Below are 131,943 nucleotides of genomic sequence, written 5' to 3'. Positions count from 1 at the left end.
AGCAGTTTTTCTTTAAACGGTGAAAATTGCTGACCTCCTTTACCAGACTGAAAAGATAGATGATCATAAAGACATTTCCAAATGCAAAATCCTTTGAGAGTGTTGTGCAGATGAAAGTCTCTGTTTTGGGTCTGAACTGCTTAGGGTAGGCGCTCAGGATACCAATACATTATTTTAAACCACAAAGTATTTCTGCTAGTGTACACAATGGCACCAAAGAATGAATGGGCCTCTTTCAAGACCTAATTTACTACTGCTGAATGTGTTAGCACTGGAGAGAGGCAAATAAATATTCTCTGGAGTCTAGAAAATTGCCTGTTCTTAAGAATGAGTATTAGGGAAGTCTAGTCCATTAGATCTTTAAAAAGTGGTGAAAAGTGTGTGTGTGATTTTGCAGCTGAGTAGTGGATGGCGAATGTGTTTCTCAGGAATAGGTCAAGGAAAGCAGTGAGTCCATTTACTTGAAGTTATATTTCAGGCAAAGTGTCTAAATTTATAATAAAGAGAAAAAAGATCTTGACCCTTATAGCTACTTTGGTGACATTAAAAGCTAAGGCAACTGGTCCTGTGGATGCCATTAAGATTTCCGGGTGTGTTTCTGCAGTTGGACCTCCTTGAATTCTGTCCCAGCTCCTCCACTCACCGGCTCTGCAACCTTGAGCGTGTTATTACTGAACTCCCCTGTGCCTTAGTTTTCACGTCTGTAAAATTAGGATAGCCTTGCAGGATTTCTGGGAAGGTAAAATAAGATAATGTGTGGAAAGGACTTAGCATGGTACTTGACACAGTAGTCAATAAATGCCAAGGGAAAAATAACCATCCTCTAATGTTTTCCCTGTGCATATGTGGGTAGTACAATAAATATATCCCCCAGATGGCCTGGGTTGTCTTCCAAAACTCAGGCATGTCCTGCTGTGATTTTCCTCCAGAGAACCACACGCCGTACTGAGTGCAGGTTCAACTCAGCCTGATCCCATTTGGGCACTGCAGAGGGCTTCCCATTGATCGGCACTGTAATGGTAAATGCTCTCCACAGGTCTCTTTGAGGCCATTAGTGGCTCTCTGCTTGCCTCTGTCCGGGGAAACAGGAAAGAAGTTACAACCGAAGTGAGTTCTTAGTCCAAGAAAGAACTTCACTTGGAAGGAAATGGCTTTCCCTAGGCAAGACAGGACAGGAAGTGGGGTTTCCAGAACAAATCCAGGGAAATAAATGCCCAGACTCATTAAAAAAAATGGAGGATATTTCATCACGCTGGGCTCATCTCAAATTCAGTAGCTTACATTGTTCAAGAAAGGGGGAGGGGGCACCAGGAGAGCGAATGGAAGCTCCACGCCCTTTCCCCATGTCTCGTCCCAATGCATTTCTTCCCTCCTGCTGTTCCTGAGTTATAAAGGATAAACCAGTGATCTAGTATATATTTAAAGGAATAGTCTAGAAGTCTAAGCTTCTAGATTTTCCATTGCCGTCCTGGCTCAGCTACTGGAAAGATGATTCTGAAGAGCCATCACACAGAGATCTCTCGTTCTCGTGAGATGTTGGAACTGAGATTTTGGGACAATGTTAATGAAGGACCCACATAAACTACTAGAGACAACAAAGTTTGCTTTGAACCAGGGTCTACCTAAATGAAATACCCAATTCCATCCCCTTACCTCAGTTATTCAGTGGGATATTTTGGTATTGATAGATATGTGTATTCCAAACTGCCCTCTTGATGTTCCGCCTATCTGTCAGACCTCACCCTTACTGGACTATCGCCCCTGAGACAGAGGAATGCCAAAAAGCTGACAAGCCGCCCCAAGGAGGGGCTCCGGACATACCAGGACTTTTGATTCAACACCCACATGCACCTGACCTGTGGTGGCGCAGTGGATAAAGTGTCGACCTGGAAATGCTGAGGTTGCCGGTTCAAAACCCTGGGCTTGCCTGGTCAAGGAGTTGATGCTTCCAGCTCCTCCCCCCCTTCTCTCTCTCTCTCTCTCTCTCTCTCTCTCTCTCTGTCTCTCCTCTCTAAAATGAATAAAAAAAAAACAAAACACCCATATGCTCGAAATTCTTCTTGACCCCATATAATTTGTGCCCCTAGCTTGTACCGGTGCTCTTCTCCCCCAGGAGAAGTGCCCGGCAGGGTTCCTTTCTTCCTTTCAATAAAGCCTGTTACTCTGGTCTTTTGGACTCCCATGGATTCCAACAGGTACCCTCTCCAGTTTAGGTCACCTTGGACTGGGGCAGATTTCATTAGAACTGGGAGATATCTGAGGAATGGTTGCTGGATGTCTCTCCCACAAGAAGCCTCCAAGAGTTATCCTCCCAATTACATGATTTTCAAAAAATTATTTATTGATTTTAGAGAGAAAGGAAGGGAGAGAGAGAACCACCAATTTGTTCCAAGATGTGCTAGGGATTGAACCGGTGACCTGTGCACATCAGGACAATGCTCTAACCAACTGAACTGTCTGGCCAGCACATGATTCTGGTTCTTTTACCAGGGAGACGACTGCCTGCCCCTGTTCCTTGACATCCTCAGCCCAGCCACACTGAGCATGCTCCCTGCAAGGGCACCACTGTGGGATCTTTCATAGCAACAGCTGAATAACTGGAGAGATGTACTGATAGGCAGCTCACTGCAGAGACTCAACACAGTCAGACCATGGGACTTCTAATTAGCAAAACCCTATGCTTCTTCTAGACTCATACCCGTGTTTCCTACTCTGGGTGGCTCTACGTGATGTCCTCACCTTGCAGAAGGATTTCCGCCTTCTCTTGGGATTGGAAGAAACAGGACAGACCCCTGGCATCACCTTCTCAGTACTCTGCTCCATTCACATCCTTTTTCTTTTCTATCTCTGATGTATAGAGAAAGGGAGAAAGAGACTCTGAAATGACAAGGAAAAATGGGAGAAGGCAAGTTATCAGAGACTTGTGCATATTGGGGTTGGGGACCAAAGGAAATAATTTTTTTTTTGACTTTTAAATAAACAGGTGGGAAATTTATTTAAAGTTAACTGATACATTAAAAAATTTTACTCATATACTGGTTAAAATCATTAAAAATAGGGTAGACATACAGTTGTTTCTTTTTTTTTTTGTATTTTTCCGAAGCTGGAAATGGGAAGGCAGTCAGACAGACTCCCGCATGCGCCCAACCGGGATCCACCTGGCACGCCCACCAGGGAGTGATGCTCTGCCCATCCGGGGCGTTGCTCTGTCACGACCAGAGCCACTCTAGCGCCTGGGGCAGAGGCCAAGGAGCCATCCCCAGTGCCCGGGCCATCTTTGCTCCAATGGAGCCTTGGCTGTGGGAGGGGAAGAGAGAGACAGAGAGGAAGGAGGGGGGGGGTGGAGAAGCAAATGGGCGCTTCTCCTATGTGCCCTGGCTGGGAATCGAACCCAGGACTTCCGCACGCTAGGCCGACGCTCTTAACACTGAGCCAACCGGCCAGGGCCAAAGGAAATAATTTTGAGAGTAATTTGTGTTTACACAAAATAACCCATAGTACCATTTCAGGTTGTCCTTGGTGTCCTGGCCCCTGCCTTCGTGATTGTATTAGTTTGCTTGGGCTGCCATAACAAAGTACCACCAACTGGGTGGCTTAAACAATAGAGTTCTATTTTCTCACAGTTCTGGAAGGTAGAAGTCTAAGGTATTGGCAGGGTTGGTTTCTTCTGAGTCCTCTTTCCTTGTACCTGGCCATCTTCATGGTTGCATTTTCTTCACGTTCAAATGTTATGTGACCGTCTGTGTCCTAATATCTTCTTAGAAGGCCACCAGTCATGTTGGATTAGGGCCCACCCATATGATTTCACTTTACCTTCATTACCTCTCTAAAGGCCCTAACTCCAAAAATACATTCAGTCACATTCTGAGGTATTAGAGGTTAGAACATCAATTAATGAATTGAGGGGTGGGGGGTAACGACACAATTCAGCCTCTGACAAGGAACAAATCCAGGAGCCTCAGCAGACACTTCCTGTGCACAGACAGTTTAGAATGATTTCGTTCTCTCTGAACAAGAAATGAAAGTTGTGTCTTGTGGCTTCTCCATAGGCGGTCTCTGTCGCTCTGGTGGATTTTGCAACAGGAAAGCCTCAGAGAGGAGAGACTTTTCTTTATGAGACCAGAGCTCAGGGACATGACTAGCAACCTCCAACCAAGTTATGTATGTTGCGTTAAATTCTGATTATCACAGTTATGTTTTGGGGGACAAAATATTACCTGCTATAAGGAATCCTTGCACAATGAGTCACTGTATATTTTAGTTAAGGTAATGCTAGTTAGTGTAACAGACAAACCCTAAATCTCAGAGGTACACCCTGTAAAATGTATTTGCCTCTCGTGTAAAGTTTAATGGGCAGCAAGGAGGTGGGAGTGGGGGTGGTACCTAGGATGGCAGAGACTCTACAAAGGATTCATTCACATCGTGAGACTCAATTTTAAAGGAAGACATTGCTCTTCATAAGATCTGACATGTAGGAAGGATAGAGAAGAATGGCCACCAACCAACAATTGGGAAACTCCACACCCCAGATCCCTCACACATACATCAAGGTGACAGGCTTTCTCTTTTTCCTAAGAGTAATCCTATGACCCCCTCTAAGACTGGCTTGTAGACAGCATGGAGGAGAGGTTATGTAGGGAAGATAAAACTTTGGGACCCCCCAGGGGAGGGGAGAATTGACTCTGTAGTCACAAGTTAGCAAACTTTAAAGGAGTGGTAATAATACACATTTGAAAGAGCTTACAATATTTGTCCAGAAAATCATTTGAATCTATAAAAGGATTATTAAGCCATATCTCCAGTGGAATAGAACCCTGAAGATCTCTTTGTTCATTGAGATTTTTAACTTTCAGATCACAAGGCATGAAGTTCTTTTGAATATGAAGGGCTGCCCTAGGTATTGACCTTATTTTCTGGCAGGCAGGGAGAGAAAGAGAGGAAGTAGAGGGTGGAATAGAAGGTTTTAAAGGGCTATGCCTGAGTGTGCAGGACATCACTTTTGTCCACATTCCATTGGCCAGAACTCGGCCACAAGGCCCTGCCTAAACGCAAGGGGGGCTACTGGGCAGCCACTGCCCAGCTGCAACTCCCCGCTATGGCAGGGGAACAGAATGCCAGTGGACAGCCAGCATTCCTGCCACACAAATAGAAGGCATGTGGTGGCTCTCAACCCTATCTGTGTGCATCAGCAGCGCTGGTAGAGCTTTGAAAAATGCATGAGCCTGGCCCCAGCCCCAGAGATTCTGACTCAGTAGGCCTGGGCTAGTGCTTGGGAAAACCTGCATTTTTAAAGGCACAGCCTGGGGTGAGAGTCACCAGTGTGTGCTGGAATATGCACCTCTCAACAGTTTTTGAAATAATTTCTCAGTGTCAACAACGATCTTTAATTGGCTTCAATTTTGCATCTGTTAGTAAAATAATTTTCATCATGATAAACCTCAAACAGGACTAAGGTCAAGCCTGACCTGTGGTGGTGCAGTGGATAAAGCATTGACCTGGAACGCTGAGCTCACTGGTTGGAAACCCTGGGCTTGCCTGGTCAAGGCACAAATGAGAAGCAGCTACTACAAGTTGATTCTTCTCATTCCTCCCCACTTCTCTCTCTCTCTCTCTCTCTCCTCTTTCTAAAATTCATAAATAAAATATTTTTTTAAAAAAGGACTAAGACTAAATACTTTGTACAGGTTTTCAGTTATAGAGTATATGTAATGATTAAAAATATCAATGTGATTAATTTTTTATCAATATATGACACAGTAAAACAATGCATTATATATAATTAATAAATAATTGATAGGTTTATGACACAGTTGTTCTTTGTGCCATAAAATCATTGTATTCAGAGAGCCATTTCTTTTTTAGAAGTTTTATAAGCGTTTATTTAAGCCAACACTGAGCATATGCCCGGTAGCAAGATCTCAAATGCTCCCCAGAGAGCCATTCTTCTTTCAGTGATATGAAACTTTTTGTATTTATTTTTTTCTGTGTGTTACAGGAAATAACAACAAAAAAAATAAAATTTTACAATTTCTAAATTTAAATTTAATCATTAAAAAATTATTAACAGAGAAATTAATTCTATTGAAAATATTACTAAAGACAAAAGTTACACGTTAAAAAGCCATCTTTGTTAAATAGATTGAAACGAATCCTGCCATATTCTCCCACTCTCTTTGTGTATGTACGTATTGTCTTATTTGGATAATATTTATAAGTGAGTATTATTTTATATTTATCTAAATGAATTAATTTAGTTTACATTTATTTTGTTTCTGTTTTTATTAGCCAGTGAGCTCCTGAAGGGTAAGGCTAGCATTATGTTGTTCATTGTCATTATCTTCTATAGTACCTTACACCAATAGGCACTCATATAGTTACTGCAATGACTGGAAATCATTTAACTTAATGCCTATTGTGAATGTGCCGGAGAATAAGAAATGAACGATATAAAAATCCCTGTCCTGAGAACTTGCATTCTAGTGGGGAGATGACACACAGCTAACAAAGTAAGTACATAAAACGTCAGGTCTGCCAGCTGGTGATAAGTGCCATGGAGAAATGAAGCAGGGCAGTGGGACAGCGTGTTCCTGCAGGGCAAGAGTGTTTCAGTTTTCTGTGGGGAGGTCAGGGAAGGCCTCAAGGAAAAGGAATTTGAGTTAGGCTAAAGAATCTGAGTAAAGACTATCAGAAGTGAGAAGGCAAGCCCTGGCCCTATGGGGACAAGGCACTATGTGCCCTGGCCGGGAATCGAACCTGGGTCCCCCGCACGCCAGGCACTGCAGAGGAGGGGATAATAAGCCTGAATGCTCAGAGGCTGCTGGGAGCCTGGAGTGTACACAGAACAGCCAAGAGGCCAGTGCAGCTGGACAGAGTGAGCAGCAGGGGAGTCCAGGGAGAATGGGCTCGGGCACGGGGGCCACAGTCAAGACTTTGATTTTGACCGAGTAGGATGAGAAGAGGGCTTTGAGCAAAGACGTGACTTTGCCTACACTGAAAAAGATTCAGCTGGTTTTTGAGATTAGGCTAATCAAGGACAAGAGTGGAAACAGGGAGAACAGCTGAGAGATGAATGTAAGAATCCAAATAACAGATAATGATGACTTGGACCAAGACACTAGCAGTGGGATCGGTTAGCAGTGGCCAGATTCTCAATATATTTTCAACAAGATGGACGGGGAGTGAGGGAAAGAAAGGCATCAAGGACGGCTCCAGAGTGAAAGGATGAAGTTGCCAGAACTGAGACTGGAAGCCAGGCGCTGTGCTGTGGTCACACTAAGTTTGAGATGCCTATGAGACATCCAAGTGGAAATGCAACTGGGATATTAGATATGAACTCTGGAGTTCAGGAGAAAGATCCAAGTTGGAGAAATAAAGGAGGGACTTTTCCACCTATTGGTGGTATTTAAAACATTGAGATTGCCTAGGCTCAGAGGCAAATGGCTATCGACAGAGAACTCTGGACTGCTCCAAAGTTAAGATGCTGAGGAGATGAAGAAATAGCAAAGGCCAGTGCTAGAAGCTCCAAGAAGAAGGTATTTCCAGGAGAATGGCACGATCAACCATGTGAATGTTGCCAGGAAGTCAAGAGGGAAGATGAAGACTGAGAACTGGCCCTTGGATTTCACAATAGGGATTTCCACAGGAAGTTGACAGGAACTGAAGGGGATGCCAGGTTTGAACGGGTTCAAGAGACAGTTGAAGGAGAGGAATTGGAGGCACTGGTAGGAAGGAGATAGGTAAGTAAGTAGTGGGGATGTAGCTAGAGGAGGAGTGGAATCAAAAGGGTTAAAAATGTCTTTTTTTTTTTTTCCCCACCAATAATGGAAAAGTAGCCTGTTAAAGGGTGATGGACGTGATCAAGTATAGGGACAATTGGATGTTTTAGGAAAGGTCAGGGAAAATTGCTGGAATAAAGTCTTGAGGTGGAATATGAGGGGCAGGGGAGGGGCTGGCCCTAGTTAAGAGCAGAGGAGTCATTACATCAGGGGGACAGGAGAGACAGGGACAGCAGAGTGAGAGGCTGCAGATGCTGGTGGAAGAGGAATTGTGTGGGAGGGAATTAATTATCCAGTGGGATAATGGATGATTTCTTTTCATTTTTCAGACTTTCCAGATATGCATTGCATAGTTTCACAAGATATTAGAAGAAACAATTCATATTGACATATGGATTCCTATGAGTAAGGGCTGAAAGAGTAGTTTTACAGGCCGACTCTAGGGTCAGAAGCGACCTCTAGTGGTTCGTTTAGGCCAGGGGTAGTCAACCTTTTTATACCTACCGCCCACTTTTGTATCTCTGTTAGTAGTAAAATTTTCTAACCGCCTACCGGTTCCACAGTAATGGTGATTTATAAAGTAGGGAAGTTACTTTATAAAATTCATAAAGCAGAGTTACAGCAAGTTAAAGCATATAATAATAATTACTTCCCAAGTACTTTATGTTGGATTTTTGCTGTGTGGCAGAATAAATCTCTATAAAACAACTTACTATAGTTAAACCTATCTTTTTATTTATCCTTTGGTTGCTCCGCTACCGCCCACCATGAAAGCTGGAACGCCCACTAGTGGGTGTAGGGACCAGGTTGATTACCACTGGTTTAGGCCATTAATTTATTTTATTTTTTTGCTCTTGATGGAGGTACAAAATAGCACTCTCCATATAAATTTGTACTATTTAAAAAAAACAATTATAATTCACAGTTTCACTGAGAAAAATATTAGACATTTGGATAAAATAAACCCAAACCATCTAAAGTCCAAGCTGTTGTTGCTATGCATTATCATTACTGAGACTTTCTCCTGTAAGTATATCATTCTCTGCCACACTTCCATATTTATGTCCCTTCTGCTTCTTGAACAAATGGTTTTATTAAACCAAGAAGAAGGGCAACTGGTGGACCCGGGCTGAACAGTCTTCTCAATGCTCTATATATAGAATACAAATTCCCCATATTTTTCATTCCTTGTTTCACCTGATATTTGGTTGTCATTGGGTTGGTTTCCTCTGCCTGGGACGAGCCATCCCCATGGAAGGGAACTCGTTTCTTCATGCAAGTCTTTACCGATCTTCCAAATTACCTTTCAGTCTCCTCTGTTATGCAACCACACAATGCCCCATGCTTCTTTCTTCGTCATGCTATTTCCCTTGGTAAAATAGTTCTGTAATGCTTGTTTAATGTCTGTGGGTTTTTTTGTTTGTTTGTTTGTTATTTTCTGGTAAATCATGAGACCCAGAAGAGCTGAGACTGTGTCTGGCTTGTTCACCACTGCCTCCTCAGAACTTAGCTCAGTGACCAGCACATAATGAGTACTTAATAAATATTTACTCAATGAACAGACACTATGTGCTGCAGGTGACCCTTGCTATGCCCCTATTAGTATCCATCAGACCCCACAGCAGAGGAGATTGCATTTCAGAAATGGATTTCTATTTCTTGAATACAATTTACAATCACTTTAGGTACACCTGTAATAGGTGTAACAATTTATTACAAAATGCTTCTAGCTACTTTTTCAATAGCTCAATTTAAATTTCTAGCCAGCAAAGCAACCCTTTACAAAGAAGGCGGAATCCTTAGATATGACCGAGACCTTGATCAGACAATTTTTCTTAAAATAGAATTAATGGGAAGACATCAAGTTGCCAATACAGAGGGAAATATAGTGCAGCCGTATTAGTGGTCCTAACTCACACAGTCCCATTTACTCTCAGATTCAGTAACATTCTGCCACCTCCAGGACTTAATTTGGCAACAACAGTACCACTGAAATGGTATAGGGGTTCAGAAGGAGTCACCCCATGATATGCCTCTGTGGTATGAGAGTTATTTTGAGCTAAGGGGCAATTGAGACCCTGTGGGCTCAAGAAAAACTCCTACCCCCCCTACCGCCTTAACTACTGAGAAGAATTTAAATTAGGGCTTGCTCATAATAAGATTATCAGAGAGAAACTTCTTTAAAAAAACAAAACAAAACAAAAAACTATCTATATGGCAGGAAAAACTACTAATTACTGAACATCCGTTCTTCCTGTCCTGCAATGACTTTTGAAGCCCCAAGGTGCCTTACCTTATACTAAGCTCAGAATGCTATATACGACTCATTTTAACTGTCTCTGAATCTCTTATGTATGTGGGATTCCCGTATGTACACATGTAACTAAATTTGGTCATTCTCTCTTGTTAATCTGTCTCACTTTAATTATTAGATCAGCTGAAAAACCCATGACTGGAGGAAAGTTTCTTCTTCCCCCACATGGACATAGTGATAGCATTTATCTGCCTGAGGCCTTTAGGCCATCCTGGCCTCATGTTAGAATCTTCCTGAGTGTTTATACCTGACACCAGAGACTGAGAACAGAGAAATGGCTAATTGTAATATCATACCACTGTTTCGGGGGTCCTAGACACATGTCTTGGAAATGAGGGGGAACAGATTAAAATGCTCTGAGCAATTAAAATGCTCTGAGCAGAAAATTGAACTTGTGTCCAAGTCTATATGGAAAATCTGTTATCTTATTTTCTCCCACAACCCCCCATAACCTGAATAGTTTAACCTCTTGGTATTATAATTTTGGTGTAACCGTTTTTTTGTGTTTTGTTTGTTTTTTTTTTTTTTTTTTTTAGGGAGAGAGACAGGAAAGGAGAGAGATGAGAAGTATCAACTTGTAGTTGTGGCACTGTAGTTGTTCATCGATTGCTTTCCATATGTGCCTCGATGGGGAGGGCACCAGCCAAACCAGTGACCCCTTCCTCAAGCCAGAGACCTTGGACTCAAGCCAGCGACCATGGAGTCATACCTATGATCCCATGCTCAAGCCAGAGACTTTGCGCTCATACTGGTGAGCCCCTGAGCCAGCCAGCAACGTTAGGGTTTTGAAGCTGGGTCCTCAGCATCCCAGGTCGACACTGTAGGCACTGCACCACCACCTGGTCAGGCAGGTATTGTAGTCCTTTTAATGTGGGCCCTGAAAGATTCTCTTCTATTGCTTGTTCAATGGTAGCAGGGGTTTCCTAATATCACTTTACATTTTTTTAATGGGGGTGTATATGATTAATCCCATTCAGTAGGTCTTTTTTATTCTGAATACCTTCAGATTAAACATCAGAATGAATATAAACATACATATGCATATTTATGGCATGTTCTCTTAATCTTGCTCTTCCTTTCTCTTGAGCCCTTCCCCATATGGTTCACACGGATAGCTCCTCATGATCCTTCAGGTCTCAGTTTTCATGTCACTTACTTGAAGGGTCTTAGCCTGACCACCCAATCTAATTAGTCCCCTCCTACTTTCTCTCATAGACCCTGTTTTCCTTAATACTATTTATCACAAGTCTTCATATATTTATTGTGTTCATGTGCTTAATTCTGTCTATTCCACTAGTGTGTAAAGTTTCCAAAAGCAGGGACCTTATTTGTTTTGTTCATTTTTGTATTCCTACGCCTAGCACAGTGCCTGACACATACTGGGTGCTCTAAAAAACACTGAAAAATAAATAACTGAATAACCTTAGTTCTTTTATTTATGCTTGTTCCTTCTACTGCAGTTTAGTTCCTGCTACTGTACTGCAACCCCCAAGGGAAGAGGAGAAATTTACAATGCCCCTGTCTTTTATCACTGAGTACTGAGATGGCAGTTCCTTTGTTGAGAAGCTTCATAATTCTTCTGGACAGCTGTCATGTACCCAAAGGTGTATAATTATTCTATTAGTAATAGTGTGACTGAGGCAATCAGGAAAGATGTAAGAAATGCTTTCAAAATTACAATCATTGGGGTCTTGGACACTCGAGATTACGAACTGCCATTACAATTAAGAAAGAATGAACAGAATATTGGAAAGAAGTGTATGTATTCTTTTGCATAATGGACTGAGGCAACCTACACCCTCTTTCAAAGGAAATCAGATGCACACATGTTCCTTGCGCTCCAGGAAGCTGAGCTTCTTGCAGCAGTAACTCTGACCAGTTGGGGGCGACAGCATCTCTGAAACTCATATCCTGAAAACTTGTAGATAGGAGAGAGATTCGCGTTCAAAATCTTTTTGACTCTATCCGCTTGCCGTAACGCCTTAACCCGCTCGAGTTTCAATGCGCGTTATTGTTGGACGAAGCTGAGTCCTATACACCGCCTGCTGCTCTCCTGATCATGGCTTCTCCGAGTTCCTTCTCCTACTGCTGCCCTCCATCTGCCTGCCCTGCCTGGTCAGAGCCACTGTACAGTCTGAGGCCCGAGCACGCGAGGGAGCGGTTGCAGGACGACTCAGTGGAAACAGTCACGTCCATAGAACAGGTGAGATGACAGGACTAGGCGAGGTGGCCGCGTGGGGGCTTCTGGGAGTGGGAGTCTCATCCGCTGGGCCATCTGTGTGCGGAGCTTATCACGGAACTACGACTCCCACAGTGCAGTGCGGAGCTCCCCCTTCTGGGAAGCTCCGGAGCCCGAGCCTGGTCTGGGGAGTGGAGCGTTGTGGGGAGGGGTCGTTGTCAAGGGTGGGCTTGGAGAAAAGGACTGTACATGGGTCCCCTCTGCCTTAGGGAGCGGAGAGGATCGTGTTGTGTGCTTGGAGGTCAAAAACAGCCCGGACGGGTCAGACAGCCCATTCCATCCTGCCGGGACAGCGAGAGGTTCTCTGATGAACAGTGCACTTTCCCCACCCTACTTGTACTTTTGGGACAGAGAGTGGAAGAGAAGCGGCTAGACGGGGGTCATGCCATTTCATGATTTGTTTAATTTATGACCTCCAGTGCCAGGTTTGGGGCCTGCCTTGTGGGTGGGCATTTTAATAGGCATTCGCTTGAGCAGTGTGTTGGACACAATGTTAAACGCTGGAAATACAAAGAAACAATACAGTGCCCGACCATGAGCATGGCACAGCCTGGTTGGGGAAGACAGGCAGGAACACAGTATAGTTTGGAAATTGTTTACAATGAAAGTATAAAATTTGGACTACTTGACATTCACTGAGTCCTCGAAGCCAGGTCGGACCAATCGCTTTGAAAAGTGTTTAAGGAATGAGTAGTGAGCAATAGTTTTGTTTTTCTTCTCACTTCTCAACTGTTCCCGAGTTATTGTGGAAATGTTTACCCATCTGTCACTAGGAGAAGTAGTCAGGATGATTCTTTTTAGCACTTATACAAATAAGCATCAGGCTGCTGACTAAAATTAAGATAATTTTCCAGGCATAACCTTGGAGGGACCTGCTTTGAGTTTTAATTTGAAGTTGGAAGCCTCCATTGAGGCAAATTTGTAGTGATAGTTATTATATTGTATATTATGGCTATAAATACAGTTATACATTAATAACAAAAATAAATACAAGGGCTTGACAGTTTTACACGTAGTAGCAGAGAGAATATTGCATTTGGAGATTTATGCTTCATGGATTTAGGGTAGAAAAGGAAACACTTATATTTTGAATCTAGCTCCCCAGGTTAGTTAGACCACCTGTGTGTCCTTTCGAAGAGGTCTTTTGTAAAAGATGGCAAAGAAATCTCCCATCAATGAAAAACCTAAAGTATTCCTGAGATGGGTTGTTGAGTTGATTCAGATCAAACCTTTTTCTTTGTATCTGACCCAAGACTATTGGGTCAACTTTTATGTAGTAACAACTGACTGAGCACATCAGGCTATGAATAGAATGCCAAGTGGAGAAAAGGGGATAAGAGTTGGCCTGTATATTTAGATATCAGAACAGAGATTTCCATGGTTAGATGCGTAAGTAAAAAAAAAAAAAAAAAAAAAAAAAAGGAACGTTATCAAGGAACCTTACTCATATCTTCTTTCTCTTTTTCCTATACTACATTTTCCCAATAGGGTGCCCCTGCTTAGTTCTTACCAGAAAAATCAACTCTTATATTCTAAGTACCTAGGCGTAAATGAGCGAGCAGAAATGCATGCAATCAAGTTCTGGTCTGCAAAAGTGTGGGCCAAGGCCTGGGCTAGGAGGAGTAAAAGCTAGGTTCTCATATGGAACATTCATATCATAGGGTGTCTTTCAGATATAGGCTTAACTCCGGGGTAGGTGGAAAGGAAGTCTTTTATTTCTTTTCCATGTCATTCCAGCTCACATATTAAAAGTCTTGGATAAACAGTTCCAGGTAGTGGAAAGATAATGTAATATCTCATTTTATGGCTACCTGAATGATTTAGTAATCATCATAGTGTCCATTTATTGGGTCCCAGAACTGTGTGAAAGGCTCTCTAAATATTGTATCATTCAATCCTTATACATTTTACAGATGAAGACTGAGGCTTAGAGAAGTACTAGGTTGGTAGGTTAATAATGACATATTAACAAGAAATGCCAACCTGCTAGGAGGAGTTGTTTACAGAAGATACTACTGTTACCCTTTTGGTGCTGAGTGAACCATTTATTCATAGAGATTTACTGTCAGCTCAATTTTTGCCATTGCTAATAAAAGCAAATGCTTGTCACCTACTTCCTATATAATTATCAGAAGACTTTATTTGTTAAACAACAATTTGGTAATAGGAGTTAAACCTATGAATAGTGGAAAGAGCCTTTAGTTATAATTTCTGTTGTTTTATCCATTCATTTTAATATATTCAAGAAAAGTTGAGTGTCTTCTAAAGTGTCAGGCACTGTTCTAGCCACTGGACAGTAAGCCAGTGAACAAAAGAGGCCAAGTTGATGACTTCATGAAACTTTTTTTTTTTTTTTTTTAATTAATATTTTTTTTAATTTTAACTTTATTTTATTTATTCATTTTAGAAAGGAGAGAGAGAGAGAGAGACAGAGAGAGAGAAGGGGGGAAGGAGCAGGAAGCATCAACTCCCCATATGTGCCTTGACCAGGCAAGCCTAGGGTTTCGAACCGGCGACCTCAGCATTTCCAGGTCGACGCTTTATCCACTGCACCACCCCAGGTCAGGCTTCATGAAACTTTTGTTCTAAGCCAGGAGATAGTCAATTTAAAAAGGGTAGACTTCCCTGGCCAGATAACTCCATTGGCTGGAGTATCCCGGTATGCAGAGGTTGCTGGTTTGATCCCTAGTCAGGGCACATTCAGAAATGGATCAATGTTTCTGTCTATCTATCTATCTGTCTGTCTGTTTGTCTTTTCTTGTCTCTAAAATCAATAAATTAAAAAATATTTTAAAAGGGTAAACCATCTGTCTGTCAATTATCTATCATTTATTGGCTATGTTAATTAGAGAGAAATCCTGTGGAGAAAAGTAAAGCAAGATAAGGGAGATAGAGTGTGGAATGGCCATGTGGGAGGAGGGGTGGTTTTTATATAAGGTGGCAAGAGAAAACTCTGATGATGTGATGTTTTAGCTGAGACCTGAATTAAGTTAGGGAACAAGCCATGTGTGTATTGGGGGAGGGGGGAGCATTTGGGCAGAGAAAGCAGCAACTACAAGGGACCTGAGGTAAGAGGGTGGCTGATAAGTGGAAAGCCACTGTGAGTGGAGAGGTTAATAAACAGGAAGACAGAAGATGAGTTTGGACCACGTAGGTCCTGTATAGACTATTGTAAGTACTTTCAAATACCCTGATTGAGATGGGAAACCATTTGGCTGAATAGCTTCTGTTTAATTTCCCAGATTCACTCTACCCTTTTCCACCCTGCTCTGTACATGTGCCCCAGGAGGTAGACCTGCAATGACAGACTCATTTGCCTTATGGCTTCTGGTTGTATTTGGCCAAGGGGAGTATGGATAGAGGATGACAGAGAGGGAGAAGAATGAGATCGGCATATGTATCCCTTCCTACAGGATTGCATGGACTGCCATGTCTCTAGACCAGCGGTTCTCAACCTGTGGGTCGCGACCCCGGCGGGGGTCGAACGACCAAAACACAGGGGTCGCCTAAAGCCATCGGAAATATTAAAAATGTATTGTATAATAAATATGTATTTTCCGATGGCTTTAGGCGACCCCTGTGTTTTGGTCGTTCGACCCCCGCCGGGGTCGCGACCCACAGGTTGAGAACCGCTGCTCTAGACTCAAGGTCACATCTTCTGAAAGGTCCCTTCTCCTTGGAGCTCTTTGTGTCCTGTCTCCTTCTCTCCCCACCTTCTGGCCTAGGAGGGGATCAGCACCTCTGTGTTCCAGCCCAGAGTGCTGCACTCTCCTTTGTGGTTTCCCTACACCTGCTCACGCCTTTGTAACTCATTCCTCTATAAACTCTCCTCAAAGCACCCACTTTGAATGTGCCATCTGTTTCCTACCAGACTGATCCATGATGGAGAGTTTTGACACTCTCCGCCTGGCATTTCATCGGTCTCATTTAGGTCACTGTTGAGAAATAGATGGTGAGGAAAGGGTACAGGGGAACTAGTTAGGAAGCTATTGCAATACTGCAGGTGACAGATGATGGCTGCTTAACTCAGGGTTATGAAGGTTGGACATTGTGTTATAGAGTGTCTTAGGCCAGGTTCTGGTTAGTTTTTGAAGGTCTCAACATTGATAAGCCATCTTACTGATGGATTTGATGCTTGGAGCACCTTTTTTTTTTTGAACTCCAGAAAGCAAGATGGGGTTATGTTGTTAGTACCTGTCTTCCTTTTTTTGTGCCATCTGCAGTCACCCCATTGCAAATGCTCTGTGAAGTAGGTCAGTAGGTTATACTGACACAGTCTCAGAGGTAAGAGGCTTGCCAAAAACAGCTGTTTGCTTAAGGTACTACTGTTTTTTTCTTGTAGTTTGCCCTTGAACATGGCAAAAGCATCCTCCACTTGAAATGGCATGATATCATTATACAACATTCAGTGAAGTGACAGTCAACTCTGAGGAGAAGCTAGGATTATTAGTTTTAGTCCCTGCCCTCAGAATTCTTTTCTCTTAGATTTAGACTTATACTCGACTTGGAGTGGTGAACATATAGTGTGGTATACAGATGAGGTAATAAAGAATTGTGCACCTGAAACCTGTATAATTTTATTAACCAATGTCACCTCAATAAATTAAATTAAAAATGAATTTAAAAAAGAATTCTTTTTCTTAGAGGTAAGAAAGGAATTTGCCTGAAGCAATTACAGAATAACTTATAAAAGCATGTAATTCAGTGCTAAATTATGATTGCTTTGCACGAGGATTTCAGGGAGTGGAAGCCAGTCTGTTTTGGGCAGGAAGTAACAACTCATAACTGCTTCAGTTTAGTTGTTCATTGATTGCTTGTTGTATGGGCCTTGACCGGGCAAGCCCAGGGTTTCACACCAGCCACATCAGTGTTCCAGGTCGACGCTCTATCCACTGCACCACCACAGACCACGCTTGACCTTAGTATTTTTATCATTACTGGAGACACATTTTGGATCAGCCAATCTGTTTTTCCAAACCACACTTTAAGTTTTTAGAGAGTCATCCTTTGTGAATAAGGTAAGATATTGTCATTGACTATTTTACGACAAATTACAATTAGAATTTTCTTACAGTGTGTCCAGTTTGTGTATATCTGTAATCACCAGAGTTTATCCCCATTTATTACTTTTTTAAAGTTGATTGATTTTTTTGTTTTGAGAGAGAGAGAAACATAACCATTGACTTTTGTTGTTCCACTCATTCATGCCATCACACTGGTTGATTCTTGCATGTGCCCTGAGCAGAGACTGAACCCACAACCTTGGCATGTTGGGATGATGCTCTAACCAGCTGAGTTACCCGGCCAAGGCCATGTTATTACTTTTTAAAGTGATATTTAAAAGGTTTTAAAATGGCAACTCACATGTGGATGTGTGAGTTTATCTTTCCAGGAGTAATTACTAGATCTGTGTTTTATTTGTCTTCTTTTGATGATACCATCAGCTTACCTCTTTAAGCAGCCAAAACCAGACCTCATTTTAAGCTATGTGTCAACCCGGACTGCTACTTTGTGTTCAAAATAAAGAATTGAAAGAATTCACCACAGCAAAAATTACTTTGTAAAGATTGCTTGTAAAAAGACTTCTTTTCCACTAGTGGGCGTTCCATCTTTCATGATGGGCCAATCGCGGCGCTGTTTGGTTGCATGGTAGGGACCAGGTTGACCAGCACTGCAAAAGTGGGCGGTTTTTATAAAAAGTTTGACGACCCCTGATTTAGTGTATGAGAGAGCCAGCGAGCGACAGACTGACAGACAGGAAGGGAGAGAGATGAGAAGCATCAGCTTGTAATTGCAGCCCTTTAGTTGTTCATTGATTGCTTCTCATACATGCCTTGACTGGGGTGGGGTGTGTGTGTGTGCTCCAGCTGAGCTAGTGAAACCTTGCTTGAGCCAGGGACCTTGGGCTCAATCAAGCTAGAGACCATGGGGTTATGTTGATGACCCCACGCTCAAGCTGGCAACCCGGCACCCATGCTGGTGAGCCTGTGCTGAAGCCAGATGAGCCCACGCTGAAGCTGGTGATGTTGGGGTTTCAAACCTGGGTCCTCAGCATCCCAGGTCCATGGTCTATCCACTGTACCACCACCGGTCAGGCTGAGTGATAATGGTTTTTAATAAAGAATCCTTGCCTTATATTTTACCTATTAATGGTTCTTTTACTGCATCTTCAGAATTAGCATGAGTCTCAGGCAGCAAATCTGCTTTCAGGAAGGGTCCTCTTCTGGGAGAGAGGGGAAGATGAAGGAAGAAGGAGAGAGATGGTCCACAATATGAAAGTTGGTGCATCATAGGGTTGGCTTTAGATAGAATCTGTGAAAGAGAAAGTATAAAATGCATTAGTTGGTTTTTATAACTCAGCAATGAATGAAAATTATTCTGTGATTTTATTGATTGGATTTCTAGGAAAAATTCATGAGATATCTTTAAAATTTTTTAAAAATTTATTGCTTTTAGAGAGAAGAGGGAAAGAGAGAGAGAGAGAGAGAGAGAGAGAGAGAGAGAGAAACATGGATTTGTTGTTTCACTTATTTGTATATTCACTCTTTGGTTGATTCTTGTAGGTGCCCTGACCGGGAATTGAACCTGCAACCTTGGCATGTCCGGAAACACTAACAAATTGAGCTACCCACCAAGGGCCCACAAGATATCTTTTAAATAGAGCTGTCCATGAGTAACCCAAAGGGGTGGTTAAAACTTGGGATTTTATATTCTCTTAGGCTAAAACAAAGGAAAAGGGTTTGGGGCTCTAAGGTAGGAGAGATAAGTTATGTGAAGGGAACTGGTAAAGCAGGGGTCAGGAACTTTTTTGGCTGAGAAAGCCATGAACGCCACATATTTTAAAATGTAATTCCGTGAGAGCCATACAATGACCCGTGTACATTAAGTATTATCCAATAAAAATTTGGTGTTGTCCCGGAGGACAGCTGTGATTGGCTCCAGCCACTCGCAACCATGAACATGAGCAGTAGGAAATGAATGGATTGTAATACATGAGAATGTTTTATATTTTTAACATTATTATTTATTTATTAAAGATTTATCTGCGAGCCAGATGCAGCCATCAAAAGAGCCATATCTGGCTTGTGAGCCTTAGGTTCCCGACCCCTGTGGTAAAAGTATGGTAAACAAGAGTGGTTTAGTGAAATTTGTTATGCAAATTTAAGTCTAGTCTTCTCCATTGATTAGAGTTATTAAGACTTCTCCACTTCCTGGTACACAGTGGGAGACACTTTTACAAGTGGAAATTTCTCTTACAAAAGGAAAATGTATGCCATTTTTAGAGCTTTTCCTGCATCTCTTGGTTATCAATGGCCTTGCTTCAAAATAATTCATATACCAGAGAGGTATATTTTGGGAAGGCATATATGTTCATACCCTTCAATATATATAATCTGACTTTAGCAAACTAATTTTTTAAATTGGAATAATTTATTGTAATGAAAGTACAAAGTATGTAAAATTAATGTGTTTGAATCATTTCAGAGAAAGTTTCACACTAGCAGATTTGAGTTTTTAAGCATTTTTGAACAAAAATATTCAGAGTTAAGGACAAGTGGCAGTCCAGGCTTCTGCTGCCTCAGGTGACCGATTCCTCTCTAACTCTGGCTGTGCTGCTCCTGAAACACTGCAGTTCTCTGGTTTGTTTCTTTACATCTTGAGAGTGCCTTAAAGCAAAACAAAACAAAAAAACAGAGAATGGGGAAGGTATTCACTGAATTCACTACTGGTAGTTAGAAGATGGAAGAGAAAGATTGAGACAAAGGAGAAAGAGCCTGGGAGGAGGGATGGGGAGATAAGGAGCTCAGATGGACAGTCCAGAGGTGCTGGCAATGTAGTTGAAAGTAGAAAAATAGTAAGTACATGGTTTTGTTCTCCCATCGCACAGTAAAGTTCCCATCTGTAGAGCTGTCCCAGAAACAAGAGCTTGCCCTGTGTAATCCTGCTCCATTTTTCCACATAATTACACAGACCACAATGCATTTCAATGGTTTTCCCAGCTTGGTGAGTTGGCTTAAACTACATTGGTGGTGCACTGATTCATTTTGCTGTGCTGATGGGTGTTGCCACGGGTGGCACTTTCTATAGCCTCTTTTACAATGTTGCTCACTTCAGCCACAAGAAAATCAGCAGCCTGGCAGTCTTCCAGCTTCCCTCCAGCATGTGGCCACAGCCTGCCTTTAGCAAACTTAAAAACATGCTGTACCTAGAAATGCCTAGTCTGGGTGCTGTCAGAAGCAGAGTTAAACTTCCAGCAAACTAGTAGACTTTTAATTCTGAACCATTGTGTTCTCTTTTTACCATCTGTTAAGTAACCAGCTGCCTAATGACTGGAGAAAATGAGAGAGATACTGTTAATATTAGCAGTTATGTTATACATTAAATAGGGTTTGGGAGGGCTGTCTTAGGAACCTGTTAGGTATAACATTGATTTTGTTTTTATTTAATAGAACTTATTGGGGTGACAGTGATTAATAAATTATATAGGTTTCAGTTGTATAATTCTATAATACATCACCTGTAAGGTATAACATTGTTTTGATGGGAAAAGAAATAAGGTCTAAATAACTGACTTGCCAATGAACTTTCAGAAAACAGTCTCTTTGTATGATGTGGCCTGCCTGTCTCTGTAGGATGTGGGAAAGCTTGGATGACAAGGCATCACAAAGCTAAGCACTTTCAAATCAGGTTTTTTTGTTTTGTTTTGTTTTGTTTTTGCATTTTTCTGAAGCTGGAAACAGGGAGAGACAGTCAGACAGACTCCCGCATGCGCCCGACCGGGATCCACCCGGCACGCCCACCATGGGGCGACACTCTGCCCACCAGGGGGCGATGCTCTGCCCATCCTGGGCGTTGCCATGTTGCGACCAGAGCCACTCTAGCGCCTGGGGCAGAGGCCACAGAGCTTCCCCAGCGCCCGGGCCATCTTTGCTCCAATGGAGCCTTGGCTGCGGGAGGGGAAGAGAGAGACAGAGAGGAAGGTGCGGCGGAGGAGTGGAGAAGCAAATGGGTGCTTCTCCTATGTGCCCTGGCTGGGAATCGAACCCGGGTCCTCCGCACGCTAGGCCGACGCTCTACCGCTGAGCCAACCGGCCAGAGCCTCAAATCAGTTTTTTAAAAAGAGATATTTATAGTTAACAAAAAGCACAAATAATAACATAATTAACAAGCACTGTCTTATAACCTAGAAGTAGCAGTTGCTAACATCTTAATTTTTTATTTGTTGAAGGAAAACAATTACAAATATAGGTCGTCTCCTTCAACTCCACCCCCAGTTCAGTTTGCCCCTTACCATCTCTGGAAACAGCTTCTATCCTGAATTGATTCTGGCTAATAAACTTAAAAGGATTCTTGCTAAATTGAGTGATACAAAGACGGACATGAAAGTACAAAAGTCGAGGCCTATTTGGAAGAGGGTTCAGAGGAGCATGACTGGAATTTGGTCAAGGAGAAACTTTGTCAGTGTCTTATTGTAGAGTGTTTATACTTTTAAATTGCGAAAAACTCTATCTGACTGGTTTTGTCACTGGAAAGGCACTGGCACTGTAAAGCCAGTAGCCACGGCCACCATCACAGCTGCCTGGCTATGCAGGTTCCCTTTGGACAGATGGTAAAGAAACAGTGGAGCCAAAAACTGGTGAGCCATCTTCTTTATTCTTGCTCACAACCGGCGGGCGAGAAAATACACATAGTGGGAAAACACTTCCCTTTCCATTCACGGCTCCCAAAGCTACTGACTTTCTCCAGTTTTTGCTAGAATCAGAGGCCTCCCTCAGTCCCTTCTGCATGCCTCCATTTTGGCTGGCTCTTCCATGTGGCCTCTCCTTCCCTGCTACACCACGGGCTCCTCCTCTCTACAGCAACGTGCTCTCTCTCCCAAAATGACCTCCTAGCTCCTCCTTTTAAAACTTTCGGCATGAGGCCCTGGCCGGTTGGCTTAGCGGTAGAGCATCGGCCTAGCGTGCGGAGGACCCAGGTTCGATTCCCGGCCAGGGCACACAGGAGAAGCGCCCATTTGCTTCTCCACCCCTCCGCCGCGCCTTCCTCTCTGTCTCTCTCTTCCCCTCCCGCAGCCAAGGCTCCATTGGAGCAAAGATGGCCTGGGCGCTGGGGATGGCTCTGTGGCCTCTGCCTCAGGCGCTAGAGTGGCTCTGGTCGCAACATGGCGATGCCCAGGATGGGCAGAGCATCGCCCCCTCGTGGGCAGAGCGTTGCCCCATGGTGGGCATGCCGGGTGGATCCCGGTCAGGCGCATGCAGGAGTCTGTCTGTCTCTCCCTGTTTCCAGCTTCAGAAAAATGCAAAAATAAATAAATAAATAAAACTTTCGGCATGAAAGTCCCTCCTCTAGCACACATTAGCATAACCAAGCCCCTTCCCAAGCAAGAAGGGCAATTAGCTGTATCATGTGAGAGTATATCATCACGTGAGCAGTGGCCATCTTTAACAACAAGAGTGAGAAAACCCAGAAAATACAGATTTTTACAACTCGTTTGCCCAACGGGCACCAAGGTGGGTCTGCCTCGGCATGGTCCGGAATGCGTGGGTTCTTGACTTTGTGCAGGAAAGATTTCATGACATGAGTCCAGGTAATTTGAGAGTAGGCTTTTTAAAGCTGGGGACATTGAAACAAAAGAAAGCCTTCGGATGGAAGAAGCAAGATCCCAGCAGCAGGATTGTGACTGAGCAGAGCTTCCGTGGCCCTTTGGAAATGTGAGGATGAGTCAAGCCTAGACGAGGCTTCCTTGGCCATTTAGAAAGAAAGTCACAGAGGCAAAAGAAGTGAGCCAGCTGGGCTGTGTGGACTCAGGAAACAAGTCACAGAGGCAAGAGGAGGGACCTTTGAGACAGGATCAGCAGGTTATCCTGGAGGAGCTGCTGCTGTCCAGTGCTCCCGTGGCAGCAAGTCTCATGGGGATTCTTAGAGTTTAGGAGAAAGACAGCAAAGATCCATGCCTGAGGAGAGAAGGGAGGGTATGGGCATGCTCAAGGGAGAGTGTATACTGGGGTCTTCGTCTTAAGTGTTTTTATCTGTTTTCTAAAGGCGGGGAATTTTAGAGAAGTCTCACTCAGAATATTCAGTAGCTTTCCAGGTGTGTTCTTTGATATGCTGATGCATCAGAATGAGGGATCAGGGTCATTCTCTGATCAGTTTCACCCTCAAAGAATGTCACAGGAAAGAGACCAAGGTGGGTCTGCTCCTGTACCATCTAGAATGTGTAAACCCTTTGCTCCTAAGAGTCTTTGGTTAGGGAAGATAAGATCTTGGCAATTTATTAGCTGGCTGCAAATTGTCTGGCCCTGTATAAAAATGCATCATATGTGTGTATGCATATGTATATTTATTTTTTAAAAAGATTTTATTTATTTATTTTTAATTTTGTGTGTGACAGAGACAGAGAGAGAAAGAGAGACAGTAAGAGGAACAGATAAGGACAGACATACAGGAAGGGAGAGAGATGAGAAGCATCAATTCTTCGTTGTGGCACTTTAGTTGTTTATTGATTGCTTTCTCATATGGGCCTTGATGAGGGTAGAGGCTTCTGCAGAGTGAGTGGCCCCTTGCTCAAGCCAGCAACCTTGGACTTCAAGCCAGTGACCTTTGGGCTCAAGCCAGTGACCATGTGATCATGTCTACGATCCCATGCTCAAGCCAGTGACACTGCTCTCAAACTGGTGAGCCTGTGCTCAAGCTGAATGAGCCCGCACTCAAACTGGCGACCTCAGGGTTTTGAACCTGAGTCCTCTGCATCGCAGTCCAATGTTCTATCCACTGTGCCACTGCCTGGTCAGGCTATTTATTGATTTTTAGAGAGAAGAGGGAGGGAGAGAGAAGGGGTGTAGGGAGGAACAGAAAGCGTCAACTCATTGTTGCTTCTCGTGTGTTCCTTGACCTGGCAAGCCCAGGGTTTTGAACCAGCAACTTCAGCATTCCAGGTTGAATGTTTTACCCACTGCGCCACCACAGGTCAGGCTCAAAAATCTTTCTTATACCTGGATAAAGTAGTCATAGTAGAATCTGGGTATTAAGTGTTTTGTTTTGAGTCTTAATAATTTCTTCCAACATTTTATTATTAAAAATATTTCAAATATACGGAAAAATTGACAGCATCTGTTTACCCTTCTCCTAACCTCCCTCCTTCATATAAAATGTTAAAGAATAAATTTTAAAAGGGTAATATCATGACTCATAGACATATAAAATGAGCACATGTCAAAGATTTTATTTAACTCATGGAACCAGTAAGACGTTGCAACTAGCTCAGAAGAGAACTCAAAATACCGCATTTGCAGTCAGATAAGCAATGCTAAAGTGAGTTTACAAATGAATGCGAAGATGCTTAATACTACATTTTACCAGATGCAATTTGCATTTTTTGTGGGCAGAGATTATTTACATTGCTATCACTATTCTACAAGTTAACTTCTACTTCTACAGGGTTGTGAAGTTGCCTAGTCAAAGACAAAGATGGAAATAATGCAATGAATCATCTAGCCAGGACACAATTTTTCATTGTGTGTGTGTGTATATATATACATGTATATATGTAGATGATTAATTTTTTTCTGAATCTTTGAAAGTAAGGGGAAGATGTTATGATGCATCACCCATAAATAAAGCATTTATCTTCTAGAAATGGCATCCTTCTACATAAGGACAATAACGTCATACCTAAGAAAATAAAAAATAATTCTATACCATCTAGTATCTAGTTTATTTTTAAATTTCCCCAGTTGTCTGAAGGTTCTTTTTATCTTTGTGTTTGTGTGTTTTGAACCAAAGTCTCTTTATCTCAGGCTATTTAAAAAATTTGAAGAGCTAATCCTTTGGGATTAAATGTGCTGGTGACTAATCCTGGAGGTCTTTCTGTTAACATTACATGTAGCCCTGTTTCTGAAACAGATCGGATGCTTTTTGGCTGTCATCCTTCTCCCAAGAGAGCCCCATCACTTTCATTAACATGGTGGTTATGAACTGTGTGCCCTGTGCCCAAGGGAAATGAACCTGTGGACTCTTTGCTATTTATGCAAAAGAAAATTATCTGTAGTTACAGGGTTGTTAATCAGCCTTTGCATTGTACCCAGTTGGTAATTGTTTTACCTGTGGGGGTTCTCAGACAGAAAGGAGAAATTAACTGGAGTACAATAGTCCACTCCTTTGGGATAGAAAGGAAGCATGGAAATTCAATATAAAATGAGAGGCCAGGGGAAGTGGACATGCTTTAGCATCCTTGTATTGAAGCCACTTTTTGTTTTTTTGAGTTCCTATTTGACAGCTATATATATAATATATAGTGTTGAGTTCTTTACGACTTAGCTTTGTTTTTTTGTTTTTTGTTTTTGATAGCCCTCAGTTCTTCTTAAAGTGAGGATTTTGATAAATTTTCAAAAGGAATTTAATTATAGATCTTGCTTATAGATATTATGCAGTTGTTATGACCACTTCCCTTAATTTTGTCCCAAAGGCTAAATTTCTAAATATACTAAGGTGTTGAGGGTCCCCAAGGCCATCCCTGGGTTTGGTGATTCAATAAAAAGATTCAGAGAACTCAGCATATAGTCATACTCACGATTATGATTTATTATAACAAAAAGCCACAAGGCAAAGTCAACAAAGGGAAAAGGCTCATAGAGTGAAGCCTGGGAAACACAAGGCCTAAGCTTCCGAGAGTCCTCTCCCACTGGACTCATACAGGGCGGGCTTAATTTCTTGAGCATTGAATTGTGACTTGTGGCAACACATGGGAAGTGTTGTCTATCAGGGAGGCTGGTTAGAAGCTTGGTGCTCACAGTTTTACTGGGGGTTGGACACATAGGTGTCCTCTGCCTAGCACTTCCCACAAGTCTAGACTTCCAGAAAGAAAGTAGCTGTTCATCATAAACCACATTGTCTGTACAGCGTAGGCACAGTGAGCCACTCCTACCAGTTTGGGAAATGGTGGGAACTCTTCTGAAACCCAGGGTCTCAGGCACCAGCCACGAGAGAGGCCAACCTTTCAAAAAGGCCTTCCTAAGCATAGCAGTCTCAGGCCCCTTAAGTTAACTCTTTTATATTCAACTAGTTTTTCTTTTCTTTTTTCTGTGCGAATCAGAACAGTTAGAGAATGCTTGTATCTTCCCAGTAGCAATTCATACAGATTTTGTGGAACACTAGCAGGCTATGTCGGGAGAGGTGGAGGCAGGAAAAGGATGCTGTCTGTCTGGGTGATTACTTTGCCTCTTTCTTCCCCCAATGGATACTTTTTAATTTCCATATTAATCCATTACTATTTGTCAAAAAAAAAAAAATCAGGGTTATTGTTAAATATTATTTGTAAAATTGTACTATAAAATCCGTAGTGTGTGTTCTTAGGTAATCTTTTCCCATCAAAAAATATACCATTTCTTAAAAAATACATAGAATGGGAGTAAATTTTTGCAAATCATGTATCCATTAAGGGACTTGTGTCTAGAATGTATAAGGTATCATGGCAATTCAGCAATAAAAGACAACCCAAACAAAGTATCTGAATAAGTCTTTTTCCAAAGAAGATACACAATGGCCAATAAGCCCCCAAAAGCACTTTCATTATCATTAACCTTTAGGAAAATGGAATCAAAACTATAATGAGAAACTGTTTTACACCCACTAGGATGGCTGTAGTCAAAGACACAGATAATAACGTGTTGGTGAGGATATGAAGAAGTTGGAACCCTCATGCACAGCTGTTTGGAATGTAAAATGATACCACTGCATTGAGAAACAGCCTGGCAGTTCCACAAAGAGTTAAACATAGAGATGTCATATGATCTAGCAATTCTGCTTCTAGGTATATGCCCAAGAGAAATGAAAACATATGTCCATCAAAAAGTTGTACAAGAATGTTTATAGCAGTATTAGTCATCAGAGCCAAAAAGTGGAAACAACCCAAATGCCTAACAACTGATGAATGGATAAGCAAAATGTGATGTATTTATATAACGGGATACTGCTCGGCAGAAAGAAACTAAGTACTGGCACATGCTGCACCATGGATAAAGTTTGAAGACACCGTGCTAGAAAGAAGCCAGTCACAAAGGACCATATATTGTGTGATTCTATTTATGTGAAATATCCAGAATAGGCAAATCTATAGAGATTGAAAGTAGGGTAGTGGTGGACAGGAGCTGGGAGGAGGGAGGATTGGGGATGACTGCTAAGGGGTGCAGGGTTTCTTTTTTGGGGTAGTGAGAATGTTCTGAAATGGACTGGGGTAATGGACGCACAACTTTGTGCAAATACTAACAGCCATTGAAATGTACACTTTAGATGGGTAAATTGAATATTATGTGAATAAAGCTATTAGAAAAATATACCAGTTCTTAAGAGAAAGTAAAGTGATTTTTTTTTTTTTAGAGAGAGAGAGAGAGAGATAGGAAGGGAGGGAGAGGGTGAGGGAGAGTGAGAAGCATCAACTCGTAGTTGCTTTCAAGTTAGTTGTACATTGAGCTTCTTGTATGTGCCTTTACTGGGGCTGTGCCAGTGACCCCTTGCTCAAGCCAGTGACCTTGGGCTTTTCAAGCCAGCAACCTTTGCACTCAAACTGGTGAGCTTTGGAATCGTGTGGATGATTCTCCCACTCAAGCCAGTGACCCCGTGCTGATGAGCCCACACTGAGAGCCAGAGACCTTGGGGCTTCAAACCAGTGTCCTTAGTATTTTGGGTCGATGCTTTATCCACTGTGCCACCACCAGTCAGGTTACATAAAGTGAATTTTTATTTGTTCGTTATTATGAAAAGGTATCCTGTAGCATTGAGGTATTTATTAGAATTCATAATTTAGATTTTCAGAGATGAGTCAGTTACTAACTGCATTGGAATAGCACTTCTTCATTCTATAGAATGTGATTAGGGCCTGACCTGTGGTGGCGCAGTGGATCAAGTGTTGACCTGGAATACTGAGGTCGCTGGTTCAAAACCCTGGGCTTGCCTGGTCAAGGCACATATGGGAGTTGATGCTTCCTGCTCCTCCCCTCTTCTCTCTCTCTTCTCTAAACTGAATAAATAAATTTAAAAAAAGAATGTGATTAGGAAAATCCAAAGAGAAACAACACTGTGCTGTGTGAAACTTAATAGTTTAAGCATTTTCTACTTCACTGTATGACATACCTCTGTGTTTCTGTTGGGTATGTAAGTTTAGAAATAAACCTCCATTTTCCTCATCTAGTACTTGGCTACTGCTTTTGCCCAAGTGGGAACTGAGGGTGGGACTTTTTGTTAAGGAGTTCTTGACTGGAAGCTTTTCTCCTATGGGTCTAGGTGTCACAATGCTGTGAGATGGGCTCACCCATTAGCCTTTGAATATTGAGTCGTATGGGTTTGAATTGGCTTGTACTTGGGTAAAGGAAATGAGTTTTCTTCCCACTGCTTTTGTTGCATTCAGAATCCATCAGTTCACTTAGTTATAACAGTACATGGTAGGCAAATCTTTATCTAATGATCTTACTGACATATGTTTCTTGTATATTTCCCTATCCCTTTCAGCTTTCAATTAAGGAAGTCACGACTGAGCAATGCAATCTGTGTTCCATTTAGGCTGGTGCCTTATATTAGTCCCGCGTGAGTGTCTGGAATGGAAAAAGAATGATGAGGGATCTGGGGCAGCTCTCTCCTTCCTCCCGAGTCAGCTTCTCACAGAGATTCCAGTCTGGTTTTGGAAGTATTGTACATTCTTAGCCAGATCATCCCTCAAACTCATGTTCAAAGGCAAATGCCAAAAGTGGATTCTAAATGAATTTTAGATTGGCTGTCATTGTGGATGATTCACTTCACTGCTCCCCTTATCATCACAGATCATTCCACTTGTCAAAGGGGCGAGAAGCTCTAACTCAGTGGGTGTTTCAGAAATAAATAATGCATTTTAAAAATTCCCCATAGAGGACATTATATGTGTATCTTGGAATCCCAATGAGGATGTGCCTTACCATGTCCTCAGGAATGGGGATGCTGCTGAAGGCGAAACCCTGTGTCCTGTTAGCCACCCCCTCCCACGTTGCTGTACCTGTTTATTACAGAAGCTGTACTGTGCGCCCACATTATGGTGTGGTCTTTAGAGGACACAGTTAATCTGGTTTCTTCTGAGATCTGACTGAGAACCTTCATTTTAATCCTGTGTGTGACATGAACCAATGAGCAGATATACTTTTTTTTTAATTATTGATTTTTTTTTGAGAGAGAAAGGGATATATATATATATATATATATATATATATATATATAGAGAGAGAGAGAGAGAGAGAGAGACATCAATATGTTCCTATCTGTGCCCTGGGTTGGGGATTAAAACCACAACCTTTGTGGGTTGGGCAAGGCTCTAAGCTATCCGGTCAAGGCAGATATTCTATTTCTTCGGTGTTTCTACAATTCATGGTCTTGTAAGTCCCTTAGGGGATTTTAATAGTGTTCAATCTATATTTAAATCTGTATTTAAACAATAAGAAGAAGTATGACTCTTGGCAGGAATTAATTGTATATTTGGGAATGGCCAGTAAAATGAACAGCTAAACAACTCAATAGAGCAAGCGAGAATAAATCTTTCCAGCAAAATGTATCTGTCTTTATCTGCCCCCTGAGTCACTGGTGCCAGGGAGCTAAACTGCCCTTAGTTTGGAGGTTATGGATTAGTTTGCTGGAGAAGTCGATTGTGAGGCCAGCATGGTACAGGACATTCTCTCCCTTCTTGTCTAAGCCCGTCTTCCTGCGGGGGCCCCGAATGCTGTCTTAGAGTCCTATGAAGTACCAAACCACACCAGGCAGCGCTAGCCAGCGCGCATCTGTGGCAATAGGAAGAAGGAGCTGATCTCATCTGTGTTTGTTTTCTCTCTCCTGTCTCCTGCATCCTTCCCAGGCAAAAGTAGAAGAAAAGATCCAGGAGGTCTTCAGTGCGTACAAGTTCAACCACCTTGTACCGAGGTAAGCTGTGACTAGGGGTTTGAGGGGATTTGGGAGACGCCACCCCCTGTGGGAGCCTTTCTTTTCTCCTCCTCGAGCTTATCCAACCTGGAGGGATGAGTCTACTGCAAGACTGGTGTTTTTTTTGCCTGACCTGTGGTGGCGCAGTGGGTAAAAGCGTCGACCTGGAATCCTGAGGTCGCCAGTTCGAAACCCCAGGCTTGCCTGGTCAAGGCACATATGGGAGTTGATGCTTCCTGCTCCTCCCTCTGTTCTTTCTATCTCTTTCCTCTCTCTGTCTCTTTCTCTCTCTGTGTCTCCTCTCTCAAAAAAAAGACTGGTGTTTTTGACCTCGTGGCTACTGGCATATGCTTATGACCCCCACTCCTTCCTCTGTGGGAATGCTGTTTAGAGGATGTTCCACGTGAACTGAGTTGCCAGGTGTTCCATGGGGACGCTCCTCGAGGATGCACTCGAGGTCTGAAGATGGAGACGGGAAGTTTGTGTTTCTGTTGCTTTAGTTGTGAACTGCTGCTCTGGTGTTCAGCAAGAACTCCCAAGTTTTTCTTGTTCATATTACACTTTGAAACAGATGTGGGGTCGCGGGGAAGGGGAAACGATGGGTTCTTTTGATGTGTATTATTATTTGACTGGGAAATGTGGGAAGGTGGCGCCGCTCCCGCCTGGTCCTTACTGGTAGCTGTGCAGCACATCCCGAGGATGGGTTTCAAGTGAGAAATGTCAGGCCTCTTGTTTTCTTTGGCACTAAGCAGGTTGAGCTTTTCTAAGTCCTTTGATGTCAGAAATTCCAAAGGGGGGATTATAAGCAGAAACTTATTTAATTTGAACCTTTATTGTTCTCTTTTGTCTAGTTTTGTACGTAGCACACTAGAATCACATGTGGTTGTCCCATTCCTTTGTTAGCATTTCTCTCCTAGTCATAGATTGTTTCCCCGAAACTGTCCTGTGTTATGTGTCCATCCATCAGGACAGAGGAGTAGCCCAAAACCGCACGTGGTCATCATTTTCTCCTAATGATACAGCATTTTCCTTGACAACCTCTGAACAAAGTTCAGGTAGGCCACTGGCCGAGTCCGTCTGGATGGGAAACTGAGGGTCTAGGGCCAGCCGGGCCACCTTTGTCGTGTGTCTCGACTTCCTGAGACACCTTGACAGATTGGCTCCTGGCAAGGCAGTATCTGGGTGCTTCTCCTTACAGGGGCATTATACATGGTTCTAGCCCCAGTGAACTTTGTCATTTTTTTTTAAGTGAGATAGGGATATAGAGAGAGAGACAGACAGACAGACAGACAGGAAGGGAGAGAGATGAAAAGCATTAATTTTTTGTTGTGGCACCTTAGTTGTTCATTAATTGCCTTCTCATATGTGCCTTGACTGGGTGGCTTCAGCAGAGCAAGTGACCCCTTGCTCAAGCCAGTAACCTTGGGCTTTAAGACAGTGACCTTTAGGCTCAGGCCAGCAACCATGGGGTCATGTTTATAATCCCACACTCAAGCTGGTGAGCCCACGCTCAAGCTGGTGACTTGAGGTTTTGTACCTGGGTCCTCAGCATCCCAGGCCAATGCTCCATCCACTTTGGCACTGCCTGGTCAGGTGAACTTTGTCTTTTTTTTTGCCGCCATTTCCTTGAAAAAAAAAATTTTTTTTTTTTTCTATGAGAAAATTAGCCAAGGCAGAAAATAATCAGAAAAGGCAAATTGGAAAAAAGGAAAGATAGGTAGGAATGTTATCTTCATCTTCCTTCCCTGGGGAAGGTAAGAAGGAAAGTATCAATATCAGCTAACAGGAGAAGTCTTTCCCCAAACTGCTAAACTGAATCTCGCATTTACCCAAGGCTCAGGCCTCAATAAATGAATTATTGCTCTTCTCCTGAGCCACAGCCAGAGATTAGCAAATAACATCGCTTGTTTAAACAGCCTGGGCAGAACAAACTCTCTGCCCAGGACAGGCTGTGTCCCGGAGGTGGTGGGACTTGGTGATGGGCAGGGGCGAGATTGCTACAGGAGGGGCAGTCCCATCCCCCGTGACTCACCTGGTGGGCTCTGAGTTACTGTCTCCTGTCTTCACATCTGTGTACACATGTCCTTTGTGTTTCCAAAGGCACCATTGATCACTTGGCATTCCTTGGTCACCCACCATCAGGATAGAGCCCTTGGACTTTTATTCTTACTGAGCTGGGAGAGTGGCAGGTGATGCTGGGAGGAGGAAGAAATTGTTTGTGGGAGGGGTGGTAGAGGACAATGGAGGAGTAAAATCCTCTGATTCGTAGGTCTTAGGTCAGGTGTGGGAGGGAAACAAAAATGTTCTCTTGGGTTTGGATCTTTTGTGGCCCTAGACTACATCAGGGCTCTGGGTTCGTTTTGGGAACCTGACATTTCCCATTTTATCATTGTTGCCTGTGAAAAAGAGCTTATGAACGTCTTATTATGTCACACATGCTAATTAATATTAGATATATTACACCTTTTGGCTAAATGTCTGAGCATATTAATCAACCTATCAATAGAAAGCTGAAGCCAAACATCACCATCACAGAACAAACTTATAGGATATAAGAATAAATCTGAAAAATTTATCAAAATTTTAAATTATAATCACCATTTCTTTTTTATTTCTTAAATTTATTTATTCATTTTTTAGAGAGGAGAGTGAGAGAGAGAGAGAGAGAGAGAGAGAGAAGGGGGGAGGAGCAGGAAGCATCAACTCCCATATGTGCCTTGACCAGACAAGTGCAGGGTTTTGAACCGGCAACCTCAGCATTCCAGGTCAACGCCTTATCCACTGCGCCACCACAGGTCAGGCATAATCACCATTTCAGTATTTAACAGTTTAGTAGTCAGATTTTTAAAATCTGACATTATATTGTAGGTACAAATCTTTATTATTAGCGAAAGTGAGTATTTAGGTATTAACAGTAAGTCTAGATGCCTTGGGCTTGTTTGTTTTTCTGAGGTCACGATGCTGATAAGATATGACAGAATCGTGCACACTCCCAGGACCACTGACCGCACACAGGACCACTGACCACACACAGGACCAGGGATGCCAGGAATGATGCTGAGTGAGGCATTTATCAGCTCAGCCTTCCAGAGCCACAGACCTGGCTGAAATTCAAGGCTAAAGCGGGATGTCAGTACATTCCACCAGTGTTCCCCACCCCAGAAATGATTTCACTCTCTCTGTCAGACTGTGAAACATGCACCCTATCCTGGATCAGGTGGGCTGTCCCAAGGAGCTTTTTGACCATGCATTTAACAGTTTTGTTTATGCACATTCTCTCTCTCTTCATTCCCCCCTCATACTCAGATATAATTTTAAAATAGCTTTTCCTTTTTTTGGGGGGGGGGAGTGGCCTGGTGGTCCTGGAAGTGAGAAATATTGATAGTAGCCCTGTGCTAGTAGTGCACTGAAGGTGAAGAGTTGACAACTGCCCAGAAGCCAAAATACTGTGTGTTAGAGCTCTCAAAGCAGTTCTGACACTGGTGCCTGCCATGCTTCCATGTTTTTCTGCCATTTCTGCATGTGATGCTCCCTTAAAATTCCCCAATTCCTGCTGACTTAGAAGGTGTAGTTCTTCATACAGTTCTTTTCAGTGTCATTTTTTATAAACAAGTTCATCTTCCCTCCCACTCTCCCTCAAGTGACTTATTCCTTGCATGCCAGAAGCTTAGGTTTTGTTGTTGTCTTGTTTGTTTGTTTGTTTTTTGAGGCTTACTTTTTGACTGGAGATGCCTCTGGCTTTAGTGAGTTTAAAACCTTCTCGGGACCCAACAGTGGGCTGAATCCCTGTCCTCTCACCTGTCACAATTAAAGGCATGGTTCTCGGGGATGGTCCTGGTTTGTGGAGAGGAAGTGTGTTTGCTGTCATTCAGTCTGCCATATTCGTTTAGAGCCACTCATTCCTTCACTCCACTCCTTCAGCAGCAGTATCTAGGTCAGGGGCTGGGAACCTTTTTGGCTGAGAGAGCCATGAACGTCACATATTTTAAAATGTAATTCTGTGAGAGCCATACAATATGTTTAACACTAAATACAAGTAAATGTGTGCATTTTACGTAAGACCAACACTTTTTAAGTACAATAAGTCTCTGAATTCTTTTTAATAACGTTGTTATTGCTGTTGCTAACCATTGATGAATAAAGTACTTCTTACCATTAATGAGACTTCTGGTGCTGCATGGTTTTGCTGATGGCTTTGTAGTCTGGTTGATACGTCGTGAGGTTAAGCTTCATGGAGGCGTTGAGACTTCCATCCATTAAACGTGATCTTAGGTTGGTCTTAATGTTCTTTAGATGTGAGAAAGACTGCTCACATGAATACGTAGAGCCAAACATGGTCAGTACAGCAATACTCACACGCTACAGTGTGTGGTATGTGATGGGAAGCGTGTTCCAAGTTTTGACAATCAGCTGGTCCGTGGGTTGAAGTTTTTTCATTTCTCCCCACTTGTGTTTGCTCACCAACTCTGCTTGCTGTCATGCAAGTCTTTCCAAATCTTCATTCAGTGACTTGAACTTATTCACCCACATGTCTGAGGCCTTCAGGTCAGCAGCTTGTAGCTCAAAATCTTTGACGGAGACACCGGGGATGTAACTCAGGTCAGCACTGTCCACTGCACACTCGTGTGGATGGGTGATGAACTTAAAAAGACGAGTGCGCTCACGAAATTCTCCAAAGCGCGCTTTGAATGACCGCAGGAGGTTAGATGTGAAACCCGCTAGCTGCTGGAGATCAAGATGTTGAGCAGGGTCACTTGCTGTGCATGCATCTTTAAACTCTCCCAGTTTTTCAAAGTGTAGTAAACGACCAGTTTCAATGTCAGAGATAGAGTTCCAGCTTGTTTTCAAATGCAAACACTGCTTGTTGAAGGGTAAGACTGTATTTCCAATGCCTTGCATTTTCACGTGGAGCTGGTTCAGATGTTCAGTCATGTCCATGAGATAGTAGAACTTCAGGAGCCACTCAGTGTTAGCTAGCTCAGGATGCTCAACATTTTTCATTTCAAGAGAAGTCTGGATTTTGCTCAGACAAGCCGCAAAACAGCTGAGCACCTTTCCTCTTGACAACCAAAGCACATTGCTGTGCAGAAGCAGACCAGGATAATTATTCCCAACTTCATCCAGCAGTGTTTTAAACTGGTGATTACTTAAAGCTCGGGCAACAATAAAGTTAACCACCCAATTGACCAGTGACATCACCTCACCAAGCTGCTCGCCACACATCTGAGCACAAAGCACCTTCTGATGTAGGATGCAGTGAAAACTTAGGATGGGTTTCTTTTCATGTTCATGAAGAAGCGCTACAAATCTTCTGTTTTTCCCCACCATGCACGGAGCACCATCATCAGTACACACCGAAATAAGTTTATCCATCAGTAGATTTTTTTTTCTTTAGCGAACTCAGTGAAAGACTTGAATAAATCCTCCCCTCTTGTTGTCTCTTTCATAGGCAAAACAGCAAGACTTTGCTCACATAGTGTGTCACCAACAGCATACCTTGCAATCATGCTGAACTGGGATAAATGGCTTACGTCTGTTGATTCATCCAAAGCGAGAGAAAAGAATAGTGCTGCATTTATGTCCTTCACTTGTGTTGCCTCAATTTGATTTGCCATCATGATGGTACGATTGTGAACAGTTCTTGCCAACAGAGGCATGTCTTTTATTCGTTTGATTATCTTGTCTTTATCTGAAAAGTTGTCAAAAAGTTCATTGGCAACATCAAGCATGAATGTTTTGGCATACTTCCCGTCTGTGAATGGCTTTCCGTTTCTCACAATTGCTAAAGCACCAGCAAAGCTAGCTGAATTCCAGTCACCTTATTGGATCTCAACATGGAGTTGCTGCTGACTAGCTTGAACTCTGCACAGTAGCTCTTGACATGCTTTCTTCCTGCTGTCCCCCGCTGGATATTTCGATGCAAATGTAGTATGGTGTGTGTCGAAGTGTCGCTTTATATTTGACCATTTCATCGATGCAATTTTATCATTGCATATTAGACACACTGCAGAACCTGCTGTCTCCACAAAGGCGAATTCCTCTGTCCATTCCTGCTGAAAAGTACGATACTCCTCATCTTTTTTTCTTTAGCTATCTTTTTCATCAAAAGGGTTTCTGCAGTTAGCTAGCTGACTACTTGATTAAAAGGAGGGAAGTTTACTTCCTGACCTCAGAACGACCCATGTACATTAAGCATTATCCAATAAAAATTTGGTGTTGTCCCGGAGGACAGCTGTGATTGGTTCCAGCCACCCACAACCATGAACATGAGCGGTAGGAAATGAATGGATTGTAATACACGAAAATGTTTTATTTTTAATGTTATTATTATTTTTTTATTAAAGATTTGTTTGTGAGCCAGATGCAGCCATCAAAAGAGCCACATCTGGCTCACGAGCCATAGGTTCCCGACCCCTGGTCTAGAGGGTCTCCAAAAGGCCAGGCATTCTGCTGTCCTCTGGGAACAGTGAGCAAGGCCCACCCAGGTGCTGCTCCTGCTGGGCCCTCAGTCGCTGTGAGGAGGTGGCCATTAAGCAAATGAATGCAGGTACATAGTGACCAGTGGGATGAGTGTCAAGAAAGTGAATGGGATGCTCAGAGTGAGAGTAACAGGGAGGATGTAATTTAGGCAGGGAAGTCCGAGAAGGTGACTTAGTCCATTCCAGCAGCTACAACAAATTACCACAGAGTAGGTTGCTTAGATAACATTTATTTCTCATGGTGATGGTATTGCAGGAATCAAAGGAGGACAAAAACCAGACAACTTGATGAAGGAAGTAGGATTTATTTAGCCAGTGGAGCAGTGTGACCCCAAAAGAGGCAAGCCAAACACGCGCTCCCTGAAGTTAGATTTCTTACATCTCATATACCCTTTACAGAACACAGATTCACTTGCAAGGGGCGTGACCCCTTTGTCTAGAGGTACACGTCAATCACAGGACTCTAGGATGGGAGGGGTGAGTTTAAGTGAGGTCAGAAAATAAGTGTTGGGGGCCTGACCTGTGGTGGTGCAGTGGATAAAGCGTCGACCTGGAAATGCTGAGGTCACCGGTTCGAAACCCTGGGCTTGCCTGGTCAAGGCACATATGGGAGTTGATGCTTCCAGCTCCTCCCCCCTGTCTCTCTCTGCTCTCTCTCTCTCTCTCTCTCTCTCTCTCCTCTCTAAAATGAGTAAATAAAAAAAAAAAAAAAAAAAAAGAAAATAAGTGTTGGAAACCACCCATTAAGGTCTTAAAAACTTTTAGGAGAAGGAGAGAGGAAGTGGTTTTTCAGATAATCCCCTGCTATCTCCCTTCCCCCTGCATTCCTCCTTGCTTCTTCCTTCTCAATGGAGAAGGGGTAAGGAGGGGTCTGACTTCTCCTTCCTTTTCTCTTTAAAATTTTCTAGTACAAAAACTTCTCCATTAGCAAAATAATAGCCCTTCCCAAGCAGGAAGGTAATTTGCAACTTCACTGACTACTTTTAGCTGGTGCTGCCCAGGCCCCATTGTAAACCACAAGAGAGCAAACATAAAAATCATATTTTACAAACTTATTTGGCCAACATTCCACCCCTTTTGCTTGCTTTCAGTCTACACCATAGGCATTCCTGTGCAGGGAATTGGGCACATCACACAAATTGCAGCAACAGTACAAGTCTTACAATTTCGACAATTACAAAGGTGCCCTTCACAAGATCTCTCTTGAGCGCTTTGCCTAAAACATAAAAAGTCCTTGAAGCTTCTTTCTAACAGGAAGAAAAGCTTCTTAGTTCAGAAGGACTTCCTTCCTTAATGGAGGCTGAAAAGTCCCAGATGTAGGCACCATCAGATTCCCTGTGTGCGGAGGGCCCACTTCCTGGTGCATAGATGGCCATAGTGTTGTGTCCTCACATAGTGGAAGAGGTGAGGGCACTCTCTGGGGCCTCTTCTATGGAGGCCACTAATCCTTCATGAGAGTGCTACCTTCATGAATCAATCACCTCCCAAAGGCCGCACCTCCAAGTAGCATCACATTGGGGATTAGGGTTTCAACATGTGGCTTTGGGAGGGACATAAACATTCAGTCTAGCAGGCCTCTCAGAGAACAGGCCTCTTGTTGGGCGGATAAAATGTATTATGCTCACTTTGTTCAAGATGCCATCGCCCAGGTGATATTAATGTGTGTTGGGGGCAGACAGGATCATTGTAGCCTGGGGCTTGGTTTTGGGATTAAGCCTCTCCCACCCGTCTTGATGTGGGGTGGTACAATCCAATCATGCCTCAGAGAAGTGACTGTATTAGAGACTTCCCTATTTTGTATATTGGATTAAAGGGTTTGAATCTACAGTATAAAGTGGGGGTAGAACGGGAGTTTGTGCTCTTGGTTCCTGAGGTTATCATTAGAGGAGAGAGCAGAGCAGAGAGCAGAAGGAGGCCACGTGGAGTAGGCCAGGGGAAGCAGCCAAGATGGCGGAGTGCTGAGTGAGATGCCAGTTTGTGTAGAGTTTGTATCTGGGATAAGGAAGGAGATGGGGAACTGAGGAGAATAAGGCTGGTGAGCTAGAAACCTTTGATTCTAGGAAACTCGGATAAGTCAGTGGCTTTGTGAGCACTGAATGTGATTGGGTTTTGGAGCCCAGTGTGTGTTTTTACTTGCCCGCCGGGTGCAAGCTAGGATTAAAGACTATGGCCCACCAGTTTGTGGCTCCGTTGTTTCTTTACCGACTGTCCGAATCCAATGCGAACCTGCATAGGCCAGGTGGCAGCTATGATGGTGGCCCTGGCCTTGGCTCCTGGCTTTACAACAGCCCATCAGTTCTTGGCTCCGTTGTTTCTTTACCGACTGTCCAAATCCAATGCGAACCTGCATGGGCCAGGAGGCTGCTGTGATGGTAGCCGTGGCTGCTGGCTTTACACGGAGGTGGCGGGAGTGTCCCAGGCAGAGGGAAAGCCCTGAGACTGAAAAGGGCAGAGTGCGAAGAAGGCAGTGTGACTGGAGCTCCTTGTGGAAACGGCCCCTGAAAGGGATTTCTCTTCCCCTGCCTGTGGCTGAAGTTGGTCTTGAAATGAAAGCAGTTAAAGGAACTATGAGTTCCCTCCCAGCAGCACTCCTGGAGCCTGGCTGTCTGGGAGGTTCAAGGTCGGAGAAGAGCTATCGGGGCGCCCCCTTTGGGCTGCCTCGATCCTGTCCTTAGGGCACAACCCAGAACTGCAGAAAATAGGACTGAGGCTTCTTCTACCGTGATGTTTCTGGGCAGGTGAGGCTTCAGGTACTTTCTTGTCACTTCAGGATCTTACTTCCTGAAAGTAGAAACGCATTTGCTTCTGAGATCTTCTATTTTCTAGTGACTGAAAGCCCCTCATCAGGCGGGAAGAGTGTTCAGAAGACAAGAAAAGAGTTCCTGCTCTAGGTTGTTTTCTTTTTCTTTCTTTTTCTCAATATGAGAGAGGATTTGTTTAGTTGCTTAACTCAGCTCTCTAAAAAAAAAAAAAATACTGGTTCCCACAGGGAAGGTTAAAAGCTGGCTGCTGGGTCTTCTGCAGTGTAGTGTGTGTGGACCCAGGAGAGAACTGGTAAAGCTCTGAGCCAGCACAGATGTGCTCTTGAGTCTAATCACAGCTCTCCTTGCCTGTTTGGTTGCATTTCAACTTCCCTTGGAGATTTATCATTCTTTATATTGGGGGACATATATCCAGGGAGAACAAGTTAGAAACTGACCTTAGCATTTCTTTTGTTCATTTGACAAAGAGTTGTGGAGACCAGTTCTGCTCGGGGCACAGCTGCTGAAGACAGACAAGAGCTGCACTCACAGAGTTATGAGGCAGAGGCGGGGAAGGGGGTGTGTGGCAGACATCCTGAACAGATCATTCCACTATGTACCCTCCCCTTCTTACCTGGTCCCTTTCCTCAGCTTTATACTTGGATCACCAACTTGTATTTACGAGAAACCTTTAATGCCTGGCATTTCTAAATGAGGTGACTGATGTTCTGCTTTGGAACTGAGTATTTCTCCTTCTCTCCTCTGTGGTTTAGCATGTCAGGGTATTTAACATTTTCAAACTTCTTTGCCTGTTTTTTAGATAGAAAAGAATCGACCACTATGAATTGGTCCTTTCAGAGTTCTGCACTTGCCCTCATCTGGCTTGGGTTTCTCAACTGCTTCTCACTTCTTGGGTGGATCCCTGCCTACCCTCATTAATGGTCTCTTGGTTCTTCTCATCCATTGCACCCATCCTGGCTGTGCCCAGCCTGCCCAGCCTGGGTCAGCGCCTGTTGTGAGCTATTTCAGCAATTCCGATCCCATTCGCTTCCTCTGCACCTCTACTTTCTGCTCCTCCCATCTCCCCGGTCCTTACCTTAGCACCCCCATCGCTGCTTCTGCCAAAGGGCCCCAGCAAGATTTTGGAGAAAATAAAATCATATAACAGTGCCTGCAGAATGGCTAAACCAAAAGTTTATGCTACTTAGCTTCAGCTAGGCCTTCACAACTGCTATGTAATTCTTTTATTCATCTCATGCAGATTCCCTAACACAGTGGTCCCCAACCTTTTTTGGGCCACGGACCAGTTTAATGTCAGAAAATATTGTCATGGACCGGCCTTTAGGGTGGGACGGATACATGTATCACGTGACCGAGACAAGCGTCAAGAGTGAGTCTTAGACGGATGTAACAAAGGGAATCTGGACATTTTAAAAAAATAAAACAGCCTGACCAGGCGCTGGCACAGTGGATAGAGCATTGGGCTGGGATGCAGAGGACCCGGGTTCGAGACCCCAAGGTAGCCAGCTTGAGTGCAGGCTCATCTGGTTTGAGCAAAAAGCCCACCAGCTTGAACCCAAGGTTGCTGGCTCCAGCAAGGGGTTACTCGGTCTGCGGTCAAGGCACATATGAGAAAGCAATCAATGAACAACTAAGGTGTCGCAATGAAAAACTGATGATTGATGCTTCTCATCTCTCTTCGTTCCTGTCTGTCTGTCCCTGTCTATCCCTCTCTCTCTTTTTTTGTTTTTTTGTATTTTTCTGAAGCTGGAAATGGGGAGAGACAGTCAGACAGACTCCCGCATGCGCCTGACCGGGATCCACCTGGCACGCCCACCAGGGCGAGGCTCTGCCCACCAGGGGGCGATGCTCTGCCCCTCCGGGGCGTCGCTCTGCTACGACCAGAGCCACTCTAGCACCTGAGGCAGAGGCCAAGGAGCCATCCCCAGTGCCTGGGCCATCTTTGCCCCAATGGAGCTTTGGCTGCAGGAGGGGAAGAGAGAGACAGAGAGGAAGGAGGGGAGAGGGTAGAGAAACAAATGGGTGCTTCTCCTATGTGCCCTGGCCAGGAATCGAACCCGGGACCCCTGTACACCAGGCCGACGCTCTACCGCTGAGCCAACCGGCCAGGGCCTCTATCCCTCTCTTTGACTCACTCTCTGTCTCTGTAATAAATAAATAAATAAATATTATAAAAAAATAAATAAATAAAACATCATTCAGACTTAAATATAAATAAAACAGAAATAATGTAAATTATTTATTCTTTCTCTGCAGACCGGTACCAAATGGCCCACGGACCAGTACCTATCCGCGGCCGGGGGTTGGAGACCACTGCCCTAACACACTTACCATAGTGGCCAAGCCACAACTCTCCCACAGTCTTGTCTCCTGATCCCTGAGAAAATTGAGACTGGCCCCCAGGAGTCCCCTAGGTTTCCCTCTTACCAGTCTCTCCCATCGTTTCTGGCTCCGGAACTGTAGAATCCTTCCTTATTGCTGATTTCGCCTCTCCTACTGAACTCTCCATCCCAGCCTCCCTGTTCTGGGACCTTCCTTGATGGATTTCGTCTGGGCTCTTCTTGCATTTTCAGCGTCTCCCCTTTGCTCATCTCTCTTCTGTCTGAACTACTTGTCTTCACCCCAGTGCCCCCGTCAGGTCACTGCTTTGTCTCTCTTCCCTTAGAGTCACCACAGACTCACGCAGGTGGTGGGTTTAGTTTCCTGCCACTAGCCTTATAACCACCCCGATCCATTCAGTGTGATGACACTAGTGTGATCTAGAAAGTGCAAATCTGACCATGTCTTTCCTGTTGAAACTCTTCAATGACTCCCTTTCAAAATATTTATTTAAAATATGATTTTTTGGAGATAGCTTCAATGGGATATAATTCATATATCATACAGTTCACCCATTTAAGGTATAAAATTCAGTGGTTTTTAGTATATTTAGAGTTGTGCACACATCTCCACAGTTAATTTAGAACATTTTCCTCACCCCCTCAAAACCCATCAGCTCTCACTCTCCCAATCCCTTCCCCGCCCCCGGCCCCAGCGCCTGACAACCACTTAATCTACTTTCTGTCTCTAAGGATTTTCCTATTCTAGACACTTCATTTAAATGGAACCATGCAATGTGTGGTCTTTTGTGACAGCTTCTTTTACTTAGCATGGTGTTTTTAGGGCTCATCCATGGTGTAGCACCAGGGCTCCCGTTTGCCCTTTGGTGTAAAATCAGACTCCCCATGCACTGATGTGTCCTGCGTGATCCGCCGCCTCTGTCTCTCCAGTCTGATTTCTCACTGCTCACTACCGTGTGCTTTGGCTCCAGCTGAACTAAACTCACTGGAATGTGCCATGGCGTTCCCTCCTGGAAACACCCTCGGTCCCCTTCATTTTGCCTGGCTGACTCATGCCCTTTGGGTCTCCTTTGTCCATTGACTCAGTGCTGTGTCCTTGGGGAAGTCTTTTCTGACTCCCCCAACCCCCCATGCCTTCCCATGTGCTGCCAGAGCCCCTGCCCTTCCTGATCAGAGTGTGTGTCGGACAGGGCTATAACTGCCATCGACTTGTCCGTGGTCACCTGGGTCACCTCCGGACCGTAGCTTGAGGGAGCTGAGTCAGCATCCACCCTGGTCCCTGCTCTCGGCCCCTGCAGAGTGGGTGTTCACTGAATCCTGACCCTGCACCCCCTTGAAGGAGAAATCAAGGGTGGCCTTCTTTTCTTGATGATCTGGAATCTACTCTCACCTCCCCCTGACTCTCTTGAAGGTCACCGGCCACTTTGTGGTTTGTCCTTTTTCCTTGGTCTTGCTGCAGCATTTGCCATTGCTAAATATCTCCGTGCGCTTCCCTTCGCCCACAGAGCCTGTGACCCAGCGCTGCCTGTGTCCTTGTCCTTCCCCAGCTGTGTAACACTCTCCTCTGGCTCCTTGCCCTTCTCCACAGGTGGGCCTTCCCCCAGTTCTGCAGCGAGATCTCTCTGCTCTGTTCTCCACTCCCGCAGCCTCACCTGTCACCTGCGTGCGGATAAGTGGTTCCCAGTCTGTCTGTGTCACCTGGATCCCTCACTTGAGTTCTCACAGGTGTTCCCCACAGTGTGCTTGACACCCTCTCCTGCACACATGTTCAGGCCTGAAAGCCCCCGCTGTCCAAAAGTCAGCTTATCAAGGATCATGTGCCAGGTCGTGCCCGAAGTACTCTGAGTACTTCTCACCTTCTATAGTTGACTCTTAACAGTTTTCAGTAAACAGTGACTGAATTGAATCCCTCACAAAGAGAGTGGTTCCCCTCTTTTCCCGCCTCATCTCTCTCCCCACTTGGTGCTGTTGGTGAGTCCAGTTTGTAACCACGTGTTGCACACCTGCTGGCAGACACTAAAGCACCATCCCGGTCATTTTGTTTTTCTTGCCTCAAAACCTGTAGGGCTTCCCTCTGCTTACTCAAATGGTAGGAATTCCTCCGCCGGAGCCCCAGACTGCCATAGGAAGGGCTTCAGCTGCCGTTTTGACTGCTCCTCTTTCATTCCTAATATTCAGGCCAAATTCCCGCCTGCCCCTCCTCTTGCACACTATATCTGTGCTGCACCATACAGTGCCATTAGCCACCTGCAGTGATTTAAACTGAAATTAATTAAAAGTAAACAAAACGTACAATTCAGTTGCTCTGTCGTACTGACACATTTCAAGGGCGCAATGACCTCATGGGGCTAGTGGCCGCCTCGTGGACAGCACAGCACAGATGACATTTCCCTCATCACTGAAAGTTCTCTGGATGGTGCTGGTCTGTACCTTTCTTTCCCTTCCTTCTGGCTGACCTGTCCCCCCAACCGTCTCCTCCTCCCCTCACGGCCATCTCTACCTGTAAAAATCTCTCCCTCTCCCAGGGCTGCCCATCTCCTGTTCCTCCTCTTCTGCACAGCATTCCTGATCATGCCTTCCTTAGTGAGTGGCTGCTCCCTTAGAGCCTTGGGAAGGTTTGATCTGTGTTACCTTTACGAAATCTATGCATTTTCCCTCATACTGTAGCCATTCACGTCCTTATTTCATTTCCAGTACTGAACTGGAAAGCTTTTTGAGGTAAAGACTACATTAATGATCTTATTTTGTATGCAGTGTAGTGGGAGTTCAATGAACAATTGTTGAATTGAATACCTAGAAAAGAGAATGGTTCTTGTTTTTGTGTTTTTTTTTGACATCAGTAAGCACAGTGAAAGGTCTTGCCGTTCCATTTATTCCTTTCCTCTGTAATCACACAGGCCTCTTCTGCCAGACCAAGCACGAAGTGCAGCCCCCGTCCTCTGCCTGCCTGTGCAGGTGGCTATGGGCGGCACATTCCGTTTAAAAGTCAGTATTGCTGACATTGGGGCCAAGGAGGGCGGCCGGCTGCAGACTACAGATGACCCTCTGGCCTGGGCTGTGGGTCAGCATGTAGGAGGTGGAATTTCGGGAGGGAATAATAGATAACTGAGGGGCAGCAGAGTGCCAGCCACAAACCTCAGAGAAGTGACCCTGGAAGAAATGCCTGGAATGACGGAGTCCATATGAGGAAATTACCAAATCAGAGAAGTGGCAAGAGGCTCACATTGAAATTACTTACAGGGTGGGGAGTCACAGTTAGACCCTGGAGGAACTTTCTGGTGGTTTGTCACTGCCTCGCTATGTGTGTGCTCATCGTGCTTTTCACGTAGCCCAAAGTCACCTGCCATGAAGGAGAGGATCGCACCCCAAACATCTGACAGCACAGTTTCAGCCACTTGGGGGACATTCAGATGCTGGATTCTCTTCTCTGACTTAGCCACCCTTGGAGCTAAAGAAGTTGCTAGTTGGCCTGACCAGGCGGTAGAGCAGTGGATAGAGCGTCAAACTGGGACGCGGAGGACCCAGGTTTGAGACTCTGAGGTCGCCAGCTTGAGCGCAGGTTTGAGCAGGGCTCACCAGCTTGAGCCCAAGGTCGCTGGCTCGAGTAAGGGGTCGCTCGGTCTGCTATAGCCCCCCGGTCAAGGCACAAATGAGAAATCAATCAATGAACAACTAAGGAACCACAACGAAGAATTGGTGTTTCTCATCTCCCTTCCTGTCTGTCTGTCCCTCTCTCTGACTCTCTCTTTCTCTGCCACAAAAAAATAGAAAAATAAAATAAAATAAAAGAAGTTGCTAGTTGTCCATTCATTGATTGGAGTGGAGATGTCCTGATGCTGAGAGTGAGTGTTGTATGCTTGTGTATATGTGCATGTATGCACCTGTGTTCTGTAGTGGGTGGATGCCTAAGCTATCGGAATCGCCTAGGCTATCTAAGCCAGGTAGCTCAGTTAGTAGGAGCCTTGTCTGCGATAAGCCAAGGTTATGGGTTCAATCCCCAGTCAGAGCACATACAAGAATCAACCAAAGAATGCATAAAGTTGTAAAACCAAGTTGATGTTTCTCTCTCTCTCTCCCCCCTCCCCTCTATCTTTAAAAAGTCAATTAAGAAAAGAAAGAATCATTTACATGGTCTTTGTCATTTTAGGCTTGTTTTACAGAGGGAGAAGCACTTCCACTACCTGAAAAGAGGCCTTCGGCAGCTGACAGATGCCTATGAGGTAAATGCACTGTCCAGGAGCTCTTCCTATCACATTATCAGCCAGATCTTTCTCCTTTTTTTCTGTTTGATTGTAAAAGACTGGGTCTGACCCATTGCAGGGTCACTCCTCGTGCACGTGGCTCTGGCAGGAACCAGGTGCTCACGTGCTGCCGAGCCCGGACTCTGGCTTTTGAAAGGGCGGAGCTGGATCTCTTCCTGTCTCGTCCTCCCTCAGAGCTTGTGGAGCACCCTAGATGGGATGGGCTTTCCTCCTCTTAAATCATGGCTGAAGGGCTCATGTGCTTTCTTCTAGACACCCCTTGACAGGTAGCTAAAAGGCAGTGGTTACCTGTTCATCCCTGACCCTTTGCCCTATAAGCTGATCTAATTCCTAGGCTGGCCGAAGGATCAGTATATAAATCCCAGGGAGTACTACTGCACTGTAAACATTCGCACTGTAAAATCCTATTCCTCAGATCCCCAAGTCTCCTCAGAGGGGCCTCAGGGAAGGGCAGTGGAAGGGGAGGAGGGGAAGGGTGTGAGAATGGGGCTGAGTGGCAGGCAGAGGGGGGCAGTGAACAGGAGGGCCCCAGTCTTCCTGTCCCACTTTACACAGAATAGCCCTGCTCCTAATTTGATTTTTATTTTGGGGTTGTGCATTTAATTATTTGCTACAGGGATTCACCAACTCAATGGCTCTAGACCCAAGCAGGCAGCATAACTAAGAGAAGTGAGCTGGCGGGAGACCAAGTAAACAGAATCCCCTTGCTTTGCAGGGGGTCCTCCGGTTACGACCCAGTTCCATTCCTGGGACAGTGATATAACCCAAATTTTGGTAAAATTCAAAATAAATGGAACACTTGCGCTTTTAACAGTCCAAAATGGCGTAGGTAAGCGTGCTAGGGGATGCCAAATCTTTCACTCATTGTATGGCCAGGAGCCGCCATCGTGGCCATTCACATGCAGGTTCTCATTAGATTCGGACAGTTGGTAAAAAAACAAGGGAGCCAAGAACTGGTGGGCCATTACCTTTAATCCTAGCTTGCACCTGGCAGGCAAGTAAAAACACATCTCCAAAACCCACTCATTCAGTGCTCACAAAGCTATTGACTTATCCGAGTTTCCTAGAATCAAAGTTTCTAGCTCACCAGCCTTATTCACCTCTGTTCCCCATCTCCTCTCTCTGCTCTCCTCTAATGCTAATAATCCCAGGAACTGAGAGAGAGCAAGCTCCCAGTCTGCCCCACTTTATAGTGTAGAAATCCAAACCTTTAATCTAATATATATTACAAACAAGGAAGTCTCTGATACAAAGTCACTTATCTGAGGCATAATGGGATTCCTCATGAGAGTGCACCACCCCTACATCATGCAATCAGTCAAGGGTGTGGGGAAAAGCTTAGTCTTAAAACTAAGCCTTAGGCTGTAACCACCCTGCCTGCTTACAGCCTGTCCCCCACACCCAATGCAAACTATAAGCGAGCAAACATATATCATATTTACAAACTTATTTGACCGACACTCATATACCATGTTGTTACTGCGTATTCTTCTGCCGTGCGCAATTGAACTACTTTGCCCATGTAATTTGTAAGTATGATGGTAACAGTGGTAACAGCATAAGCCAAAACACTTACATGTCAATTTTTTAAAGGTTTTTATGAAAGTGAATGTTGTAAACTTGAAACGTTGTATGTCAGGATTGTTGTAACCCAAGGACCCCTGTCCTCTGTCCCTGCCCCTCCCACCATCTAGGAATGCAGACCCAGGGCTGCCAGTAGCTCTCTTTCTCTCTTTTCCCTCAAATGAAGCCAGAAATTCTGATTTTTTTTTTAATCTCCAAATGCTTAAATGTTGCAAGCAATTCCAATTAAACAAACAGAACACTACAAGGAGCAAGCAGAACACAGCCATGGACTAGATTTGGCCTTGGGCTCCAAGTTTTTAATCTCTGACTCAAGTCCTCCATGGTTAGGGTCCAGTCAGCCCTGGTACAGTTAGTACCATACCAGCTAACAGCTAGCTTACCATTGCGTTATCTCCTTACTCCTTACAGCTACCCCATGAGGTAGGTGAGTCTTCCTTTTTCACAGGTAAGGAATCAGACGTAGCAAGATGAAGTAAGTTGTTCAAAGGCAAAGAGCTAGTAAGAGGAGGAGCTGGGACTTAAACCCAGGCAGCAAAAATCAATAGCAGTGTCTTTGGTCACCACACCAACTGTCCCCCAGGTGGCAAGCTAGTCATAGCACATTTATGAAGAGGACAGCATGGGCCAAAGGAAGGAGCACTGGCTTGGGAAACCTGGGTTCTTGTCTCATCTCTGATATTTACTGATTTTGTTTTCTTCTTTTCCAAGTGAGAGGAGGGGAGAGAGATAGAGAGATGATCACATGCGCCCCCACCAGGATCCACCTAGCAACCCCTGTCTGGGGCTGATGCTCTGCCCATCTGGGGCCATGCTCACAACCAAGCTATTTTTAGCACCTGAGGCAGAGGCTCCACAGAGCCATCCTTAGCACCTCGGGCTGATGTGCTCAAATCAATTGAGCCATGGCTGTAGGAGGAGAAGAGAGACAGAGAGAGAGGGATGGAGAAGCTTCTCCTGTGTACCCTAACCAGGAATTGAACCTGGGACATCCACATGCCAGCCAATGTTCTACCAATGAGCCAATCAGCCAGGGCCACTGGTTTGTAATCTAGAAAAAATTTATCTTTTTGGACCTCATTTATATACTTGAAATCTGTGAATCAGCAGGTAACACTACCTGCCTGCCTGGCCTTGAATGCTTAGTACTTGTTTATGTTTTGAGTTAGAATCAGTTTCTGTTCCACAGACATGTCACCTTTGGAAGCCTTTCCCAGTGCCCCTAGGCATAGTCTCTTCCATGTGTTCCCTCAGGACTCAATTTCTGCCCATTACAGCATTTATCCAGACATATGTACACATGTTATGTCCCACTTTATTCCAGAAAGACATAAGGTAATTTGTACGTATGTGCCTGGTCCCTCTTTCTCTGCAGATAACCACACACATTCTATATTCTGAGCATCTCAAGAATAGGAACAGAATTTAATTCATGATCATGCCCCCAGTGTCTAATACAGTGCTTGGCACAAAGTAGATACTCTCTAAATATTCGTTTAATCAGTGAGTGAGCTAACCCAGGAAATCCCTTCCTGGGATCCTCTCTCTCCTTGGGTCGGCACTGAAAACAGCAGTGCTTCACTTCCTAGCGTGTGGGAAGTGCTCTGCTCGGCCTTCCTTGGGGGCTTGTCAGGGAGGGACCCACTGGGTTCAAGGTGTACTTCTTTGTCCCATTGTCCTTTCTCACAAAGAGCTATTTCAGCTCCTGGCTAAGGCCACAGAGCAAAGTGTCCTTCACTCACTGATTGTTCGTAGGGTGCCCTCCTCCCCCTTGCCAAGCTGCTGGGAGTGGACAGATGTCTCCTTGTCAGCAATACCTTGGAGCGATTCTGAATAAGGGGTGTGTTTCTCCCCGTCCCTCTCACAGTGTCTGGATGCCAGCCGCCCATGGCTCTGCTACTGGATCCTGCACAGCTTGGAACTACTAGATGAGCCCATCCCCCAGATGGTGGCGACAGAGTGAGTCTGAGTGCGCGGAATCTAGGGTGTTCTCTGGAATTGTGTTTTGACTTTGGGGTGCTTTTTGTTTTGTTTCTGTTCTATTTAAATGAAAAACAGAGTGCTTCAAAGAAACCCGTGCTTTTCTTGACCTCTAGTAACTTCCTGAAACCTCTCCACTCTAGAAGCCTATTGTAAGCTGGTGGGTAGAAAAAGACTTTGAACTCCCGAGAGAAGGATTCTGATTTCTTCTGTGGCCTTTTATTTTGGCTCTAGTTCTGGTCTTTGAAAAAAGTCTTCATCATCAACTCTGAGAGACATGAATTTGCCAGAAATTACAGTACGCATTTGAATAGCTTCTGTGGGGAAGCATGTGCCAACCCAGTGAACAAAAATGCCTTTGCCTTTCATAAACACCTCCACAGAAGTCCCTTCTCACCAATGCCTGGGGGACAGGGTGGCTCTTGATGGCACCACATGTGCTACTGTCTTGTTGTGCAGATGCCATGACTCAACATTTTCTTATGATTAGAGATCTAAGCAACTAAGATTCTTTTCAAACTGCTGGTACAGATGGTGTTTCAGTGTGGTACCTCAGTTTTAGAAGCTCATCACAATTTATATTTTAAAGAAGAAGAGGCTCTGGCTGGGTAGCTCATTTGGTTAAAGCATTGTCCCAATACAGCAAGGTTGCAGGTTTGATCCCTGGTCAGGGCACATACAAGGATCAACTAATGAACGCATAAATAAGTGGAACAACAAATCTGATGTTTTTCTCTCTCGCCCTCCCTTCCCCCCCCCCTCTCTCTAATCAATAAATAAAAAAGTTTTATAAAGGAAAAGAAACTGATCATTACTCCAGTCTTACGGATACCTGAGAGAGGAAAGGGCAGCCAGGAATTGGATCTAATGTCCTAGTTCTCAAAAAGCACGCCCTTTTGGTCAGCAGCTTAAGTTCATCCATTCCCCCTGGGGCTCCTGAGGGAGAGGGGACCGGGAGGGAGGCCCCCGAGTCAGGTTTGTATTCCCGTAGCACACAGGGGTAGCTGTCCCAGGATGTGTGGAGGCTAGCCCGTGCCCTCCCTGGTCACAGTGCCCCTGCATGGGTCACATTGCCAGGTCAGAAGAACAGAACTCCACATTGTCTCATTCATTCTGTCTTAACAATAACCTCTCATTCTTGCCTTCCTGGGCAGAGTGTCTTGTGATGAATGCAGATAGGGAAGATAATAAAGAATTAGGCCATTAACCCTTGTGATATATGTGATACTTTCTGAGGGAGAGGAAAAACATGCATTGTCTTCCTCATCACGCTGCAGCTACAAGCCTAGTTGCTTCTAGTTCAAAGTAGATTTGGATACAGTTCCTGCAGTAACAGGAATTTAACTGTCATAATAAAGGCCCATGTGTTTTTGAAATACCAGTTGGGGGTTATGGATTGTTTGGGAAGTTTCTCCCCCACACATGCACAATCAGGATGTTCCGTTGGGGAATGGGAAAGAGCTGTAGGAGAGAAGAAGGAAATGGGGTTGTGAGAGTGAAGTACAAACGCCCCCTAGAGGAGGACATAGACGGAGCTGAAGTGGGAAGATAGTGGAAAGGGGTCCCTGTGTCCCCATCGGCTGAGTTTTTTCTAGGTTGTTCACAGATAAGACTTTTCTGAGGAAAAAAATGTCAGAGAAGCTTTTGTGGCATCTGATAGAAAGAGAGGACCCTTTGAAGGGCTTTTCACACTGAACAATTGGAGACAACCTACCGTAAATAGTTACAGTAGGGGATGCTTTGAAGTTTATTTAAAGTTTAATGAAATTATGGTACAGTGCATACAGTGAAATACTATGCAGCCATTTAAACATTGAAAAGTAATGGATGCTAATTAGACTTATTGTGGTGATCATTTTGTAATATATACAGATAGCAAATTATTATGTTGTATACCTGAAGCTAATGTTATATATCAAATATACCTCAATAATAAAAATTTTTATAAATAAATGTGTGTATTTGTGTATAAAAAATGTATCTGTGTGTGTATACATACACACACAAATGGTAGTTATTTCTGGATAGTGAGGTTAAAGGCGATATTTTTTCCTTTTTTTCTAAACATGTTTGCATTTTCTAAAATTTCTACAATGAACCTTCATTGTTATATAGTTAAAGAACATTTTAAAATTAAAGGCTGATTTCAAGAAGAACTTGAGAGTGAATGGCTGAAGAATTTCTGCTTCATGTCTGTCTTACAAGCTTTCCCGGTGCTTCTACAGAGCATTGATTTAACAAACTTAAAGAATTACTTAGCCTGACCAGGCAGTGGCGCAGTGGATAGAATGTCGGACTGGGATGTGGAGGACCCAGGTTCAAGACCCTGAAGTCACCAGCTTGAGCATGGGCTCATCTGGTTTGAGCAAAGCTCAGCAGCTTGGACTCAAGGTCGCTGGCTCGAGCAAAGAGTCACTCGGTCTGCTGTAAACCCCCCCCCCCCCCCCCCCCCCCCGGTCAAGGCACATATGAGAAATCAATCAATGGACAACTAAGGAACCACAACAAAGAATTGATGTTTCTCATTTCTTTCCCTTCCTGTCTGTCTGACCCTATCTATCCCTGTTTCTGACTCTCTCAGTCTCTCCCACAAGAAAAAATAAATAAATTAAAAAAAAAAAGAATAACTTAGACTTTCCTAGCAGGCAGTTAATTCTAGATGCTGATAATATTTGTTATGAGCAGAGCCTAGTAGCTCTGCACTATAAGGAAATAAGCAATTTATAATAAAATACAGAGAAATCTTAATGACGTCTATAAAAATATGGGGATTTGTGATTTTAGAGTACCTAACATAGGATATTGCCTTTTTATTTATTTTGCCCAGGGAAAAGAAGTGCTTTGAATATGTGGGCAGGTTTTTTCTTCTTCATATAAATATTAAGGTGATCTATCTGCTGCATTTAGCTCTGGAATTTTATTTCCTGCTCTCCTTCCTCCCCACTCCCTCACCTAGTGTGTCACATGCACACACACACTTTCTTTCTCATTTTGTTCACATTTGTTTAGGGAACAAAATGACAAGCTGAGATCCCTCTAGTGGACAAAATCACTTTTGTCAGCTACTGTGCCTGCTGATTGAAGCCAGAAGGTTTTTACTGCTGATGTCAGACCTTTCGAGAATAGTGTATTCATAGGTAGGAATGTAGCTTGCCTCTCTTAAGAGGTTGTATCCAGCCTGATCAGGTGATGGCGCAGTGGATAGATCATCAGACTGGGATGCAGAGGACCCAGATTCTAAACCCCTAAGTTGCCGACTTGAGTGAGGGTTTATCCCGCTTGAGCACGGGCTCACCAGCTTGAGTGCGGGGTCGCTGGCTTGAGTATGGGATTATAAACATGACCCTATGGTCACTGGCTTGAAGCCCAAAGCTGATGGCTTGAGTTCAAGGTCACTGCTGGCTTGAGCAAGGGGTCACTCACTCTGCTGTAGCGTCCCCCCCCCCCCCCGTCAAGGCACATATGAGAAAGCAGTCAATGAACAACTAAGGAGCCGCAATGAAGAACTGATGCTTCTCATCTCTCTCCCTTTCTGCCTGTCTGTCCCTATCTCTCTCTCTCTCTGTCTCTCGCTTAAAAAAAAAAAAGAGTTGAGATTGTATCCACAAATACATATGTTTACCTAAAATAAATTAATATCATGGAACCAGACTAAGTACATTTTCTTTGTTAATGAGGTTAGCACGGACGGAAGCATCCCTCAATGAGAATACCATGTGTTTTTGAAATGCACGGGATAAAATGAGAACCGCAGGGAGACCTCCACACTGTTGAGTTAGGTTTTTAGCTTCCATAATATCTAAAAACTGTCTTTAACTTAAAAATCACTTTAAGACTTTTCCACTTATAAAGTTTTTTCCAAAGATTAAATTTAAATTTCCATGTGTCAACATTTTATTATTTCCCTTACAAAAGGTTATTAGTAGTTCCTCCCCTGAATAACTCCTTAAATAGTTTTTTCTTTTAATTTTTAAATTTAAGCCTGACCTTTTGTGGCACGGTGGATAAAGTATCGACCTGGAACGCTGCCATCACAGGTTCGAAACCCTGGGCTTGCCCGGTCAGGGCACATATGGGAGTTGATGCTTCCTGCTCCTCCCCCTTCTCTCTCTCTCTCTTGCTTTACCTTTCTCTATCCTCTCTAAAATGAATAAAGTCTTAAAATTTTTTTTTTTAATTTAAGTATGATTTTTTGGGTTTTTTTTGTATTTTTCTGAAGCTGGAAATGGGGAGACAGACAGACTCCCGCATGCGCCCGACTGGGATCCACCCGGCATGCCCACCAGGGGGTGATGCTCTGTCCATCTGGGGCATTGCTCTGTTGTGACCAGAGCCATTCTAGTGCCTGAGGCAGAGGCCATGGAGCCATCCTCAGCGCCCAGGCCAACTTTGCTCCAATGGAGCCTTGGCTGCGGGAGGGGAAGAGAGAGACAGAGAGGAAGGAGAGGGGGAGGGGTGGAGAAGCAGATGGGCACTTCTCCTGTGTGCCCTGGCTGGGAATCGAACCCAGGACTCCTGCACGCCAGGCCGACACTCTACCACTGAGCCAATCGGCCAGGGCAAGTATGATTTTTTTAAAAACCATTTAGTGAGGATAAGTCATTTATCTTCTGGGCATTATTTATTTATTTACTTTGGTCAGCAGCACCTGGCATCTAGTGGGTGGAGGCCAGGGATGCTACTGAATATTCGCCCAGGACAGCCCCCACAGCCAAGAACTAGCTGGCCCAATATGTCGACAGCACCAAGGTGGAGACACCCTGATGTAAAATAACCAACTTCGACCTGATCACACATCCAAAACAGCAGCGACCCGAGGACAGCCGCTGCTTGAGGAAGAGTCAGAACCCGTCACTCGATAGGCAGCCCTGGCCCTCCTGGAATCAACCAGTGAGCCTGTCTGGCTTTCTCCTGCTCGTTGCTGTATCGGCCCAGGGAAGGAGTTGTCCTCTCCCTTGCAGTATTAAGCTGAAGCTGTTTTACAGTTTGAAATGTAAAGATTGAGTACTAGAAAAAGCTTGATGTCAACTCATTCATCTTGCCTTTGCATCTACTCCTGAGCCATTCTGCTCACGGATGACCGTTCCTATTTCCAAAGCTATAATCTCTGTAACTTATTCCGGACCTTAAGTCTATCTGTGGTAACCTATTCTGGTGCTGAAGTTTTTCTTACATCTAACCTAAAATCTTGCTATAGATTCGCTTCAGTTTTTGTTTATTTACCAGAAGGTTTGTATAATTACCTTTTGTATTTTGAGGTGTGTTGCTGGGTAGCTTTCTATTGTGGTTGCCTGTAATAGTAAGTCTTTTAATAATGTTTATATATAGCCGTTTTTACAACTTTAATCTGAACTTCCTGCTTGAGCCAGACACAGTTCTGACCCATACTGTGTTTATTATGCTTTTAGCTGGCATTTTTGTTATTGTTCACCACTCATGGACCCTATCCTCTGGTTCTTTTTCTGCTGTATTTCTAGTCCTTCCCCATCTTATATTTATACCCTTTACTCTTCCCCTCCTGCTGTCCCTAAGTATTTATATTGCCACTTGTACCTATTTCATTTGTTTTATTCTTCTGGGCTTCTGATTTGTTTTATATTAGTCTACTTTAATTCTCACAGCGGACTGCTCATTTGTATTATCACTGTGCATGCTGTTGAGTTCTTCATTCAAACTGATGACAATGGTGTCCAGAATCAACCATATTAGGTCAGCCCTCATCTATCACCTGACAGTCTGAGTAAACTCCTTATAAGGCTGACAGTAAATCTTTCATTCTCTTGCTTTGAACTTGATCCTCTTACAAGTTTTACATACTCTTTAATAGTTGAATGATAGAGCAGTGGTGTCCAATAGAACAGTGGTCCCCAACCTTTTTTGGGCCACGGACCGGTTTAATGTCAGAAAATATTTTCACGGACCGGCCTTTAGGGTGGGACGGATAAATGTATCACGTGACCGAGGCAAGCATCAAGAGTGAGTCTTAGACGGATGTAACAGAGGGAATCTGGTCATTTTTAAAAAATAAAACATCGTTCAGACTTAGATATAAATAAAGCAGAAATAATGTAAGTTATTTATTCTTTCTCTGCAGACCAGTACCAAATGGCCCACGGACCGGTACCGGTCCACAGCCCGGGGGTTGGGGACCACTGCTAGAACTTTCTATGATAATGGAAATATTCTGGGTTTTTTTTTTGTGGTAGCCACTGGTGACATATAGCTGTTGCCGTGTGGCTTGTGTGACCAAGGAGCTAATTGCCCAGCAAAAATTTGCATTGCTCATACTTTGTGTGTATCCAGATCACCTGGGACTTTGATAAAACTACAGAGGCCCAGGCTCTCCTGCTTCAGCTACCTGTGTCTGTGTGCTCTTAGCGAGCTCTCCAATGACCCTGATACACACGCTTTGGGTTTGAAAATCCCCAATCTCGGAGAGAGTTTCCCACTTCGTTGGTAATTGTCATGTGATCTAGAATGAAATGCCTTGCTGACTTGAAAGAAAATTGATCCACGAGATCTTTTAGTCATATGACTAAGTGAATATTTTATGAATACTTGTTTTTTTACAAAATGTTAGTTGATAAATTTCTGGTCTCTAAGGTAAGTTTTACTCCCCCTTTTGATAGAGTGAAGTGTTATTCACACTTTAGTTTTCAGAATTGCTAAGAATTCTGCTGATGACAGCTGCTAGCTTCATGGTCAGTTTGTCAGTTCCTCAAGGTGCAGGCCTCTGGATCAGAATGTTCCATTATGTGGAAGTGTCTGAGAGTCAAGAAGAGGCCAACCCTGTGCCCCTGCATAGCCCCACGACAGACGCAGCGTGTCTGATGGCGGCTGGCGTGGAGGGATGATTTAGAGGCGTCTGGTACATTCCGATCCCAGCTCATTCCAGACTTTAGGCTACAAGGTCATGAGGGTTGCCTTTGGCATGGTTCTATCTTTAGGAGCTGGGAAAGGGATAACTAAGTGACTCTTTTTTTTTTCTTTCCTCTTCAATGTGCTAAGTTTTATATCAGCTAAAATCTTGTGACCTAGGACACTTTTCAGACACTAGTGCAGCCAGCTTTTGTAAGGACAAGTGTTTATTAGCTATTTGTTTCTGGGAAATGCGATAAAAATCAAGGATGGTTTGGGAAATATGCGAGGAACAAACTCATTTCCCCTATGAAAAGTAATTGCTATTAAACACAAGACTGTTTTCCTCCTCTGATTTTCATCTTCAGTTTCAATCCTTGTTTCTTACAGTAAAATTTTAGGTGCAAGTAGAATTTAATGGGTGCTGTTTTTGACCCGTGACCATTTCAGGACTCCAATAGCAAGTCAGGAGCGTTCTCTATTGCCATCCCTGCCCCGATAATGGGAGATCTGAAATCAAGTGTGCTGTGGGAAAGCACTAATAAACTGAGTCTTAGTGGAGATTATCTCGGCTCTCTGCGGTCTCGCTGGCAGCCGTAGATAAGAAAGAATGAGCTCAGGAGAGGGAGGCTGCCTGAGCACTAGAAGGACGCAGATTTGTAGTTTGTTCTCCTAAGTGGAGGTCCGTCCTCATAGGAAGCCTGTGATCCCAGCTGAGTTGTGGAGAAGCAACTTGATAGCCAGGACTTACCTTTCTGGTGAACTTCAGAGGACACTGGTTGGATAGGGGCTTTCTTGGTTTCACCTGAAGCAAGATTATAACTTTCTGGCAAACTGATGCCAGTTTGGGGGCGGGGGCTTGGGGACCAGCCCTCACTGATCGGTTTCTCTCAGTGAGGGAACTGGAGCTTCTGGGGATTAGTGTGAAGAACAATTCTTGACCCCACAGACTGTGATGCATTCTGAGCCATGAGTCAGCAATGCTTAAGATTTCACAGTTGAGGTGAGCGTGGTTCTCCTAACCGTGGACGCACACTCTATGAAAGCTTGTTTCTTGTCAGTTAAAGAAATAAAAAAATCAGTTAAAGAAGTAAAAAAATAAAACCCACTGGGGGCTTAGGTGGCAATGGGAATGGGAAGGCATCTCTTTAAATGTGCTTGGTAGACCCAGGTGACGGATCGAGAGCCAGGTGGGTAGGAGGAAGAGAAACAGTTGAGCGCCAGAATGAACAGTATGGGGAGGATTTGGTCAAGAAGCTCGACAGTTCCCCCAGCTCCACGAAAGGCTGTTTCTGCCTGGCCTTCTGTTCTCGCCTCACGACTGGGCGAGTGCTTCAGTACACCACTCCCGTGGGAGGGCGTACGATGCTGGCGATAGCAGGGTGTAGAGAGCTAGGCCTTCTGCAGGGGTTAACTATTTTTAATATATAGTCAATAGGTGGGAGGAGAGCTTTCTCTTGGGGGCAAGGGGGAACATTTGGAAAGGCATGGACTCGGGTGGAATTTGTGTTTTGAAATGAACGCTCTCTGACTGCTTTTCCCTTTGGCTGTGTACCTAGTGTGTGTCGATTCCTGGAGCTGTGTCAGAGCCCAGACGGTGGCTTTGGAGGGGGCCCTGGCCAGTACCCACACTTGGCACCCACGTATGCGGCAGTCAATGCACTGTGCATCATTGGCACCGAGGAGGCCTACGACGTCATTAACAGGTACAGCCAAAGCCAGCAGTGAGGGAAACGCAGAAGGGCCCCCTGCCTGGTGCCGCCGCACTGACCGTCGCCGTCTCCTGCCTCTCTCCCATCCGTTTCTCAGAGAGAAGCTCCTGCAGTATTTGTATTCTCTGAAGCAACCTGATGGCTCTTTCCTCATGCATGTGGGAGGTGAGGTGGACGTGAGGTGAGTGGGGTTTCTCCTCAGGCTGCTGCTGTGCCAGTAGGTTCTAGAGCTCATGTGCCATTAGAGATGCCAACCCCAAGGAACAACATGGTAGAGCTGCTGCCTTGTCACAGAATGACACGCAGAATGACGTGTTGGTGACACAGCATCACAAGCGTTGCAGAGACGATACCGATGTCCTCAGTGCAAAAGAGCACTTGATTCCTTTCATGTGAATATCAAAATATAAGTAAGACAGAAACAAAATCAACTGCTCTTGTTTTAAAAGTTAAAAAATACATTTATCTGCTATAAAATGATATACTGTATCATAGTATGTAATAACCATGCAGTGTCATATACTCTTTCATCTTTCTGGAATAGGAAGGGAGAAGAAAGCCCAGTAGCAACTTAGTAAATGCTTTCTGAAAGGACTTGATGAAATCATGACGGTGCTCAGCACCTGTGTGAGAATGGCTTTGGGAGGTGCAGACACCCTTCAGGCAGGTGGGGTGCAGTGACATAGACGTGCGTTAACTGATTGGAACCCGCTGGCACAACATTTATTTAACTCAAGAGGTGTCTGATGGACCTAGCATGTAGCTTACTCACCTGGTAGATGATTGCTTATGAAGCATAGGACTCATTGAATAAGCCATTTCTCTATGGCAGTGGATCGTTGAGATTTTATACCAAATTCTTATTACTTCGTCTGAGAAACACATTTTTATGAGGTTTCTCTATCAAAGCCATCTTACTGCCTATTTGTAAATATGTTTGCTTCTACATGAGTTAGTTAATATGCTGGCTTCACCATTTGTTTGAAAGTCTAGGGCAGTGGTTCTCAAACTTTTTGAAGTCGGGGTGCATTTAAAATTCTACAAATAATTATAGGCACACTATATACAAATTTCTGAGAAATGTGTTATAACAAGTCAAATATTAAAGAAAAAATATAAAGTCCAAGTGTGCTTTTATGGTAATTAAATGAAATAAATACGACAAAATTAAATTTATTCTGACATTAAAAACATTTTTATGTTATATTTTTTGAGTTATGCTTTTTAGAATTTATAAAAAAGAGGGGTTACAAAATATAAAAACAACAAAAAAGTTATCTTTTTATATATATAGATAACATTCTTAGTAAGATTTAGTAAATTCGGCAGGTGCTGGCACAAATGTGTTAAGTTTTTTCATTCTTGTGTTTATGAGAAACATGAGCCTGATGTGTCCTAGCAATTTTTTCAATATTTGGGGATATATTTAAAAGGCAAATTCTCATTTCCTCATCAATACATTGAAGAATTTCTCTCTTTTTACTCTTAATTGTGTTGAGTGCAGAAAACCCCCACCATACATATCATCTTAACTTTACACCAAACAAAGGATAGAAGAAACTTGCCTCCAGTCTTTCTGGGGAACATGGGGGTAGTGTAAACAATCCAGCACCACAGCTTAACAGCCTTTTGCAACCTAATCAGGCAAGTGAGGTGGGGGGTTGGGCAGACTGTCAGCTTACAGCCCCACACCTCTGTCTCCCAAAAATCTAAACTCCAAAAACCCTGTTGGTTTTTGGTCCCCAACAGGCACATATTTCTCTGGAATACCATAGGGCGCACCTGGAAATCTTCTAGGGCACACCAGTGCGCCCTGGCGCACACTTTGAGAACCACTGGTCTAGGGGAAGAAAAAATGACAGCTGTTGAGCTTAAAATACAGTACAGCACAGATACAGGTAGGCAGCTGGGCAGCCTTTAGGAAAGGATTTTCTTTTACCGGTAACCTATCTGTTCAGACTGAAAAATTAGTTCAGGTGTCTACCGGAAAAACTGTTTCTCCATTCATGACTCTTCTGACACCACGGGTGTGTGTTTCTTCTTCACATTAAACAATTCTGACACTACCTACCCAGCATCAGGACAGGCTAAGGGCTGTCCCACAAGACTGCCCCCACTTCAAATGCCACTCACGAGTAGTGTGTCCCCAGGTTATCCACATTCCTGCATGACTTGGCTATAATTGGGGGTTCCCATGACACCCTCCTTGGGTTCAGTAATTTGCTGGAATGGCTTACAGAACTCAGGGAAACACTTTACTATTACTGATTCATTCTAAAGGGTATTATAAAGGATACAAATTAACAGCCAGGTGAAGAGGTATATAGGGCAAGTTTGAAGGTTCCGGAGCACAAGACTTCTGTCCCCATGAAGTTGGAATGTGTCACACACACCCATACCTGGCACATGGATGCATTCACCAACCCAGAAGCTCCCCGAACCCATTCATGTAGGGTTTTTATGGGGGTTCCATTATGTAGGCATGACTGATGAAATCATCGGTCATTGGTGGTTAACCCAGTCTCCAGCCCCTTTCCTCTGGAGAGTGGGCCAAACGTTCTGACCTTCTCGTCACATCGTCCTGCCCCTGGCAACCAGCCCCACCTTCCAGGAGACTTCAGGTCTGGCTGAATGGGAACTGTTATAAATAAAAGACTGTCCTGTCACACCTATAACTCAAACTATTTCAAGAGTTTTAGAAGCTCTGTGCCAGGAACTGGGGAAAAGACCAAATATATATTTAATATCTGACAGTATCTCAGTATCTATTGTTAAAGGATAAACTGAAGCACATTCAAAATTATAAGAGTTTGACCAAAAATTGATTTGAATTGGGCAGCACCCAACCTAGCAGAGCTAGGAGCTCAAAGGAGCTATATAAATTGAGAGACTTTTATAGGCAGAAGGAACAAGAAAGGTATACTAGGCAAAAAGCAGGTTTGTTATTGCAAGGTTACTTTCCTTTAGAGCATGGCAGGATTTTTATCAGGCAGATTACCTAACTAGTGATTCCTGATTGACGGGTTTAAGATTCCATTTCTGGTAGAGCCAAAACTGTAAGTTTAGCATCAGTGACTCCATTTTGGGCCTCTTATTTTTAACATTGTATAGGCCAACAAAGCCAATATAACTATTGAGTAAAAGCAATACAGTATTGTGTTGCTGCTTCTTAAGGAAAAAGTTAAAAGATTTTTTTTCTTCTTCAAGGTCACACTACATTTTCATTTCTGTTCTCTAGATATTCCAAACAAACATGTTAGTCTTGAAATTTAGCTTTTTTAAAACTTCCTGAGATGGTTAGGCAGAAGCAAACAAACCCTGGCAATACCACTTTGCATTTTATCACATACCTACCTGACGGAGCCTAGAGTGTTCGAGAAAGAAGTTCAGTGTCACTGAAGCATGGAGGGCCTGGTGGGCAGTGGAGAATTGGGGCTGGAAGGACCAGTGGGAAACAGGTGAGAGGCCCTGAAGTTTATTTTATTTTAAGGGCAGTGGGAAACCACTGACAAGTTCTGAGTAGGGGTAATGTGATCGGACTGGATATGAACGTGTTCTGTATATTATTAATTTCCTAGTTGCAATGAACAGATTGTAGTATTTTAGTAAAAGTCCTCTGGTTCCAGGGCTGGAGGGAGGAAGACCAGACAGGAGATTGATCCAGGTAATGGTGGCTTGGATTTGGGTGATAGCAGCGTGGATGGAGAGCACTGGCCAAATGTGGGAGATGTGCTGACTGGATGGAGGGAGAGAGGAAGAGGCTGCACCAAAAAGATGTATATTGTTCCCTTTCTGTCTGAATGTGAGATCTAGGACTAGTTAGTGGTTTCTGGCATCACATCTCAGTTCTTCCATTTACGAGAAGCAAACTGCATTGTTGGCTGCCTCCCTACCTCAGAGGTTACATTAGGATTCAAGAGCAAATACTTTTGAACCCTGTTGAGAGGCTCAAGACCTGAAGGAAATTAGATCAGACCTTCGAAGTTAGCTTTTGGTAGATGATACACATTTGGCACACAGGACTCTCGCATGCTTCTGATGCCTGCCTCTGCCGTGCCTGTGGCCAGCGTGAGCAGGCTGGTAAAAATGCTAGTAGGATAAGGATGCTTGCAGCTGGTGCAGAGATTTCTTTGGAATACCTCAGTAAGTTGGACTTCGTATTCTGAATAATATGGAAACTAGACCCTTCTCATTCTTCCCCTTTATAATTTCTTAAAGGCCTGGGAAAAGGGGTTTGTAAGCAGATTTAGAATTTTTGTCTTCAACATAAAATAGAGCTGAGATGCTGGCTGTTTGAAAAGACTGTATAGAAGGGAAGAAAAGAATCTGTAGACGTGTTCCATAATAGAGGGTGAAGCTAAAACAAATGTGTCCTGAGAAGAATTAGGGCTGGCAGAATTCTTCCCAATCAAGTAAGACAACATTAAAATTCTTTTTAAAAAGTGCTCTTTCTTTTTTATTTAAAAGCGTTTGTGTACATGTGTGTGTGTTCAAGTGAGGTGCTTGAAATCAAAGGATTTTTTCTCCCTCTAAGGCCTAAGGGATGTATGAATGGACTCATCTATTCTTCTCTGAGCTAAGCAGCCATGAAGGTCTGGTGGCCTGCTTTGCAATGTGTTTATTACAGGAAAAAATATAGTTAAGCTTTAATGTGTCTATGCCAAAAACAGAAATTCTGGATCTAAAACAGTACTGACATCTGACGGAGTGAGCATCCCAGAAATACCTGAATGACACCCTGGAATTTTGGGAGACACGATGGGTCTTTGAAAGAAGAGTTAAATTCACTTTTGATATGACTTGATATGGCTGTTATTTCCTCTGATGTAGATTTGACCATGTGGAGGTAGGGAGAATAGAATGTCATGTTCTTTCACTGAAGCCATGCTGTGAGCAACTCTATCCAAATAGAATGTCAAACCTCTCAGTTGGAGACCCAGGAGGACTGACCCTGTGCCAAGAGGGAGGACAGGAGGTGATTACAGCTTACCAGGCAAAGAGTGCAATCTGCTCACAAAGCTCAGTGAGCCTTATTTAGGCTCTTCCCTAAAGCTTAACACTTTCCCCTCTATTTCTGTCCTTCTAGAAGTGCATACTGTGCCACCTCGGTAGCTTCCCTGACCAACATCATCACTCCAGACCTCTTTGAGGGCACTGCTGAATGGATAGCAAGGTGAGAGAAGCTGGGATTTGTCCTGGCCTCTTAGACAGCAGGTGGTCAAAGACTTCTGAAAAATAAAGAAAATGAAAAAAGACTGGAAGGGAAAATAAAATTACAAGAGATGTATTAAGACTGTAGAGTTGTGTGTTTCAAAATTACTTTAAAAGTTTTCTTTCTCCCAAACTTTCTTTAATGTTGTATTACAGTTTAAATTGGCAAGGATCGAAAACTTGGTTAGTCAGTAACGGTAGGAGTCTAAGTGGATTTAACAACTTTGGAGAGCAATTTGGTAATATCTCAAAGGAGCTCTTGCTGATGACCCAATCATTCCACTCCTGCAGAAACTCTCGCCCAGATACATGAAAGAGACAATTGTAGGACTTGTTTATAATAACAAAAAGCTGGAAACAGGCTAAATGTTCATAAGCATGAGATGGATGGGTAAGTTTTGTTATAGACACACTGGAATATAATATAGCCATTAAATGAATGAACAAGAGCTGCATGTATCAATATGGACAAATCTCAAAAACAATGTTGAGTAAAAAGAGATGTTAAAACATACCAATCAGCATATTTATTTAAAATTTAAAAATATTCAAAACAATTCTGTATTGGTAATGGGAAGAATCACATGCAATAATATAAAAACATGCATGGGAAAGATAAACACCAAATTCAGTATGGTAGTTACATCTGAGGAGACAGCAAAGGCAATGTGATCAGGGGAGGGCTACACATCTCCACGGAAGACTTCAACTGTATCTATAATTGTCTATTTATTTAAAATATATTTTTAAAAACTCTGAAATGGCCGTGGCTGGTGGTGCAGTGGATAGAGAATCTTCCTGGAGTGCTGAGGTAGCAGGTTGGATTCCAGGGTTGCCACTCAAGCCAGGGGTCTCCTGCTGGAGCCCCAGCACGCTGGCTTGATCCCAAGGTTGCAAGTTTGAGCCCTGGTTAGGGCACATGAGAAGCAGTCAATGGCTGCACAACTAAGTGGAACAACAAGTTGATGCTTCTCTCTGTTTCTCCTTCCCCTCTTCCTTTCTCTCTGTCTTAAAAAACAAAAAACCCTGAAATGTGCATGGTTAAATTAAAGGTAATTGTTAGGTACATGTATGTTCTATGTATTATTTCCTATACTTTTCTGGATGCTTCCAATATTTCATCATAAAAAAAAAAACAAACGATATTGTAGATCATATGTATATGAAGGAAAGATATTCAAAGTGTATTGTTATATTTTTTATTTTTATTTTCATCAAAGTAGTACTTATTACTATGAAAATATAATTTACAGAGAAACCAGATGATAACTATGATCATATTTACTTTTTTGTATCTTCTTAGAATTAATCATTACTGTACCTCTTTTTTTTTAATGTATATATTATGAGTTCATTCCCAAAATTTCTTACAGAGCTATAAAATTACTCTCAATGCAGTTCAACACTTTTGGTAATGTGTGGACTCTTGTGTGTGTATTTGTGTATGTGTATGTACGTGCGCGCGCGCATGCGTGTGTTCTAAGTTACCGCGCTGGAGCCCCCTGCCGCCTGCTCCGCTCCGGTCGCACAGGTTGCTGTCAGCTTGCTGCGCAGCGGGCTCTAGGAGCTTTCCTCCAGCTCAGAATTCACTTCAGTTCTCTCTTTTGTTGACACCCCTTTTCTCTTGGTTTTACTGACTCATTTTAATAAAGCTCATACTCTAATAGATCTTCTAAAAGAGCTCTTGGGTGATACACTAAAATTTTTTTAAATTGTTTATTGGGGTAACATTGGTTATAGTGAAACACTTTTAAGGGTTTGACATATATCTTTTTTTTTTTCTGAAGCTGGAAACGGGGAGGCAGTCAGATAGACTCCCACATGCGCCCAACCGGGATCCACCCGGCACATCCACCAGGGGGCGATGCTCTGCCCCTCCGGGGCGTTGCTCTGTCGCGACCAGAGCCACTCTAGCGCCTGGGTCAGAGGCCAAGGAGCTATCCCCAGCGCCCGGGCCATCTTTGCTCCAATGGAGCCTTGGCTGCGGGAGGGGAAGAGAGAGAGAGGAAGGAGAGAGGGGAGGGGTGGAGAGGCAGATGGGCGCCTCTCCTGTGTGCCCTGGCTGAGAATCGAACCCCGGACTCCCGCACGCCAGGCCGACGCTCTACCACTGAGCCAACCGGCCAGGGCTTGACATATGTCTTTAGTCTCACATTCAATTGGTAGTTTATCTGGTTAGAGATTTCTAAATTGGAAAACTGTGTAAGTTGTATTCCTTCAGAATTTTTAAGCATTGCTCCATTATCTTCTGGCTTCCAGTGTCCTTGTTAAAAAGGCTGATAATAATAACCAACTAAATTTACTGAGGACTTGGTATGTCATACTCAATAGTGGGGCAACTATAGTTTAGCGATTGAGAGTATAGGCTTTTGCCTGACCTGTGGTGGTGCAGTGGATAAAGCGTCGACCTGGAAATGCTGAGGTCACCGGTTCAAAATCCTGGGCTTGCCTGGTCAAGGCACATATGGGAGTTGATGCTTCCAGCTCCTCCCCCCTGTCTCTCTCTCTGTCTCTCTCTCTACCTCTCTCTCTCCTCTCTAAAATGGATAAATAAAACAAACAAAGAGAGTATAGGCTTTTGAGCTAAACTGCATGCATTTAGTTATTTTTTATACTTTCTGTTGCTCAGTTGAAATTTCCCATCTTTTTATTCTTTTCAAGTATATTTTTCATCTTTGAGGTAAATATGTAATTATAATACCTGCTTTAAAATCCTTGTGTGATAATTTTTTTTTCTTTTTCTTTTTTCCAAGTGAGAAGAGGGGAGATAGAGAGACAGACTCCCACACGCACCCTGACTGGGATCCACCCAGCCAACCCCATCTGGGGCTGATGCTTTGCTCATCTGGGGCTGTGCTCACAACTGAGCTGTTTTTAGTGCCTGAGGCGGGGGCTCAGAGCCATCTTCAGCACCTGGGAACTGATGTGCTCAAACCAGCAAGCCATAGCTGCAGGGTGGGGGAGGAGGGAGAGAGAGAGAGAGAGAGAGATAGTGGAGAAGCAGATGGTCGCTTCTCCTGTGTGCCCTGATTGAGAATCAAACCCAGGACATCTACACACTGGGCTGATGCTCTACCACTGAACCAACCAGCCAGGGCCTTGTATGGTAATTTTAACATCTGGGTATCTTGGAGTATGTCATATTTTCCTGATTCTACATATGTCAAGTAATTTTTGAAATGTAGCTTAGACATTGTGATGTTCCAACCACTGTGCTTTCCAGCCTCCTAATGCCATTGTATTCCCAATTCATTGTGGTTTTGATTTGTTTCTCTTTCTCTTTGTCCCACCCCATTTTCCATCCCCAGATGTTTTTAGAATCTTTTTGTTCTTTGGAAAGTTCATGCTGATGAAGCAAGATATGGATTTTAAAAAAATTCATTGTGCTGGGAACCAGGAGGTATCTTTGATCTGGAATTGCATATACTTTAGTTCTAAGAACCTGTATTATATTATTTCTTTGATAATTTATTCTCCATTTTCTGTGTTTGCTCTTTTTATAACATCCTATAAAGTAGGGTTGGTATTCTAATTTTTCAAACATTTTTTGCCTATTTTTCATCTCGTAATTTTTCTTATGTACTTTCTCAGAGATTGCTTTACCTTTCATCTTCTAATACTTCTGTTGTTTTTAGTTTAGCAACTCTATTTAAAAATTTCCAGAGCTTATTTTCCCTTCATTTATAGCAAAGAATGCTTCTTTCTTATATACTCTCCTGTTCTTGTTTTGGGACTATTTTATATCTGCACTGTTTTTATTTTATATTATGTTTTGTCTAAAGGTATAACTTTAAGGAGCTTACTCTGCTTCCTACATTATTTCCTCCAATTTACTTTTGTTTGTTTCATACTGGAGACTTAACTCAGATGTCTGGTATTCACATCAGGAGTCAAGAGCTAAAATCTGATGGGGAGCTATGTGTGCCAGGGTGGGCTGGGATCCAGCCATTCACTGGGGAATTCTCAAATAGCAATATGTGTAGGGGTTTTTCCTTGGGCATATGAGTTTCCTTAGGGAGGAATCTTCCAGGAGGTTGCAGTGTGAATTTGACAGCCAGCTTTGGAAATACTGTAGGGAAAGGGGTTTGGGGGTTTTTGTGTTTTGATTGTAGACTTACTTAATGCCCTGTTCAGTACAGAGCCTCCTTCCTGCTCTCAGCTGTTCTGGATACCCTCGATTTTAGATTCCCTAAAACCACCCATCTTCCACTGGGTTTGAGTCCTTCTGCTGGGTACCTGGAGGTCTAACTGATTCTGATATAAATTTGCAACCAATGAATTTGGTTTAAATGCACCCCACTTTCTGAGGAACCTTGTGCCGCTGGTCCCTGGGTTTTTCATTGGAGCAGATCACCTTGCTTTCTCTTGCTTCCTCCCCCCTCTCTGGGTTCTAGTCTGTTGAGTCAGTTTTCTATTCTGTTAAATTAGTTACTTCTCTCCTTTTCTAGCTTTCAAAATTCATCTCCTGTCTGTATTTATATTCTCTCCTATTCTCTTTACACTTGTGGGCTTGTCCCTTACAAAAATTCTTTCATACTGGCTCTGTGCTCAATTCATTATGTTTAGCTAGAAGACACTTGAAATATATATGTGTGCATATTGTGTGGGCATGTGCGTGTGTGTGTGCATGCACAGAGAGAAAGAAATATAAACTGACAGGTGTCACTGCTGGTGAGAAGGACCAGGAGATCAGGGTAGGCAGGAGACTTATTCTTTATTGTTTATTTTTAACTGCAGGTAAGTTAAAATAAAGAAAGATTATAAGAGGTCCCTTGTATATGTATTCTTGACTCATTAGAACTTTCAAATTTGAGGTATTTTTGTGCTTCACATAGCCAAGTGTACAGGAAAGAAAATGTGGAGTGTGTGTTGGGGTGACAGTGGAGTTGGGGACAGAAGATGCTCAAGAATCAGTGCAGGGAATGGTAGCCAGTGTTTGACTCTGTCCTCCGTCTGCACTGTGATCTCTCTAGTCCTGTGCCATCTCTGACAGGGTCTGTGGGTTCCCAGATGCCTGGCCTCAAGGGAGACGTGCCTGCAATACAGGAGGTATTTCCGCTTCCTTTCTCTCCCACCTGGAAGTTCTACCCACTCTTGGATTTGGTGCTCATCCACCTGTGCACCTGTACTGCCACCGGGATTGAGAAGCAGACTCACCTGTAGAGAGCATGACTATACATACGTATATACTTCGAGATTATTAGGAGAAAGTTCTCTGTTGTTACATGAAAATATACTGAGAAGAAAATTTCTTTATTTCACAGATAAAGCATGTTTGTTATAGTAAAGCAAAAAAAAAGAAACTAAACCACGTGTAGTCCACTACCAACAACTCTTTTGGTATATATCTTTCCAGAATTCTAGAATAATCATACAGTACATTATCATTTTATAACTTTTTCATGTAATATATCAGGAACATCTGTAATATACTTCTATAGCACTTTAAATGACTGTAGTATTCAGTTGTATTAGATATACCAGGGGTAGTCAACCTTTTTATACCTACCACCCACTTTTGTATCTCTGTTAGTAGTAAAATTTTCTAACGACCCACCGGTTCCACAGTAATGGTGATTTATAAAGTAGGGAAGTAACTTTACTTTATAAAATTTATAAAGCAGAGTTACAGCAAGTTAAAGCATATCATAATAATTACTTACCAAGTACTACTTTATGTCGGGTTTTCGCTAAGTTTGGCAGAATAAATCTTTATAAAACAACTTACTATAGTTAAATTTATCTTTTTATTTATCCTTTGGTTGCTCCGCCACCGTCCACCATGAAAGCTGGAATGCCCACTAGGGGGCGGTAGGGACCAGGTTGACTACCACTGAGATATACCATAATTTTTATAATTTGTCCCTTACTGTTCAGCTTCTTTTTTAAAAAATATTTTTTAAAAGATTTTACTTACTGATTTTACAGAGTGGGGAAGCAAGAAGTATTAACTCATAGTTGCTTTACTTTATTTGTACATTGATTGCTTGTTGCCTGTCATATGTGCCTTGACTGGGCAAGCCCAGGGTTTCAAACTGGCGACCTCAACATTCCAGGTCAACACTTTACCCACTACGCCACCACAGGTCAGGCCACTGTTGAGCTTCTGTGTTTTTTCTAACATTTTACTGTTATAAATGGGAATATAGTAAACATTCTTATAATCTGATCTTTGGAAACATTATTTTGTAGGGTTAATCCCTAGAAATGACCCTATATTACTGGGCCAAAGATTATGCATGCTTTAAAGACTAGAAAATACACTCTTAATATATGGTCTAACCTCAAATAATAATTGTAATAATAAATAATTTGAATATATAGGAAATTAAAATTAAAAAAAATAAGTTTATTTTAGACAGTTGTAAAGGTATACAATTACTATAGAAACTCTTGAAAATACAGAAGAATAAAGAAGAAAATATTAGCAATGGACTTGTACTAAGATAACCAAAATTAGCAATTATTTTTCAATTTTATTTTAACCTGGTGGCTATTATACTGTATGTACGATTTTATATCCTTTTTCCAAAAAATGATTTGAGGTATTATGTTTGCTACATAAGTAGACTACTTCTGAGTTTCTTTCTTTCTTTCTTTTGAGGAAAGGCATTTCTAAAAGTTAATTAGGTGGCATCTTTCTAGTCATACTTGTCTTGGTTTAAGCTTAATGTGAGTGAACACGTTCTTTGCCATCCAGGGCTCTACATTTGTGCCCATCCACTCAGCCCGGCCCCTCATTGGTTGACGCTGACCCTTTAATCTCCTTCTGCCAATCTCTTAGGTGTCAGAATTGGGAAGGTGGAATTGGCGGGGTGCCGGGGATGGAAGCCCACGGAGGCTACACTTTCTGTGGCCTGGCGGCTCTGGTCATCCTCAAGAAGGAACGTTCCTTAAACTTAAAGAACTTATTGGTAAGCGTCTGTTGATCCATCTTCCAGCCCCAGACTCCTGGGGATGTGACTACTTAGGCTTTGGGGGAGGTTGGCCTGGGGGAGGGGCTGACAGAGTTCCCACCTCGAGCCCCTGAACCAGAAGGGCTGTGATGGAGTGGCGTGAGCGCTCACCCTGCTCTGAGGAAGGGGGAGGAGTGCACGTCGCTCACTCTCTGCGTCAGCCCCCTTCTTCCTGCCTTCCCCTCGTCCTGCTCTGAGCCTTCTCCATAGTGTGTCGGGACGACTCCAGACAGAGTGTTCTTGAGTGCCTCAGACATGTGCTATGAGACAGAGTACCTTCTTCAAACTTCCAAGAAAAATGTACCTCCCTTCAGTTTATTAAAATTAGGGGTTAACATGTGTCTTAGACTATCCTAAGAGACAAAGTCGTGAGAAGAGCTTTGAGGCATTTTGAGGCCAAGTTTTATTAGCTGCCATGCTATGTGAACATTTAGTAACTGCATTTAAATTTGCTGGGCAGAGCAGGCTAATTGCACTGAGCGGGTGGCCCAAACACTTATGTCTGGACTTCAAGCTCCTGAACAATATTCAGAATGAACTCAGAAAACTGTCAGCTTCAAGGAGTCACTCGATTATAGTTAAGTTATCATTGCAGACCTGGTGCACAAACATGCACACACCCACGGGCACCTGGGGCGATGCCTTTGGGAAGCATTTACTCCCTGACCAGGACCTTAGAGCAAACCAGCTGCAATTGACATTCATCTTTTCTCCCCAAGTGTACGTGTCAGGCTCCTATCATAGGAATTGTCATGAGACCCGTTGTAAACCCTGAGAGAGTTTCTGTCATACTCTGTGAGCTGTGACCTTCAGTGTGTTGTCCTTATCCTGAGGAAGTCCGTATAGCATACTGAAGGTTTGCAGGTTCATACTGAAATGACCAACTTTGTGCACTGGACTCTGAAATCCACCAAAATATGATTACTAATAAAGCATGAAACATAGAAGTTCCATCTCTCAGGCTGAAATAAAGAATATAATTAGCAAATGCCTCAGTTACAAAGACAATATTCTAGATTTGAACCCTGTCTCTACCACTTCCTAGCCATGTGACCTTAGGAAAATTGTCTAATCTGTTTTAGCTTCAACTTTGTTTCCCTCTATGAGGTAGAGTAATAGTTCCTTGGAGGTTAAAGGAGAGAACATATATAAGCAGCCTGGCACATGGTAGGTGCTCAGTAAAGGTCAGTGTCCTTACTGAAACTACTCCCTTTCCTCGTTTGCTTTGGGAGAACTAGGGCCTATATCTGAAGGGTTTTATATAGTCAATAGAGTGAAGCCATGGGCTGAGATACTGGAAAAAATTAATTAGTCTGGCCTAAAAACAATCTGTGGGGTAAGTAAGATGAAGGCTATACTTCCCACTACTTGAGTAATGAGTAGCTTACATTCACTAAATGGCATCATCCCTAAAGTACTGCTCATTTAAGACTGGGGATATATTAGTGCCTACATCTGCAGTGCGTTTTTTTTTTTTTGTTTTTTTTTTTTGGTCTTTTAAGAATTTGGGATTATGACTCTCTGGGTGGGTGTTAAACAGGAGTATACTGTTATCATCTAAATTCTACAACCATTAGCTTAAAGGATGACTGGAAAACCACCTCCATTGCCCTCCAGCCCCCTTTTTGGGAGGGTTCTTTGTGGCTACTTTCGAGAACTCAGTCTAGGAAGAATGTAGTTCAGGGGAGGTACTGCTGTGTGCTGTTCAGTTACGGAGACAGCTCTGGAAGCCCATGGCTGGAGGCTGCAACGGCCTTGCAGGGCTGGGAGGGAAATGCAGATGTCATTATCTGCTCAGCCAGTTGGCTCTGCTCTTCACAGGGGCCCAACTGTGACTATCTTGATCATAGCAGTAGAGTGTGTTTAGAAAACTTGGAAATAAGCGAGGAATGGTAATACCATGTGTGACTGCTGAGCGACATCCAGAGCCACTTTACAGGTCCAGAGTAAAAGATGTCCTTCTGTCAGCCCCCCAGGTTCCCTGGAGAGAGGCTAGACTGGACAGGGCTCTCATTGGTCATCAGGACTCATGGCTTCTGCTTCCAGTCTTGTGAGTGACTTGCTTAGAGACCTTGGATACGTTTCCTCAGGAGCCAAGTAAAAGAAACAGTTTGAGATCATCTGATGAGATGTAGCACAAAATTCCATATATCTGCTTTTAATCAACCAACTTCCCTGAGCAGGGAAAGGGATTAGAAATGAGCTGCTGGTGGTCTTGCCTTAAATTTCCCAGTGAAGCCCTGTTTAGTAAGAGACATCTGCAGGTCTCTTTACAAGCCAACCTGACCTCTTGATTCTCTCAGCACCAGAACCCATTTGGAACCAGAGAAAGGGTGGCTCATCGTGTTAGGCTCTGAGCAGAGATCAATGCTGGTCGCTTTGAAAAGGTCAGCTTAAGTGCTCCACTCGAGGTCTGCGGCAGTGAGGGGAAGGGGGTGAGAGGTCAAAGCACCAGAACTTTAAGCCTCAGGAAGCCCAGAGACAGGAGCCCTCCTTCCCCGGATCAGTCTCTGGAGAGCTGTCTTGCTGGGTTTTGTGTCTCTTTTTAGCTGACAACCCCCTCTCTCCCTTTGTCTCCTTCTCAGCAATGGGTGACAAGCCGGCAGATGCGGTTTGAAGGTGGATTTCAGGGCCGCTGCAACAAGCTGGTGGATGGCTGCTACTCCTTCTGGCAGGCGGGGCTCCTGCCCCTCCTCCACCGCGCGCTGCACGCTCAAGGTGAGCCAGGAGCTGTGGGCGGGGGCTCCATGACTGCCCTCGGCTGCTACCCACGTCAGGAAACCAGAGTGCGTTCTCAGAGCAGCGATTAGGATAACTGTGCAGACTGGATTTTGAGTTCCCAGTCTGGAACCTCCTCTTCTGCATGCACGTGCAGAATAGGTTAGGAGCTGGTGCCAGTGGTTTAGGGACTCATGGCTGCTTCACCCTGGCTGTGGTTAGGAGGAGGCGGGTGCCAGTCCTGGGCCCCAGGGTGACTGCCCCCTCAGCTGGGTGTGAAGCCGCAGTTTCCAATGCGGTGCTCCATGTTGGTCAGATCAGAACTGAAAACCCATGCTGTGCCTGTGGTCACAAGAGTGACAGAAAGCAACTGTAAAAGGGGGCAGAGAACCAGAACCCACAGAAAGAAGACCTACTGTGTCTGTCTGGCTGCGTAATGGCCACCCTCAGAGAGGTGGTATGTTAAAATGTTGAAGAATCTGAAACAGGTGTTTGTTCCCCCTGCTTTACTGGAGGGGAGAGACCCATGTTCTTCTCTGTGGCGTCTCAAGTGGGAATGCAAACCCAGAGCAGGTGGACAGCAGGCAGAGCTTCCGGGAGCCTTTCCCCTTATTACCTCTTGGAATCTCAGGCCGTCTGCTGACGCCGGAGTTGTTTCCCGGTTGTTCCGTGTGAGAACAGGATGTTTCCGCGGAGCCAGCGGGAGAGGGGAGTTCGGGGCTGCTCCGCTGGGTTGATCTGTTGTTGGAGTGAGATCCCTTGGCCCAGGGGGAAGCTTCTCCTTGGGCAATCAGTTGCTCAAATGTAAAAGATGAGATTCTTTTCTACTGCTCACCCCCCTGCGCCAGCACACAAATACACTTTTTCTCCTTGTTTGCCTGTTCTCTCTGAGCCCCTTTCTTTCGGTTCTTGGTTTCATTTGAGTTGTGGCCACCTTTGAGACTGAACTGGAGTAAACAGAGCCTCTGTTCTGCCTTCCTGTTCTCCCTGTCGCAGTCTAGCCTGAGAGCCCTGGCTGGGGCCCCTGGGCTCCGGGCTCAGAGCGTTCAGACCTATCAGTCCCCCTGCCTCTGAAGCCCATGCCGTCTCTGGCTTGAATATTACAGTGGGGAAGTCAGGAATTCCCCTAGAGCCCAGCGTCTTCGAAACAGAAATAACATGGGGTTTTAGTGATCCTTTTATTGGAACTGGTGAGACTGAGCCCCTGGTAAAACTGTCAGCCTTTCACAAGCCTGTCCCTGGCAGGGATACGATGCCGTCACCCAGCCGTTGCCAGGAAAATGCGGAGCGAGCTGTAATAGCAGCCCTCCTGCCAAAGTCTTCCAGGGGGGCCTGGTTGACAGTCTGTTTATTGCAGCACACGTTCTGGAGGACCAGTCACATCCAGAGCTTTGCCTGTGGAAAAGGTTGCCTGTGAATGTCAGCGCTCCCAGGTTCTCGCACTGCCTGGAGCAGGCCCGGGCTGGGCCCACACTCGCTGCATCTCAGACATGGTGGGCTGGCACCAGGCAGGGTCCTGGAAGAAGGGAAGGGTTTTGAATAGTGGGCAAAATACTGACGTTGGGCATCAAAAGGAGATGCAGCATAGAAAGATACTTAAAATATACTGTGATCAATGTTAGGTTTCAGAGCGGTATATAGATAATTCCAGTTTTACTGAAGAATTGACTCTAAAAATGTTACTAGAAGGCAATCTGGGTTGTGAAATGACAGGCGATGTTTGTTTTCTCTCTTTTTTTATTTGTATTTTCAATTTTTCTATAATTACTTTGTATTTCTTAAAGAAAAACAACAAAAGTTATTTTACAAAAGAAGGGAAATTATATAAACAAAACAAGTAGCAAGGTGGGGAAAATATTTGTTATGAATGACAAAGGGTTCATTCTTTAATTTGAGAAAGTCATCTAAATCAAGAGCAGCTAAACAGCCCAGTTGAAAAGCAGGCAAAGGCTCTGAACAGGCAGAAAAAGAGCTGCTATTACTGTTACTTCTCCAACTGCTGCGACTACCGGCAGCTGAGAATCACCAAGCGCTGTCAGCCAGCCAGGGCCTGAACTCAGTTTTCACATAGATGTTCTCATTTGATGCTCTGAACAACCTTTTGAAATAGGTACTATTGTTATTCCCACTTTACAGATGAGGAAACAGTACATCAAGGGTAAGTGACTTGCTTTATGAATACCTGATTGCCACCCACAGTGGTATCAGAGCCCTGCATGTAACCACCACGGATGGCCATTAATCAAACAAAAAGATGATAATTAAAGAAAAGCAAATAAACACAGGAAATGATTTGTTTTTGCTATCAGATTGACGGAGATGAGAAACTTTGATCCCCAACGTTGGGGAGAGTGTGGAAGCACAGGCACTTTGTACTGTTAGTAGGGGTGTAAATAGTGCATCATTTTTTGGAGGGTATTTTGGAGGCATCTGTTTAAGTTATTTGAACCCTGCAAATGTACTGTCAAATACCAGCAAAGGATGTGTATTGAAGTGGGGTGTTTTTTTTGTTTTTTTTTATAGAGACAGAGAGGGTGTCAGAGAGAGGGATAGATAGGGACAGACAGACAGGAACAGAGAGAGATGAGAAGCATCAATCATCAGTTTTTTGTTGTGGCACTTTAGTTGTTCATTGATTGCTTTCCCATATGTGCCTTGACCAGGGGGACTACAGCAGATCGAGTGGCCCCTTGCTCAAGCCAGCGACCTTGGGTCCAAGCTGGTGAGCTTTGCTCAAACCAGATGAGCCCGCACTCAAGCTGGTGACCTCGGGGTCTCGAACCTGGGTCCTCCACATCCCAGTCCCACGCTCTATCCACTGCGCCACTGCCTGGTCAGGCTGACGTGGGTTTTAATAGAAAACAACGCCACTGCCCATCACAACAGTTGAGTAAATTCTGATCTCTCCATACAGTAGCTGCATACAGTGGGCCAATGTGGAAAGCTCTCTATGACACAACCTCACGTGTAAAAGGCCAGGCCTGGAGCAGTCTGCGTGTGCACAGGCTGGCATCCGCACAGCTTTTCCTGGGTGCGGACACAAAGCCCCTTCAATTGACAGTAGGCACCTCTGGTAGAGAGAGGGAGGAACAGGGAGGAGGGACTTCCTTCTTAAATTTTTTATCTGTACTATACTCTTGCCTTTTTTTAAAAAAACCATGTACTTTACTACTTTTATTTTAGAAAATGAATAAATATACTCTGAGAAGGTGATGATCATATTGTTAACTAAAAAGATGATGAGGGACCGGCACACGTCAGCACCTGAACGCAGGCGGGACGCTGGCTCTGCCAGTGGCCAGCAGTACTTCCCAGTGGGCGGGTGCTGGAACGCATGTGGAAGGCAGTGTTTGAGTAGAAGCATGAGTTATTAGTGTCTTAAACAGTGTCCAGTGTTCCCTCAGTTGGTGAATTATCCTGTATTTGTGGAGGACTAAGAGGGCAGCAGGCCTGTGAGTTTCTGTCTGTAGTTTACTGGTCACTTGTTTGCTCTTTGGGACATCCCCCAGGCCTGTGTTTGGCCCCCTGGGAAACTGAGCGACTTGTGGCTGCACCTGTCACTTACTGTTTGGGTAAACTTTTGATTTCTTAGATGAAAGGGGCCTTTGAAATGTAGAGTGACATCAAAAGGAGGATCTGTAATTTAAGGGAGAGGTATGAAGGGTTTAAAAGCTGGTTCCGGGGCACAATTGTCAGCCCATGATAATGTCTTCCTCTGTCTCACTATGCTTCTGTGTGCTCGTGTGCACGCTCCAGATCTCTGCCCGTGTGCACGCTCCAGATCTCTGCCCGTGTGCACGCTCCAGATCTCTGCCCGTGTGCACGCTCCAGATCTCTGCAGGTTCCCTGTCAGGACTGAACTTCGAGCTTTCTGACTTCGATAACGTGGGAGGAACTGAACATTCTGTAATTAATAGTAAACATGGCATTTTCATTTCCAATTCCAATTTTTACGATAGGTTATTATTTACCTTGTAATAACAATCTTTTATTTCTTATACGATATGAAATAAAGGTATATTTTGTACAGATATTGAATGCCGTTATCCTAAAGTTTAATAAATATGCTTTTTAAAGTAACAGCTTTCTTGAGATATAATTTACCGTTCAGCCATTTGAAGTGAGCAATTTACTGGTTTTTAGTGTATACGCACAGTTGTGTAGCCATCTCCATAGTCAGTGTTAGAATTTTCATCAGCCTCCCCCCAAGAATCCATGTACCCATCCAATAGGCTTCTTTAAAGAAATTACAAAGACAAACTCAACAGTGTGATTATAGCACCAAACAGAAGGTGAATATATGGGTAGCAGACGATATAGACAAAGAGTAAATATTGTACAATAGACAGCTAGACTGGTAAAGTCAATTCTTGGATCTCAGAAGACAAAGGACCAACAAACACTTTCAAAAAGAAATACAGTTAGTAAACCAAAGTTATGGGACAGTTTCACCTTAATTAGTAATCAAGGGCATGTAAATCAAAAGAAATGATCAGGTACTGTTCCTTTTTCTTTTTAACATTCTAAATGCTGAGAATTTTTAAAATGTAAGTGCTGGAGGTTGTACAGGAACATCTTAAATTTTGCTGGTGGCTAAATGAAGTCTTAAAGTAGTTTATCAATATCTATTAAATGCCTTAAAAATGTTATTCCCTCTAACTGAATAGTTCCACTCCTGTGAATCTATTGGAAGAAAATAATCCTAACATACAGAAGATTCACAAGGATGTGTATTGCAACATTTTTTTTTATAATTCCAAAGAACTGGAAACAACGTTGGAAATACGTAAAAGGAGATAGGGTGAAATCCCATCATAGATGTGTGTGTCCTCTACAAAGCCAGCTGGGCTTGTAGGTGGGGAAAGAAGAGGGAAACAATTAAAATCATGCGAGTGCTTCTGTGAGCAGGGGCTGCCTGGAGGAGCCTGAGGGGGCGATGTCGGAGTGCTCTCCTTCTGCTGGGCTCCCTTCCTGTGTGCCTCAGCCAGTGTGAGCGTCTGAGACGCCAGCAGGACTTAGATGTTGAAGATGAATGGTTTTTGCACATGACCCCCACATGTCAGCCAACCACTGAACCACATCTAGTACTCAAACCAGAAAATTCTGATCACTTTCCATCCGCTCCCATCTCTGTCTCCTGCATTTAAGAAATTTAAGAACTATTTTTCTGTATATTTCTTTTTTTTTTTCTTTTTTTTTTTTCCATTTTTCTGAAGCTGGAAACAGGGAGAGACAGTCAGACAGACTCCCGCATGCGCCCGACCAGGATCCACCCGGCACGCCCACCAGGGGCGACGCTCTGCCCACCAGGGGGGATGCTCTGCCCATCCTGGGGGTCGCCATGTTGCGACCAGAGCCACTCTAGCGCCTGAGGCAGAGGCCACAGAGCCATCCCCAGCGCCCGGGCCATCCTTGCTCCAATGGAGCCTTGGCTGCGGGAGGGGAAGAGAGAGACAGAGAGGGAAAGCGCGGCGGAGGGGTGGAGAAGCAAATGGGCGCTTCTCCTGTGTGCCCTGGCCGGGAATCGAACCCGGGTCCTCTGCACGCTAGGCCGACGCTCTACCGCTGAGCCAACCGGCCAGGGCTATTTCTTTTTTTTTAATTGATTTGAGAGAGACAGAAAAACATCAATTTGCTGTTCCATTCATTTGTGCATTTATGGATTGATTCTTGTAAGTGCCCTGAATGGGTGTCAAACCTATTACCTTGACATGAGGGACAATGCTCTAACCAACTGAGCTACTCAGTCAGGGTTGTATATTTTATATTTATAAATATCACACAATAAAATATTTTACTTAATACTTTCTTTATATACTGTATTTATTGGAAACATTAAAAATTTTTACTATAAATGATTCTATACTCATATATATGAGAGTTTTGGCCCAGTGCCTATATTAATGCAGTTACCTTGTGCATCCACTTAATGAAATACTATATGGCTCTTTAGAATGATGGTTATGAAAATTATATAGCAGAACGGGAATATTTATACCTATAGTGTGAAATGAAAAACTTAAGATACAAAAGTATATATAGAAAGCCTGGCCTGTGGTGGTACAGTGGATAGAGCGTCGACCTGAAACGCTGAGGTCGCCGGTTTGAAACCCTGGGCTTGCCGGGTCAAGGCACATATGACAAGCAACAAGCAAGCAATGAACAACTAAAGTGAAGCAACTGAGTTGATACTTCTTGCTCTCTGCCCCTCCTCTCCTTGTAAAATCAATAAATAAAGTCTTTAAAAAAAGTATATAGAAAATTGCTTAGAAACAAACAAAAGACTGGAAGAAAGAAAAAATAGCTTTTGCCTGACCAGGCGGTGGCGCAGTGGATAGAGCGTCGGACTGGGATGCGGAGGACCCAGGTTCAAGACCCCCGAGGTTGCCAGCTTGAGCGTGGGCTCATCTGGTTAGAGCAAAAAGCTCACCAGCTTGGACCCAAGGTCGCTGGCTTGAGCAAGGGGTTACTTGGTCTGCTGAAGGCCCGTGGTCAAGGCACATATGAGAAAGCAATCAATGAACAACTAAAGTGTCGCAATGAAAAACTGATGATTGATGCTTCTCATCTCTCCATTCCTGTCTGCCTGTCCCTGTCTATCCCTCTCTCTGTCTCTGTAAAAAAAAAAAGAAAAAATAGCTTTTAATTCTCATTTATAGGTTTTTTTGCTCTCTTTGTAGGCCAGGTATCAAATTATTAAATTGACTAAGGACTTAATGCATATCTTATATATGCATTATTATTGTTCTTTTTTTGTGACAGAGAGAGAGAGAGAGAGAGAGGGACAGATAGGGACATATAGGAAAGGAGAGAGACGAGAAGTATCAATTCTTTGTTGCAGCATCTTAGTTATTCTTTGATTGCTTTCTCATAAGTGCCCTAACTGGGGTGCTACAACAGACCAAGTGACCCCTTGCTCTAGCCAGTTATCTTGGGCTCAAGCTGGTGAGCCTTGCTCAAACTAGATGAGCCCGCACTCAAACCGGCGACCTCGGGGTTTTGAACCTGGGCACTCCACATCCTAGTCCAACGCTCTATCCACTGCACCACTGCCTGGTCAGGCTATATGTGCATTATTTTTAAAAAATCAATCCCCCTGTAAAAGTTTCTCCACACATCTATCTTGGAGACTTGTCCCTCCTTCTCGCCTGATAACCATGTGACCCACAGAATTCTCTGATCATACTGCTTGAACTTCAGAGTGAAGAAGCCTGTTGCTTGACAGTACTTTAGTATTATTACCAGAATTGCCAGCTTCTACTTGGCATATTCTGAAATGCTGGAGGGCAGTGCCTAGGAATGCTTCTCAGGAACATTTTTGAACCAAGAAAAAACTTGGAGAATTCCCTTTGGAGATAGATTAAATTCAGACTCAGAAAAGTAGAATAAACAGGCATTATCACCCCTGAGAAGCGTTCTCTTAGCTAATTCACGTCTGGTTAACAAGTTTCAGAGAGGAGCTGGAGGAACTGCCTTCGAAGCCCAGAGTAAGGAGTTGTGGACCAAGTCAAGAGCAGTAACGGGGGCCAGCCCGTAAAGCGAGCTCACAGCCAGTCCATGCCGGCCACAGGTGTGGGTGAAGACGGGCATCTGAGATAAAGGGTGCACTTCAAGTAAAGCAAAGGCCACTCTGCATTGCTTCTTTTGACTCATGTCAAGTTCAGGAGAAAGGACATGACAGGAGACTTGGGGGAAGATATGGAATGTCCCAAGATTGTAATTTTCAACATTAGTCCAAGAGTAGAGGGAAACCTTGACTGATTCCATTGGGTAATAAAATACAAAGAAGTCATTGATACTGTGCTGGACTTCTACCCGGCCTGGGCCCGCACTGATCCTTTGCCTTTCTACAGGTGACCCTGCCCTCAGCATGAGCCACTGGATGTTCCATCAGCAGGCCCTGCAGGAGTACATTCTGATGTGCTGCCAGTGCCCGGCCGGGGGGCTTCTGGACAAGCCTGGCAAGTGAGTGCCTCGTCTCTGGGAGGGACGAAGGGATGGGAAAGGGACAGAGGTGTGTGCCTCAGGTCCACTCAGAGCCAGACAGCAGCAGGTGCCAACCTTTAAAAGCGGGGTGTAGCCCTTCCCTAATAGCTCAGTTGGTTAGACCATCGTCCCAAAATGCAGAAGTTGTTTGTTTGATCCCCGGTCAGGGCACGTACAGGAACAGCTTGATGTTCCTGTCTCTCTCACCCTCTCTCCCTTCCCCCCTCTCTCTAAAATCAATACAATAAACATTAAAAAAAAGGAAAAGCCGGGTGTCCCTTTGCACTCAGTTGCGCAGTGCTGCTGTGGCACAGGGAAACAGGCCACCTCTGGAGCAGTGTCTCGGCGCGCCGTCCATCCTGGCAGCTCCAGGGCCCGTCCTTACCCACCGCTCACACGCGCTCCCCTCTTCAGGTACGCAGACACGTTGCTGGGTTGGTAGTTTTTATTTCTTTTTTTTTTCTTTTAGCCAAACTTTTTTTAAAATAAATGATATTTCTTTAAAAGTTTTTTTTTCTTGTATTTTTCTGAAGTCAGAAGCGGGGAGGCAGACAGACTCCTGCCTGTGCCCGACTGGGATCCACCCGGCATGCCCACTAGGGGGCAATGCTCTGCCCATCTGGGGCGTTGCTTCATTGTAATGGGAGCCATTCTAGCACCTGAGGCAGAGGCCATGGAGCCATCCTCAGCGCCCAGGCCAACTTTGCTCCAATGAAGGGGAGGGGAAGAGACAGAGAGAAAGGAGAGGGGGAAGTGTGGAGAAGCACCCAGACGCTTTTCCTGGGTGCCCTGATGGGAAATAGAACCTGGGACTTCCACATGCCTGGCTGACACGCTACTGCTGAGCCAACCAGCCAGGGCCTTGTTTTAAATTTAATTACTTATCTTAGAGAGAGGAAGGGAGACAGAGACAGGAACATTGATCTGTTCCTGTGTTCCCCAACAAAGTATTGAACCTGTAACTTCTGTGCTTCAGAACAATGCTCTAACCCAGTGGTCCTCAACCTTTTTTGGGCCACGGACTGGTTTAATATCAGAAAATATTTTCAGCCCTGGCCGGTTGGCTCAGCGGTAGAGCGTTGGCCTGGAGTGCGGGGGACCCGGGTTCGATTCCCGGCCAGGGCACATAGGAGAAGCGCCCATTTGCTTCTCCACCCCCACCCCCCTCCTTCCTCTCTGTCTCTCTCTTCCCCTCCCGCAGCAAAGGCTCCATTGGAGCAAAGATGGCCCGGGCGCTGGGGATGGCTGCTTGTCCTCTGCCCCAGGCGCTGGAGTGGCTCTGGTCGCAGCAGAGCAACGCCCCAGAGGGGCAGAGCATCGCCCCCTGGTGGGCAGAGCGTTGCCCCTGGTGGGCGTGCCAGGTGGATCCTGGTTGGGCGCATGCGGGAGTCTGTCTGTCTCTCCCCGTTTCCAGCTTAAGAAAAATACAAAAAAAAAAAAGAAAAGAAAAGAAAATATTTTCATGGACTGGCCTTTAGGGTGGGATGGATAAATGTATCACGTGACCGAGACAAGCGTCAAGAGTGAGTCTTAGACAGATGTAACAGAGGGAATCTGGTCATTTTTAAAAAATAAAACATTGTTCAGACTTAAATATAAATAAAAAGGAAATAATGTAAGTCATTTATTCTTTCTCTGCGGACCAGTACCAAATGGCCCACGGACCAGTACCGGTCCGCAGCCCGGGGGTTGGGGACCACTGCTCTAACCAACAGAGCTATTTGGCTAGGGTCCTAACTGATTTAAATAGAATAGGATACAGGATTTTCAAACCCTTGAGTATCATAAGCAGAGATTATAAAAGCAACTATTACAAGATAGATTAAATACTTTGAGGTGCCAAATAAAAGAAAAAGGGAAATCAAATAAGTTCATTCCCTTTGCTTCTCACCTGCCATGCCTGCACACGCACGGGTGCACACGCACCCGATACCGCCAGCATCCATGGAAGACCCAGCTGAAGGCCAGTACCCAGCAGTTTATCAGGAAGAATTTGACCCATTTCTAGACATTCTGATGTTTGTTTTTTTCTTGAGAAATATATTAATTTAGCACTAGCACTACCCCGGTGATCCCCTTCTGGAAGACAGCTGGAGGGACTGACCCTAAAATGAGCTTCTGCTGTCTGGCACAGCTGAAGGATGGGGCTTTGAAAATGTAGCTGGGGCAAACCAGGCTTCCTGGAGCGGAGGGGAGGGCAGGAGGGGCGTGAGTGCTGCCCTCTGAGTCTGTGGTCGCTTCGTTGCTGGAGGCTGTGCTGGCGGGGGGGGGGGGGGGGGGCAGAGGAGCACCTGCCCAGAGCCGCCCTGTGCTTACAGGTCCCGGGACTTCTACCATACCTGCTACTGCCTGAGCGGCCTGTCCATAGCACAGCACTTCGGCAGTGGAGCCATGCTGCACGATGTGGTCCTGGGTGTGCCTGAGAACGCTCTGGTAAGGCCAGCTGAGGGCGCCCAATGCCTCTCTCCACAGGGTCCCTCAGGACAGGGGCTTACTGGCTCTGCTGGGCTGGCAGTCACCACCCTCCCTCCATTTACAGCCCATTCATGAGGCTGTGACTGCGGAAAGGCCCAGAGGCAAACTCAGGGTTCTAGGTGGGGGTACCGCTCTGCTGCCCGCAGCCACGCAAAGCCCGCTGTATGGTGGGCTGCCTCCCGGACCTCCCATCTCACGTGCTGTCTCTCCGAGGAAGCCTTCTCAGACCCCTTCTATAATGAGACCACCCAGAAGGCTCGGCCACAGCCCCTGTCTGGGCCTTCATAGCCCTCATCACAATTTGTTTAACTTGTTTTTGTCTGCTGCCCTCAAACACTGTCAGCCCTGCTGGGCTGTGTGGCTCAGTTGGTTAGAGCATCGTAGCGAGTGGCAAAGGGTGTGGGTTCAGTGCTCGGTAGGGGCACATACAGGAACAGGTCAGTGTTTCTGTCTCTGTCTTCCTTCCTCTCTCTCTCAAATCAATAAATAAATTTAAAAAAAACAACCCAAAACTAAAAGAACCCCGTCAACCTCTTGTGGGCAGGATGTTCACCACCACATCCAGCCCTGGAGCAGCTGGGCTGCAAGAGACGCACCTGAGCCCGAGACATGAGTGAGTCTAAGACTGTGCACAGCTCTCAGACAAGGGGGCGTGCAGCTTCAGGAAATATCAATAAATCTAACAGCAGAAACGCAGACGGCCAGTAGAGGGATGAAAATCAGAGTAACAACCGCTAGTTTTTTCAGGTCTTAACATTTTTCCATATTTTCCTACTCTGCAGCCGTCTTCCATTCTTGTCCCTCCCTCCTTCCCAGTGTTTTTTTTTTTTTTTTTTTTTTTTTGTGGTGAAGACAGAGAGAGTCAGAAAGAGGTACAGATAGGGACGAACAGACAGGAAGGGAGAGAGACGAGAAACACCAATTCTTCATTGCGGCTCCTTAGTTGTTCATTGATTTGATTTCTCATATGTGCCTTGACCAGGGGGCCACAGCAGACCAAGTGACCCCTTGTTCGAGCCAGAGACCTTGGGCTCAAGCTAGTGAGCCTTGCTCAAACCAGATGAGCCTGCACTCAAGCTGGTGACCTCGGGATCTTGAACCTGGGTCCTCCACATCCCAGTTCGACGCTCTATCCACTGCATCACCGCCTGGTCAGGCTCTTTTTTTTTTTATTCAGTGAGAAGAGGGGAGGCAGAGACAGACTCCCGCATGCACCCCAACTGGGATGCACCCAGCAAACCCACTAGAGGGTGCTATTCTTGCCCATCTGGGGCCCTTGCTCCATTGCAACTAGAGCCATTTTTTAGCACCTGAGGCAGAGGCCATGGAGCCATCCTTAGCCCCTGGGGCCAACTCACTCTAATCAAGCCTTGGATGCAGGAGGGGAGGAGAAGAGAGAGAGAGAAGCAAGAGGGGGTGGGGTGGAGAAGCAGATAGACACTTCACCTGTGTGCCCTGACCGGGAATTGAACCCAGAACATCTACATGCCGGGCTGACGCTCTACCACTGAGCCTACCGGCCAGGGCCTTATGCTCAATTCTTATAAGCACGTTTAATGGGTCACATTTCCAAGGACTGTCGGAGATTGATTGGCATCTGTTCTCTCTGCAGCAGCCCACTCACCCGGTATACAACATCGGACCAGACAAGGTGATCCAGGCCACCATGCACTTTCTGCAGAAGCCGGTCCCAGGCTTTGAGGAACATGAGGATAAGGCAACAGCGGAGCCTTCTACTGACTAGAGGACACAGGGTCCCGAGCCTCTGTGGTCACCGCAGCTTAGTGTCACCTGTTCAGACCAAGGTTTATACGTTTTGATACATCTGCACTCTGTGCTACACAAGCTTGGTCACTGTGGAGCTGTGATTGCCCTTTTTTGTCAAACAGAACAAAACCAGTGGCTCTGGGTTTGAAGAACACAGTGGCATGGTTTTTAAAAAAATTCTTTCCACTCCTGACAAACCAAAAATCTATCAGCACATGCAGCATCTGAACCCACTTGGGCCTGGCCAGGGCTGGTTGTAGAGGAGTGCATGCTGGGAAGAAGCAGCCCCTCCCCACCGGCTCCCCAGCCCGACAGTCCTATTGACATGAATGACCACCATGACTGTTGCAGCATCTACTGTTGTGATTCCCACTTGCACGCCACCATTAAGTGGCCAGGAGTGCCCTCCCATGGGTGAATAAATAAATTTGCTCCATGCCAAGGGAGGGGCTTTGGGTCCCACCAAAATGAATTTTCCAGAAACACAAACTGATGGGGCTGCACTAGGAGGTGCTCAAGGCTCTCACCTCCCTCCCTGGTGATTTGCATCGGAAAGAGCGGGGTTGGGGGAGAGTGGTCTCCCTGAGTGGGAGTCCTTCCTCTTCCGCACTGGAGAACTGTGCCATGCAGCTCACAAAGGCCACACCTGGTGCGTGGGCAGGATTTGCTTCAGCCCCAGGTATGCGAAACCAATTATGGGTGGAAAATGAACGTCTATTTCAACTCTGTGCCAGAGGAAGCAGCCCAGCATCCGTGCCCTCACCCACCCCATCATGTACCATGACAAACTCCTCCTGGGGCCTCAGGGCCACGCCTGCAGCCGGGGCCATTCTGTGTTACCATCTTTTCTCTGCCGGAGTCCTAGCCCACCCTCCTCAAAGACAGTGTTGTCCTCTCTCACCCAGACCATTACCACCACCAAGTCTTTCACCTTAACTTCTGACTCAGGATTTATTCACATCCTGCCCACCCCGGGCTCAGAGAAATAAAATCAAGTGCTGGACAAGCTGGCGGAGGCAGCAGGGAGGGCCACCTGGGGCGTTCAGCCTCTGCTGCTCACACGGATTCCCCCTTCTCAGCGGAGTGTCACGTCGTGGTGGGTCATCTGTCCACTGCTGCGGTCACAGCAAGCTCCGTGTCGCTGACCCAGCTTTCGTGTAGGTAGCGTTGAGCTGTGGGCAGACGAGAGCTCACAGGTGCAGCCTGAGGCTCTTCTCAAACTCTGGCCACTTGCTGCCTCTAATTCCCTATTGCTTTGGCATATTGGACTATGTATTACCTCCTTGAAATAATAAAAGAATAACATTTTCTATGGTGCCTCTCATTTGTGACTGGTACCAAGAAAATTCCTTGAGAATGCCCAGTGTTAGGAGTTATAGAAGGTTGTTCATGATTGCGCCTCCTCCTGGGAGCGAGCTTCCACACCACGCGGGGTAGTGATTATAAAGAGGCTGATGTGGGTCCCGCCCTCACATACCTTCTCTATTTGAGGACACAGTGGGCCGAACAAGAAGTGTGAAAAACTATGTTTCCCAAGTTCCTGGAGGCAATTCTGTTTATCTTTGTCCCAGCACTCTGCACACTACGTTTCAGGGTCTGTCTGGGTGTCTGTCTCCTCGGCCTGACTAGATAAGCAGGGAGTGTGCTCCTGAGTCCTAACGCCAGCAGTCAGCAATGAGTGGGTGGGTGCCTGTCCTGGCCTGAGGCAGGGGTGCTGTCACAGGGACAGGGCAGGGTCCTGTAGTCACCTGGCTGTCCTCATCTGGTGGAGACCCTTTCCCAAGGGAGATCAAGAAGGTATGCCCTCTGGGCTGACCCTCCTTGACAGATGAGAAGAAGGCGTCCTCTGCCCTGGCCGGTTGGCTCAGTGGTAGAGCATCGGCCCGGCGTGCAGATATCCCAGGTTTGATTCTCGGCCAGGGCACACAGGAGAAGCATCCATCTGCTTCTTCACCTTTCCCCCTCTCCTTTATTTCTCTCTTCCTCTCCCGCAGCCAAGGCTCCGTTGGAGCAATGTTGGCTCGGGCGCTGAGGACAGCTCCATAGCCTCTGCCTCAGGTGCTAGAATGGCTTTGGTTGCAACAGAGCAATGGCCCAGATGGGCAGAGCATCGCCCCCTGGTGGGCTTGCTGGGTGGATCCCAGTTGGGCACATGTGGGAGTCTGTCTCTCTGCCTCCCTGCTTCTCACTTCAGAACAATTAAAAAAAAAAAAAGGCGTCCTCAGAGGTAGAGCATAAACAAAATCCATGTCCTGAAATGTCACTCCTGCCACCATGTCATTTTTGCCCTGCTAAAATAATAGTTTGGGGTACAAAGCAATATATTGAAATGCATCACCCCCATCACTACAACAAAAACACCAAAGCCTACCAGAGATTCTAAAATTCTACTCCTAACTACTCTCCACACATTATACTAATAGCCTTGTAAAAAAATAAATAAAAATTGATAAACAAGAACCTCATTTAAAGTGAAGTAGGGTGACCAGAAGAGGGAGCTCTCATGTCCTATGAGGAGCACCAAGTGCAAGGCGGAGGCTAACAGCCCTTCCCAACTTCCTTTCCCCTCTAGGAAAGAGCTTCCTCTTTTAGCCAACTTGACTTGCAGGTGGCTCACCATGTTTGCATGTACAGGATTACAATTCCTCGTTGTTCCCAAATAAACCCATTTTGCTGGAGAAATATCTGACTTTTCTGTTTACAGTCAACAGCCCCAAGGTATTCTGGGACTAATTGCAGTAATAATTGGTGTGGGGAAGAGACAGAATGAATTGCTCAAGCTGAGCTGGTTTTATGCCAAGGAAGGAAGATTCGAGCTGGGTCCCAAAGGGCAGGTCAAATTTGGCCAAGTAGAGAAGAGAAGGTCACTTACTGGTATTCTTACCTTACAATAAGAATCTTCCCGGCACCTCCATGAGGCTTCCTCTCAGCTCCTGGCTGTGTCTGGAGGGTTTCCTGACTTGAGCAGCATTCAAAGTGGGTCCTTGAGGTAAATTCTCAGATGTATCATGTGGAGACTTAAGTAGAAGGCACTTACATAGCACTCAAGGTGGGTTTCACCAAATATTTCCACCCTCAGTAAAGAAATATAAAACTATCACAGACTCTGTATCCAGAGGAGCCCCAGCTTCCCCCTTGGCTCCATCTCACACCCACGCTGCGTGCCGTGTAACTTGGGAAGCCTATCAGAGCCCACTGGGAGTGGAAGGGGAGCCTCATGGATAAGCCAGTGCAAACTCCCTTGCGAGAACAGTACAGTTCCAGCCAACAGTGTTCCTAAACTGCCTTCTCTTCAGGGGTCATTTCTGAGTTAGGAGTCCTGAGGAGACTCCGGCCACTGCAGGCAGTAGTATTCTTGAGGAGCCACTTCTCAGGCGGACCACACACAAACGCAGAGGCCATATTAAATAACTGTTCCAGGATGGCAATGGCTTTCCACGGAGGCCTCGCCTTAGGTCTTGGGATGTTGCTTCCTGGTGATTTAACTTAGCAGAGAGATTCAGTTTAGAAAACCCAAAGGAGGCCCTGGCCGTTTGGCTCAGTGGTAGAGCGTCGGCCTGGTGTGCGGGGTATCCCGGGTTCGATTCCCAGCCAGGGCACACGGGAGAAGCGCCCATCTGCTTCTCCACCCCTCCCCCTCTCCTTCCTCTCTGTCTCTCTCTTCCCCTCCCGCAGCCGAGGCTCCACTGGAGCAAGGATGGCCCGGGCGCTGGGGATGGCTCCTTGGCTTCTGCCCCAGGTGCTGGAGTGGCTCTGGTTGCAACGGAGTGATGCCCCGGAGGGGCAGAGCGTCGCCCCCTGGTGGGCAGAGCGTTGCCCCCTGGTGGGCGTGCCGGGTGGATCCCGGTTGGGCACATGCGGGAGTCTGTCTGACTGTCTCTCCCCGTTTCCAGCTTCAGAAAAATAAAATAGAAAAAAAAAAAAAAAAAGAAAACCCAAAGGGGTGGTACTTTAGTGACCTGGACTGTTTCACTAATAGTAACTGTCTTTGCTGCATTTCTGGCAGGAGCTTGACTGTCAGGAACTGAAAACGGAGCTCCTCGATTGCCCTTGGCAAACTACATTGTTGCTAGAAGTAGACTCCATCAGCTTTAGATGCCAGATGTGCAGAGAGCAATGCTGACATTCCATTATGAACACTGAAGAACTTCTCTCTTGTTCCCACCATGTTTCCACTGGGCTCCCACTGGAATTCACCAGTAGCTTTAGCATCCCAACTCAGAGGGGAGGTGTAAAGCCAGAAGCCACGGCCAGGGCCACCATCACAGCCGCCCGGCCCATGCAGGTTCACATTGGATTCGGACAGTCGGTAAAGAAACAACGGAGCCAAAAACTGATGGGCTGTCATCTTTAATCCTAGCTTGCACCCGGCGGGCAAGTAAAAACACACACTGGGCTCCAAGGCCCACTCACATTCAGTGCTCACAAAGCCACTGACTTATCCGAGTTTCCTAGAATCAAAGGTTTCTAGCTCACCAGTTTTATTCTCCTCAGTTCCCCATCTCCTTCCTTATCCCAGATACAAACTCTGCAAAAACTGGCATCTCACTCAGCACTCTGCCATCTTGGCTGCTTTTCCTGGCCTCCTCCATGTGGCCTCCTTCCACTGCTGGCTCTACTCTCTCTGTTCCCTCATGCTAATCTCAGGAACCAAGAACCCAAGCTCCCGTTTTGTCCCCATTTTATAGTGTAGAAATCCAAACCTCTAATCCAATATACGAAATAGTGAAGTCTCTAATACAAAGTCACTTCTCTGAGGCATGATTGGATTGTACCACCCCACATCAAAAAGGGTGGGAAAGGCTTAATCCCAAAACCAAGCCCCAGGCTACAAGGATTCTCAACACACATTAATATCACCTGGGCGATGGCCTCCATCTTTAACAAAGTGAGCATAATACATTTTATCTGCCCAACAGGAGGGTAATGGCCTAGGCTGGGAAAAGAATGTTCTGCTGTAGGCTTCCGAGAAACTGTGACAAGGGCTAGTAATATACAAGCACTGCATAAACCAAATCTTAAAGACAGAACATCTCTCATTCACTGTCTCAGTTCTATAAAAGTTTGTTTTCCTGACACTGATAACAGAACCTGCTGTTAATGGGACACAGAGGTCTAATCTAAGATGGGGGACCACTCGGTATTGCTTCTATTTGGGGACACAGGTATTCATTTGAAGAGGAGCCATTTGCTATTTTATTCTTTTACCACCTCCACCAGGGGAAAACAAACTTCCTTTGTAAAACGCCAAACACTAAATATTTTAATATGTGCAAGTGTTGGGCAGATAAAATGTATTATGCTCACTTTGTTAAAGATGGTGCCGCTGCCCACGTAGAGGCCGTTGCCCAGGTGGTATTAATGTGTGTTGGGGTGGGCTAAAGGCAGGCAGAATCCTTGTAGCCTGGGGCTTGGTTTTGGGATTCAGCCTTTCCTACCCTTTTTGGTGTAAGGTGGTACAATCCTATCATGCCTCAGAGAAGTGACTTTGTATTAGAGACTTCCCTATTATGTATATTGGATTAAGGGTTTGGATTTCTACACTATAAAATGGGGATGGAACGAGAGTTTGCTCTCTTGGTTACTGAGGTTAGCATGAGAGAGCAGAGAGAATAGAGCCAGCAGCGGGAGGAGGCCACGTGGAGAAGGCCAGGAAAAGCAGCCAAGATGGCGGAGTGCTGAGTGAGATGCCAGTTTGTACAGAGTTTGTATCTGGGATAAGGAAGGAGATGGGGAACTGAGGAGAATAAGGCTAGTGAGCTAGAAACCTTTGATTCTAGGAAACTCGGATAAATCAGTAGCTTTGTGAGCACTGAATGTGACTGGGTTTTGGAGCCCAGTGTGTATTTTTACTTGCCCGCCGGGTGCAAGGTAGGATTAAAGACTATGGCCCACCAGTTTTTGGCTCCATGGTTTCTTTACCGACTGTCCGAATCCAATGCGAACCTGCATAGGCCAGAAGGCTGCTGTGATAGTGGCCCTGGCCCTGATTACTGGCTTTATAGCAAGCAACTACTCACTGCTCTGTACCTCCAGCACCAGCTGGTGAAAAGCAGAGGTGAGGTGGTTATTGCAGGGAAATAAAAGAGGATGTCCAGGAAATGGCCAGGCGTGCCGGGCCGGGCCGGGCTGGAGCCGGCTGGCTGCCACTAGGGCTGTGGTCAGCTCCCAGAAAGACTGATTCACCACAGCCTGGCTGTGACTCATGCAGGGTCACACTTGGCAGTGGAGTGACATGCTTTTAGTGCAGGGAGCGTCACTCTGCCAGGGGCTTGGCAGAGAGTGGGAGACGGGTTAGAAAGGTGAGGCCACTTGCTGTCACCGTCCTTGTCCAGGTAAAAGATGGGGCAGATATTTGAGGTCTCACCCCGCCCTGGAGGTAACTCATGCATGTTTAGCTACGTCCCCCACCCCCTGAGACCACCCATTCCACCTACCTTTAGAGACCTGGGGTTGTGGAAGGGCACGGCCTTGGAGGCAGCAGATCTGGGTAGTACAAAACAGCCATGAACAAAGTGTGGCTGTGTGCCAGTGACACTGTATGAAGACAGGTGCTGGGCCAGCTTTGATCCACGAGCTGCAGTTTGCCAACCCTGATCTAGACTAAGTTTCACCCATATTCATCCAGCATTCTTCCACATCTTTCATGGCTGGGAGGCTTGCCATGTGTTGGGCAGATAAAATGTATTATGCTCACTTTGTTAAAAATGGCGCTGCCCACGTGAGGCCGTCGACCAGGTGATATTAATGTGTGTTGAGAATCCTTGTAGCCTGGGGCTTGGTTTTGGGATTAAGCCTTTCCCACCCTTTTTGATGTGGGGTGGTACAATCCAATTATGCCTCAGAGAAGTGACTTTGTATTAGAGACTTCCCTATTTTGTATATTGGATTAAAGGTTTGGATTTCTACACTATAAAATAGGGGCAGAATAGGAGCTTGCTCTCTTGGTTCCTAGGATGATTAGCATGAGAGAGCAGAGGGAGCAGAGCAGAGAGCAGAAAGAGGCCATGTGGCCAGGGGAAGCAGCCAAGATGGTGGAGTATTGAGTGAGAGGCCAGTTTGTGCAGTTTGACACTGGAGAAGGAAGGAGATGGGGAACAGAGGTGAATAAGTCTGGTGAGCTAGAAACCTTTGATTCTAGGAAACTCGGATAAGTCAGTAGCTTTGTGAGCACTGAATGTGAGTGGGTTTTGGAGCCCAGTGTATGTTTTTACTTGCCCGCCGGGTGCAAGCTAGGATTAAAGACTATGGCCCACCAGTTTTTGGCTCCGTTGTTTCTTTACCGACTGTCCGAATCCAATACGAACCTGCATGAGCTGGGCTACTCTGATGGTAGCCTTGGCTTCTGGCTTTACACCATGTAATATTAGTGTAAATGACAAATGGTGACATTTGGATAAATGTTCTAGCCACTCACATACACTGCTCAGGGCATTCATTGCCTTTGAACAGGAAAGAGAACTGTATGACTTAAAACATTGCTGCAACTCAGAAAACTTGACCCAAACTGGCTTAAAGCAAAGAGGAAATGTGTTGATCATAAACTGAAATGTCCAGGAATTCGCTTGGCTGAGAGACTTCAGCAAATCTCTCTCCCACTCTCCTTCCCTCTATATTAGTTCCAACTTCAAGCTCTTTCCAGGGGGTTGTAAAACGGTAGCAGCAATAGCTCTAGACCTTACATCCTCTTAGGGTCAAGTTCAGCAGACAAGAGCAGCTGGCACAGTCCCAGCCTTCCTTCCCAGTGAGTAGCATCGTTGTGTTTCACTGGCTTTGGTCAAACCAAGCGTGTGGTCTGCGAAGCAATCCAGTGGCTAGACTATAGGGCACTGATTTGCCTAAATTTTTTTTTTTTTTAACAAGCTTCAGTAAGCTGCTTTCTTTTTTTTTTTTTTAAATTTTATTTTATTTATTCATTTTAGAAAGGAGAGAGAGAGAAGAGAGAGAGAGAGACAGAGAGAGAGAAGGGGGGAGGAGCAGGAAGCATCAACTCCCGTATGTGCCTTGACCAGGCAAGCCTAGGGTTTTGAACCGGCGACCTCAGCATTTCCAGGTTGACGTTTTATCCACTGTGCCACCACAGGTCAGGCTGATTTGCCTAAATCTTGATCACATGTGTAAAGCCAGCAGCCAAGGCCAGGGCCACCATCAGAGCAGCCCGGCCCATGCAGGTTCACATTGGATTCGGACAGTCGGTAAAGAAACAACGGAGCCAAGAACTGATGGGCCTTCATCTTTAATCCTAGCTTGCACCCGGCGGGCAAGTAAAAACACACACTGGGCTCCAAAACCCAATCAGATTCAGTGCTCACAAAGCTACTGATTTATCCGAGTTTCCTAGACTCAAAGGTTTCTAGCTCACCAGTTTTATTCTCCTCAGTTCCCCATCTCCTTCCTTATCCCAGATACAAACTCTACACAAACTGGCATCTCACTCAGCACTCCGCCATCTTGGCTGCTTCTCCTGGCCTCCTCCACGTGGCCTTTCTCTGCTCTCCTCTGCTCTCTCTTCTAATGATAATCTCAGGAACCAAGAGCGCCAACTCCTGTTCTGCCCCCACTTTATATTGTAGCTTCACAACCTTTAATCCAATATACAAAATAGGGAAGTCTCTAATACAAAGTCACTTCTCTGAGGCATGATTGGATTGTACCACCCCACATCAAAAAGGGTGGGAAAGGCTCAATCCCAAAACCAAGCCTCAGGCTACAATGATCCTGCCTGCCCCCCAACGCACATTAATATCACCTGGGCAACGGCCTCCACGTGGGTAACGCCATCTTTAACAAAGTGAGCATAATACATTTTATCTGCCCAACAACATGCTTCTCCCATAAGTGGAAAATGGAACTCCAACAGAAGCACAGAGTCTAAGAATGGGGAAGGAATGAAGCCCGAAAGGCAATTTCGGGCTGTAGCTAAAAGTGGGAAATGGATGCTAGAGAGGCTAATCATCACTGTTCTCTATTACAGTAGAGTCTAACTGCGCTAAAAACCTGCAGTAGATATTGTTGACATCCTTTCATCCCCTTCCCAACTGTGGCTGACAACAGGCTTGCATAGATTTGACCCCCTCGCCCTCCTACCTCCAGGGCCAAGTCCTGATCAGCCAACCAATCATTTTAATCTACCTCTCTTGGCTTCAGTAATTTGTTCAGGTCTACGCCAGTCAACATGGCTTGTCCTAGCCTCAATGGTTGATTCAGAGCCAAGCACATGACCTAAAATAGACCAGAGAAAAACCCTCAACGTGTTATGATAAGGAAAAAATGAAGTTATCCCTGTTAGGGTTGGTGGAATGTGTGGCCGGGAATGCCTACGGAACCATTTTCCTACCTAAAAGGAAGCCAGTGTTAGAAGCTAGGACACAAAGATCCCCTGAGAGACTGAGAAACGACCAAACCTGATCACACTGCTCCTGTGGCCTCCTCCGCCTCGGGATTTTTCAACTATGAGCCAATTTGAGTTAGAGGACTTATTAGTTGCAACCAAAAACATCCTAAGTCATACAGAACTCTATCCCAGATTAGCCCCAGGGCCAGGGAGGTCCCTACTTGATGACTGACAAACACTGACCACCCTTGCCACACCCACCCAAACAATATCCCTAAGAGAATGCTTCCTGGTCTCTTGCCTCTCCTCACTTGATCCTTGACTCAACCTCATGAGGTGGGTGAGGCAGGTGTATTATCTGCATTTTACAACTAGAGAAACAGGTCAGAGAGCTTAGTGAATCACTCAATGCTTCCTAGGTATCAAGTAGTGGAGTCTGAACCTGAACCCAGACCTGCTGCCTCCAAGGCCGTGCCCTTCCACATCCCCAGGTCTCTGAAGGATGGTGGAATGGGTGGTCTCAGGGAGTGGGGGGAATACAGCTAAACACGCAGGGGTTACCTCCAGGGCTGGGTGACAGAGGCCTCGAATGCCTGTCCATCACCTCACCCTTCTAACCCGTCTCCCACTCTCTGTACCAAGCCCCTGGCAGAGGGATGCTCCCTGCACTAAACGCATGCCACTCCACTGCCGAGTGTGACCCTGCATGAGTCACAGCCAGGCTGTGGTGAATCAGTCTTTCTGGGAGCTGACCACAGCCCTAGTGGCAGCCAGCCGGCTCCGGCCCGGCCCGGCACGCCTGGCCATTTCCTGGCCATCATCTTTTCTTTCCCTGCAATAACCACCGCACCTCACCAGCTGGTGCCGCAAGTTCAGGGCACGGGGCCTGGCAGCTGATGCTCCTCCCTCCTATTCTCAGCACATCCATGAACAAAACCGGGCAGGCGGCAGAATGCTCCAGCAAACGCAAAACAGAAAACATTCCCCTCCTTCTGCTCCCCTCAGAAACAAAGCTCTCACAAAATAACAGGAACAAGAATGCATTTTTATTTATTTATTTTTTTGACAATGCATTTCTAAAAATAAACCTTTTTTTTTTTTTTTGCAAATTTATGCCCCCCTTACCCAGTTTCCCCTATTGTTATCAGCTTATATGAATCCTGGTTCATTTGTGACAACCAATGAACCAGTATCGATACATTGTATTAACTGAAGTCCAGGCTCCCTTCAAATTCCTGTTTTTACCTAATGCCCTTTCCCAGATCACATCCAGGACACCTCGTTACATTTGGGCATCCTGTCTCCTCAGGCTGCTTTTTGGCTGTGACAATTCCTCAGACTTTTCTTGTTTTGGGTGACCTCGACAGTTTGACGGGCATTGGTCGGATATTTTGTAGGATGTCTCTCAAGCGGAATTTGTGTGAAGTTTTTCTCATGACTAGACGGGAGCTCTGGGTTTTGGGGAAGATCACAGAGGTCAATGTCCTCTCCTCACATCCTCTCAAGGGTCCACACTCCCAGCATGGCTTATCCCTGATGCGTGAAGCTTGGTCGCCTGCCTGAGCTAGTGTCTGTCAGGTTTCCCACCAGAAGGCTCCTCTTTCTTCACTTTTCCACAGTGTACCCGTTAGAAACAAGTCCTCGTGCACAGCCCACCCGTAGGAAGTGGGGAGTTATGCCCCATGTCCTTGACCATGGAGTACCTATAAAAATTATTTGGAATTCTTCTGTATGGGAGGTTTGTCTATTCTCTATGTATTTCTTCAATCATTTATTTTATACTTTGGGTTATGTTTCAATACTATGATATTTATTTTGTCACTCGAATTGTCGTAGCTTTGGCTCTTTAGGAGCTCTTTTAGTAGGCTTCTGTGTCCTTCTGACATACCCACACTTTCTTAATAAAATAATAATAATAATACATGTTTTATTCCTTTTCTTTTGAGGAGTATTGCATGTTGATAATCATCGACACTAGACAAAGAGGACATTAGGGTTCAGCACACTGTTGTTTTCTCAACCTTTGGTCACATTACATTCTTCCCTAATAAAAGGAATTGTATGTTGGTTATCTTGCATGTGAGACTTCATGTTCCATCTACTGTACCTGGGATAGGACGAGAGGATGACAGGTCCCTGGGACGTAAGCTACCAGAGTCAGAGCAGGCTCAATGTCACAGCTCTCACAGGGACAAGGCGAGGTGGACCCGAGGGCAGTAGGAGCTCTGCTCCGCACGTGTGCTGGCCAGTGCCTGGCAGGACAGCACCTCGGTGACGGGGACGAGACGGTGACAATGACATGAGTACCTGGGAGACTGACACTTTGTTGGCCACCACCCCTCACGCACCTCCCCCGTCAGGAGCAGTGGCTGCCACGAGCCTCCAGTCCAACGGGGCCGCTGAAGGTGTGGGAATGTGAAGGGTGGTGCAGCCCACGCGGAGCGAAGGCTCTGGCCCACCTTCCCTTCACCAACAGCCTCCACCCAGCCTCTCCGCCAGCGGCACCGGGAGCCCGAGACTGGGCTCTTGCAGGGAGGAAGGACAGCATATTCAGAAGCGATGACTTAGCCCTGTTCCTTGTCTCTCCCACAAGCCAGACCTCTCTCATCAAGGGCCCCACCCGAGCTCCTCTGGCAATCAGAGCGCTGATACGTCCTTTCATGCCACGGGCAATGATCTGGCCTCTACCTACTCTAAGCTTCTTGAAGTCAGGGCCCTGGCTTCATTAGCTGCCCTGCATCTCCCCAGTGCCTGGCAGAGCGCTGGGCTAATACATGCCGCCCGAATTCCTGCGGGTTGACCTCATGCACAGGCAACTCTAGAGCTGACCTGGAAGTGCCGATGAACGTACACTGGGAGGGCTGAAGTCCCCTGGCACATGCACCCCTGCGTATTCGTGGGGTACCCGAGAGGCCAGGCACTTGCCGGCGGTGCAGCAGCAAGCACGAAGACCAGTCCTGGCCTGGTGGGAGCTCCCACCTGGAACGCCTGCAATGCAGGCATGGCAGCACTCTGCAGGGCGGGGCCCTGGAGTCACTTCCTGGACGGGAGACACAGTCAGCTTGTCTGGACCAAAGTTCCCTTTGGGCTCCGGCTGGCCTGGCCGTAGGTACATGCTGTGGACGTGACATTCCTTCTCTCCGCTGGCTGGCCTTGCTGTGGCCTCTTGGCCCAAAGCCACTGGCCGCTGTCCTTCAGCCCCAGATCTGCCCTGCCACCTCCAAGCCGTCGATGGCACCAGGAGATACGAAACAATAGAGCTCTCAAGCATGTGTGTGGGAGCCACACAGCCAGCTGGACTCCTCTGGCTGGTATGAGTGACCAGGGGGTGGGGGCAGCTCTGCATGTCCATTTGGTTCTTTCTTTTTTTCAGTCAAAGTATACTTATTTTTTACATTTAGTATTATTTTGTATTAGTTTCAGTTGTATAGCATAGTAGTCAATTGTGCACCTCACAGTGTTCCCACGACATCTCCAGCGCCCACCTGGCACCACGGCCAGTACAATATCATTGATTCTATCTCGTGCTGTGCTCTACATCCCGTGACTATTTTGTAACTACCTATCTGTACTTCTCAATCCTTCACTTTTTTACCCAGCCCCCAACCCCCTTCCCCTCTGCCAACCATCAGTCTGTTCTCTATCTGTGAGTCTGTTTCCGTTGTTTGTTTATGTTGTTCTTTAGACTCACATATCAGCGAAATCATATCAGCTATTTCTTAAGCCTGACTTCGCACAGGTTGTGGGCCCGAGCAGGAGCTGGCTTGCGCAGTGCGCGCCTCTCCCTGAGGCCTGCCACGGTAGCCGTCAGGTTTCTGTTTTTCCTGGCAGGAGGCTCAAACCTTTGCCGTGTTCAGCACTGGAGGGGAAGGTTCTGGCACAGACTTAACATTGGATCCTTGGTTCTCCTGTCGTTTAAAACTAATAGCAGAGACCGCGCTGGATAGTTTTGCCCAGAGAAGGCTGTGGGTGTACCAGGGCCCTGCCCCTGCAGTGGGCACCAGAGGAAAACAATCCTCGATGGGGCCCGGCAGTCAGAACGGGCCTGCTGGTGCAGCTGGCATGCAGCACAGGACGCAGGAGGGAACCTGCTTGGCTGGTTGGGAACTGTCCAGGGCCACCTGTTTGGCTCTCTTGTAGACACGCCCACCCCACCGGGTGTGTGTGCACATGTGCAAAGGGCACACACACATCAGCCAGGGTGAGCTAGAGCAGTGATTTTCAACCTTTTTTGAGCCGCGGTACATTTTTTACATTTACAAAATCCTGGGGCACAACACCTACCAAAATGACACTCTAACACAGTACATATTATACATATAGTTAATAATATAGTTTCTAAATGTATTTATACTCACTTAGTGTGAAACCTGGGCCTGTTTCGATGAACACAAAAGGGATATCCTGGCAGGAATGGTAGAAAGACACACACGAAGCTCTTCCTCAACAGTTCTCAGTCTCTCTGTTTTTAGTTTTTATCGCAGTCAAGCTTGAGAAGCTCAGCTCACATAGATATGTGGATGAAAACGGGAGCAATGTCAAAATAGCTTTGTTGGCCAGAATGGGGAACTCCTTGGCAACAGATAACCAAAAATTGTCCAAAGGAAGATCAGCAAACTTTAGCTTTAAAGTTAGATAACATTGTGATGCATTGTATATCACCCTCTGCGGGGGCCTCTTTTAAAAAGAAAAAGGTCAAATATCGATATACACCATCAGGATAGACATAACCAGCTGAGGCTGAGGCTTCATCTAGTGGTGGCAACATTTACCTCCAGTCCTGACCAGGATTAGAAATCGGTGCCCTGGCCGGTTGGCTCAGCGGTAGAGCGTCGGCCTAGCGTGCGGAGGACCCGGGTTCGATTCTGGCCAGGGCACACAGGAGAAGCGCCCATTTGCTTCTCCACCCCTCCGCCGCGCTTTCCTCTCTGTCTCTCTCTTCCCCTCCCGCAGCCAAGGCTCCATTGGAGCAAAGATGGCCCGGGCGCTGGGGATGGCTCTGTGGCCTCTGCCCCAGGCACTAGAGTGGCTCTGGTCGCAACATGGCGACGCCCAGGATGGGCAGAGCATCGCCCCCTGGTGGGCAGAGCGTCGCCCCATGGTGGGCGTGCCGGGTGGATCCCGGTCGGGCGCATGCGGGAGTCTGTCCGACTGTCTCTCCCTGTTTCCAGCTTCAGAAAAAATGAAAAAAAAAAAAAAAAAAAAAAAAAAAAAAAAAAAAATCGGGACCATGGGGAGGAGTAGCAGCTTCAACTACTCGCTGCGGCCACACAATGACAAGTGCGCGGCGGCCCAAGTGGGGACCTTCCTGGTGTGGATGAGAGGCGGCCTACAATTGGTTCATCGATAGTGGTCGGGATGAATCCTAGAAGGTGATTGGTCAGTGAGCGTTCCCTGTGCCTTCACTCTTCCTATTGCTGATAGCTGGAGGGATTGTGAGGGGAATGTTTATGTTCGGATGGAGGTGGCTGGCGGCGGGCTGGATAAATAGCCTCCGCGGGCCGTATTCGGCACGCGGGCCGTAGTTTGGGGACCCATGTTTAATTTCCCCACGGCACACCTGACCACGTCTCTGGTTAAAAAACACTGAGCTAGAGCATATGGACCCTGGGGTCCACTCAACAGACCATACAGAGCCAACAGGGTAGCCTGTCCCCACCTCACCCCGGAAAGTTTGAGTAACGAGGGTTCGACCCCTGTCTTAACCAGGCCCTGGTGGGAACCACTGGGCGGGCACAAGATGGGCCTGCAGTATCTCTGTGCCTAACATTTTGTGGACCACCAGGCACTGCAGAAATATGAACTGAAACTAGGATGGAGAACAGTGCAAAAGCAAGCGGTCACGGCTAAGGTTCTGGTCCAGCCAGCAAGGGTATATATTTTATTTCCCAAGTCCAGATTTTTTTTTTTCCCCAAGTCCAGATTTTTTTCAACAGATCCAAAGTCTTTCATAAGTCCCTTCAGAAATCAAGCAAAGCCTACTGGTTACCACCCTTTAGTTTAGTATTCAACATATATTTACTTTCCCTTTAAGGATTTTAATGCACTGAAGGATGGAGTTTATTCACTCCATAACAAAACTTAAACAAATGGTAACACTGCCCAGGACCTATGATGGCAGACAGACTGAGGAACTGTTAAACTTATTAAGTTAAACAGTTAAACTTGAGTACTTATTAAGTGCCAGGCATGTTGGAGGGCTTTTATACTTACACCTTCAGCCTTCTGTGGCTGTTGTCCTCATGTTAACCCTCAGGAGACTAGGCAGTGTCACTGAGAGCCAATTCGGACAGGTGGGCTCTGAGCCTGTTACCTAAACCAGGCAGGCACTGATTGGCAAGCTGCTTGGGCTCCTTGCCCCATGCTGACCCTGACAAGCAATGACGACCTTACACAGCCAGGTGATAACAGCTTCTTGGGAGAGCTTCCAAAACTCAAGTGGGGGCTTGCCAGATGCCATCGCTCCAGTCCTGCTCACAGGTAAGCCTGCTTATCCACACTGGCTCAGGAATGGAGTGTTTGGCCAAGTTGATCTTCTACCTGAGGAACTAACTAGAAACTACTTTTGTTTATCTCCATCCCAGGGAAAGCCTGGGGCTGTATTCCCTAGCCCACGCCTTACTAAACCCTGGACACTGAAGGGCACTCTGCCCACTCAGACCTAGCACTGCTTCAGAAGGGCCCTTGTTCTATCCTTTACGCACTGAGCATCCAGTGCACAGGCTGGGAAACTCCTACTCCCAACCTGGGTTTCCTCCACAGGCTAGAGAAACCATTTTGAACAAAAAATGGTTCCAGTTTCACATTCCAGCAGGCTGTCCAGAACGGAGCCTGGGAAGTCGGCCTGAGAAGATAGCCTTGCTCTGGCTTCTCCACCTGCCTGGCGACCAGAGGACAGCCGGCGCCTGGTATAAAAATGGGTGTTGCCTCATGACATCACCCTCTCTTGGGAGCAGTGGGCTTCAAAAGCAGGTGCCGGGCGGCCCTCGGCCAGCCAAGTGGCCAGGCCCCGCAGGGGAAAGGAAGACCGTCAAGGCATCCTATCACAGACTGTTCAACAAGCCCCTCCCTTCCCTCTCCTCTCTCCAAGGGCAGCCGAAAGAGCCTGGCCTCAGCCACACTCTGCTAGGTTCAACTCAGCAGGGCCTCACTCTCTGGAACACCTTCCTCTTGTTGCCTGGGCTATTTTACTTTTGGGAGTCAGACCTGAGTGCATGAGAACTCCCCGAGAGAGCTTGTTAAACTGCCTCTGGCTGTTGAATCACAGCCGGCTTTAGGTCAGGGGTGCTGGAGCCCAACAATCCTTCCAACAAGCACCACTCTGAGTAACAGCACCATGGGCTTCTGAGCAATTCTTCCTGGGCAGAATGTCAAATGTCACAAGTTCAGAGATGCCACTGAATGGCAGGACGAGGGAGTGGCAGAACCTCGCTCGGGCTGACACCAGATCTGACCAAGGCAGCCACAGGGGCCTCTTTGGTTTTGAAGAGCGCAGCAGTACAGTCCTGGGGTTCCCTTGCTCTCTCTGTGCACCCTGCCTTGTAAGGACAGGCCACATCTCAGGCACGGGAAGCATTTGCCAAGCACCGAGATGCCCACCCTCATGCACACCGCGGAAGGCTGTTGGGCTGGATCTCCCAGATGCAGGCCTGGTCGCATGCTTTGTGTAGATAATGACAATTGGCACCTACCTGAGTGCTCACTTGGTCCCAAGGGCAAGCACATTATAAGCATGTTTCACTTCATCCTCACAATCATCTTATGAGGTTAGTACTATCATTCCTCATTTTACAGATGGGGAAACTGAGGCCAAGAGAAGTGGCCCAGCTGAGGCTGCCCAGCTATTGCCAGAGCCAGCATTTTGAACTCGGGCAGTTGTGACTCTATTCTACCACTTAGTCTTGTGTTTGAAACCTCTCCCAGCTAACCCAGCTCTGTGAGCTGATTCTTTGATGAAGTCGTACTTCCTCTACAGGTGGGACAAGCATGTCAAGAACTTAAAAGCCGTGGGCCATTTAAAATACCCTTTCACTTGGGGCAATTGTAAAGGTAGGAAAATATCAAGCTCACCACTGCATGAGAGAAAGAGGTGCCTTTTAACAGGACCCTCGGGGAAGCCACCTGCTGCAGCCACCCAAGCACATCCCCAGCTTCTCTGGCTTTGCGCAAGGCTGTCCAGAGCACAGTGGCGGGACCCCCCCAGAGAACAAGCCATGAATAAACCCAGGTGCGTACAGACACTGGCCCCTTAGACACACCTGCCAGCAGGGACGTGGCTGTGACTCTCACCCATCTCCTTCGGAAAGCACCACCTCTTGCTTGGTCTCCGGCCTCGTCTTCCTTTCCAGGCAGCTGCCCCCGTGGTCCCCCCCCCCCCCCCCCCCCCCCCGCCAGTCTGCTCAGCAAGCCAGTCAAGTGCTTCAGATTTTTCCGGTCAATCAGCCGTCTGTTTTGGCTCTTTTCTTCCAACTGGTTTGCTGAAATTTTGAGAAGCCTAAAACATAACCCCTTGTGCAGCCAATACACCTGCACCAGGAACTGGCTCTCAGGGACGGCACCTATCCCTGCGCGGGCTCCACCGCTCCTTCTCGTTTGCTCGTTTGCTCCCCGCCCAGCGGGTGCCCCGAGCTTCACACACTTCCTGTCTCGTCCACATGGCTTAGTAGCTGCAGCCTGGCTCTGATGCTGTTTGACCAGGCCGACCGACTGTGCGTGATACGGCGTTTATAATTAAGACCAGACAGAGATACAGTGAAGGGCAATAAAAAAGAGGAAAGCATGATGACTTTGAGGGCTTCAGAAATCACCAACTTCTCATCCCAATTTCTTCTTATTCCTGTTTCTTTTGTCTTGAAAGGAAGTGCCTTTAATAAGTAGGATGGTGCTCCCCCAACATCCTTGTCTCCCTTACTGCAATCAGGTTTGGGTGGCGGGGTTTGATCATATTGCAGACTGCCTCTTGTAGAAACATGACCCACCAGTCAATTCCCATTAATCAAAAAGAGATACTATGAATTTGACATCCTATTGCCCCAGCACCGCCATCCTAAAGAAAGTGACAAAGCAAGGAACTGACCTGACCTCACTCTCTCCCCTGGTCTAGGTACAGCAATATTTCCTATCAGCCAGACAGGAAAACCAGAGCTGAGCTGTGTTCTGGCCGTAAATTCTCCTCCTTTCAAGGTCAAACAAGTTCGGGCTGGTCCTGGTCCCTAGCCTGAGTGGAGTTAACGGGATGCTGTGATGCCTCCTTTCCTCCCGACCCCGGCCAGCTCTGCTGTCTCCTCTACCCATCCTGAAACTCCAGAGACCGCAAGGCCCTCGGGAAGGCGGGTGCCTCTGAACCAAGCATTCACCACCAGGAGAAACCCAAACCCACGGCTCTGAGCTATCGATCCCCAAGGTCATTTATTCAGCAGGAACTGGATCTAGAAGTGTGGCCCTGGATAACCGCATTCCTGCTGGAACTTCAAAAGCTTCTACCCAGTGGGCCAAGTCGCCACCCTCATTTTCCACCCCCGGCCCCTGACCAGGCTAAGCTGAACCTTTAGAACAAAGAAGGAACTTCTCTGGCTGATGGCTGCTCTCAGCTCTGCAAGGCCACACACACGGCTTCTGCTCCTCGCTCAGGCTCCCACAAAGGCCTACTGTTCTCCACAGGGATCTTCTCTTAACCATCCTGGCCTTTGCGAGGGCAAGAAGACACCACCACCAAGAAGGATAAAATAAGTTTTTATTTATAGTCTTATAGTAAAGGGGGAAGCCTTAACTTGCAAGACAATTCTTCGGCAGTATGTACAACATACTTTTTATTTCCATGGAATGGAATCAAACACGGACTGAGACTACAGAGTATACACTAGAAATCAGCAAATGCCAGGAGTCAAGTAGGAAAAAGACAAAGAAATGAGGCCTAAACACACAAAACCCTTCCCTGGGATCTGCGGACCGCAGCCAGAACCGGGCTGGGTCACACGATGGGACGGGTTCCAGACAGCAGTGGGCGAGGGCGGGAAGGGCCGCACAGGGTGCGGGTTTAGTACCAGGTAAACTGCTCTTGGTATTTACATACAAAATCAGTTGGCTCTATTTCTTAGAAATACACACGGAAAGAAAAGAAGATTTGATCATTACTTTATGAATCTGTCGCTTTGCAATACCGACATCATCAGAAATAGGGACAATTCACTCAGATTCAAATTTCAGTAGCAGGAAATAAATATCAAAACATCATCACTGGCCCTCAATACAAAACCTCTACCCCACCCAGCCCTCCCTCCTTGTCCCACCCCCTAGCACCCTCTGGCGGCTACCACTCCACTGCTGACGTCCCCCACACACACCACACGAGTGTCACACGGCCTCCCTAAGGCTGGCTGAGAGAAGCAGGAGTGAGACAGGCCAAAGACTCTGTGTTGCAAATCTGTCCCCACTTCCTGTCATACCTCAAACTTCTTCAAGGATCTGGTCTTTCAACAAGAGTGATAAATATTTTAGAAAAAAACGTCCTTAAAAAGAAGAGAGGGTAATTCTGATTACTTCTTAAACCAGTCATCTTCTTAAAGTAGATCAGTCCACAGATTCACAAAGTCTATCAAAGAGGCGAGGGTGGCCTGGGAGGAGAGGCCTGGGAGGGGCAGGAGTCCTCCAGGCCTGTGCCAGGCAGGTCTGGAGGAGCTGGTGGGTGGTCAGGACACCATGTGCTCAGAGGTCCGGCCGGCCGTCTGTCCTCCACAGAAAAAGCTGCCAAGTTGGGGTGTTTTGGTTTAAAAATTCCTGGTGGGGACAGGGAATCCCTGAAGGGAAATGTTAAAAAAAATAGTGGAAATGGGGAAGGTGAATAAGAGCTATTATCCAAGAGCTTCTACGTAAAAATAAAATTAAAAATAAAAAAAAAAAAGAGAAAGGAAAAAAACAGAGTCTCTTAAATGGTTCTGAGGAGTCTAAGGATGAACGGAGAGGAGGATGAGACGAGGAGGAGACAGACAGTTTTTATTGCTGGCCTGCCCCGCGGAGCTTAGCTGGCCTCCATCCGGAGTTTCTTCCTGCTTTGGGGCTCTTCGGGCTCCGACTCGGAGCTGGAGTCTGAGCCTCCATCGAAGGCAGAGATGGTGCTGCCCTTGGCGTTGGTGTAGTGGCTGTTGTCTGAAGAGGGGTAGTTGGTCTGCAGTTGGGCACTCGACCTCGCCTTCTCCAGTGCACGGACTGAAAGGCAACCAAGCGAGCGGGTTACAGCCTTCTGCAGACTGGGGGTAACTGAGGCTCAGGTCAGGGTCCAGCCTGTTCTTCCGAAGGACTTGCTGGCCCCCGAGGCTCAGGGTGGCTCGGAAAAACTCCCTTCTGCTGGCTGTCCACCAGCACACTTCCTCTCCCGCCTCCTTTCCCAGCAGACCTGGGCCAGGGGACAGGGCTGGCCGCTCTGCAGTGCCGCCCAACCCTAAAGAGAAGGCTTGTGATGTCACCGTCCTGCCTTGGAAGCCCAGTGTAGAGACAGGACCATGAGCTCCCTATGGGACCCAACAGTGCAGGGACAGAGGAGAAGCTGGCAACGCCCAGATCCACAAGGGTGTGAAGGCCACACAATGGCAGGAAAGGATGACAAAAGATGTATCCACCAAGGAAAAGTTTTGGCTTTGCTCTCATGGACAAGATCCACTTGGAAAGACAAGCTGGACACTTGGAAGCAAGTCACCAAACCACACAGAATACCTGGACCTTTCGACACATAGCCCCTACATGCAGGCTGCTTGGCCCAGTAACCAACCCTCTGCCGCCTCCCTCTGCCCATCCCTTGGTCCAGCTCATTTTGAGCTTTGCAAGGTCAGCCCGTTTATTTTATTTTATCTTATTTATTTGAGGTGTTCTAACCCAGGTGGTTACTTGCATTTCTTTTTACTTGCATCTTCCATGAGGGAGGAAGAGAAGTGAATTCCCCAGGAACAAAGAACTTGATCAGCTCTCGCTTTCCCCTGTGGTTGTAGGAAAAGGCGCATGTGAGCACTGGAGAACAGCATGGGCCTGGCCCACAGGCTGCCCTGATTGGACTACCACTGACAACGGGGAGGGCTCACTGTCCCTGAACGCCTGGAGTTCCTGGTACTTACATAGAACACTCCAATCCAAGGACCTTAGCTCTTTTGAGACACCTGATGCCAGGTGTGACTCCTACTACAGACAGAGCACCTAAGCCCCAAAGGGGGGGTTCAGGTTAGAAACAGCTCCAGATGGCCAACTCCAGACTCCACTGCTCCCTCACTAGTGGCTAAGGTCCTTCCTCAGGATCGCTCTAACGCTCAACTACTCAGAAGCAGGGCCGCAGCTGCTTGTGAGCACACACTCCGTAACTGGTTCTGATTCTTCAGGCCCAGGTGCAAAGCCCTGACCTGGCCAGAGCACAGCAGGGCCAACTGCCCCATCAGCTCAGGTGCTCACCTTGCTGCTCCAGAAGAGCATTTTGCCGCTTGAGGTCATCAATATCTTGCTGGTGTGTGTGGTTTTTCCTTCGCATATACTGGATATACTCTGTGGCTTTGTCTAGGATTTGGGCCCGGGATGCCTGTTGCAATAGGAGAAAAAGCACAGGGGGCAAAATAAAGACCTAGTCCAAACAGTTAGGAAACTATGTCGTTCTGCAACAGCAGCACGGGGGAAGGGAAGCAGAGGGCAGGGGGGACAGGGCCGAGGAAACAAAATAGTACTTGCTACTGGAGTCTTCTTCGTGCCAGTCAAGGTACCAAGTGCTTTAAACAGCTTACATCACCAGCACTCAGAGGTAGCTTCACAGGAACCCGAGGCTCAGAGAAGTCTACTGGTTTATTCAAAACCACTAGCTAGACAGTGGTAGAGCCTGGATTTAAACTCAGGTCCGTCTGTCTTCTGAACTTGTACTCCACTCCTCCCATCCCCTTTTGTTCTTTATGCTGCTTTCAAGTCTTCAGCCTGGCTATGTCTGAAAACATGAAAATACTACTTTACTGAGGGCTTACACTGCCCACTCTCTGCAAGGACCTGGTACCGGCAGCTGCTCCAGCAGGTAAGAGAACGAGATCTCGGTGGGAGCTGCCTCAGGAGGGCAGTGGGCACAGTTTTTCATCAAGGCCCTAGGTTTCAGCCAAACCTTCAGATCGTTGTTAACTATTGTATTTCCAACTAGGCCATGCTGCTGTGTCACTCCGTCAGCCTTCCGGGCTAAAGGACTATCATGAAAGCTGTCAAGCTTTGATGTCAAAACAGGAAGGGCATGAGATTGGGCCATTTCAAGAAGCAACCACACCTATACCATGGCCACAGGTAGTGAAGGCACTGCCCTGTCAGAGGAGTGAGTTAATAAGCCAGTAAAATGGATGTCAGCTTACTCTGCCCCTGGAGATCACACTTGCCTGGAAGAGTCCCTCCAGGTTGCAAACATGGTCAGTTACTCATGGTCAGGCAGCCAACCAGCTGAATTAGTAGAATGATACAAAGCCAAGAGAATGAAACCCAAGGCAGGGTATTCTCATAATTGAAGTGTGGCATTCATGCCACCCAGGATCCTGAGAAGTAGCAAAGCTTCCTACTCAAGGTAGGGCAGCACTTGACCAATTTTCTATTATGATTCCAGTGGGTCCTAAATAACCAGAACACAGCAGGAGGAAAGGGGGACAGAAAACATCCACACGCAGGCCAGCAACACTAAATCCAACTTGCATTAAATCCTGACAATTTCAACTTATAGACCTCAGGCTGGGCTGGGGATCAGAGAGGTTTGCGAGGTCTGGGTTTATTCACCAGCCCCCACAAGGACTAGAATGTCCCGACTTTCCTCTTATAGCACCCTCGGGCAACTTCCTCAAAAGGAAACTGTTCATATTCAACCACTTTTATCTGGTGCAAAATTATGTGCGAGGTACTGAGCAGACACCGTGGGGAAACAAAATATAAGTCACGCTTCCTTTGCTCAGATGCTTACTGAATATCTAGTTGGGGAGATATGCATATCCACCCAGAAACAAATCACACGGCAGTCCTGACAGGTGTATTTAGGTATTAAACAGATTAGGAAGGCCACAGGAAAGATGGCTTCTGACTAGGGTGAATCCTATTGTGTGCTAGGCATTTGCCTTGGCTTTGTGCATGCATGCGCGCGCACACACGTACCGGAAATAGTGAACCCTAGGTGTAACTGAGCTAGAATTAGTGGAAGAGGGTCACTCTGGGTCAGGAGAACAGCACAGGTAAGGGCATAAGGGTGGAGACAAGCCAGGTGTAATTCTTCAGTTAGGTAAGTCAGCTTATGTAAGAAGAATGAGAGTACCTAGCAGTTGGGGCTTACACCTCTGGCTGCAGGCCACTCAGATGCTATTTCCCATTTCTGCGGAAGGGGACTTATTGGGGTCTAATGATTAGGTGGTTAAATGAAAAACGGCAGGGCACAATTAGATGGGATGCCTCTCTGGATGCTAGATATAAGATTAAAAGGAAGTATTGTAGGCTAGGTGGCAGAGTGGCAAGGAAGACTCAGGAATCCAGGAGACCGTGCACACAGGCTCTGTCACTAACAGGTTCTGCGACTATAAACATACTTCTCTCCATGACAATTTCTTTGTTTAAATTTTTATTCATTGATTTTAGTGAGCAAGGTGGGCATGGAGGGAGGAGAGAGAAGATGGGGGAGGGGGAAGGAGACGGGGAAGGAGCGAGGGGAGAGGGAGAGGAACATCAACTTGTTCCTGTATTTAGCCTGGCTGGGGATCAAACCGGCAACCTCTGTGCTCTGGCTAGGGCTCTCCATGGCAATTTCTTACCTGATTAGAATTCTCAGACCCCACCTAGCCCTCCAAATTCTATGCGCTCCAATCATTGATCTAACTGCTATTCATATTTATACTGCAGACTCTTTAAATTTGGTTAGTTTTTTCAGTTAACAGTTCCCAGAAAACAACATTAGCTCTCATTTAACTACTCATTTGAATCTGGGACAAGGGGGGAAAAGCAAAAATCTCTGAACGATACAACACTTGCAAATGTTCAGGGTGATAACTTTTTTTGTTAAGAGAGGGCGGGAGAGATAGGGGAGGCAGAGAGAAGGGAGAAAGGAAGAGAGAGAAAGAGAGATAGGAATAATCAAGCTGCTCCTGTGTGTGCCCTGACCGGGGATCGAACCAGCAACCTCTGTGCTTCGGATGATGCTGCAACCAACTGAGCTATCCAGCCAGGGCTTTATTTTTTATTTATTGATTGATTTTTTTAGAGAGATAGAGAGAGGGAGGGAGAGACAGGGGAAGGGTTAGAGAAGCATTTGTTTGTTGTTACACTCTGTCATTCATTCATTAGTTGCTTCCCGTGTGTGTCCTGACCTGGGACGGATCCCACAACCTTGTTGTTTTGGGACAATGCTCTAACCCCCTGGTCAGCAAACTGTGGCTCGTGAGCCACATGTGGCTCTCTGGCCCCTTAAGTGTGGCTCTCCAACAAAATACCACGTGCAGGTGCTACCTCGATAAGGAATGTACCTACCTATATAGTTTCAGTTTAAAAAATTTGGCTCTCAAAAGAAATTTCAATTGTTGTACTGTTGATATTTAGCTCTATTGATTAATGAGTTTGCTGACCACTGCTCTAACCAACTGAGCTAACTGGCCAGGTACTGATAACTCTTTCTGACTGACACAGAGTGCCTTGGGATCAAGAGATCGCCCACGGAAGGCTGGATTGGTAAACACCAGCACAAGGCCTGCAGAAGGCGATGCACAGCCTCCCTCCATTCCCTGCCAAAAGAAGGGTCCCAAGCCACTCGCGGTGACCCAACTCCTTAGCAAGTTCAAAAGAATGGTTCAACTAACTTTATTTTGTTCTTCCCAGGACATTCAACAAGTAGTAAAACCCAACAAGAAAAAGATTTTAAGCATAAAACAGAACTCCTGAAAATTTACATGTACATCTAGTCTAGGGAAGAAAAAGCAGAAGGTTGAAGTCAGAAATTGCTAGATTCATCCTAAATTCTCTCCTCCCAACATTCTAAACTGTGTAAGCTCATGTGATCAGCCACAGGATTAAAGTGTGGGCAGGCACCTTCCTTGCTTTTATGAGTTTATACAATGTGGACGGTGCACTGTGAGGCCAGCCCTGGGCTGTATGGCATGACTATGGAGTGGCCCTGGGCTGTATGGCATGACTATGGAGTGGCCCTGGGCTGTATGGCATGACTATGGAGTGGCCCTGGGCTCTATGGCATGACTATGGAGTGGCCCTGGGCTTTCAGTTTCTTTTTTCTGTAACAGGATCAGTGAGCTGAGTCGGCAACCTTCATGTGAGTGTCACTGAGCAGAGAGAACATGGTAAGTCAACATGTCTACAGATTGACTCTTGTCTTTGGAAACCAGTAAGGACCTGCATAATTTTTCCTGTTTGTTTATACACAAAATTAGAAGGCACTAATTCTTATTCTGCCTTGGTGAGCAGAAACAGATCTCTTCAATGGTTTGGACACAACCCTGAGATACAAAGAACTGCGACTGAGGGAACTCAAGAGGTCCTGGACCTCCTGCACAGCAGTGTGAGTTAACGCCAAGTGGTCCTCAGGCCTCCCTTTCTCCCGGGAGCCATGCAAAAGGATGCTACACAGCCTGTCAGATCTTGTCCGAAGCTGTGGTTGCACATGCAATATAAACAGCGATGATGATGATGGCAGTAACAGCTAATACTTACTAAGTACTTCTAAATGCCAGGCGTCCTCACACAACCTGCTAACGTATTGTTTCCTCTCTTTTATAAATGAGAAAACTGAGGCACAGAGCAGTAACTTAGCTAAGGTTACATAACTATTAGATAGTAGAGTCAGAATTTGACCCAGACCTCCAAGACACTCCTACTTTGGGAACACAGAGGCGACTGTGGAACGAATAAAAAAAGATCAATATATTTAGAGGGGTAGTACGGTTATGGAGAGAAGTTTGAGCAGGAGGAAAAGGACTGTAAGATCAGCTGCCTTATCCACAAGGATGCTGATGAAGACCTCGGTGAGGGTGGTTTTCTTGGAGGAATGAAAGTTCAGGAAAATCATCTCTGCACAGATTATGGGTGCAGAGTGTGTTGAAGCTGAAGCAAATATAAAAAACTAATTTTTAGAATCAGGCTGAAAAAAAATTTTTTTTAAAGTAGCGTGGAGTAATAGCATTGAAGAAAGTCTGTTTTCCTTTTTCTTTTAAAAGCATGTGAAAACCAAACAGGCTTCTAGCAGAGAAGCAGCAGATTAAGAGCCTGAAGATGCAAGGTAGCTTGAGAGAACAGGGGAAATGACAGGGCCCTGCAGGAGGGGAAATGACTGCCCTGTAATGCTGTGGCTTCATTCCCTAAGAAGCGTGAAGACCTAAACGGACAATGGAGAAGACCTGGTTCGGCCAGGGGCTCACCAGATCCCTCCCCCTTCTCCTGCTGCAGCTGCTCACACCCCTGCATCCTTGCCCACTGCAAAAAGGGGACAGAAAAGAGCGAGTCTAGCCACCAGAGACACCACTCTGAGAGAACTCTGCTTGGGAACAGGGTGCACCCGCCTCACGTGTTAGTGTTACAGCAAGAACTGACTACAAATTTAAATGCCATATCCTGGGGAATGAAAAAAAGAACTACTTCCAACTCACAACTGGTTTTATATTGCACTAGTTATTTTAAAGGAAATAAAATCATTACTTTCTGAAACCCGCACAAGTTTTTACACACATTAAGGTAAAGGGCGTCCTGCTGCCAAACTGAAGGATCATTTTGTTGATTACTGGGAAGGCAGAGCTATGACCTTTAAGGGGGCTAGTGAAAGCCAGGAGTCAGACATTTGTTGAAGGGTCAACACAAATCATGTTTCAAGCCTTGTATTACTTTTCCTTGTGCCCTTGGTAATTTGAAATGAAGGTGTAACTCTCCCCCATCAAACTTTAACTGTGAAGGACAGGAGCATACAGTTACCCAAAAAGGATACACCACTAGTAAATAAATATGTGGGAAAGAATTAAATCTCCCATGCAATAACAAAATACAAAATCACTACCTTTGACTACTAAATTAGTCACCCCTTCCAAAAGAAGAAAAATTCCAGTATTGGTAAAATTGGTACTCTCAAAAGACACTACCAAAGACTAATTTACTTGAAAAAGAAATAAAATAAGACATAAAAACAATTCTCCTGGGAAGCATTTTGGCAACACAAAGCAAGAAACCAGACGTTCTTACCCTCTAGACTCAGCAATCCAACTTCCAGAAATGTATCCTATGGGAACAGCCCTATGCACCAAGAGGGTCATCAAGACATTTTATTATTAATATGAACCCTCTAGCACTTGGGGGGAAAACATGTTATGTGAAAACAGTAAGCTATAACATTTTACCTGTGTAAAGCACGCATGTGAAGAGACCAGGAAGGAATACACACACATCATCAATAAACCCATGGATTTAATAACAGCGCTTGGGGAGAGAACAAAAGCAGGCAAGTTTCTTGACATCCATTTTAAGATGGCACCTAATTTCAGTCATATTAAAATGCGGTGTGGGGTACAGAGAGCGTATCTTTGAACTGCAATGTACTATATACTATAGCAATTAGCCACATGTGGCTAATAAGCACTTAAAATGGGACTAGTCTGAATTGAGATGTGCTGTTAAGTGCAAAACTACATGCTGGATTTTTAAGACAGTGCAAACAAATTATGTAAACTATCCCAGTAATTTTTAATATACTGATTGCATCTTGAGTTCATACTTATATATATTAGGTCAAATAAAATACATTATTAAAATGAATTTCACCTGTTACTTTTTTACTGTGCCAACTAGAAATTTTAATTGTATTTAAATTATATTTAAAATGTTTTTGTGGCTCAAAGTTTTTTTCAATTTTGTTAGAGGAAAAAAAAAATGCTAAAGGGAAGGCCTAGTAACCAAGTCCTGTCCTTCCAGATCTCAAGATGGAAGAGGCATTAGGTAGAAATTCCTGGCCCTCTAGTCCTCTCTATGGGAGTAAGCCCTCCCCTGCCCTGTACTGCAGAGTTCCACAAGGACGGACAGGCACTTTAGTTAGGGGTAAGGTCATCCAGAAAGAAGGCAGACACAGGAGAGGCTCCGCAAAGGGCTGCTTTAACGGAAGGGTAAAACTCTGGGGTTCTTAAAATGAGGAAGTTCTTGATACAGGCCTGAGACGGGCAGGGGAGGCTGACCGGCAGGGGAAACACAGGAAGGCACCCAAGCCAGGGGTGTGCTCAGGCCGGGCCGTTGTGCAGGGTGCGCACCCCTCCACAGTAAGGGGAGGAGAAAGAGCAGGGATCGAGTGCTTGTTTAGAGAACGTGGACTGCCAGTCCTTACCTTGATGGGCAGCAGGTAAATATAGTTTACAAAGAATTCAATAAATCAGTACATTCAGAGCTGCTGAGCCCAAAGCGTATGGGAGACTTGGGCAACTATGGACAATAATTCAAGATGAAGAAAATAATTGCCCAGCTTGGAGTCTGGCCAGGTAATAACTTTAATGAGTAATGAAGTGAAGTGGCTAGGGCTGTGTTTACATTTCATTTAGGAGATAATCCCTCCAGCAGGCCAGATATGCTGTAGAAACAGCGCTGCTGAATAAACCGCCTGCCTTAACACGAGCCCACCAGATGAGCCTCTCCCAGGGTGGTGTGGCCAGGTGGATGGGGGCTTCCTGCCTTCCACTAATAAACACTCTTTCTGTACTCCACTGTGTACCAGGCCCAGAGGGAAGAAATATGGCCGACATCTACCTCTTAAGGAAACCAGGCTTTAATAGAGATGAAACAGATTAGAGCTCAGTGTTTTAACCTCTTATTTGATGCTCAGAATGTTATCTTATTATTAATTGTTAAGAATAACCCTCTCTCCCAACAAGAAAACAAGACCCTCAGGACTGGACCCGTCTATTACCTCTTAAACCCCTGCAGCGCCCACATGGCTCTTAATTAAGCAGGTGAGCACAACCACGTCGGCTGGTGCTGTTCTCATTAAGGGGCTGAGCAGACCTACCGTTTCCTCTGGCGCTCTCATTCCAGTTACCCACCGGGGCCTACCATGTGCCAGGCTCTGTGATAGGTGCGACAGGCAGTGCCCTCACATCCGCACCCCAAATGAAGGAATTCTGAACTTAATGCTTGCTAGAAGAAACCCTGTTTCTCTTTATTTTCATTTTAGGTCATATTCCCTCATATTTTAATACAGCTCTATCCAGAAAGGAGAAATCCAGAGCACAACTGCCTGGGAGCAATTAAGTATGATAAACAGGCATTTAGCAAGAGACTTAAAAGATGAGAAATTTCTATAAACCACTGTATAGCTACAAATGGCATTGTTGAAACAGAACCTTCTACCACTAAAACCAACCATGCTAAGAGACAGTGTCATCGGATGTAACCACTCTTGTTCAGGCACTGGGCTAACTTATGGGGTGAAAGGCAGTATTACACCCCCACGTAAAGGCAAAGTGATGGACTAGCAATCAGGTCCTGCCTCCCACATAGACAGGGTGAGCTCAGCGCCAGCAAGCCCTTTGGGCAATACTCCCTAGTACTCAACCTAGGACCCTAAAAACAAATAATTCTGTTCAAAAAAAGTAATGTCAATCTGACCCGGGGTGGTGCAAGTGGACAGCGTCGACCTGGAATGCTGAGATTGCCAGTTCAAAACCCAGGCTTGCCTGGTCAAGGTCCATACGAGAAATAACTATGAGTTGAGATGCTTCCTGCTCCTCCCCCCACCTTTCTCTCTCTCTGTTCTCTCTCTAAAATCAATAAATAAAATCTTAAAAAAAAAGTTAATATCATCCTCGTTGTTCTCTTATTCCCCTTACTCTGGCTGATGGTTCTTATTTCATCCCATTTATCCCTGTGGGAGGTCCAGCTGAAAAACTACATGGAAAGTAAGACAAAAACAACAGCGTTCAAGAGTCCACTTGCTAACACTGGAGATGGGAAAACTCAAATGGACTGCCAACTGTAACCGTCTATTTTTTAGAGAAGCTATGGGGCCTCAGAAGAACTTATAAACTTTAAATGACCCCCAACTCTCTGCACTTCAGTGTTAACTATATATGCCAATTCAGAGGAGTATTTTGGTAGTAGTCTCAGTATGACATACTGCCAAGATTACTGGCTTTACCCAGGGAAAGCTCCCAACATAAAAACAAGATACTAGGTATTTAAGCAAAATTTCTTTTGAAGTACAGACAGTCCCCTACTCACGATGGCTTGACTCAGGGTTTCTCCACTGTGATGCTGTGAGAACGGTCCACACCGACTGTTCCCTGGCTGGCGACACGCAGTAGACCCTTTCTGGTGACACGGCCGGGCCGTGGCAGTGAGCCACAGCTCCGTCAGGCACACGCTCTCGAGGGTAAATACTGATACTTCACAGCGCACTGTGTTACCAGCTTTTTTTGGGTATTGTGTTCTGAGCACATTTATGGTAGGCTGGGCTAACCTATATGTTTGTTAGATTAGGTGTATTAAACATATTTTTGAGTTATGAGAAATTACAATGGGTTTATCAGGATGAAAGCCCACCATAAGCCGAGAAGCGCCTGCACCCTTAAATTGCCTATCTCTATGGTGTGGTAGAAAGAAAAACTTAAGAATCCCCAATAAAGAGGGACAAATATGTGGTGACAGGAAATGACTTGACTTTTGGGTGACAGGCACACAACGCAGTCAATAGTCCAGATGCTAAATGAGAAGTCACAGAGGAGACCCCAGAGACTTTCCCTTCAAGAGGCTAAGATCCCTAAAACAGGGTAATAAAATCATTTCATGATTATTCACATGTCATAACCTTAATTACTGCAATCCAAATCAAGAATGAGCCAACTTCCTTTGGGTCAAATACCACATTTTAAAAAAAATTGCAACATTTAGTGAGAACTCGGAAGTGGAGAGACCAAAGTGTTCCGTAAGAGTCCCCGCGGACCTGTGAGACAGTGCTGGCAGACAAGGAGTGATGAAGACTGTGGAATTTAGATGGAAAGGGGCTGGGCTTCCCCCAGAGCTAACAGCCAGCTCCTCTATTCATGCTCAGTGTGACATCTACGGATCGGATCGGATCGAACACAGGGCAAGATTCTGAGATCAGAGGGCACTTGTAAAGTCTCTAGCTGGGGCTTCGGCAATGGGCTCTACCAAACCTGGCCCCACGGCCACTTCCCCCCGTCTCTTACTTCTCTGACCTAGTCTCCTGTGCCCGTCCCTTGACTCACTCCGGTCTAGCTGCTCTGGCCTCTGCTCTCCTGGCTGGGCCCAGGAGTGCTCCCAGGTTGCTGCCTCTGGGCTACTGCATCACCTTCCTTCTGCCTGTGAGGCTCAGCACCAAACAGATGTGTGGTTTTCCTCCCTCCACTTCCTTCCAATCTTTGCTCAAATGATGCTCTGACAGTGAGTTTTCTCGTCTGCCCTAATAAAAACTGCATCTTTTCCTTCCCTGTTCAACTTTCTCTATAGTACTTATCTGACAATATATCTATATTTTAAATTATTAGTTCATTTTCTATCTTTTGCTCACCAGAGTAAGAGCTCCAGTTTTGTTCACTGCTGTAATCTTCAACAGTGCCTGGCATGTAGCAGACCCTCATTAAATATTAGTTGAATGGAGTGAGTGAATAAATGAATAAACAAATAGACCACAATGAATGACAAACCATTCAGTGTGTAAGGTTACCCAATTCAGACTGTCAACTTCCTTAAAGAAAGGAGACAACAGGATTTAGGATGATGTGATTGCAAGGACTTAAGGAACAATGTTACAGCAACATAAAATAGGCTGGATAAAGAAAAAAAGCACAGTTGAGCTCCTAAGACCCACTTCTTCCAAAGTGTTCTCCAGCTTAAGATGCCTAAGAATCGTGTGACTGCTGGTTATAAATAGAGATCCCCAGCCCTGCCCAGAGAGCAGCTTCAGTATTGATTCTGATGTGGGTGGTCCCCAGGCCACATCTTGGGAACTACCTTGGCACTACTCCTGGTTAGATGTGATACTTAAGAAGAGAAGGTGGAGCCTGTCCACTCAGCTCACCAAAGCCATTTCAGTGATACCATGGCATATGAATAAGCACTGACTGTCAACAGTTCAGACACACTCAGAAGATAATCCTTTGCATGTGTGTACTTTGACTAAAAGGGTGAGTCTCCGTCCCCATCATAAAGATTTCCTGTGGTGCTTTAGATAGTGTTGCGCCCAGGAATGTTGTTATTACAGGTAAGAACCTTGGTCTAAGGCCATCAAACCATGTCTATACTAAGAAGGCCTAACCCATGGCAAATTCTGGTTTTGCAATACGAGGTATTCACATGGTCTGTTTTATTGTTTTCATAAAGGTCAGACCTACCCCATGCTTTAGCCACATAGAAAGCCACACCTCAGATAAGGTATAAAGTATATGACTTACCAGAGTGGGAGTATACACAAAGTAAAACCATAATGGTTCTAAATTTGACTGGATAACCAAACAAACCTGGAACCCCCACCACAGGGCTAAATCAGGAGACCCATTCAAAGCACACCTGAAAACAATTGTTTTTCCAATGGCTGCTTCTTGGAACACTGGATCACCAAACCCAAAAAACAAAAAACAAAAAAATACAGGTCCTCTTCCCAGTTTGCCCCGCATACCACGGAAGTGCAGCAGAGAGCGGCCAGCTACACTCTGTGTCGAGGATGGAACTGTGCAAACAGATGTCTCCTCCAAATTCCAAGGAGTGACCCTAACCCAGAGGCTTTTTACTCAAAGCTTCAAACTTTTTCAAATGTAGAAACAGTGGTGCCTTCCTCTCCAGGGAAAACTTTAGGTCTCAGGAAGGCCTTCAGGGTGTGTGTGTGGGGGGGGGGGGGGGGGGGGAGTAGGGCAGGGTAATCAGTAATTTTTTTCTTCTGTTTCATATGAACATGGCTCTTTACTTAAGTTTTTTGTCCCACAGTTTAAAATGCTCTTTATATGTCTTTGAAATAACAGCTGTTGGAATGGGGAGATCACTGGTGTCCAGGTAGGTTCACATGCATTCCTGGGAGGTTTTATTTAAGATAAGTATTTAAGATTAACTTTGGCTCATATAAAGAAATTCTATGGAGGTCTAGGGAATCACTGACTTCAGGAATCCTTTGTGTTATTCCTGCTACTATGGGCTACTCTCTATATTACAAGTAAAACTAAATTAAAAGAAACTCCTACTTGTGTCTTACAAGCATCTAACATTGTTTCCTAAGGATAAACTATGGTAGGGAAGGTGTGTGATGATCTCCAAAGAATAAAAAATTAAGGAAACCTATCACCTGAATATCCCTGATTCCATTTCTTCCAGACAGGTGAGTGTGCTGCTAAGCCCCACCAGTTCCAAGCTGGGGATGGCCGGCCAGCGTTCTCAATAAACTCACCTTCTCTCCTTGGAGCGATGGGACCGAGTCCCGCAAACTGTGAAAGCTGTCTTTGATGTGGTCCCTGCGTTTCCGTTCCAGTGCATTATGATGAGCCCGTTTGTCAGCCTGGAAGAAAGAGCACATCAGCAAAGTCATTCCTCTGCTTGGTACGGGTGGGTGGCATGTAGCCCGGAAGTATATGCTGTCAGCGCAGTCCCTGGTGAATGGGATGGGAAGGATTTGTCAAGGTGGGCAGTTAGGTGTCTCCAGAATTAGGCTCTGCTAAAGGGGGAGAAAGGGGTGAGCAAGGCTTGTGACAGGAACATCCAAAGTAGCTCGATGCATCCAGCTCATGCATAAGTAAAATAAAAGTTATTCATGGGGACAGAGTGTAAATAACTCTCTTACATCAATCAGTCTTCCCCCACAACTTATGTGACAGAAAAGCCGCCAGTCCATGATTGGGCGGTCAATTGACCAAGGGAAAGCTCCAGTGAGCCCCTTCATAAGGTGTGAACACCCCCACTGCACGTGAGTCCCCATGCCAGGACAGCAGTGAGGGCATTTGGTGCAGAGCTTCTTGCCACATGAAGCCCATCACCGTGAGCCTGTTCTGGTCTCCAGCTCATAAAAGGTGCTAGTTTAAGACCTTCTTACCAAATCATCCAACAGAAACTGAAACCTCTGGAAAACTCAGATGCATGAATCTGCGATCATTAAGACAAAGGCAATATAGAACCAGTTACATTCTGAGATCCTATCTTTTTAAAGGGGGTCCAAGGGGCCACCTTGCCAAGGGCTTCCCCTCACCCTCACACAGATGGTGAATGAAAGGTAGTTATTAGACAGCAACTCTTTTGACATGCACACTGTGAAATAAATATCCTTGGGTACCTGTGGCAGGTACCCACGAACCAAAGTCTTTATCTTGTCTTGCTTAGTTTCACAAAGAAGAACAAGATCAGCTGGAGATGGGCAAAGACTGCCACCAAAGCAAAATCCACTGGGCTTCAGACAGAAGAGACAGCATTAGAGAGCACTGCAAGAGAGCCTCAACAGGCCCCCCTTAAAGGACATTTCCCCCAAACGAAACACAAATGCTTACTCAACGTAAGCTAGAACTTCATCACATCGACACTTTGGGAACTATGGAAAATAACACACGGAGGTGCACCGAGCTACCCTAAGGAGTACGTCTATAAATGGGAAGTTCAAGTAGCTGTAATCTACCCAAAGGACCAGGAATTTAAAAAATGAAGCAACAAGAGTGAATAACTTGGCTTAAATAAGAATCCTTGTACTAGACAAGATGTACAAAAATTGATAAAGACAAAAGAATTATAGGAATAAAAAGACTTGAAATTCTATTGTCTAATTCTAAAACTGAGTTATTGCCGAGGCAGAGGAGGCTGGGAGCAGCTGTGGTGATTTCAGCCACTTCCGGGTCTCTCAGCCCCACCCTCACCTACAGCTCTGCTGAACTGGACACATGCTTCCCATCACAGCCTTGCTTCTCCAGAGCACAGCACTCACTTTCAGGGAAGACACCTAGAGCACTTCTAAAGTCCTCCTAATTTTAGAAGGTCTGAATTCACTATAAAGTGAGTGTTTGCTAACTTCAGTGACATATGGAATTTATGGGGAAACTGAGGGAATGGTCAAGCTTAGACAGATAACCTGAGGCTACAGGTATCATACAACATTAGAGTAAGAAAACTGCAGGTGCTTCTAATAGCAGTATGAAATAGCTTGAATGAATTAAACATAGTTAAGTACCTAGCTCTTTTCTAATGTATTGTTTTCTCTAGGCACCTACACAGGTCAGTTCTGACCTGGACTATACCTATAGAGCATAGAAGGCTGAGAGATGGCACACTGCATCTATATATGTATCTGCCTCCCCTGTGTTCACTACTACCCCCTTAACTGGTTTATTTACATGAAAAGTAATCGCCCAGCTTTGGTCTCCAGCAGCAGCCCAAGATACTCCTGTCTACTAAATCACCCTGATTCCTGGCCCTCCTCCTAGCTTAAGAGCTGTGCACAGAAGCAGTGACACCAGAGTTACCCACAACCCCTCTTGGTGATACAAATAAAATCCTAATTGTCTGTTTTCTTTCTGGGAGAGCCCTGCAAATCTCGAAAGGCTAGAATCAAGTGAACTTGGTTTCACTCAGACCTACACTAGGGGGGTGGAGCTAAGTATCATCTAACACCAAAATCATCCCCACAATGCACTACCCCTTCCCATTCACTGAGCCCTGAAAGACTCAAATGGACAAGTCTCAGTTAGAGGATTGTAAGTGAACTTGGCTGAGGACCATCAGCAGAAATCTTGGCTTCTCATCGGGGGAGCCAGCCAAGTTTGAGAAGTTGGCTCAACAAGGAAAGGCAGCAGTCCACTGCCTGGTAAAAAGCCTGGGCTGGGGACTGTTGTTCTCAAAGTAGTGGATGGAATTTCTGTGGTGGTTCCAGGCCCAATTTAACTAGCAGAAGAGTGGAATCTTAGCCCAATCCCTGCTGACATATCCACCCTCAAGCTGCTACACTGAACCAGAGTCAATTTTAAAGCTCTCAGAGACAATGGCAATGATGTATTTTTCTCCTCCTGAAGCCTCACTTGAAAAAGCAAGTTAAAAATATGCAGAACTAACATGCCTAATTCCAGGCAACTCTGAACTAAGTGTTACCTCTAGTGTCCTGAAAGAACATATGAAAAACCTTTACACTAGGCAGAGAATTCTGTTTGGGAAACATATCCAAGCCACCACAGACCCACCCAGCCAGTTAACATTGCTAGCCTACAGGCCCCCCAACTGATTCACCCAAGCGGAGGGCCCGCGCCAGGCGCATAACTGCTTTAACTGTCTTCACTTGCTGCAACCTTTTCTGAAAGGGCCAAGGTTTCAGAGTTGAGAATCAGAAACTGGGTGAAGAATCCCAGTGCAAGGCATCTGAGATTCTTTCACAAACTTAGAACTAATTTTTTCTTTTCTTCATTTTTGTTTTTTAAGTAAAAAGAGGACCTAGCCCTGGTCAGGTAGAGCATCGTCCTGATATGCCAAAGTTGTGGGTTCAATCCCCAGTCAGGACACATACAAAACCAATCAATGAATAAATAGGCAGAACAAAAAATCTCTCTCTCTCTAAAATCAATAAATAAAATTAAAAAAAAAAAAGAAAAAGAAAAAGAGAGGGCCAAACAATTGTGTCTTGAACAAACAAAGCTCAATTCTGATGAACCAGCTTTTTCTCACCTGTACTGAGAAAAATACTTGATTATGAAAATAGTTGTACCAAGCCAATTCTAGGAGACACCAGAGGCATTCTTGGGCTGCCCAGCAGGCCCCCAACACCTTTCCTCTGCATCCTATAGGAGCAATGGCTGGATGCTGCTGCTCTTCAAGCACACTGGATTTGTGGTTTGGGGCAGAAAACTCTTCCTGCAGGGCATCCCAGGCTAACAGGAATGCTAAAAGGCTGAGCGATACTGAAGAGTGGCCCACAGATGCTCAACAGGAACTCCAGCACCAAATCGCTTCCAGCTTTGACATTTCTGCCAAGGTTTTTATTCAGCCTCTCAGTTTTATTTCCACCAAACTTTCCATACTGGCAGCCAGAATAAAAATCTTCACCTACAATTTGTCCATCTCTGACACTAACAAGCACGTGTATCTTAAGTGTTGTTAAATGTTGAAAGCAAAAGTTACTTTGTTAGCCAAGAAGTTGCTAAACTGGCAGAAGGTCATTCAAGCTAAGGAGGTCTGTTCAAAATTGAGGGGATCTCTTTATTTCCGTCCAACTTACTGCACAGAGAATGCACCTTCATCCAAGGCATTACATCAGTCATCAGCCTTATTTTCTGCAAGTTCTAGGTATGTGAGTAGCATGGGGAAATAAATGCTTCATTACTAAAGAACGCACAGGTTCTCCAGAACAATGCTATTTCTCTTACAGGCTTCCTCACACCTAGACCCATCTATAAGGGAAGTCTTCTTGATTCCAATATAGAAAAAGTCTCATCATACAGGGAATTAGAGTTACCCACTAAACATTTACTAACTTTAAGAATTTTAAAGTTTGTATTTTAGAGGGAAATAGTGTTGCTTATGATTATCAATAAGCTATTCTTATTAAACAGTAATACTGAAAACACACAGGCTCAAATTCTCATCGGAAAAGATCTATTTATTACTTCTTGTAGACAGGAAGGGAATAGACTAAAACTGAACTTCTAAGCAACTCATTTTAATCAACATGAAAAATGCAACATGAAGTAATGCACAGCTAGAATGAGGATCTCACTAGGGCCCTTAATAGGAAGCTATACATTTCAACTTCCCAACACCTCCCCTGCTTGGAGCCAGTTGTATATTTCTAACATCCAATAAATAAATGTGTTTTCAAAACTTTAAAAACGACGATTTGGTGCCTAAAAGAACTCAACATTATTATCCAAATATGTCATCATACTATTGCCAGTTAAGAAAGTAAGAATGCCTTGATCAGAAAAAACCAAGTTGGATTCCTCGATCAACTATTTCACCATTACCGTCATCTTGAAAAAAGCCAAATGCTAGAACACCCTTTGTCCTAACCAACCGGCCTATTTATGAAACAAACCTGGCATTTCTGTATCAATGTCAACACTCTATGCAGACACGGAGCACATGCACTGGACAGCACTTCACCAAGCAACTAACACCAGGTAAAGCAGACAGTAGTTTCCTGAGTGCATTCCAGTCTCAAAGGCAAGCAAGCTCATTCCTTCTGAATACCTTGCAATTCCTGAAGAAGCAAAGAACTACCAGAAAGGGCCAGAGGTGAAACCGCACCACCCTGTTTCACACCTCCTGACAGGCACCGTCACTGCAACACGTTCAGCTGTCAGGAAGGACGGGAGCTGGAAAAGGCCTTGGGTTTTCTGACCAACATACTAACCCTCCAGTTTCAGTATGCTTTTGTTCTTTTCCAAAGGAATTTCCCAAACATAAAATTAAAAGATCACTTTGCATGAAATATACCTGTCCCAGAAATTTTAAAGTGCAAAATATAAAAATAACATCAGTGGGATTCTAAGCCGTATTAAATTTTGTAATAACAGTGTTGTTTGAGGTTACTTCCTTCAACACAGCTTACTGGTTACTGAAGAAGCAGCTGTCCTCAGTAGGCAACAGAGAAAAAAAATTCAACAAATCAGTTTCACTTTCTGTTACAGTTAGCTTCACTTCCTAACTTTTCTTATGAGATATTTCACATTCCTCACGCGGTAAGGCCACAGCTATTGTACTGACATAATAAGGACACAGCAGAACTTTTTTCAAATAACTTTCTGTAGCCCTAAATGTGTGGTTATTCACAGTTTGTATCCTCTTCTGAACCAGGCAAAGCTTAAGCATAGTTCCCTCCACCCAATTTTAAAAAATGTATTATAATCTAAGCTAAATGTCAGAAACTAAACTGACGTATTTAGAGAAAAATAATGAAATCCCTTTGACCCTACATGTATAACAGTTTGACACATCTGCCTGTTGCTACTTCTCTCCATGCTCTTGTGATTATCCTGTGTCAGATACTATTTAGAAGTCTCAGCAAGTAGATACACCGAATTAAAAACAAAAGGTCAAACCCACTCCCTTTGTCTACCCGCCACCCCAAATCAAAGAAAAACCCTAGGCTCCTTCACACCCAACTAAAAATATCTAGACAAAACAACGAGGTTAGCATTCTAGGACAGTGGAAACATTTTAAAAATTTAATAAAGCATTTTACATCAACAACCATGTGGATGAGTATTTTGAAAAGCAGAAAGCTTTTCAAAATTCAAGCCAAAATTTCACAAAGAAAACTTTCCTCTCACTGGAAAGCCAAAGTAATTCCAATTCAAATAGTGACTCTGCAAAGGATGCCTAACCAATCCCTATCCTCTAATCTGGACCAAGCCCTGGGACAGACTCTAGGACTGGAGTCATGGAGAAAGAAATGTTTTAAATAGGCTAGTCCCAAATATGGAACTCCCCAGTCACACTACTAAGGATAACAGTTACTGAAAAAGAAGGAACTCAAATTTTCAAGTATGTATAAACATTAAGTATCTGACAATACGTCAAGGAGAAATAAAACAAATTATTTTTTAGTGACTACTAGCCAGGGATAATTTTTAAGACCTCTGGAACAACTGCACCTTTGGATTTTATGGAAATGTTAGCTCTCAATAAAAAAAACTTTTCTTAAAGCGTATCTGCTTGGACAAAGCAGAATCTTTGCTTGCCCCAATGAAGGTACCAGTAGGAGGGCTTGCTTTTATCCGTGGTAGTGAAATTCTTTGACCAGAAGTATCAAAGTGACATCCTACAAATTCTAACAAGCCCCTCAACAAATGGATTGTCCTACACATCATTTTAAAAATCAGAAAAATAACATCAAAAATATGGTTTTCTAATCTTTCTTTAAAAATAGGATGGTCTCGCAACATTGAGCCCTCATTCCCATATAACAACCCACTGGAGTTTAGCGGCTGCCTTATCAGAAGAGGTGTGTGTTCTCTAGTAACCCTACTACTCACCTCTGCTCTTTATTTCTGACTATCTTACCGCCTGGCTCCCCAGAGGAATCTACATATTTTAACCCATTCTATATACTTCCTACTATTCCCAGCTGTTAAGTATTAGACAGTGACACTTCTCTTCCCCCTCTCTGATTCTGAGTTATTTTGTTTTTTCTTTCTCTAATCTATTTCTGGAATACCCACAGTACTGTCTCAGTATCTAAAGACATGAGATTAGTGTATACCTATATCTATATCCACAGTCACAGCTATATCACTAAGAACATCAGTATCAAAAATCTGGCAACACTGTATGGTCTCAACCATCACCTTGTAGCAAAACTATCTTTGCAAGGCCACTCTTTTTCAACAATTTTCCTATTTTCTTTATACTCCTCCGTCAGCTCAAATATAGTCAGGCCACAATAAGCTGTACGTGACACTTTCAGATTCAACCTTTGGTTCCTCTATATTTCCGACTTCTGAATTAGACAACCATGTTACCCTAGTTCTACAGGTCTATAGCAATCACATGACTTTTGGTTAAAGGTGATTACTGCATGTTGCTTCTGCTTCACACAACTAAGTAGATATGCTTTAGAACCTACTTGTTCCAAAGTAAAGCTTCTGACCACTCTGCCCTGAAATAATACTACAATTGACTTCAGAATGCTTATCATTTCCAACAAATACAGTGACAGCTAGATTACCCCATCTGAAAACCACAGAACGATTCATTTCTTTGCATACAGCTCCTCTCACTCATCCACAGTCACTGGAACTTTTCACCTGAGAATCTAGAATGATGAGATTTGCAACTCCCACCCCACCTAGAACCCCAGAACAAGACCCCATCTCACGTTAGCGGTTAACACGAGAGTTTACTACAATATTAAAAGTGATAGAATGATGTTTTTTCTCTCTGACCCCAAAAAGAACTAGAACTGAACGGAAATGAAAATGAAATGGAGAGTAGGAGACGTACCGCAGATTGAAACCTCGGTTGCTCTTCCTGGAATAAGAGAGAGAAAAAAATAGAAAATATAGAAGTTATTTTTACACTTCACATTCAATAATAAGAAAATGCCGGCGGTGAAGGAAGCGGCGGGTGGGGAGTCAGCCCGACCCCCCTCCGTCCCCCACACCCCCAATACCCCTAACAGGATCCGGTGGCGGGACAAGGGGGTTCCGAACGCCGTCCCTCCTTCCGGGATCCGACCCACGCCGCAGGGGATCAGAACACTAGCTCCTGTCCTCGGACCTAGCTCGGGGCATCAGGGCATTCTCAGCACCTCTCCGTCCACCCTCACCCCTTCGGGATCCGCGGGTCAAGGGAGGAGGGGATCACGGACCAATGGGGCAGGTCCTGAGCGCCGGCCCCTTCTTCAGAATCCGGACAATGGGATCCTGGACGCACCCCGTCCCTGTCCCCCGTATCCAGAGCGGGACAGGGTGGGAGCGGAAAGCTGTGGCACCCTCCTCCGCGCGGGGAGGTGGGGATCCCAGAGGCCGCATGTCTCCTCCCTACCTCCAGTCTCAGAAGACGCTCGGGCTAGGACCCAGAGGGGAGCAAGCCAGGAGGGCCACGGAGGCGGTCCCAGCCCGGGGGGTGGGGGGCAAGGAGGCTGCCCGGCCCCTTGCCGCAGTCGCCCTGCTGAGAGCCCCGGCCGCGTCCCCGCCTGACAACCCGCACGGGAAGGAAGAAGCCCCAGGACTCACGTCGCTCTCCACCTCGATGTCATCGTTATCGCTCATTTCCTACGGCCCAGGGAGCGGCCACTGCAGCGGCGGCAGGGAAGGGGGAAGGGTGGAGGGGAGGGGGAAGTCACCGACAACAAGCGGGTCCCCCCCACACACACTCACTCACTCGCTCTCTCACTCACACACACATACACACGCACACACACACACACGCGCACGCACACACACAACACAGTCGAGATCCACCTCCTCACTGCAGCACCGGATCAACGGCGGCACGCACGCCCGATCGGCCCCCTGACACGTGACTGGACTCGTTACGCTGGGGCGGCTGAGACTTGTAGTTCTTGTTCCTTTGACTGACGGCCCAACTAGCGCCAGAAAAACTACGAATCCCATAAGGAACTGCATCTAGTCGGCGCTAGCCCTGCTTGTTGACAGAACCCAAAGCGCCTGCGTGTCCCGTGGATGGGGCGGAGAGAGAAGGGCTGCAGTGCCTACTGGGAGTCGTAGTCCGTAGACCGCGAGTTGTCAGGAGGTTTCCTCCCAAGGCAGCAGTGGAGGCTGCTGGGAAGACAGGACACGTGGAGGGAGCTCAGGCTTCCGAAGCTCGGCACCGTAAGAGTGCTGGGCGCCGGGCCCAAGGGATAGGGTGGAGGCTCTGGGGGAGTAGCCGGCTCCCTGAATTAACTGCTGCCTCTCCTGGGGGCGATTTGTTTTACTTTGTCTTTCTGGTGTCCTGAGTCCCTCTGCATTGCGCCCTGGGGCGTAACCGCCAGCTAGGGGATCCTGCTGCTGCGGACTAAGGGGCGTAGCACGGTGTTCACACGAGGACCTTTGGGATCTGGCTGTGGGGAGGTGTCAACGGCAGGTTTTAAATGGTGTTACAAGACAGGCAAGATGACCTAACTCGCTGAGGGACAGCTCCCAGACGTGAGAATCTTTTATTTAGTCATCGGGACTGACCATCCTTGCTACTCACATGGGGCTCAAACATAGGCAGACTTCTCCCCTCCTCCACCAAAAGCTGTTTATGTGGAAGTAAAAGTCTCTTCTGAGTTTGTTGTAGTCCAGTTTAAGGAGTGGCCCAGTTCAGAGTACTATAATTAAGAATTGCAAAAAGTATCAAAACAGTGACCTGGTAAGAAACGTCCAAACCTATAGAGAAATTTTCTAAGAGTTTATTTGAGCCAAACTACAACATATGCCAGGGTGCAAGATCTCAAATGCTTCAGAGAATAAGTTTTGGAGTTTCTTTTATGCATTTAAGATTAAGGAGAGATGTAAGTAAGATTAAGGAGAAATCGAGGCAGTGATTGGATTACAGGATAGTTAAACCCACTTGCTTTAAAACAGGGGTAGTCAACCTTTTTATACCTACCGCCCACTTTTGTATCTCTGTTAGTAGTAAAATTTTCTAACCGTCCACCGGTTCCACAGTAATGGTGATTTATAAAGTAGGGAAGTAACTTTACTTTATAAAATTTATAGCCCTGGCTGGTTGGCTCAGTGGTAGAGCGTCGGCCTGGTGTGCAGAAGCCCCGGGTTCGATTCCCGGCCAGGGCACACAGGAGAAGCGCCCATCTGCTTCTCCACCCCTCCCCCTCTCCTTCCTCTCTGTCTCTCTCTTCCCCTCCCGTAGCCGAAGCTCCATTGGAGCAAAGATGGCCCGGGCGCTGGGGATGGCTCCTTGGCCTCTGCCCCAGGTGCTAGAGTGGCTCTGGTCTCAACAGAGTGATGCCCCGGAGGGGCAGAGCATCGCCCCCTGGTGGGCAGAGCCTCGCCCCCTGGTGGGCGTGCTGGGTGGATCCCGGTCGGGTGCATGCGGGAGTCTGTCTGACTGTCTCTCTCCATTTCCAGCTTCATAAAAATACAAAAAAAAAAAAAAAAATTTATAAAGCAGAGTTATAACAAGTTAAAGCATATAATAATAATTACTTCCCAAGTACTTTATGTTGGATTTTTGCTAAGTTTTGCAGAATAAATCTTTATAAAACAACTTACTATAGTTAAATCTATCTTTTTATTTATCCTTTGGTTGCTCTGCTACTGCCCACCATAAAAGCTGGAACGCCCACTAGTGGGCGGTAGGGACCAGGGTGACTACCACTGCTTTAAAAGGAGGGGTCTGACAGGGGACTTTTCAAAGGTGTGTTAACCTAGATGCACAGAAACTATGGATAGGGCTTGCTTAAGGCAAAGATCAGCATTTTTCTAAAGAAGTGATATCCCTGGGTCATGGCTACCCACCATGATTTGCCCAGTTAGGAATTTGTGATCAGATCACCCTGTGACACTACTTTCCAACCCCCTCCCCCCATTTTCCATTCTGCACCACGGGAAACTTGTGCAGCTCTTTATCCAGTTAAAGTCATATTTAAATACTGTGGCATGAAGTGCGACATATCCATTCCCCCAATATTTATTGAACACCTAACACGTGCCAGCATGGGGATGCCATAATATATTGTATATAAATCTGGAACAGTCCCAGCGTTCATGCTGCTCACAGCTGTGGAAACAAAAATGAGGCTGCCCTGCCACCATTTTAAGAGTGAACATCAAGTCCCACAGGAAGAAAAAACAATAACAAGACACTTTCAGCCCTGACATAAACAAAGTAGAACTACTTTTACATCTGGTCTCCAAAATAAATAAAATCTTGAGTTTTTCCCAAAAATTACTGATTCCCTAATGCGAACCATTTTATCCCTAACTTTTGAACACAGAAGTTTGGGAACGTGTCACATTTGTATTTCTTTTGTGTTTGTTATATTTACTTTGTATTCTGTTGTATTTCTTATTCAATAATCCGATCCTACTGAAGTTTGCATGTCTTTACAAGTAATCTTTTCTAAATGCTTTTGTTTCCCCAGTCATCTTTCACACTAAGTGAGGGAGATAGACATAGCAGAACATTGTGTTAAAAGAGCTGATGGGCTCTAAGGGGGAGACAGGGAAAGGTAGCTCTTGGGTAAGTTAATTAGCTAAATATTAGAATTTAGGGCTAATTCAACAAAATTAATAATTTAGGGCTAATACAACAAACAATTATTAGGTGCCAGTTACGTGCAAAGCACTATTGGGCAACCCTGGCTAAAAGTTAAAATCACTCCAGGGCTATTAAAATGTTTAATTCCTTGGCTGTACCCCAAACTAATTAAGTCAGAACCTTGGGGGGTGAGAACCAGGCCGCAGTATTTTTTTTAAAGCTCTGCAGGTGACTCCAGTGTGCAAGCAAGATGGAGAACCACCGCCACAAAGGAGCTAAGGTAAGATAGTCTTCCACTGATTCGTATATTTCACAAGAGTGAATTTTACGGTTTGTCAACAACTGTATTTCAATAAAGCAGTTATGTATAAAAAAAAATAGGATAATCTTTGCCCACCCAGAATCTAAAACCTGATAGGAGAGTAAGTTATGAATACAAATAACTGCAATGAAGACAAAGTGTTAAATTGGCTACCCAAGCTGTGAGTGTTGCCAGGTCTGAGGGGGGCTGGGAGGCGTTGGTGATCAGGTGAGTCTGCTTAGTCCGTCAGCTCCATCAGGGCAAGGAGAGGTCTGTAGAGACTGGATCAGATTTTGGTGAACATGATTCCCAGTTGTTGGATGGAGGTCTGGGCAAGTAGGCAGAAGTGAGGAGGAAAGCTTTCTAGGAAGAGAGCCTGGAGATTTTAATACATTTCTTTTTTAGTCATTGATATACTATGAAGACCTATCAATCCAGGTAATAAAGTTGACCTAAGAGACATAAAACCACTTCATCCAACAGTTTTAGACTATGTTCTTTTCAGGCTGTGATGGAACATTGACATGAATTGATCATGTTCTGAGCCATAAAGCAAATACCAACAAATTTCAAAGGACTGTGAACTTAGAGAGCAATTTCTTGGATCTAATGCAATTAAAGTAGAAATAATAACTAAAACATAACTAGAAAATACACACACGTTTGTAACTTAAACACTTTTACATGACTCACGTGGAGGGACTTTCATGATCAAGGCATACACTCAGGAAAGAATCAGACATACAAGAACAGGAATTTCCTCTCGTTTTTCGTTTTAGTATTTTTCTGATGTGAATAATAATCTAGGACCCTAAGAATTTTCATCTTTGTATACTTGAGTGTCTTTGGTAAAGCCCTATGTGTGCTTATAAGATGGGGTCTTGTCACCAGGCTTGCCAGTCTAGCCTCTGGCTACTTCAAGTTTGGTCCAGTAGTATCTACATCCTCAGGGAGCTTGTTAGAAATAAAGGCTCCACCCAAGACCTACTGAAACAGATCTACACTGTAACAATACGCCCAAGCTGTTATATGCATCTTAGTGTCTGAGAAGCTCTGATGAGAGAGGAGGGGTACTGCAAGTGGGGAAGGCAAGCAGACTCCTCCATTTTCTCCTCAGCTCTTTCACAATTTGGCTTCCATTTTACCATTTGATCAAAATCACTCTTATCCTGGCCACCAGCTACCTCTTTATTGCTAAATCCAAAGCCCTTATCTTGTTTGATCTGACACTGGCTTTCTACACTGTTGACCACTCCTCTTTCTCAAAGGCAAAGGACTCTCCTTTCCTCCTACCTCCTTATCTGCTCCTTCTCTGTCTCCGCTGGTTCCTCTTGGCCAGTCAGCATT

The 131,943-nt window shown here is 45.3% G+C and overlaps 2 protein-coding genes and 1 pseudogene across 6 annotated transcripts; 1 reads left to right on the top strand and 2 right to left on the bottom strand.

Annotated features, from left to right (window-relative positions):
• Nucleotides 1-12,045: 12,045 nt before the first annotated feature.
• Nucleotides 12,046-86,658, top strand: FNTB (farnesyltransferase, CAAX box, subunit beta). The gene is made up of 12 exons (XM_066388185.1): nucleotides 12,046-12,292; nucleotides 30,195-30,259; nucleotides 45,987-46,059; nucleotides 49,553-49,644; nucleotides 58,083-58,229; nucleotides 58,333-58,416; nucleotides 63,322-63,408; nucleotides 70,231-70,360; nucleotides 72,988-73,120; nucleotides 80,974-81,085; nucleotides 83,425-83,539; nucleotides 85,194-86,658. The coding sequence occupies exons 1-12, from the start codon at nucleotides 12,149-12,151 to the stop codon at nucleotides 85,323-85,325; spliced, it is 1,314 nt and encodes a 437-aa protein (XP_066244282.1). The 5' UTR covers nucleotides 12,046-12,148; the 3' UTR covers nucleotides 85,326-86,658.
• On the bottom strand, nucleotides 17,941-22,857 carry LOC136375833 (dynein light chain Tctex-type 1 pseudogene; annotated as a pseudogene).
• A 17,740-nt stretch (nucleotides 86,659-104,398) lies between the features above and the next one.
• Nucleotides 104,399-127,598, bottom strand: MAX (MYC associated factor X). 5 transcript variants are annotated; one of them, XM_066341876.1, is made up of 5 exons: nucleotides 127,322-127,598; nucleotides 126,588-126,614; nucleotides 119,075-119,181; nucleotides 107,115-107,245; nucleotides 104,399-105,887 (listed from the first exon to the last, which is right to left on the bottom strand). In XM_066341876.1, exons 1-5 carry the CDS (start codon nucleotides 127,355-127,357, stop codon nucleotides 105,700-105,702), a joined length of 489 nt encoding a protein of 162 aa, XP_066197973.1. In that variant the 5' UTR covers nucleotides 127,358-127,598; the 3' UTR covers nucleotides 104,399-105,699. The 5 variants fall into 5 exon arrangements, with proteins under 5 accessions (XP_066197973.1, XP_066197974.1, XP_066197975.1 ...); XM_066341877.1 differs by having other exon boundaries at nucleotides 107,115-107,238; nucleotides 119,074-119,181; nucleotides 127,322-127,593; XM_066341878.1 differs by lacking the exon at nucleotides 126,588-126,614 and having other exon boundaries at nucleotides 127,322-127,593.
• Between the last annotated feature and the right edge of the window lie 4,345 nt (nucleotides 127,599-131,943).

The sequence above is a fragment of the Saccopteryx leptura genome, chromosome 6 (assembly GCF_036850995.1).
Source record: "Saccopteryx leptura isolate mSacLep1 chromosome 6, mSacLep1_pri_phased_curated, whole genome shotgun sequence".
Lineage (NCBI taxonomy): Eukaryota > Metazoa > Chordata > Mammalia > Chiroptera > Emballonuridae > Saccopteryx > Saccopteryx leptura.
Note: the sequence above shows the minus strand (reverse complement) of the source record. Positions and strands in the feature narration are given on the sequence as shown.

Bases quoted from the DNA above. Each gene is read 5' to 3' on its own strand.
- FNTB (XM_066388185.1), top strand. From the start codon at position 12,149: ATGGCTTCTCCGAGTTCCTTCTCCTACTGCTGCCCTCCATCTGCCTGC. The intron at 49,645-58,082 runs GTGAGTCTGAGT...CTGTGTACCTAG, and splicing joins CCCCAGATGGTGGCGACAGA to TGTGTGTCGATTCCTGGAGC. The intron at 63,409-70,230 runs GTGAGAGAAGCT...CCAATCTCTTAG, and splicing joins ACTGCTGAATGGATAGCAAG to GTGTCAGAATTGGGAAGGTG.
- MAX (XM_066341876.1), bottom strand. From the start codon at position 127,357: ATGAGCGATAACGATGACATCGAGGTGGAGAGCGAC. The intron at 119,182-126,587 runs GTACGTCTCCTA...TCTTTCTTCCAG, and splicing joins AACCGAGGTTTCAATCTGCG to GCTGACAAACGGGCTCATCA. The intron at 107,246-119,074 runs GGTGAGTTTATT...TTTTCTCCTATT, and splicing joins CCATCGCTCCAAGGAGAGAA to GCAACAGGCATCCCGGGCCC.